Raw genomic sequence first — 144,179 nt, forward strand, 5'->3', positions numbered from 1 at the left:
TTACGACGCGTAGTTCCAATTATGAAGCGTAGCTCCAATTATGACGCGTAGTTCCAATTATGACGGGTAGTTCCAATTATGACGCATAATTCCAATTATGATGCGTAGTTCCAATTATGACGCGTAGTTCCAATTAAGAAGCGTAGTTCCAATTAAGAAGCGTAGCTCCAATTACGACACGTAGTTCCAATCACGCCGCATAGTTCCAATTATGACGCGTATAGTTCCAATTATGACGCGTATAGTTCCAATTGTGATGTGTATAGTTCCAATTGTGATGTGAAATATAGATGTCAACCCAAACAGTTGATTTCAAGGAAATTTGATGGTGAAATTTAACGTCTTTTCAATGTTTTAAACTCTGCCGGGAGACTCTACTAACACGAAGAAATCAGCTTCTCATGCTTGTCTAATTGTATACATTGCCTGACTCGAGACCATAGACGACTTTTCATACTGTTTGCTTTGGACTACTTTGTATTGCTTAATCTCCGATGTAAAAAGATTATTTATCTAACAATTGGTCAGGAATGTAGCCTGTACTGAGATCGCCTTGTTTTTTAAAAAAAGACATGATTACAAATGATTTGGGGGACACAAAACCAACGATCATCTTAAACTATATGTGAAAGAGATGTGTTTGTGGAGTACAACTATCCAACTATCCCGAAACAGCTTAGTTTAAACGTCGTGTGTGCATGGATCCGCCATTTTGAAAATCTGTGATATCATAGCGCCGCTTAGTTTTCTTGCAAAGGTTTCAATATTTGCTTTTCTATTTATAGTTTCAAGACAACAAGTTATACATGTTGACATCACTGAATGCAATGCCATCATTATTGTAGGTCCTGCAGATGCAGATCAATTTGTTAATACTTCAACAGTTTGCCAAAGCCCATCTCCAAAAATATAGATTGTCATACATAATCAGCTCTGTGTGTGAAAGAAACACTAAATCTGTGATATCTCCCTAAAGAGGAATAACAATTTTTTTGTTCGTAGCTATTTCGGAAAGTTGTTGACAACATTTGTCTCTATGACTTATATATCAATGATAATATCTGGGTTTGTGTCTTGTTTTTCGTCGGTGGTCATTTTGTTTCTTTTCTGATGAAAAATGACATGATATGACGTACCAGACAGGGATCAAGGGATGTTTTTTATTATTCTTATTATTATTGTTAATGAGATGTCTAAGGCTTGCCACTCAGTTCAATGCTATTTCTCACTCCGCCCAAGCTATTTTAATACTTCTCGAACTGTTGACCAAACAGAAAAGACCAAACACAGAACAACAGACTGAAGGGATTCAAGTAATTAAAATTCTTTCCTTTGTGTTCATGCAAATTATTTTCTAGGGTATCTCGAGATTTTAATTCAGCCAAATAAAACTAATTTAAATAGATTCCGGTTTTTATCGAGAACAATGAACGTGGGGGGTTGAATGCCTGCATAAGTTTCTTCTGCCGTGAGATAGTACTGTCTGAAACTCAATGGACTCTAGTGACAATTGTGCATAGCTTTACATCAAAACGGTTCTGTTCTATACTGTTACTGGGTGATAACAGTTTCTGAAATCTCTCTCTTTATACATATTTATTTATCTACGAGCGTTATATACAGTAAGGAACGGTAAAACCTGAATGTATACACGTGAGTTATTTATAATATTTGTTCTTTGCAACTAAATGTATCCAACTTAATCCTACACTGAGGATTAGGATTAGGATGGTCAGAGGTAACGCCATTGTGGTCACGTGACTGCGGTTAAGATTGAATCAAGTTTTTTGGCTTGCATGTCCAGAAACTTTTTTGGGGGGAGGGGTAGGGGGGTTGTTAAGTACTGAGTGGTCACCTCCAAGTAGGACTTGTTCGTCAGATGTGAGTAAATCGAGGTGCAACGGATGTCAGCGTCGTTATGGTGACGCCATGTTTGGTTTACATGCTTAGGTATGTGTTTACCCTATATGATTTATTGTTTTCCTTCTTGAAAGCTTTGTTTATTAATATATTTATTTCTCTTATCGTCTATTCCACAGAGTATCTTACCCTTGGGAACAATCGTTATAACAAAGACAACGGAAGGGTCAAATCACGAAAAACCAGTTACAGTACCATTGTTAGCGAGCTAAGGTAAGTCTATAACCAAAATTTTGAATTTTTCATATACAACCACTATCTATAATGGGCATGCGCCAACTATGAGGCGGCGCGACCCAAAAGTGCGATAGTGTAAAAGAGAAATAAATGGGTCGTGGGACATTTCCAGAGGTCAGAAATGTTATTTACAGTTTTCGGAGCTTGTCGATGGAGATCGATTTGGTCCTTTTGTTTGAACATCGAGTCCACAAACTAAACTATAGCTAAATTTCCTGAATTCTGGCTATCGATTATTAGGGTGGGGTATCTGGTGGGGTGGTGGGTTGGTGGGGTGGTTGGGTGGTGGGGTGATGGGGTGGTGGCTTAGTCTTCATGAAGGAACCTGGGTAGTGAACAGAAGACTTTGCGGACAAAATGGCCCCCCCCCCCCCAAAAAAAAATCTGTTTTGATTAATTAACTTATTTAGTGACTTAGAGCAAATATTCTATGCCATTATATAAGTCTGAAATCTGTATCATTCATATTGAATGCAACCTATACTGCTTGATGTAATTTATTCATATATTATTCTTTTTGCTTTGAGGGTGGGGGGGGGGGCATGAATTTTAAATGGAAACTTGTTTGTGACCGTCCAACAATACTCCGAGATGGGGTAGAAATTAACTTTAATATTTAACTGTTATACCTCAACAAGTAACATTTACTGTATTTTATCTGTTATGGTCCTATAGGCTGTCCCTTTAAAAGAAAACTGTTAAGACTCATCTCATGAAGAGGTTTCCAATAACGTTAGAGTTCGTGTACACTTTGTGATAAACTGCACCTGTTTAATATCTGAGCCAAAGATGTTTCATATCTGTCCGTAACGACCTCTGTAGTTTATCATACTTTTTATTATTTTTATTATTAATAGCGACATGTGCTTATATATGATTTTAAAAACAACAGACATTTATGTGAGTCGAAAGAATTTTCTCATTTCCTTGCACTATAATTTGTAATTTTCTTCCAACGGTTTCTTCATGTTAATGATAGTAATAGCAAATGTTTCTTCCCACCCCCCCTCCCCCCTTGTTTTATATTGAAAGTAGAAACCTGTCAGAAATCAATGTTGAGAACAGAAAAACGTAGGCTTATCTTTTATTGTATATAACTAAATTGCGCCAAAAAATGTCTGATAATTGCACCATATACAAAATCCACCGAGGTCAATGTGCTTAGCAACAGTTCGTGCTCGGATTTTGTTTTGTGGGGTTTTTTTTCCCGCGTCATCTGTGTATCATCAAAATCAATATGGTCTATGTATTTACTATGTATTGCTTGTTTAAGAACTGCAAATCTTTTATCTCTTTATGATTTAAGTTTTCAATGTACGAGACTTTGGTTAGAATTATATGGGGATGGTGTACTTTAAAGGAGGAACCTCATTGAATAGTTAGAGAAATGGCTCTTCAAAAAAAAAATATCTCAGGCTCAACGATTAAAGTGACTGAACTACTTATTCTACCACACACAAACGTCAGTTTATGCGTCAGTTTCTCAGATGCAACATAATAGAAAGTTGCGTCATCAGAATTTTATAACTTAAAATTAACAGGTTTACAAAGCATGCCAAAGAAAAATGGTTGTTGAATGTCACCAAATGGCGCTCTGTTAGTTCATATGAATTTTAAAAAAATTTGGGTTCAGTTCATTTTTTTTATAAACCAGAATTAATTAAAAGAACTACTTGATAACATTAACATGTAGACCCTACACGGAGGAGCCCATGTAAACATCGATTTAGACTTAAAGGAGCATATCGGAGATTCTGCATATTTTAACTTTTGGTAAATAAATAGGATAGCACAAAGGTAGTTATAAAATCATTAGGCCTTATCATACTATCACCCATGCATGTTGCTATTCTTATTTCCTTTTTGGAGTTTATTACATATCAAGAATAAACCGCTGCGTCCCATGCATAAAATTCGTCGTTTGATAGATGTGTTAAATACCGTTTGGCCTTACAGATTACGACTAGTACTGCTGTATTGAAGTTTAATACCGTGATGGAGAAGGATTTGAAAAGACCTTCGTTAGTCTTACAACATCAACCAAGAATCCAACAAAATACAACGAAAATGTAGAAGTTATGTTCTGCTTTGTCGGGGTATTTTCTTCCCTTTTTTGGGGAAAAAAATCGACTGATCTATGCTGTCGTTTGTGACGATCTGAACAAGGCCATCTGTTCGCCTCTGGGGTTGCACGTTCCGAAAGTTAATGTCACCTGATGAAATAATGGTCACAATATTTTTTACAAATATGAAAGTTATCCAAATTTATCCCCCCCCCCCAAACACACACCCACACACAAATGAAAGAATACCGGCAGAGAAATTATTTATTTGAAGACAAAATTCAAGGTACTAAGTTTTTAATTTACAAATATAGGATGAAAGTGGTAAATTGATCAACAGCAATTTATAACGTTTCTATGTTTGGCTAAGCAAAGCCCCAAGTAAAATTATTGCAGGTATAGTGGCCTATATATAATTATGTCTCCGTGCAGACATTCGAAGTGAAAAGGGAAAAGTTGCAGTGAAATATATAAGCACACAATCATGTACTTAAATGGGGCATATATTGTATTCAGTCATTCCTAAAGATTGCTCCCGATATTTTAATCAAGCAATAATTTGAACCCCACTTCATTGCTTATCATGTTGGATTTTATTACATGATTAAACAGTTTTGCACCTTGCGTGTGAATTTACTTAAATAAGGAAAACGACTTCCTTGGCTCGACAAATATGTGAAAAGTACTAGCATTGTAGTATTGTAAACATAAGATAAACTTGTTAATTGAGCATATTTATATTTTATATATATATATATATCTATATATATATGCATATATCATTAAGGAATGACTGAATACAATATATGCCCCACATATGCACACACACACATATATATATATATATATATATATATATATATATATATATATATATATATAGATATATACATATATATATGCACTAGCTAAGTGCGGTATGAACACAAAACGTGATCAGATCGCCATGGGCATTTTTCGTGACATCAACATGCGCAGCAAGTGTGTTGGGTATATACGTAAGTGTTGAGTTCTTGATATTGACAATTTCTTTTGAGCTTTGTGGAATAAAAATATATCCTGTGGTTATTTGCAAAATTCAACAATTTTCACGGAAGTTTGATACGTATTACAACAATGTTTTTTTGTCTTAGTTCTTTTTTTCTTTTTGCCTTTCTGGCATTTTGGCTTAAAGAAGTCAACGAAGTATGTTCAATAGGGAAACAAATGCAGGCACACGTAAACACTTTGCTACGAACCACGGAATGTATTTTGATGAGAATTCAACATGGCGTCGGCGCTCTCCTAGACATGCAAATCTACACAAAATCTGGCCTTTTCTCAAGAGGCCGTTACCACTGGCAGGTTGTAGTTACTGGCTAACATCACGTAACACTTGAACACCACCGATTGGGGCATATATTCAACCGTCAAATGCATCTCGGTTTACGATGACGACACCGCAGCTCTCTTGGTGTACGTGTATCACATCGACGGTATAGATGTAGTCTGGTTTATCTGCATAATATATGACCAATACAAGTATATCAATAGAGAGGTGAAACATTCTCAAGCACTTGTTTCAAATACATAATTAGTGGGTTCACTGCGGTCTTACATACCCCCCCCCCTTTGTTTGAATAAAATTACTGCATAATTACATCCGTTTATTTTCAAATATATACAACCACACACACATAAACACACTCATATATATTAATATATAAATATATCTATATTAATATATAAATATAGATATAGATATATATATATATATATATATATATATATATATATATATATTCTGTACATAACTTAAATGTAACGGCATATTTATTCGAAGACCCCCACTCCCCCACCCCCTCCCCCTCTATCTCCTCTTATCAACACCTCAACCATCCGAAGTATTTACCGTCAGTATTGATAATACTAAACATGCAATGCTCTGTATAGCTGTATGGAGTTCCTATACATTATTCATTCTCTTCTTTGCGATTTAAGTGACAATCCTTCCCATCCACCCATCCGAGTCCGCACCCACCGCCAACCCAACCCCCCCCCCCCCGAACCCTATCCCTATTCAACTCCGCTGTGGTTATTGAACACTCGTTTGTGGATGCATCTGTTCATCCATTTTATCACTCAAGGTTTTCATAACCTCAAAGCTAAACGTAAAATCCAAGATGGATACATCACACCAAATGGCAATATTTGTCACCGAGATTTCAGACTAGAATGCCAGAATTTATTAGGTTGACTGATTGCTTTCAAAGTTCTCCTCTTGAAACAAACAAACAAAACAAAAATTAAATAGAAAATGTCTGGCTAATTTGACTATCGTGAGATCAAACAAGATTACACGTCCGTTGTTTAGACCAAATGTTTTGACATAAATCAATATGGTTCATCTCGATTCGATAAATTACAAAAAGAAAATCTCTCACCGCTCTCAAAAATCCCCAAAGATTGATAATTCATTTTAATGGTCGAAACCCCAACAGATTTGACTTTTTTGTTTATTGGAAAATTTAATCCTTTACTCCACTTTGGTGGTAAATCCAGCATCCTTTCTAAAAAAGATTCCTTTTTTGTGTTTTTTCTCACTCTCTCTATCTCTAGTTTTTTTCCATCTCCTTCGAAAACCAATCGACATATAATCTTGTCCTCTTCTTCAAGAGAGCTTTAGGCGATTTGAAAGAAAATTTGTCCCTCCAGGAGTCAGCTCTGGTCACATAGATCAACTTTAAAAGTCAGTGAATCGGAAATGCGCTGAAAAGTTTTAGGTCACCTTCGCTGTAAGGATAAGTGTAGAAACGTGGCTATACATTTTGAGCATCAAACATTAAGTTATTGATTAACGGACTCGAATCTTCAAATGGTGCTTTATCCGCCTTCCACCCAACAAGCGTAAATAAGCAGTTTTGACGTAAATCTTCCAAACATAAATTATATATATATATATATATATATATATATATATTTATATTTATATTATATATATATTGTATATATATTATATATATATTATATATATTATAAATATATATTATAAATATATATTATATATATATATATATATATAAAATCTCCAGAATTATGTAATGTATCTTAGATATTACGTCACTATACATAAATGTCGTCACATGTACGAGAGAAAGAGAGAGAAATATGTACACGCATTTTGTTTATACACGCGATCTACAAATAGATAGGCCTATTTCCATCTCGGAAGTGTTTCTATGGAAACAGCTTGTTGACAGCATATATTGGTTATAGCAATTGGCACAATCATTTCTTAGAAAGGCAGAGGTTTATATCCCAATATTATTTTTTTTTACTTTAATCCATGTAAAGCCATTTCTCGTGTAATCAATCATTGCATATATCTGATTGAAAGGAAAATAATTGCTATGGCTATCCTAGAGATGAAAGAACGGATATTGGAAGCTAATGAAATGAGAGCTATTCGTTCAAAAAAGAATATTAGACTTGTCTAGATGTCAAATCAGATTAAAGTTTTATTGCTTTTATTTTTTTGGTAATCTTCTTTTTCTTTTCTTTTTATCGATCTGTTGAAAAGCGACATATATCACTTCTGTGGTCGTATTTTGGCATCTTAATTTCTGTCTCTGTAATTCGTCATTCCATATAAACTTTTAACTTCGTATTAGCAGGGAGCTGCTACTATTAGAGTAGCAGCTCCCTGGTATTAGTGACAATAACACATCCCTGGATATCGCAATGTATATAGAACAATACAAATATAACAATGTAAATATAACAATGTAACTAGAACAATGTCAATATTACCATGTAAATATAACAATGCACATATGATAATGTTAATATAACAATGCAAACATTTCAACGTAAACAACAATTCATGTGTTGCATTTTGCAGGATGTAAACCTGACAATGAAAATTTAACAATGCAAACATGACAATACAACCATAAAAGTCAAAACAATAACAATATAAATGTGTTTTGTTTTCTTCTCCAGCTATAACAATGCAAATATAACAATACTAACATAACAATGCTTATGTAACACTTACAATACGGATGGGACAACGCACACCAACATCTTTTACAACATATATAACAATGAAAATTATAACAATGCGGATATAACAATAAAGACAAGTCAAGTTCCCGCAACATTTTAAGGTTTGAAAGAGGAGAGTCACGCAAGTTATACGTTGTGGTATAACTTGAAGTTGAGTTCATCCCAAAAACCTCATGTTGACTCAACTAGATTCAAGGAAACCTTGTATAAGAGTTATTCCATGAGGAGTTGGCTCACCTAGAAACCTCATATTGACTAAACTATAGATCAAAGGAAACCTTGTATAAAATCCCTTAAATTCAGTTTTGAATATTTATATTTGTTTTACTCTTCATGTTCATACCGTTTTCCTTCTCTTCCACAGGAACGCTCTTTAAAATGAAGGCCAGTTTGGCGGTACCCATTACACTATGTATGTTTTGTTATCTACTTGTTACAGTAACATCAGTAACTATTAACAGGTAAGAAATGAACCACGCCCCACCCCACCCCCCATTTTTTTTTTTTTTTAAATCCTTTATTCCTTTATTTCTATGATACAAACTTAATTCTAAATGCCTTGAACATCTCTAAAACCTTGAAAATATACTCTCTTTACGGATGTCGAGAATTATCACTCTGTATGAGGAGGGACTGTTGTTTTGCTTCTCACAAGTCAAAGATATTCCATTAAGTTAGTTCTAAATAAAGCGAAAATTATACTTTTTTTGTGTAGTGCTATACTTTTTGAGTGAAGTAACTATTTGTGAAGAAGAGAATAATTTCATTTATCAAAATAATTGATTGATCATCCCGGATATTAAACTCAAAGAGAGAAGTCTCACCCATCCGTGTGGAATTAATTTTGCAGAACAAACCGTGCGAAAATGTAGCATACAAATGGTTCTAAACTCACTAGCATCAAACCATTAAACAAATCAGTTTTAATCAATTTACATCTTAGCAATGTTTTTTAGCTCATGATATAAGTTAAGTTAAGCATAACAATTTCATTTTTCTTGTATACGCCTTCCATCGATACTGAAAAAACAGCCCTCCGCACATATTTCTGAACAGGGACTCTGCAAACATCACATTAATAATGACCATCCCTAAAGGGATATCGTCATCATTTCAAATTGTCAAAGAAGAATGAATATTCATTTGATTATAGCTGAGAGGTTGATCAGTCTTATCACGAAGAAGGGGGGAGTGAAAATTGTAGAAACAAATCTTTCGCCATTAATAATTGTCTCGAGAAATTCTTTACCATCACGTCGGTTTGCATTTATAATACTGTCAATCTGTTACCGTTTACAATCCATCCACTTAGCTATACGTGACTAGACCCACGTTTAAGGATTTCTGCCTCTTGTGCAATTTTTTTTTTCATTTTTTTCTTCTCTGTTTTGGTATTTGTATTAATCTTGTGAGTCCAAATTTATTTTTATTTTATTTTTTAACTGCATGTCACTTTTCCTTCATATTTGGGATTTGGAAAAAATGTTTTGGTCACTGGGGATAATTAAAAGCTAGAGGATTGGGGGGGGGGGTGTACCTTCTTTTATTTCATTTGGGAGTTAGAAAGAGAAAAGGGGTACTTGTTTATTATTGTCATTAAACCGTTGGTGCATTTGAACAAACACAGAGGATTATAGTCACGTGGGTAACAACATTCAAGGGGTTGTGTGTTCATCTTTTTTTCGACGTAGCCAAGTGGGAACCAAGCAAGGTCCTTTGTGAACCCCATTCACCGCCAAGCATCCTTCCCTCCTTTTCCCAAGAAACAGAGGAAAAATCAATACCTACCACAGGTCAAGTCTTTTTCATGTGCTTGAAACACAACAATTATCCAGTGCCCGAATAACAAACGCGAATACTGGAAGGAATAATTTGATGGCTGACGTGGAATTTCTTTAGCAAAATTATTGAAAGGTTTCTGCATATTATATTATATTATATCATATTTAAAAGTGCTATGAGAGTCTGCCCCGGATCACACGCAATCAACCAGAGCAAAAAAACTTATAAAAAATATTTATATCAACTAAGGAAATCATGACGTCAATGATTTAAATCGAATCATATATTAAAAAGAAAGAAAGTTCCGTTTTATTCTTGCCACACTTTTATTTTTTTTAATTCCCTAGATAGTCAACTACCCATCTATAATTTGCAAATTTACTTCGTTTAGTTGTAATTATGAATATTTTCATTGGTAAATTGCAGACATTTAAGATGATATATTTTCACCAATCAATATTTTAGTCAAATGGCAATACTGTGATATAGTGGTTTTGTATTTCAATTTTTGGTGGATTAATTTTTCATTACCATAGTTTGCGCGACTTTATTAAACTATCAGTTGATCTTTAAACAATGTATTTTTCAAGAGGTTTTCATTAATATAGCAGGAATTTTTTCATTCATTTTTCCTGGAATTCAAACGTCATTTTCTCGACAGATTTGTGTCATAGAAACATGACATTTTTTGACGTGATGTAGTGTAGGTAAATATTTTGCGAAGTGGAAGGTTGCCTGTATCATTGTCTTAGGGGCGAGAAGGGGAGGGGAGGGGTAGGGAGAGGGGGAGGGCGAAGGGCGAGGAAATGGTTACAGTATTCACTTGATATGCCGAACACATGTGTGTAAGGTGTTTTTGATGCCGTGGTTCTAACAGTCTTTCTTTTTCATTTTTCCTTGTCCATGTTGTAGACCGAACGCCGGCTTGGAATTATCAAGACAGTATCCCGAATTATATGAAAAAATTCTTCGCCAACTTATTAACGAACCAACGCAGTACGTATACCAATCTGGTATAGGTGGCAGAAATGACAGGCTTGAAACGCTCACATTACATGCTTATACCTCAATTGTCTATAGCAGTCTATAAATACTCCATTATATTATAAGTGTTTCGACCGTGTCATAAAACTATTGCGTGTATGCCCCTACCCCTATCCATCTCCTCCCCTCCCCTCCCACCTCAAACTAACTTTGTTGTTTACATTTACACCCCGCACCCTTCCACCTCTTGTGAAATTAACTGCGGTATTTTTTTTATTTTTTATAACTAACCATAGCATTAAAGAAAATAGAATGAAATCAAAATATAAAATAGATATTAATTTGTATGATATTTAAACGTGACCATATGACGTTAGAGCATGGACAATATATAACGTATCATCAATCATCCATGCTTCTAATTTAAATATATTCAATTAATTAACGAATACTCGTGGACTCGAACTATAGGTTGTAAAGTTGTCCTCCGTAGCAAACTTAGCGACTGGACTCGAGTCATAAAAAATTACTGGCAGTGATGCGATTTGAACTTAGATATTATGTGACATCGTCACAACTCCAGAACTGTACGTGTGTGTGTGAGTCACGTGGCAAGGAATTTCAGAACTCTTACTCTGTTTAATGATAGCATATTTGTTTGTTGTTTTTAAAAAGGAAATCTCTTTTTGTATCTGTAAAATCAACTAATGGGATTATGTTTGTGTCGCTCCGGTTTTCTTTTTTTTTTTCTCCATTTTTGGAAGCTGTGACCTCACAGTACACAAAACCTAAATGGCTTCATGAAACATTAAAAATTGTCTGAACGTGGTGTTACCCTCCCCCCTATCCCTACCTCCAACCCCCTCCCCTTCCCCGCTTACTTCATGCACATTTTCTCATATATACATATAGTCATATACCAAATCACCGTATATTCACCTTTAACCCCTTTCCCTACTATATTCATGTTCATGTCTCGAGTCACAGCAGGAGATCAAAGTCGTGTCGGTTGCGGCAATTTAAACTACACGTGACTTGGGCCATGACTCGTTGCAAATGTTCCCTCTGCTATAACCATGTTATTTGCATGATTTTATTCTTTCTTGTTATTATTAATAACTCATTATTAATATTATTAGTACTATTATGATTATTGATTCTATTTCTTGTTGCCGCAGATACAAACGGAGTTGCTCAAATAAGTTTGCTGGTTGTGCACACATGAAAGTCGCTAATGCAGTATTAAAACAGAATAGCAGGGGTCAACAGCAATTTAAATTTGGATCGGCTGGTCCCGGAAAACGAAGTTTTCCTTATCTTGACCTCGAGTGAGCCACGTGACAGCCAAACCACCCCCTTACGTCATTGTCTACTTTAAAGCTGGTCATTGTTATGTTAATAAGTTGAGTTGCATATGAATATGAATATTCATATTAAATTAATATGGGAGTGCAGTTAAAAACATTAAAGGCAACAAGGTGGAAAGAGAAACAAGGGTTGAGGGTAAGGTTTTATTTCATAACAATAGTTTAAGAAATTTTCAATTTTCAGTTGCGTCCTCAAAAATCGCAGTTAGTAAGTAGGAAATGTCAGATTGCGACAAGAAGACATTGGCCCAGAATGTTGTATGCAGAGTTGGCTAGGCTAGGTTAGGTATATCCACTTATGAAGTATGGTAGGTGAACATAAAATATAAATAGGTTTTTTTCATTTTTTACTGCGGTTATGAAAAGAAGCCGATGTTCCTAACATTTAAACTGTAATCTACACTACTGCCAAACCAAGAATAAGTAACAAAAGAAGTTAATATCCAGGGATATTTAATAACGAGAAAAAATAAGCTGCAAATTCCCCTATAACCCTGAAGCATTCCCCCATATTTGTTAGTTCCAAAACCACAAATAAACCAGTGACCACTGCAGTTTGAAAGAGCGACAAGGTCAAAGTTGAAATGAGGCACACTGAGTATTGGTGGCGGCATTAATGAAATCTAAGCCCAATTATCAAAGCCGTTTTGGAAACAGATTGGACTTGATACAAGTCGTAACCATATACAGACGACTTGATTTCAGAATTGTGTAACTGTGTTGGTCTGAACCTAGAATCATATAAACAGGCAAACATTTATTTGGAATTAGTATTATTCTTATTACATACTGTTATAACCGTTTACTGATATAAATCTGAGAGAAAATATCAGCTTTAAAGTAGACTTTAAGGAGTGTGGTTTGGCTATATTTGTTTTTGTTTTTTGCAAGATATAAAAAAAGGAGAATACTGCTCCTATTTGTAGAATATCATTATATCATGTGACATATTATAAGCATGGAGCATGCGCATGACAAAGTACCTTTAACCTTACATTATAACATTGATTATATGTATGTAACCGGTTATTCATTATTCTCCTTGCAAATAAGAAAAAGCATAGGAAATATTATATTTAAACTCCTTTTGATGATCCGGTATAGCGCCATCGAGTTTTCATCAAGTCTGCTTAAAAAAAAGCGTGGCGGTATTTTCCTTTTTCTATAATCTGAATATTATTAACCTGCATGTTATCACAAATAATATACATGTTGCATGTAAAATCAACTACTAACCAAATCTTTCAATATTGCTATATTCATTGGACTAACCTTCAACCTACTAGACTTCACACCCCATCACCCCTTCCCCCTCCCATTACTCATCACCCCTTCCCCCTCCCATTTACCCCTTCCCCTCCCACCATCCCATCATTGCAATGTTCGTATAACTCCAAGTTCCACCAAGCTTGCAGGACCTTAAAAAATCACTCGAGTGATACTTGTAACAAATAGACAATATCTGTTTAAAAACAGGTACTTGGAAGCCAAGTAGGTGGGTGGAGAAAGTGGGGCCGGATAGGTGGGTTGGATATTTCAGCTGATATGGTGGGCCGGGTAGGAAGGCTGATAAGGTGGGCCGGATTCGTGGAACAAATAGACAATTTACTCTGCTTGCACAGCATAATTTTATTTTTTCCACTAATATAATCCACTCTAATTTTCAAAATAATGAAGAAAGGTTACACGATAGCAAAGTAGACAGATGTGCTCCTCATTATCGACGACAGTACGATTATCGTATGGCACATTTTGGGCTCCGTACAAAAAAAATCTGTGAATCCCTCCTAATCATCAAGCACTCTTTGATGCGTCTAATCCCTCCCCCCCCCTACCCCACCCTCCTAACTCAACCACCAGTTTTTTACCTTTTTTTTCAATTCATTCACTCTCTAGCTGTCAAGACAATAACTCTATAGATAAATGATATATTATAATTAATATATGTATATATATATATATATATATATATATATATATATATCTGCTATCATCATTTTTCGTAAAATATCATTCATATGCTTAATTTTCTTATTGTTTCCATTCCTCTACCAGAGAAAAAAGAAGGGTGGGAGGATGCGGCGATTTCAGTGGCTGTGCGTCTCTTAAAGCAGGGAGAGACTTAGTTCGTGCTATGCTCCGACCGTCCAAGTTTGGGTCTGGGGGACCCGGCAAGAAATAGGTTTTATTAATGAAGTGTAACTATAGGGTAACTATTTATTATATTTTGCTTATCTTTTTGATCGTAAAACCGTCAGCAATTTTTTTTTTTTTTTTTTAAACAGCATTTTACGTTGATTTTGATGAAATATTGATATTAAATACAGTATCACATTACGATGCAGTTTATTGACGAGACCAAAATAGATCTTTATTATAGTTCCATAATTTTAAAAATATAAGATGATATATGAGTTTTTAATTACGACTATATAGAAAAATTGAAATGAGAATGAAATTGTCAAAATGGAACGGAATATTTTATTAATCATCTTTAGTAATTTTCTTTTGTGTTTTATAAATGAAACCCAGAGGGGTTTTGCCGTAGTTTTTGGATTACATGAAACATTATTTTGAGCAACTACCGGTACGTTTCGTAAATTTGTCAAGATTTCAACATCAACGTAAAAAACTGTTATTAGTTAATTATTCATCTGTGTACATTCAATTTTAAGATTTTATGATATAAAGAGAACGATGTTCTTAACTGGGGCTTTTTTTTCTTCTCCTTATGTCGAGTTTGTAACTATGTACAATAGCAGATACAGTACTGTTTACACATAATTAGTTACCATAGAAATAGACAAACAAAACTTGGTATTAATTATATAATAAAATATTTGGTGACCTTTAAATTCTGTACTTCATGTTCTAATAGAACCTCCAATGTCATGATAATTTCTTGATTTGATTTTGATGTAAATAATGAAAAACTTAAAAAATAATATATAATATTTTCAGGTCCCTTGAATTTTTATTTCTTTATTTTTATTTTCCTTAAGCAGTTATAAACTTGTCAATCTATATAGTGCAACTTAAAACACCGTTTAACTTCAGCTGTATTTTTTTGCATTTTTCTTGTTCTGCTTTTTTAACTAATTTTTACGTTTGTTGTTTGTTTGTTTGTCTGATGGCATTCTCTTTTTCCCCTTCTTTTCATCTTTTACAGGAATCTTTGCCGTAGGACTAAACATTTGCGGCTATGGTCACCACCAACAGACAGAAGACATCGTACTATGATAGGCCTACACAATATACATCGAAATGGCGTATAGTTCTGTAAATTTGCCTCACATGAGTGGAAGTAGTTTTCAAATCATCTTACAGCGAGTGCCTCACCCTCCGTAGTGACTACGTCATTGATGACGTCATTTAGCCGCCGTTAGTTATTTCTTAGAGCTCTTTTCGGTAGTAAAACAGAAATCTTCTATATGACTGATTATGTTGACAAGCATTCTACAATTATTTTAGCCACGGACATATCTTTGAAAACATAAATATAATATGGCAATTGGATTTTGGGATCCCTTGTACCAGATTCAATCATTTTATTCACTTTGTCGACTTTTTGAATATTTTTTTTTTCTTTTAAATTACTATGTTAAACCAATGAAGTTTTAGGAATGCTATATCATTACACAAAATGTGACGACGTCATATCTTATTTTTTTCTTGTTCCGAAGGAAATGTTTAGTTTTTCGCTTCCAGTTGTGGTTTTCTTCCTTATTTTTTGCTGATAATCTGCAAAAAAAAAAATTAGTTCTATTTTAAAACTGAAACGGCGTACACTGAATAATAGTCTTGAACCGAAGCTCGTATATGAGACAGGACTAATACATTTCAGTACTATGCGTGGTAAAATTGAAGTTCCTTTATATATATAATTCAAATATGGAAGGGGTGGGGGATAGGAATAATTCAAAATCGCTAATAGGACAATCACTGCACAATTGATAACGTTCTATTGTTACAACCAGTTACTTTGAATGAAAGGTCAGTGGACCAGTTTTCAGGGATGAGCCTGGGGTAAGAAAAAAATCACGGAACTTTGCAAAAATTGCGGTATAGGCTCCAGTTTGCGTATGCTATAGTGTGTTAGGATAAAAGTTTTTGTCCCCGAGGTATATAGAAAAGAAATCACGGATATTCCGCGAAAATATAGTTAATTAGGATAAGTGGATGACGTCATCTTGCACAATATTATATTGCTCGGGATTTTGCCAAATATTTGAGCAATCTTTTTCTTTTCTTTTTTTCGAAACGCACCTAACCTAATGTGAGAGCATTTACTAAACTATCACTGTGTATGGCAAAGAATATGTTGGCTGTAAGAGTATCCGACCATGGAGTTAGTGTCTAAAGGCCCGGTCACACTATACCGATTTTTATCGGAATACTATCCGATTTTCCCGGAGGAATCGAAACTGCCAGTTTTTCGTTCGGGTCTTCTAGCCACAGTGATAAAGGACCTGATTTGCTATCTGTTGAGCCATTCCGATGTGGGATAACCCTCTCCTAACTTTTGGTATTGACTCCGTTTCCTTTTATCGGATAGCTATCCGATTTCTCTTACGATTTTTATCGTTTTTCGATGTGACGTCACTTCAGAATGTAGTCCGTTCCAGAACCCCTCAGATTTGGAGTAGGTATTGGAATGTTCCACTGCGTTCATTACATTCACTACCACAAACCTCACTCTTCGGCCTAAAATCGGAAAAATCGGACCGTATTCCGATAAAATATCGCTGTAGTGTGACCGGGCCTTTACTCCTTGGTCCGAACAACGATATTTGGTTGACGGTTTGGTTAAATCCAATAATGACGATGTGTTTTTCTTTCTTTATTCCTTTCTGTATTTCTTTCTTTCTCATGATGGCATGATTCCGAACTCGTCACTGTACCGATGATTAATAATTTCTGACGAAGAACGTTGGTTAATTAAGTGCAGTGGAGAAAATCAATGAATTAATATAATACTTTTAATATATCACTTTTGACTTCAAAGCATTTCAAACCTTATATAATGTTTTTCTTTTTTATTTAAATCACATTAGTTAAATGTTTGAAGGCTTACTGGGCATGGACGTACCCCCCAAAAAACATGGTCTTATTATTCAAATAACACAGCTACATTATTCGATTCTCAGTATGCATAAGTATTCAAATTCTGGAAAGTGTATTGTTCAATTCACGTCGCTTATATGCTTAGATATGCCATTATTCCTGTAGCCTTTCGGATTACAAGTAATGAGGCGTCATGTCAAAGGAGTTCTTACGAGATATATGGAAAATAAGAAATACTGAAGTATAAGCAACATTCAGGCCTCATGGTATACTTATAATGTCGAAAAGCTTTTACTACATAAATGTATTTCAATAATGGAAGTGAAAGTACCATTTCACATCTACCACCCCCCCCCCACCCTTAAGCAAACAAAAAATTCTTATAGTGGGGGCGACTCCCCTACCCTCGTCCCCTTCCCCTGGAACGGATTTATTTAGCCTCTCCCCCACTCCCTCTCCACAATTCGAACTTAGGCCACGGGCGTCAGACTAACAAACATAAATGGATTCATATCGTTTTTGTTTTGCATATTTGTCTCTTTAATGCAACTGATTCAAATATGCTTTTGCTGAATTTGTCCATCATGCGTTATTCTAAAAGTTGTATATATGGCAATAATACTTGGCCTAATTTACATTCTTTTCTTTTCGCCTTCCAAACAACTCAGTAAATATTTTACTATTTACGTAATTAATATTTATCAATCTAATGGAAGCGCCATCACTGAAGACATGAATTAATCAAACTGTTTTGTAAATATTAATGGAGATTAAAAAAATAATATCATTACGTAAATTTTTCTCTAATCATTTGCCGAATAAATGTCACGAAAGAAGAATACTGAAATGCCGCCACCATTATACGTGAATACAGTCATTTAACGTACAAAAAGATACCTCTTAATTAAGATAACCAAGATAATCATGAAGTACAGAAAGATTCCAAAGAATACAAAAACAATCTCATTGCATTCTTTTGTTTTTTCTATGACTTTTCAACAAATTATAATAAGTTTAATACGAAACACACAAGGTGAAGCATAAGTGACGGAGGGGCACGATTCGTGGTTACGTGTACTCAGCATATAAATATATATATACATATATATATATATATACATGTGTGTACACCCATATGTGTACACACACACACACACACATGTATGGCAAGCCATGTGGGACAAACACTGCATAATATATCCGCGTATTAATTCGAATATATACGCGTATTAATTCGAATATACATGTGTTGTAGCCTACATGTGTAAAGTTTCGCTTTTTGAAGCGATCTCTCGATCCCGCCAAAACATTTATCGTTGGTATATGTACACAGCAAGAGCGGAAATGTGTATATTCTAATTAATCCGTGCATATATTGGATATAATCCCCATATGTATTTTATTTAATACGTGTATATATTCGAAATAATACGTGTATATATTCGAATTAATACGTGTATATATTCGAATTAATACGTGTATATATTCGAATTAATACGCGGACATTTTTAAGTCATATGATTGGCTAAGAATATATACGCGTATATATTCCAATTAATACGCGTATAAATTCCAATTAATACGCGGATATATTATGCAGTGTTTGTCCCACATGGCTTGCCATACACATGTGTACTCAACATACGTTGTATATATATATATCTATATACGTATCTATATATCTATATACGTATGTTGAGTACACATATAGCAACGAATCATGCAGGATACTCAAAAGTGTGGTGTAGCGACAGTCTTTTCTGAAAGGGAAAGAGGATACCTCTTCCCCGCATAAGCCAAAGAACCCCCCCCCCCCTTACGACACAACATCCGCTGTCCACTGAAACGGGTCGCCAAGATGAGACAGCAAGCAAAAAGGTGTGAATTACAGGATTTCATAAACAGTACGAAATTTTCATAGTTCCAATACTGAATGAAACAAAAAGCATTTGACGTTTTATTTCCAGAGGCATCGGAAGAAGATTCAATCTAGAGAGCGTGGAGGGGCTTTGGGACATTTGATTTATCAACAATAGGACACTTTTAAACAGTAAAGAGGCACTTTATCGTGATAAAATGAAAAAGGAGGCGTTTTTATTTTAAAAAACAGGCACATTTTGAATCTTTTCAGAAAAAAATTGGGGAGGCTTTGAGCCCATGCATCACAACCCTCTCATCATCCCCATACCCACCATACCCCCTCTCCGGACGGATCCGCAGCCCCTGTGCCCAAGTTTTATTCTGCTATTCAAGTCAGTGACGGACGCCGTGGCAGAGCAAGAAGCACAGAGCAAAGAAGGTAGCATACGCCCATTAAAAGCCCCATTGACTTACACAATCACAAAAGTAAAATGGTCTTCTAGTCTAGATAGAAGTGTTCACTAGCTAAACGCTACCCATCACCGGATAGCTGACAAGTTGGCCTTTCATGGCACCATCAATTTTCCGTACCATGACCGCGCAGATTTTTTGCTATCCGAGCCGGAAGTTTTCGTCACTTGTAAACAAACCTCTTCACTCAGTAGTAAACAATTTTCATACGCTGCTCCTGTGAGGCCTAAAGGGATCTAAAATTGCCTCAATTTTCTCACCACGTGTGCTTCCATTCATGCTCTTCAACATGCAAGCCATAAAAAAAAAATTAGATCATGGTTGATAACAGCTGCAGGTCAAAAAAGATGTTCTCCTGCTGCTTTTTGGCACAAGGAGAACAATCGAGCGGATGGATATAGACTCTAATAGGAGTAAGCCACCAGAAGGTTTATGTTGGCATACTCCTATTAGAGTCTATATCAATCCGCCCCAAGCGTTCTCAGGAAATATGCCGAAAAGAATCAGGAGAACATCTCTGTTTGATATTATCAAGAACAATCTGAATTTTATGTGGCTTGGATTTTGAAGAACATGAATTAATGGAAGTACATATGAGACAATCTTGACCACTTTGGGTCTCCCAGAAGCAGCGTGCGAAAACTGTTTACCTATACTGAGTAAAAACTGGTTTTTGTAAACAAGTGACGAATACGTCTTCAGTCTCTCTCGAAGCCAAAAAAAAATCTGCACGGTCATGAATACGGAAAAGTAAAGGTGCCATGAATAATGGCCAACTTGTCAGCTATTCAGTGATGGGTAGCTGCTAGTTAGAACTTCTATCTAGACTTAGAGACCACCTTACGTTTATGACATAGTGTGTAAGTCAATGGGACATTCAATAGGAATTTACTACTTTATTGACACTGAGTACAGTACTAGTTTCGCAATACATTCTGCTGATCAATTTAAGTTGGTTATAAGACTCCGTACGTTAAATCGTACTTCTATTTTAACCTCTCTCTTGTTGGTAGGAAAATTGAAAATTGTTAACACAAAATCATTGCAAAAGTTTAGAAAATGTAGTTTACATAACATCTGTTGCTTTAAATAGACAAATGTGACATTAATGTAGGTGCCTTTATGACTTGAGTATACCGCATATAATACACGTTAGGTCATCGACTAAAGAGTATTCAACTTTATAACATTAGGTCCCAACTTTGTCAAGTTCAGACATATTTGGCTTATATGTCTCTTAATTAACATGAAATTGGGGGGGGGGGGGGGATGAGGTACCCATGCCAAAGGCTACCATATTTAAATAAGTAATGTTATCATTCTAAGTTACATATAAGCTTATTGGTATTGACCAAACGCTCTAAATGATACGGTGTCATTTGACACCATGCACGGTCCCCTGGGACACTCGAGGGGCTCCTGGTTGGTCGGCAGGAGAACACGCATAACTCTCTATAGAATTCATGGAATTGTCTGAAATTTGCAGGGAACGTAGCGGAACACTAATCCACACTGATCCGTCGAGCGATTTTTTAAATATCTTATTTTAGACATCAATTAATTAAAAAAGTAATTAAGAACTTAATTAATTGCCAATAACTCAATAATTATAATAAATTTTTAAAATATGGGACAATGGAAAGATGGCGAATTTGGTAAAGATGAATCATCTAAACTTTCATGATAATAGCTAAAAATAAATTTAAGTTATCCATGTTTTCCTACTTAAAAACACTGGATTTATCAAACCCCTAAAACAAAGAGAAACATTTACTCTGTTAACAGCAACATGCGCTCAACACAGGTGAATTCTCCTTGCAATACCTATATTACATGACTAAGCAAACATATACGTAAAAAGGAGTTGAATAATTAGAAAAAACATACCAATTAATTAAGAAATGAATAAACAATAAATTAAGGTCAATATATTCTCTGTAAGAAGGTAAAGCACTACCATACTAACAAAAGAAATAGGATTTGAAAAGTTACTTCCGGGATTGGCACTTTTGAAATCATAGTTTTTGTTCTTAATTATCAATAATAAGGGTTGATAAATTATATGGTTTTAGTAGTTACTGGATATTTCAGACATCAAAGAGGTTAGAAGAGTCCAAAACAAGGGATTTTCCCCCCACCATGTTTTTTTCAACCAAACTGGCCCCCTTAGAGGCGAGGTTGCCTGCTTATACTACGGAAGCCTTTAAGTGAACTTCAAACAAAATGATTAATAAATCTCAGCAAGTCATCATTCCAATTTGTAGCAAAAAAATAAATTGATCACTTAAGTAATTTCATTAAACATTTTGCAACAGAAAGAATAAAAACCGCTCGCTTCAGAGCTTCATCATTTCAACATTTTCAGCAGACTAATAAATTCCATATTTAATTAAAAATCATCGTCGTGAAATCAACCATTTGCAACTAAACAATTATCTTACGCTGGCCTCAGAATGCCATGACTTTCAGCATTTTACATTTCCATTTATTTCATACATAACAGTCACTTGATGGAGAGGCCTGTATCGTCGTAAATCAAATATTTCGTCATACACGTGGTTATTAATTTTCATATGAAAGATATGCAACTTGACAGGCCATACCAAAGGTCTGTTTACATTTTACCAGTTATATATTGAACTCGAAAGTCTACAATAGACACGAGATATAGCAGATTAAAAATATAGAGATATTTTTGACATCGCAAAGTCAGCATGATTCAGCAGATTTGGCAGATTAAACGTATATATATTTATATATAGGCTACTTATGAAGAAATAATTATATCACTGTTGAAGCTCTCACTCAGCTGTCCTCGAAAGTCCCGTCTCTTAGGCCAAGTGAAGCAAAGGTAATACATATAAATTCTTTCTTTACTAAGTCTTCTCACATGCTAACATTTTTTTTCAAAAGATGACAAATGATATGTACAAGCGTCTTTAAGTTTCATCAATAGGCTGGTTAGGTTTATACTTTGGTGATTCTGTATAGGCCTATGCTTTCGTGCATAATTGTATAGGGCCTATGTACCATTTGATTAGGCATGTCGTACATCGTACAATGGTGGCAAACTGGACGGCAGCATCATTCTCTCTATACTTTGCTCGGTCTGAACAATTAACCAATGTTTTGCTTCACCTCAACAAGGGGATACATCGAATTGACATGGAACCCTCACACTAGGTATCATGACAATGTCAAATACTATTAAATTATGTGGCTGCCATGAGAACCGAGGTCGACGGTCACGTGGTTAAATTGTCAAACGTTTATTTGATACCACCCAGTCCTTAGTTACAGTGTCCCTAGTGAAAATGAGGAGCATAAGTCTAGCCTATATATATGCTCTAGCTTAAGCCGTGTATGTTATGTTGTGCCTGGGCAAATGATTAATTCAACTATATGCTATTAAGTACAATATTGTCCCTGGCCTGGTCCAGTCATAATGTGAAAACTTGACTTAAATTGACCGGCTTTGGAATTTCAAAAATGTCTACGTGCCTCACAGGATGAGAACGGCGTTAACGCGTGACGCGATGATAGCGATTTCAAAATGGAAATGTAAAAGTTCGGCTTTTTGTGACGCGGTTCACCTACGCGTTCGGGTCTAACTTCCTATAACTTGTAAACGCGTGCGTGGGTACGCTCGATATGTATATGTATACTACATTGTGCCTAGACGCGTAGCCTAGGTAGTGCATTCCCTGCGTCTAAGCGCGCAAGAGGACAAAGTCGGCCTAGTCTATGTATAATTACCTTCACGCGACATTAGAATGTCACTCATTAACAATGAGTGGTATTCTACCTAGTATTAAAAGTTGGTATAAAATGGACAAAAAGAAAAAGAGTAAAATTTCACAATAATTGTATCACTTAGAAAAGGGGGATTTCTGGAGTCAGGACTCCCAGCCCTAGTTTTGTGCATAGCTCACGAAAGATTGTAGTCATGTTAACTTCAAAAACGGTATTGGCAAATTGCATTGCTAATAATAAATGTGTTCATTTGAAATCAGCGTTTGCGGTTGGCGATGAGATATGCAACTCCGTGGATTGCCCTTTTGTTGAATTATGTTGATACATTCTTTATTAGAATATTCTAGATAAATCTATAGATACAGTTAGTATTGCTGAAATTTATGAATATTTAGCTACTCACATTTAGAGGTTTAGTGTGTACTAGGCTGCTCATGATGTTACTCGTCGGTCTCATGCTGTTGTAACTCGTATAGACTATTACAAGTCTGTTTCAATCGTAATACTATCAGACGAAGTATCTTTGTCAGTCTCCATACAGCTTTACCTATCTTAGTATATCTAGCTCTACACCATTCCATCACTAAGTCCCATTGAACGCAAAATATCATGAGGTTTTTTGTCTTATCCCTTTTATATAGTAAACAACATGAAGGCGAAACAATGGGTACTTAAGAAACAGTTTCAAGGGAACCCGAAGAGCTCTGACGTTGGAATCAAAGAAATATCTTTACCGAATTTAAAGAATGGAGGTAGGATCTCTGGAAGATGAAGAGATGACACAAAAGATTATGTTAGGGGAGGGCGTAAGGGTGAGGGCGTAAGGGGGGGGGGGGGGGGGTGGGGGTTGAGCCAGTGATATGTTCGACTGGATAAAGGGGAAGTTGGCGTTAGAAGCAATGAAACATTGGTTTGAGCCCTGGTCGGCCACAAAAAGAATACAACGGCATTGCACATTATATATATAGGGAATCGGGCGTCGTAAGCTGCCGTCTCTGAGATATTTGTTCATACGAGTGATGAAAAATCTTAGTTGGGTAACAAGAATCAATAAAACGCACAGAGCTTGTAGCCTCTTCAGGACTACCGAGAGGGATGGAGGGGGAGGGGAGGGGGAGTTAAAAAAGCCCCGAGGTCAACTAAAAAGGGCTAGAGAAAGTATGGGAGTAAGAATAATGTATTCTTTCTTGCATAATATAGTTATTGATAGATGGGGGCGGAGGGGAGCGGGGAGGGGTTGTGAAGTAACTTCCAGGGCCGATTTTGTTATAAACATCCAATCCATCCTTCCTTCCTTTAGTATGTCTGATCGTAAAAGGCTGGACTACTTCCATTACGTTGAACCTTTTTGTTTGTCTAAATTATTATTATTATTATTTTTTTTTACAGAGGTAATGATAGAATGCTTAGCTATCAGCGTAGATCCTTATCAACGGTGAGTTATTTTTGTAATTGGATTATTAAGTGTGCAGGTCTTTGTTGTGAACAATACGATCAATAAAATGTACGGTGTATGCTATTTTTAATACAATAATACTAATTAAAAAAAAAATCGATTACCGATGACTGGCGATGAGTACACATCAATAGATACAAACTAGAACAGAATGATATGATTTTTATCATCTTCCCTTTTCTAACGTGTTCATTATAACTATATTACTTACGAAACCTTGAGCAAGGTTTTTCATTTTTTTTTTTTTTCAAATCAAGCACTGTGACACACAGAACAATCTAACCTCTGACCTCGCTATTGGTGATATACACGCTACAGTGATATTTTTACAGCCGATGTGGGTAAACCGGAAGTGCTCAGTGCCCGCGAAAATACGCCACCGGCGGGCTTTTGAAGAAGTCCTTTTTTTTGCAGATATATATGTACGACTAGCATCGACTCCATCTTTAGAAGTATCATACCCAAATGTATTTTTTTTTTATCAGAATACTTGGCGGCGTCGAAGAGAAGACTAAACTATTTTCAATATGTTATATGGTGGGGTACTTTGCTTATAGTTAATGAGAAACGTATTGATTCTCTACATGTATTGGTTACGATTGGGGAATAATTGTGACGAGTATGAATCTCCCAATATAACACCATATTTACAATATGCTAACTTTTTATTTCTATACTTTATAGACTTTTTGTCAAAAATGCAAAGCCTGGTGACGTCATGTATGGCGAGCAAGTGGCAAAGTAAGTCTGAGATTTCTCCCCCCCCCCCAATCCCGATTCCCCTTCCCACTTTATTTTTTAAATAGACTTGAACAACAACAAAACATGCATGGTTCAATGAGTTCAACAAAAGCGGAAACCGTTTAAAATGTCAAATGATATCACGAATACCGTCTCACGAGCAACAGAATGAGAATGGAACAAGAAGTGTTGTTTGGGGCAAACTTGGAGTTAGCGGGCTATAGCATTAAGGTAGGAGGGGTAATTCCTACGTCAGTGTTTTCTCAATCCGCGAAATGCATAACCGCCCTTCTATATTATAATTCTGTCCATTTTGTCACTCGTACCCCAGTTTAGTTATACCGTAAGCTGCCGGGCCCACTGCTCCACTTTAATGCACTCTCCATCAAATCTGTAAGATGTATACTTTACTCTTTTATCGCTCAGAAATATTCGTTAACCTTTGGAATTGTCTAAATTCTTATATGTTCCTGACCTGTTGGGCGATTCACACTCATCACCACCCACCCCCACATGTTTCATAATTTAGAATATATATAACTAAACAGATATGGAGAAAGAATAGTAATCTAAGGGAAACACTTGAGGAGCCGGGTGGGGTGGGTGGGAGGAACGGGCCTTTTGCCTGCAATCTTGATTATCCGAAGAATAATTAAGAAAACGTCCTTAATGACTTTTTACCCTAATTTTTTTTGCTTGACATAGAGTAATCGAAAGCAAAAATGCAGACTACCCAGTTGGTACTCACGTGACCACATTCGCAGGTTGGACCACTCACGCCGTCGTACCCGGGGATAAGCTGGTGAAAGTACCAGAGTACCCGCCAGACGTTCCTATTGGGCTTGCATTAGGTCTACTGGGAATGACGGGGTAAGAATACCAAACAGGCTATTTATGGCTTAAGTTTATCATTTCACTGTATGAAGTTGTTGTGTCTTAATTATTAACCAAAGATACAGTAAGTAAGCACGCAGGAATGACACAGCACAATCTCGTCAGCTATTCTAGAAGGGTGTGTATTAGTGTAGTCACTATAGTGTATTGTATGTATATTAGTTTAAATTATTAGTATAACTCGCCAGTTATATATTTTCTTATTGTCAGTCCATAGCAACATAATGGCATAATATTATATATATATATATATATATATATATATATATATATATATATATATATATGTATATATAAACTACATCCTGTTTAACTTTCCGCTGTGATGACATAATAAACTTTACCGATATATCTATCAATACAACGCCGGACTTTATCTTATACATAAATTCAGTATGAAGGTATACTATAATTTTACATATTTTGAAGTATGATAACATACTAATTCATACTTATCTTTTCAGTATGATAACATGCTACATCTGACATATCTCGTCAGTATGAATGTATACTACCGTACAACCTTAATTATCTAATTGTCAGTTTGACAGCATACTATGGTCTACTGAAAGTCGGTGAATTAAAGGAAGGAGAGACGGTGTACGTCAATGCAGCCGCTGGTGCTGTTGGTACTGTGGTAGGCCAGCTTGCTAAACTAAAGGTACGTATACGTGCGAAAATGGAGATGTTTTCATGATCGTCAAAATGATTGATTTACTAAAATTAAATATTAAAGTGGCGGTTAGCTGCTCCACTGAAAATAAATCACTTATTTGATTGCTCGATGCTTAGCCTATATCTCTTATCAGATGATATACGGTTAAACATATAACACAGTCACATATACTGTCTACAGCTGGCTTTGTGTAGAGCCCTGTCACCAGAAATGATGTATCTTGGGATCAGCATGTTGCTTGTGTGACTCTTCAAAATCAAACACGGATAAATAATGACACACTACAGCAGGGTTTCCCTAACTTTATCCCCCCCCCCCCCGCGAAACCCCTGTGGATGTCAGAGTTGTCCACGAAGCCCCAACTTTTCGAGACACGATCTGAGTCATTATTATACTATAATTCGCAAACCACTGCTTCGTAAATGATCAAGTTCATAGTGCAATACTGTAATGAAAAATGCACGGTACGGTAGTACTATGGCAACATATGCGTATGGAACGCAAAAGACTTTTGTACATTACTAAATTATAAGATATATCAGATTTTAGTTCAACAAAAGGGACTCTAGTTTTGACTTTCAGAAACGTCTCACAAACCCACTGGGATGGACTCACGCACCCCGTTGGGGTTCATGCACCCCAGTTAGGGAATACTAAAGGGTGTATATGTCACTAATTTGGGCATTTAAAATATATATATAAACAATACTTTTATGTCCTGCTTTCCCCCAAAGCAGTTACATATGAGCAGTATGAATATCATGTGTTCATCACATAAAGGATACGATCTGCCCATACTGTCAGTACGAGTGCTTTGAAGCATGATGTGAGAGGACAGTGTGGAGGGGTATTAGCATTAGGAAATTGTCCCAACTGGTTGTGTTTATAACAATGTGTATACACCGGACTATAGTATATCGGTTTGATCCAGGTTCAATATTCAAAGGCTGGAGTTGGGTTATGGTGGAACTGTATGTTATGTGTGACCGAACTTTTAACACCCTCCCCCTCACACACCCCCTCCCCTCACACAATCATTCACCAGTAGTTACTTGTCCAATTCACGTCTGATATACCTCGCTATATACTAATACATACAAACCTGACGATTTTCTACTTGATTCTACTAGTTATATGTGCACTTCAAATACATTCATCTGACTTTTTTTCATCAGGGTTGCAAAGTGATTGGTTCGGCAGGCTCTGACGATAAAGTCAAATATTTAAAAACCGAGCTAGGATTCGACGAAGCGTTTAATTACAAGACGATCCCTGACATGCCGACCTTTGAACAGACACTGAAGCGTTTAGCTCCTAAAGGGATCGACGTTTTCTTTGAAAATGTAAGTATTTAAAGCAGAAAATTGATCATTTATTGACAATTAAGTTGAATTAACTATAAATTTTAAATGTCAAAATTAAAGTTCAAATGTGATATATATCTGGAATATTGTCTTGATAATTTTAGCTAAATTTTAGACTACCAAAACAATAAATCGAGTGATAATTGCCTTTTTTCAAGCTCCTTTCCGCCAGCACTTATTCAAAAAATGTGATAAACAGTCTTCAATGATATATATATCTCCTCACCAACATCCGGGCAACTTCCTCAAAAAAAAGGGAAAAAAAGGAGGGTAAAGTCATCCTTGAAGTAAATAAATGTCTACTCCCCCCCATCCCACCCACCAAGGGCGTAGGAACCGGGGGTCTGGGGGCGCCAGCCCCCCCCCCCCAGTGAAAAATGTGGAGGAGCGGAAGTATCATTCCGCCCCCCCCCCCCCCGCTCCGCAAGTCAGAAAACCCGTTTTTCATTTCCAAATGAGAAAAAAAATCTCATTTGGAGCACCAAATTGCATCTAAGGCCAGGTGAAAATACAAAATTAAGTTTACAAAATGGAGTGGGTGTTGAAGTGTGCTATATTGCACCACATTGCATCTGAGGCCACCTGGAAATGCAAACACCCCCTCCCCTTAGACCCCTCCCCCAGGCCGGTCATCAGTCTTAAGCCCCCCCCCCCCGAATCAAAAGTACCTTCCTACGCCACTGCGACCCACCCCTACCACTTCCTCTAAAGTAATAGAATAGACACAGCTGAAGTGAATTTACATTTTCTTTGACAGGTCGGAGGTTTGGCTTTCCGTGCAGTGTTGGACCAAATGAATGTTGATGGTAGAGTGGCCTTGTGTGGCGCTATTTCATCTTACAACTCGACTGACAAATTCACTCCGAGTAGTAAGTGTTATTTTCTCATACGTAGATATTCTTACGACTGAGCTTTTATGGGACTAAATATAAACATTGAAAGTAAAGGTTTACAGTCTTGTTTGAGCCCCCCCCCCCCCCCCAACAAAAAAAAAAAAAAAAAAACGCCGGAATAGTAAGAAAACAAACACGATTATAACAACATCAACGACAAGAACAGCGATAACGACAACGATATTGACGACGAAGGCGATAACGTGAAACGGCAACATCGACAGAAACTTATAACAATACTATTCCTCAAAAATAACAACCATAACGACTGGGCAATAATGGTGATGTTGACAATGACGACGACGAAATAAAATAAAGAAACTGATAGGAAAAGCAACAACCCAGAAAAAAAAAATAATAATAAAAATAATAATAATATCAATAATAATAATAATAATAAGAATAATAATAATAGCAATAATAATATAAGCAATAATAATATCAATAATAATAATAGCAATAATAAAACAAAACAAAACCACAGACAAGAACAAGAACAACACAAACAAGCAGACCATTAAAGCATCTGGCAATTCATTTGATTTGATCCCTCATTTGAATATTTCATTATAATAACAGTACCAAGTATTGGCGAGCCTATGACGATGAAGGGGCTTCGTATTACTGGTTTCACCGGATGGGCATATTCGGCGAAAGATAAAAACAATGATGCACTTAAGGAGATGATTAAATGGGTTCAAGAGGTAAGTGAGTCGTGTACATTGCTTTACGATGTAACATGTTATGCATTTTAATATCCGCCGCAAAGTACAGTCCCGACTCGACACAACACTCCCAACTCAACCGTCAACCGATAGTATATAGTAAGGTGTGCGTGAGCTTAGCCCGACAACGGCCGATACATGGTAGGATAGATATAAAGTGTACAGTTTTACAGAATTTGGTGAGGTTCAGAGTTCAATAAGGGTCACCAGGGGTCGACGTGGTACCTGTGCTCTACCAACTGGGCTGTTCAACCTCGGAGCCTCTCTTGAGTGGAGGGGCGAGGGGGGGGGGGGGGCAATGCAGAGATCAAAGTACTTTGCATATCATGTAATGAGATATCCCACATACCAGCTTTTATTAGATATCACCCAGAAATCAACAGGGGAAGAGGAGACTATAAGAGCACTTCGGCTTTGTATGTAGCAGTGATTGTAGAAAAAACTACAAAAAATATTGAAGAAAAAAATGGTAAATAAATGTAATTTAGGCATACACATGCATAAGTCGTCGCAACATTCATCAAAGTTAGCAAAAGCTAACGCAATTTTCTTCATTGTATCTCTTATATATATATTGTTTTTTTTTCTTTCCATTTCAGGACAAATTGAAATATCCAGGCCACAACTTCAAGGGATTTGAAAACTGTTTCAAGGCTTTCTTGTCACTGTTTACAGGAGACAACATCGGAAAAGTTCTTGTGACTATTTAAAAAATATTGCTCTGAAACGGATTTGATCCATAAATATGTCATCTTAGCAGGCCTGGGGTAAAGTAGGGCCCCGGGAAATATGGGATAAGAAATAATGTATCCTTATCCAGCTTTGTTCTGGATGTTTCTTTTATTTATCGTTGAACGATTTTTAAAACTAGACACACTTTGCATGTTTCTTGCAGCTTCACAAATTACAGTGTAGCGAAACTTTGTAGAAACTATGAAGTCACTCGGGAGCCTCCAGGGAATTCCATGGAACGCCAAGAGGGAAAAATAATAGTAATTTTACCGTATCCTAAAAATATAGATAGTAACACAGTAAGCGAGTCGGCAAAAATTATCGACAGGGCCTTCGGGTGAATTTGTTGTCATGTTGTCGTTTGATTATGAGTATGTATGTGTGTTTGCGGAAGAGGAAACAGGCTTGTATGGTACAAACGATATTACAAAACATCTTATTTTCGTAATCTGATCAACGAAAAATAAAGACTTAAAAAGGGGGCCTTTGTCTCCGGGCTTCAATCTAGCTCATTTAGGTCCACTAAATCTTGACTTAACAACCGGATGAATTGACTGTGTTTATGGATTTAATTTTACGGAAAGGCATTGAAATATTGATCAATATCGACTCAAAACGTTGCCATTTTAGTTGATTGTATTACACATTTTGTAATGTTATTTATTACTAAAATTTTGTTTATTTTCTTGTCTAGTCAAGCTTCCTTTTCGAATTAATTCATACAAAGGTCGCACATGTTGAATTCTGTAAATTCCCCCCCCCTTTTTTTCTTTTTCCTTTTTTACCAAGGACGGCCAATGATATATAGATAGTTACACAGTATACGCGAGTCGGCAAATAGTTCCGGCAGGGGTGAAATTGAGGTTTTGATGTCGTATGATTATGCGTATGTAGGTGTCTTTGTGGAAGGGGCAAAAGGGCTCGTGTGGTATAAACGATATTTAAAAATATAATCAAGATGTCCTCAAGTATTACTTCATATTCTTGTCATGTAGTATAAACGGAGGATAACCCATCGATCAACTCTGGGAAACGAAATAAAAGAAAAACCAAAATAAATACGGACTACATATCGTTTAATTTTTTCTGCTCGTGTTTTTATTTATCGATGTTTATAGATGCCATAATTATTAATTGGCAAAACTCTGAATAAGTCTTTAAGAAGTTTGTGCTTGTTAATGACCTAACCTTTTATAGGTTTTCATAAATTACGTTTAAAAAAAGCGACTGTTTGAAAGTCTACAATAAATACAACGATAAACTACGCATTGATCTAATCTTAAAGCAGCTATATAGTTGCGGTTCACAACTGATAACAAAAATTATACATTGATTCGAACTATGCATTCGAATTATGCATTGATTCGAACATTACTGTTCATTACAATTAAGTATACGTGAACATTAACATACATATATACACTATAGTATTTCTTTTAGCCTAACAAGAGGTGCAATCATTTTGTGGCAGTAGATTAACCCTTGATGACAATATCAAAGCCAAGTACCGCCCTGGATGTTATATTCATATTGTACTGGACATATGTATTTACATTTATAATACTTTTCATGTAGTAATATTTTGTCTTGATAGCTGTATTGCAGTTTCCCTTATTAGAGAGAAATGACAGGTAATTATACAGATAGTTTGTGTAACCCAAATTTACTTCGGGGATTTGAAAATAATCATCGTCCGCCTATTATAAACATTTCATATCCTATCAGAAGGACCCCTTACATTATGTTATCTTAACCTATGACTTAAACCACTCTTTTACATTTTTAGTGAAAAACAGAGTGATTTTTGTGTAGGTTCTCAAGTAAAATGTTGAAGAAGTATACATATTCGGCTTGATATCATAATTTGGTGAAATGTTAAATAATCAGCATGACAGGATTACTTATTACGATTTCACGGCTATAGAAAATGATTGAATGTATGCACGTATGGACGCCCTTAATTCTGTATTCAAATCCATTACATACTCCCCTTTACTTGTGTATGGATGAAAACAGTCATAGACATCATCTTTGTATAACGTTTACAGAAGGATGAAAATAATAAAAGTCCATCATTTGCTAAAAAATATTTCAACCAAACAAAACGACTGTTTGGAGGTAAGCGGGAAGAATGTACATGAAGAGAATTGTATTTTAAGGAGGGGAGTGTGTAACAAGGATAGTTCTTACAGATTCTTTGTCATGTGAAAGATGTCGAAGATGTGATGATTGCAGTCGTAGAATATCGATCACAATTGGCGCAGCTGTAGAGAATTTACTTGACATGACTTTTCATAAGACAATAAGTTCAATAAAACAATGACCCTGGAAGAAAGACAAATTTCAGAGACAGGTCCGTAAAAGAGTTTCTTTGTTTGGAGCTTTCAAGACCAGCATGAAGTAACAAGAATAGAACGCAGTTGTTTAAAAAAAAAACGAAAGTATAACTATACAAGTGTTTTTGTGCGATACACATTAAAATTTCTATAGATTGTATTGTTTAATTTGTAGTTAAATAAAGGGCGATTTATACAAATTATCTATAAATCTGTTCCTTTATCGACTTTCAGCTGCGAATTATAGAGAGGGTTCAATCGCCAGGAGGAAGATTTCTGAACAACTGGGCGTGGCTTCTTCGGCTCGTCATATCTATAATAATAAAATAATAATACAAAAAAAAATCACCACCAAAATAAAAGGGAAGAAAACATGAAAATATAGAGATAAAAGAAGACAAACAAATGGACACAGAAATTAATTACCTGTAATGAACGATATTTGGGTAAATAGTTTCAACAGGACTATATTCGGAAACAAGCATGAATGGAGATCGTCTGCTAATGGTAGACGACCAAATCTGAGGCAAAGCTATACACGGGAAAGTGGAATTTATATTAAGACTGGAGGACGAGATGAATAATATCAACAAGGACGACGAAATCGCAAAAAAATATATTCAAGTATGCGTGTAAACACGTAGACTTAGATAATCCGAGTACAACAGCATGAGTACCAGCATACAAACAAAATTTATCATTAGCATGTGTACAGAATTTAAGTATACAAGCCTCTGACTGCGAATATACGAGTAATTAATCTTTCACTAGTTTCTAAATTAGATTTCCCACGATGCCTCGAGTACAATGACGAGTACACAGAGCCATGAGGGTACTGAGTATCATTCATAACATATGCGAGAATACGAGCACAAGAAGGAACTCACTTCAAGTATGGTACTAAAGATACGCCAGAAATATTTTTGCCAAAATGTGTTGAGGATACCCTCTAATGTTGACACAATCTTCCAATTGTTCTACAAATTTTGCTCCAAAAGTTCGAATGGAGGAGAAGGAGGAGGAGGTGGACAACACTTTTCTTCTTATACTTTTGGGGTCTGGCGCCACCATTTTCCATGTATACATTTTTATTATTTTTGTCAACGTTGTTGTCATATGAACTTTGTAAGCATATTTTGTACTCTACATACCTCACACGAGTGAGGTGCACATGCAGAGATTAAATAAACTTAAACTTAATCTTAAACTTTTGGTGACATGGGGGAGGGGGTGGCACCTAATCCCTTTACACGTCGCCGGAGCCTATATGAAAATTTGCAGCAGTAAGAGCTCGTTAGCACCATCTAGGTATATGATAAATATCATGATGTGTATAGTTACAGCCGAAACTTTGGAATAAAAAACACAAAAAGGGAAACAAAAATAGTTCAGTCGGTGAAATTGAAAAAAGGACAAACTAAGATTGAGAAAGAAACGTTAAATGAAAACCAAAATTATGTTTTCAGATGAGGTATAGAAATTCAAATGGTTGAATGTTTGAGTGAAAGAAACAACAAAACCTTCAAAAAATGTTGAACACAGAAGAAGAAGAAGAAGAAGAAGAAGAAGAAGAAGAAGAAGAAGAAGAAGAAGAAGAAGAAGAAGAAGAAGAAGAAGAAGAAGAAGAAGAAGAAGAAGAAGAAGAAGAAGAAGAAGAAGAAGAAGAAGAAGAAGAAGAAGAAGAAGAAGAAGAAGAAGAAGAAGAAGAAGAAGAAGAAGAAGAAGAAGAAGAAGAAGAAGAAGAAGAAGAAGAAGAAGAAGAAGAAGAAGAAGAAGAAGAAGAAGAAGAAGAAGAAGAAGAAGAAGAAGAAGAAGAAGAAGAAGAAGAAGAAGAAGAAGAAGAAGAAGAGAAACTGTCAGTGAAATTGAGAAAGGTCAAATTCAAGTTTGAAAAAGGAACGTTAATTGAAGACCAAAATTATGTTTTCAGATGAGGCATAGAAATTCAAATGTTTGAATGTTTGATTGAAAGAAACCACAAAACCTTCCAAAAATTAATGAAATTAAGTTAGTCCGCTAAGCATGGCAATGTAAGTAATGACACGATTCAAATACCCTCTAAATAAAATAATTCTTTATGGAAGTAATATTTATATATTTCATGTTTAAAAAAAAAAATATATATATATATATATTGGTCAACTAATACTAAAATTTGGAAAACAAATAAACGAAGGTTAATTGGAATCGCCACCAACTTAGCAAGGCATATTTGAGAGTCAGGAATTATGCTCAAGAGGTCACTGGCTACAATCTTGTTCCGTCCAGTTCCATCTCAATTAAAAAGCGACATGTAAGAATACAACAATGTAACAATTTAAACCAATAACTGAAAGATAAAAAATGATGCCAGAAAACTCAAAAAAGGTACGACATAGTAATTTTAGTGATCTGCCATAACAACGTGTGTAAGTATAGACAAAAAAATCCAATCACATGTGATCTATAGCTCATGAATATAAGTTGCCCATGAGGAGCATGTAAGGGACCGTACCACACCTAACTGAATAATCACTGGCGGAAGAATATTTTTCTGATGTAGCAGGAGAAGGAGGTGGTGGGTGTGCTGTCGTTGGTGATCATTCTATTAATTTTTATATTTGTTTTATTTCATTTTTTGTATGGAAGCAAAATTTTGCTTAACGGGTTGAGGAGAGAGTGGGCAATTGGGGTTGATCGAGTCAGTGGTCTCAGTCCACAAGAACCTATTTTTTATGTAAATTGGATGACATGCAACAATGAGTTTCATAATGTGAACAACCTTTTGTTCAAACCGATAGTGACGTTGAAAGTTTGGGGAACTAGGAAGGGTGCGAGAACGGGTGGGAGGTTTTACAAAGGGCCAGCCCACAAATTATTGGAAGAAACAACAATGACCCACATACTCCCTCCCAACTCCTGTACTTCCGCCGTTGCTAATACATTCATTAAGTGTGGTGAGGTCTCTCCCAGTTCAGAAAGTTATATGCAAGGGCAGGATACCGTTACAAAAGCAGCGAGGTAGAGGTCGATCGATGTCTTTACTTTGTGTCTTCGGGTTTGGAATAGGATCTACCGCAGCAGGTATTCTTGGGATCGTTACCGAACTTATGGAGGAATATCAGGATCGCCACAAACAACAACAGGAGGACCTGAGATGGTTAGAATAGAAAGGGGAAAAAAAAAGAAAAGAAACTCGTAATCATTCCCGTCACAAACTTGTATATGTATACGTATATGTATACGTATATATGTGTGTATACGTATATGTATACGTTTATGTATACTTATATATGTATACGTATATGTATATGTATACGTATAAGTATATGTATACTTATATGCATACGTATATGTATACTAATATGTATACGTATATGTATACTTATATGCATACGTATATGTATACTAATATGTATACGTATACGTTTATTTATAAGTATATGTATATTTATATGTTAATGTATATGTTTATATGTATGTATACGTATATGTATACGTATATACTTATACGTATACGTGTATGTATATGTATACTTATTTGTATACGTAAACGTTTATTTATATGTATACGTTTCTATATATATACGTATATGTGTTGGTATACGTATATGTTTATGGATACGTATATGTATACGTATATGTATATGCTATGTATACTGATACTATACGTTTACGTAGAAATACAATACAGCGTTCTCACAGAACTCTAAAGTCGCTTTAAATCGTCAACGTTCCTTATTGTTTTGTATTTTTATCTGAATTACGTATAACGTATATATATATATGTATATATATATATATATATATAATTATATATGGTATAAACAGTTTTGTTTTAAAGAATGTCATTGAATATGTTGTAACTCCTCTTATTTACCTGAAGTAGAAAGCAGATGAGGACGACTGTCCCAACAGCTCCAAGACCTCTGAATGTCGCATCGATCAAATAATCTCCGCATCCCTTGATAAGAAAAAGAAATTAATAGACATTTAACCATTTTTGCAATAATATGATTTATATACATATACATATATATATATATATATATATATATATATATATATGTATATAGACAAACACCTTCAGTGGAATTACGGCCTTCCTTACCGGTTTCGAACCTCTTGACATACAATCAGCGTCCACAGCCTAGTGGTTAGGGTGTCCGCGTATAGACAGCCTCCACCGGGATTCGAACCCGGACCTCCCGCCCGGGTTCGAATCCGGTGGAGGCTGGAAGTTTTTTCACTGTCCTTGATTTTCCAACTCTTTAGGATATCAATTATATATATACATATATATATATATATATATATATATACATATATATATATACATACATTTCTAGGATTTCTGAATTAGTTTCTGTCCGATTTTGGCAATTAACCGGTACCGGGTTTATTTCTTCCGTATCCGAAAGCAAAATCTTCCCATCCCGTCGCCCCCCCCCCCACCCGTCCTTATACCAGTCATATATACCACTGGTTGGATCGAGGTGAAAACTAGTCTCGACTGTTAAGAATGAAAATGATCCCAACTGGATGTAAAGACTTCTCAATATTGTTGACATTCCGATATTCTTTCAACAAGACTACACACTGGGACTTTGGCGTACATATACATGGTCAATGTGATGAAAATGTACGAAAATAGCAGACTTAAGCATTACTAGTCGTCTTATTTTTTTTTGTGTTTACCTCATCCCAAACGATCACGGCGCTGATGGCTCTTGAGCAACCCTCGTAGTACGTCTCACAGCAGGAATCGGGAGGACGATCAGCTGGAAATTGGTTGTGAAACTTGTACCAATCCAAGTGTGAAATTACACCACAGCATTGTTTCTATATGGAAGACAATATGAGTAAAACAATGTAAAAGAAAAACAGCAAAAGAAAAGAAAACTTGAATTATGTCGAAGATTTTATAATTCAATCTAACTGATTGGACTTCTAATGTAACCCGTTTTAAACTGGTGACAAAAAAATTAAAATTATTTTTTTTACTTATAAGAAATAGAATTAAAGACCAGTCTGTAAGAACAAAATGTGTGACGTCATAAGGCAGTCCCCCTTATCCCCCTCACACTCTTTTCCACATCAAATATAGTAGGGAAGATGGTTTCCTCCCCACCCTCCTCCTCCACCTCAAACGCCCATTATGTAGCGACCAAGCTGGTATCATGGTTATACAGTTTGGATTAGGCCTATACTTACCCTTTGTTGGAGATCATCCCACACCGATGTCAACTTTTCCTCTCCTTCCTGACCGTACCGTCCTATCGTCAGTTGCGCCCTCTGTGTGATGTAATCTTGGATTTGAGGATGGTAACCACCTGACCTCCAGTGGGTAAAGGTCATGACCAGAACAGAAGCCTCCAAGCACAAGACGATGACGATTAAAATGTAGTACTATATATGTGGAGAGAAAATCATCATTCATTTGGTATTTGTGCAACTTTAAATGGCACACTCACTAGCAGGTGTAGGTACAAATTTAACTGCAAACAGGAAGTGTGGATCGTTGACCCGGAAGTGGACCATGGGGGACGCAGTGTTAAAAAATTGTTATCAATTCGGGTAGGTTAAAGAAGGATGGAGAGCATATGTTGCACATAGACACAGATACGGGAGGAGTGAATTACTACAATTCATTGCCAGTATGTACACAATTAATTACATGGCCACTCACTCGATCACTAGCGTACCAAGTGTATAGGTAATTCAGAACGCGGAAGGAAGCAGAAAGGGGTTTATTTGGGGGGGGGGGCAGAGAGGAGTGAACGAAATTTATTTCATTTCTTTGCAACGCAACCAAGCTGCAATCCATTTACAAACTTTTAAGAAGTACCACAAAACATGAATTCGCTTTACATGCTCAATTGTATAAAAGTGGAAATACTTACCCAAATTAAAGCACAGACGTCTGCTCTAAACGCTACCACACAACCGAAGGCACGAGACGCATAGTATGATAACGGCAGCTATCAATAGGAGGATGGCCACGTAGATGTAAGGTAAGCTCGGGATGAGAATGGCTAACGAACGGCCAGGCCATTTATAAAGAGAACAATAGACGCGATCAGTAAACCGATCCCTGAGAGCTGTTCAGTAAGATGAAAAAACGGGATTGCTATAGTGTGCGGTAGTTTAAATGACCAACGTAGAGCGCGCTATGTTTGATAGACTTGGAACAAGCATGGCTAATGTTTAGTTAGATGAACATATGGAATCACTAGTACGGTAGTCTAAAATGACCTAAATAGATGGCGCAATGTTCGATAGACTTGGAACAAGCATGGCTAATGTTTAGTTAGATGAACATATATGATTACTAGTACGGTAGTCAAAAGTGACCGAAGTGGAGGGCGCTATGTACGGTAGACTTGGGGAACAACGAACCAATTTTGGGAAATTTAGAATCCACCCCTTCCAACCCCACCCCCCCCCATACCCCTTCCCGACCACACCAATTTGGACATCCTGTGAATGTCATTGAAAAAAAATATATTTATTGACTGATAGATTACAGTCGGCAAGAAAATAGAGGGCTCAATGTAAGTGAAATGTGACTTCATTTAACAAATGTTCAGGGCGCAATTTACTTACCATTAATATAACATTCAAGAAGCTAACAAAGCACTGGACACACTCAATGGCGCAGCAACACATCGTGGTTATTAAGTAACACTATCTAACCTGTGATTGTTAAAAGGAACCAAAAAAAAATACAAAGAAAAATAAATAGTCTATGCATTTTTAATATTATTTATTTCTATATATAAAGTCTATGCATTTTTAATATTATTTATTTCTATATATAAGTGAACACCAAAAACGTGACCGGCAAATAATAAGGGGGGGGGGGGGAGCAAACAGAGACCTCGCGATTTTGAGAGAAGAGTTCTTAACCGGCAACTTAGTTATTCACCCGATACTCATAGCTAGTACAGTAACTACTGGTAATATTTTACCGTTACCGTGTTACGAACACAGCGCAGTATTTACTGATGCACGATTGTGGAACATGAACAGTTACTGCACTTGCTATGAGTATCGGGTGAGTTCAGTACTCACTTTGGGCAGCTTCTTGTATAACCATTACTATGAGTGTAGGCGTGGGGGGGGGGGGGTGGGTGGGAGTGCCAGTCATTTGTTACAACCCGGAAAGCGGTTGGGAAGGGATCTCAAGAGAACCTCACCGTTTTATGTACAAATATATGTAACTAACTGAACAACGAAAAACTGTGTGGAAATTATTATTAACCAAATTTGAAAAGAAAACAGAATATAACCCATCAAATAATGGTATGGTATTGCTCTTCATACAGCCTTAGTAACCGAATATCCGTGTTACACCTATGCGTCGGTTAGAGTAACAAACAGCTCACAAGATAGCGCGTTCATTGGTTGTATTCCTGGGAGCTGTTCTAGCGAACGTTGGCAGGAAAACGCCACTTTATGGTGCACAACAGAAATTAACCATGGAAGTAAGGGAAGCACTTTCATGAATTAACAGTTAAAATAATTTCTTGAAATTATTTTCATTTGACTACTTCTGGGTTTTTTTCCAAAACTGATTTGATTGGACTGAATACAGAATCTTATACTAGAATCTCTCTATACCATTGTATCCGTAGACATTGCGAACAGAAATAAGTCGATGTGGGCTTATCATGTAAGATGCGATGAATGGATGAGAATGGAGTCAGTTCCGCGACTTTTTGGTTCCTTGCTGAAAGCAAAGGAACCTATGTATTCAGGTTGGCGTGTGTGTGTATGTGTGTGTGTGTGTGTGTGTGTGTGTGTGTGTGTGTGTGTGTGACGCTTAAGCTTGTATGCACGATAACTCAACAAGGGATTGACTGATCATGATCAAACTTGGTGGGTGGGTGGCCCATAGTGAGTAGATGAACCCTATTGTTTTTGGTGCCCACAAAGGTCACCAAAGGTCAGTTATGGTCCAAAAACCCAAAATACTAAAACTGCAATAACTCCCAGTGCCAATGTGCGACAAGGTTGATATTTTGGGACAAGTTGTGAACTGGTTAGGGCAATATTTTGAAACTTAACGGTCATGTGATCTGAGGTCACCAAAGGTCAATTAATGTTAAAAAACTAGTATTTTTGCGATAACTTGAGAACGAATTGTCCGTTAGGGTTGGGAGTTGCTTCAGTGTAATCCAATTGTCGACCCACATCTGGGTGACCCTTGACCTCAATTTGACCTCTGGTGACCTTTTCATGTTTTGGGGATTTTTACAGTTTCGATGCTATTTTCAGATGTCAAAGGTACCTTCCGATCATAAATATTGATAGGTTGACCCCCGTGTGACCTTTGTGTGCGAACTTATATGGGGTCAAAGTTTTCGGTCAGAGTTAGGATGGCTGTACAGACTTATCGTGTTGATTTTTGGAATCAGCAGATCAAACTACATTTGAAACCAAGGTCAAAAGGTCAAAGGTCACATTAGAAAAAATGTGCTTAGTTTGGGAGAAAACGGGCGAAAAAGAAAATGTTTGGTTTTGATGCTAGATTTGGATATCAAAGGTACCTTCCGATCAAAAATGTCAATGGGTTGACACCCGGGTGACCTTTGTGTGTAAAGTTATACAAGGTCAAAGTTAATTTTCAGACATTTAATGCAATAACTCCCAGGGCCAAGGTGTAACAAGGTTGATATTTTGGGACAAGTTGCAAATGGTATAGAGGAATATTTTCAAACTTAACGGTCATGTGATCCGAGGTCATCAAAGGTCAATTAATGTTAAAAAACTAGTATTTTCGGTGAGAAAATGGGCAAAGAAAAAAATGTTTGAATTCTTACAGTTTTGATGCTATATTCACGTCTCAACAATCAAAAATGTCAATAGGTTTACCCCAGGTGACCTTTGTGTGTGAAGTTTTATGAGGTCAAAGTAAATTTTCAGACATTTAGTGCAATAATTCCCAGTTCCAAGGTGTGACACGGTTGATATTTTGGGACAAGTTGCAAATGGTATAGGGGAATATTTTCAAACATAACGGTCATGTGATCCGAGGTCACCAAAGGTCAATTAATGATAAAAAACTAGTATTTTTGCGATAACTTGAGAACGAATTGTCCGTTAGGGTTGGGAGTTGCTTCAATTTAATCCAATTGTCGACCCACATCTGGGTGACCCTTGACCTCAATTTGACCTCTGGTGACCTTTTCATGTTTTGGGGATTTTTACAGTTTCGATGCTATTTTCAGATGTCAAAGGTACCTTCTGATCATAAATGTCAATGGGTTGACCCCCGTGTGACCTTCGTGTGCGGAGTTATACGAGGTCAAAGTTAATTTTCAGACATTTAATGCAATAACTCTCAGTTCCAAGGTGTGACATGGTTGATATTTTGGGACAAGTTGCAAATGGTATAGGGGAATATTTTCACACTTAACGGTCATGTGATCCGAGGTCACCAAAGGTCAATTAATGATAAAAAACTAGTATTTTTGTGATAACTTGAGAACGAACTGTCCGTTAAGGTTGGGAGTTGCTTCAATGTAATCCATTTGTCAACCCCCATCTGGGTGACCCTTGACCTCAATTTGACCTCTGGTGACCTTTTCATGTTTTGGGGATTTTTACAGTTTCGATGCTATTTTCAGATGTCAAAGTGGCCTTCTGATCATAAATGTCAATAGGTTGACCCCAATGTGACCTTCGTGTGCGAAGTTATACGAGTTCAAAGTTAAATAATATTAATGAGGTCACAGGTCAAACGTGAAAAACTCCCAAGTTGCAATAACTTAGCTACTATTTATTGGAATTTCGTCAAACTTGGTATGATGATATTGGTAGATAGTCTCCACACACTGATGTGTGTTGCAATTGATATCATGCATGTTTATAAGGGGGGGGGGGGGGCTAGCATTATTTCGTTATGAAAAGTTTGTATGCACAATAACTCAACAAGGGAATGACCAATCATTACCATACTTGGTGAGTGGGTGGCCCATAGTAAGTAGATTATCCCTGTTGATGTTGGTGCTCATTTCATGAATATTAATGAGGTCATGGGGTCAAACGTGAAATACTCCAAATGCAATTACTTGGCTACTATTACTACTCGGAATTTCGTCAAACTTGGTATGATGATAATGGTAGATAGTCTTCACACACTGATGTGTGTTGCAATTGATATCAGGGCTTAGCATTACTTTGGCAACAAAAGTTTGTGAGCATAAATTACTGTTGTTGTATTAGGGCTTTGTTAGAAATTTCCCTATGAATGGAACTAATGAACAGCAGCAAGGAACCATGAAATGTTTTCATTCTGGTTTTGTTTGAGTACGAGGGGCCATTCTTTGACTTTCTGACATATTTTTGTTATTTATTGGGGGTGGGGAGGGTAGGGTGGGGTTGGGTGGGGAGGGTAGACCGGGTTGAGGGTATAGGCAGGGTTGGGGGTAGGGTGAATGGAGGGATGAGGCTAGCAGTTCTATCACTGACTCTATCAATTGCCTGCAGGGGCGGAAACTCGCGGGCGCGACTAGGCAGCTTTGCTGTGCAACTTATTGGAAGCCATGCATGTTGTCAACCATCTCCCTCCCCCACACCCCGTCGGTGTCGGGAGTCGTGAGTGTTGCTGGTCTGATCATGTAATAGTACACATGATCATATAGGTAACATATTATGTACAGTGTCAGTTAATAGGCTAGTGTAGAGGCCTAGCTATACTAACGATATTCAATATATACGTAAAAGGTGCTTGTTATGGAAGGTGAACCAAGCCTTAGAGCCTAGGCAAGACTACAATCAGAGAACTTTAATGAATTAATCGGCTCTATAATTTAGAATCAGTGCCTGCATGGAAGTATACCGGAAGTACGTAAAGTACACCTCAATGTACATTGTTGACATATGACAGTGACAAGGTTAGGGTAACAAGGTTAGGGTCAATATACTTCTCTATACTTCCGGTCAATGATTCTAAATTAGAACCAATTAACTGATCCATTCTCAATCCCATGCCATTTAATCACACCGTGACTGTAACCGTGCATGCATGTGATTACTTCTTACTTGGAACAGTAGAATTATAGACCAGTCTGTAACAACAAAATGTGTGACGTCATAAGGCAGTCACAGCTACACATATTCCCCCTCACACTCTTTTCCACATCAAATATAGTAGGGGAGTTGGTTTCCTCCCCCTCCTACTTTATAAGGCCTGATAAAGTGTTAGTCACTGGTACGTGAAGATCTGACAAATATAGGCATATCCTCACCTTGAAAGAATAAGACAAAGTATGACTTACTGAGATATGGTTCAGATCAATAACAGTTGTATTATCTCGAAGAAAATGTCTTCACCTTAGCTGAACCTTCAAATCGTCGAAACCACCTATACTCTTTCTATAGTTTTCTGTCTTCGAACTCAAATTCCGCTTTCGTTTTCTTCTCGTGCAGTGTCTGTATAGACTTATAGGCTACTTGGGTGACAATATATCCCGCGAGAACACTGGGAATTCCAAACAACGGGGGTATACTTTACACGCAATACTCCTGTTTTTACTGCTGTGGGTTTACTTCATTTTATATGACAATTCTTACCGTCTGTAGAAAATATCTATACCCTATAACCCTCCAGTAACTAAAGCTATAGTGTAAACACGACCTCAGTTGCATACATAGGGACCTGTGGGGGTGTCAACTCGATTATTCACTGTCATCGCTCTGTTGATCAAGTTCAATGGAAGGGAATTCGAGATTTGGAGGAGTGCTTTGGCGCTCCCTTTGACACTGTAGGCTGCTGAGTTGGTTACAAAGCGAGTAAAAAGGCAAGAATATGGTTGAGTATCGTTTACCAAAATAGCTTACCAGATCTGTTCCACTGTTTAGTCATGCTGTTGAGGATGGGCCGCATCGGGAAGACACAGCGAAAAATCAAAATTATGTGCAATGCTGTCTGTGTGTTGGTGGCTTCGGGGTTCACGTACGGACCGACCGCTCTGTCCGAAGGCCAAGAACAGTAGGAAGAGGAGGGGAAGGGGAGGGGGAGGAGGTGCGGGAGGGGAGGAGGAGTGGTTGTATAGTCTCAGTAGCCACCTTATATTAAAATCTTTAGTATACTTGTGTTAATGTTTGTACCAATACCATGTAAGTCTTGACAATGTTCATTTAGGAAAGGTCTTAAGAAATGATAGAGGGGACACCCTCACTTAATTTTGCTGACAAAACAGCTGGTGGTGGGAGTGTGGAGGGAGATGGGAGGGGGAGGCGCAATGCCCTTTGTTGCCCGAAAGCATATATAGCAAGCACTCCGTCCCTTTAGTAATAACATTATGAAAGGGGCATTTTCGTCAGTGCTCCAACCCCCCCCCCCCCCACCCGACCTTAGCTGGTCAGCTATGGTATGAGGTTTGATTTTTACTGCTTAATGTTCGAACTTGATTTTACCATCACTGTTAACAATTATTTATCTTTTTTGACCCTTTTCGTAGTTTGGGAGAACATAATTCGAATGAAAAATGAGAAGCAATTGGAGAAGTTCTATATGAAACTTCTATCAGTTAATAGTATATGGTAAGATTTGGGCATATAGTGATGACGCTCTTTTAATATGCATGTGACCAGATATATTGTATAACTTCGTAAAAACATATCCTCAACATTTACCTGTATATGAAGATGTGGACGCACAGTATATATGATAGTTGATGTTTTGTGATTTAAGCTGGAATCTTCACAGTAGGTATAATGCAGGTATGGCTTAGTATAGTGCTCCTTACTATGCATGGTGGATGGATGGAGGCCTATGGGTGCATATGGGTGCCTATGGGTGCCTATGGGTGCATATGGGTGACTATGGGTTCTCATAGGTGCCTATGGGTGCCTATTGGTGCATATATGGGTGCCTATGAGTGCATATGGGTGCCTATGGGTGCCTGTGGGTGCATATGGGTCGTTAAGATCAAGATGCGCCAATGTCAAGGTACCTCACGGAACCAAACCCCCACGGTCAAGAGCCCTCTGCATGTAAACACTTCCAAACAAGATTTACGGTACTATTGACTTTCTAATCCAGGTATATGCCTGCAAGATTCAAGCTATGGTGAGGGTAGGGTGAGGTGGGGTGAGGGTGAGGTGGGGTGAGGGTGGAAGCATATGGTGCAACATCCGGTCTCCATAGTATGTTCATCTCTTATTGATCGTCTCGACGGCTAATTGCTAGCGGAAACCATGGCATGTTATGACACTTCCTCCCCCAAAAAACCCAAACACGATGCCATCTTAAAACACAATCTTACAGTAGAACGAAGAAGGGAGGGAAGAAGGGGGGGGGGGTCACCCTTATTGCATCTTAAGTGAACTTGAAGCAAACAGGGCCATCTTGCTTTAGAAATAAACAATATTTCCTCACCGAACAATTTCTAATTTCAAGACATTTATTTATCCTTGAAATGTAATACATCATCATTGGAACGTTTATTTAGCATTCAATTTGATTTGTATTTAGAATTTCCTCAAAAGGCAACTATTGTTTGGTAGAGAAATTACTTTCCTTCTGTTGATAAATTATTTTTAATATTATAAATTTCAGCTTCATTGCCATGATGACAATATCATTTACTTTGCAGTTGCCAGAAGCATTCACAAAATATGATATGAAATATAAAAGCTTCATTATCTTCGTGGTACAAGATGCTATAGAGGTCTTGCACATGACGTCATTCACTGGTTTTCACACCACGTGATCAATTTTGCTGGAGTGAAAAAATTGCTTCTTCTCACACTGACTTACTATGTAGCCCTAAATTCAAACGATGATTTCTAAATGTCTGGTGAATATTTTCAGGAAAACTTGCCATATGTTATTCTACAAAAATCAAACAAACCTCAAAAATATATATAATTTGAATCTTTTCGCAAATGAAGAAAAACGAGCAAAATAAAGAAAATTAGCCCATTGAACGTAACGATATAGAGAGGCTCTCTTTCCCTCCAGTCACTGAGCATGATTCCCGCTATGTCCCAAAATATGACGTCACTGCAACACCTCTATATGAGGGTGTGGTTTGGACCTAAAGATTCAGCCCAAAAATATCTATCAATTAACTATAGCCAGTCATAAACAGTATCTCTGTCGAAATATTTGAAATATAAGCATATTATTTGTGAACTGACGTTAACTTACAGTGTGATCTCTTAAAAACATATATGCTCTGTCGTATATAGAATGCGGAACATTTAAAAAAAAATTGAAAATATCATTTTATTCTTCTAAATTTTTGTTTAATCTGTATTGATTTCATCGTCGCGTTAGCAGAGAGGAATCCCAAGAGCTGTAAAATAAATACGAAAAATATTAAAATAAATCCTTATAAATTATAAATAAGAAATCTATAGAAACATAAACACAAAGAGAAGTTAAAATGTTTCAGATCTTAACATATATAGTAGAAGTATGACATCACAGATTTACAAAATGCCGCCAACTACCCACCCCCCCCCCTCCCTTTTCCAATAAGATACTTAAAATCGGATATCTTTCAAATGAAGCCAGATTTTTGTGTATATTAGTTTTATATAAATTACCTCGGGTAAGAACAAGGCCACTGATGCCACAGCTGTTAGTAATAAGGCTACGTAAGGGTCGTTAACGATAGCTCTTAGACAACCCTGCATGTAAAGAAGTAAAAAAAGAAACAAAACAATATTTATCAATTACGATTAATGAGAAGACGTGACTCGCTCTATAGTTAATCAAGAAGAGGGTCTTATGTGATTGTTTATCATAAATACAGATACTGAATTACAAAATACTTTATTTAGGAATCATCACACTGCTAATTCTTTATAGAAAATTTCTCTCAAACTTACTATACGTATTTGATGTATCATACGCGTTGGGCTTCTCGTTTTTCTTTTTTCCTTTTTTTTTTAGTTAATTTCTTTTTTTTCTCCAGTCATATATTTTGAGTTATGGGGTGCGGGGGTGCGGGTTGCGGGGGTATCTACACTAGGGTAGTATTCCCCTCCCCAGATGAAAGTTATGCACGAGTTTAAAATGTAGCTTATGATTGGTTACATGGACGGTGGGGTGGGGTGAGGGGTATACACATTCATACTGGCATGTCTATGGTTGGCTTCGACAAAATACACGGAAATTCTTTAGTTGACCTCTTTAAAGGATTTATAATATCATGTTTTATATTCGAAGATACAAACCGTAAATTATAACTTGTTGTGGAAAAAATGTTTATACATTGGTTATAAATCTTCGATCATTTCTTGACATTTGTTTTCCAAAAACAAAAAAAATGACTTACATTACCCGTAAAGGTAAAGTTTTTAATCTATTCACCTCACTATAAATATCAGTTTCTCCACGAAGGCCGCATTCATTTGTCATATTACGACAGCACGAGTCTGGGTATGTATTATCTACGAAATAACTGAAGTTTCCCCAATCTGCTGGCGATAGGACCCCGCAGCAACCATCCTGCAATGAAGAAACAAAACAAAATAAACCAGTTAAATATATCAAACAAGTTTTTCTTTTTTTTAATCAGCTGCCGAGAGGCAAGATGTAGTTTGCGTTACAACTCATAGTGTAACTTATTGCTTTAATTTGAAAACTTTTTACTGTAGTATTCAATAACTGGCAATATTATTTGAACAAATGGTCTCTCTTATGTTTTGTCTCTACCCCCCCCCCCCCCCTCAACCCCATTTTTTTTTGTAAGGCAGCTATTTCCTTTCCCAGTTTGGGCCTGTATGTCAGAGTTACAAGTCCCACTTTACACCAGTAGAAAGAATCACTGAAGCCAAGGGGTATATACGGACTTAGGTCTGTGACACGAAGGTCGGTGGAACGGATCGTACACCCCCATTCCCACCCCACCTCCACCCCACCCCTACGGGCCCACGATGAGGACAAAACAGTCGTGAAGAGGAATTTTCTGGTGAGTTGATTTGTAACTTGTTTTTTTGACGTTTTTCCTTGTTTTTTTTCTATTTCGGTTTCTGATTGTTTGTATCTGTATGCTTATATGTATATATATATATATATTAATATATATCAATATATATCAATATATATATATAAATATATATAAATATATATATATATATATATATATATATATATACATGTGTGTGTGTTTGTATATATATGCACAAATACGTGTATACATATATTTGCATGTATATATGTTATATATTTAAAAAAAAAAATATGTGATATCAATATTACTGACACAACTACATTTAGTCTGAGCGACTCACCTTCTGTTGTGTAAAATCCCACGTACGGACAAAGTCTGTTTCTGTCCTGTTAGCATTAGGGGAGTACAGATACATTTTTTGCAAAAGACCATCTTCGATGGTTATCCGTATGCTGCTGCTATAGATCAGCGCAAAATATATATTTGCTACCTGAATCACGGCGCTGATTACCAAAGCTATCATAAACTGTGAATAAAAAAAAATATGACAAAATAAAAACAGGAGCAAAATCAGAGGGTGGTAAAGAAAGAGATGTAAAGAAAACAGAAAGTTAAACTGTAATGAAGTGAATCAACGAAATTACATACCGCTTCAGTATTGTAGCACGCATTTCGAACATACATAACTTGCATACATAAATTTGGTACCTGGGTAGGTATTCTTCCCTAGATCCAACCAACCCCTCCCCCCCTCTTCCACAGTCCCCACCCAAATATCTCTCCATTCTGAATCAATATGCCATGAGTAAAATGATCACCATACCATTGGGTGTGACAAACCCTCGACGGTGGAATTGTTGAAGCTTGACCATTGACTTTGACAACAATAAACATCTGGGTGGGTAATCTCCCCTACCCTACCACCCCACCCCACCCCCACCCCACACTCCGTCCCCCACCAACCGTCATTTCTCTTTTCATCTCATACAGCGGCGGGTCCGAGCTTTCTCTGGAGAGAGGGGCTTCGTGACACTCGGTTCGGTAGACACCGTTATTAGCACCGAAATAGCGGTGCAAGAAGAAAAACCGGTTACAAGTAAGGAATGCCGCGAGCAGCGTGCAAAATTGATCCACAACCGAATACCGATACCGCGGTATACCGGATTCAATGTGTACCATATTTTACAACAAACTTAATGTTTACAGTTTAGTTTTTAGTGTCACTTTTAGTCCTCCCCCTGCCATATACATATCATTAAAAAGAGAAAAAATACAATAAAACAATACCAGGAATAGAGCAAGCCTTCGTTCTTTAATGCTTCCGTACAGACCGAGTACCGTCATTAGGAATGTGAAGACACCGATACAGATGGAGAGGACACCGACCAGGAAGACGGGTGAAATATTGACATCTAGGAGACTCACGAGAGGTTGTCGTTTATCAGACAAAATCACGCCCAGGATGATAAAAGCAATACCGAAAAGCTGAAATGTATTGGGGAGGTAACGATATAGGTAAGGGTATATCGCAAAGTTATATATATATAATTGACAGTATCTGAAATTGAGTTGAGATTTTTGATACACTTTGCACCGATGCTCTTTGATATTAAATTTCCATGAAAATCTTAAAAAGACACAATATTGTTTAGTTGTTGATAAGCGGTGCACGATGTTTATAGTGGAGTATTTCCCGTAGATCATTTTAAATTTGTGGTTTGAAAATTAGGTAATTGCAGCTTGGTTCTGTCGTCCAAGGATTTCGAAACAACTTAAAGATCATGCAAATGGATGTCCTATACAGAGGTGATAAATCGGGTGCCTACACATCTCACCCCCCCCCCCCTCCCCTCTTCGTATTGAAAAAAAAAGTGATATGAAAAAGAGGGATACACTCTCGATATAAAACTGAACTAAATAAGCCAAGTTAACCCTGACAGAGTGAAAAACCTCACTGTATATTGTGTACGTATAATAGGCCGGCTGTAAAGCCTAACCATGTTACATGCATGCCTGATTACTGGAAGACTTGTGGCTAGGTTTTCCCGGGCCGGACTGAAAATCTATTTCGGGCTGGGTTGGACCCACGGATCGACGATTGAGCACCCTCTGGCGTGGGACGTGAAGTTAATAATTTACTTATTAATGTGGTAAATGAAGTTAACATAATTAAATTAAGTAAGAAATCTTTTAACGGGTTTATAATTTACATCTATGACGTCATACCCAATCACTGTTGGTATACAGAACAGCAAGTAGGAATTAGATGTAAGTTTCATAGGAATCCAGAGAGCTGTTTATGTCAATCGTTTAACTTCCTCTATTTCAAATAATATTACACCAGGATTTTCCAACAAATTTTCCAACGATTGGGGGGAGGGGGGAGGGGGGGGAGGGGGTGAGTATATCCAGCGTTTCAACCGAGAGCGCTTTCTTATCGGTCCTAACAGAGCCGTAAGTACTCTATGGCTCTGGGCTTGTTATGAGCTTGAATTATATTGTTACAAATCTCCACCGTAGATTTGGTAAAGCGCTGTAACATATCTCAAACTATGTGATGCTAGTTGTGTAAATACTTCAATTTCAAGAGATCTCGTCTTTAATAACTACGAGAAGAACCACAAGTATAAAAGTCCAGTGTGTCCCATTAAGAACCAGATGAAAATACATTACAAGAAGCTTTCTGGTTATTTGACGACCAGACATGGGTCAAATGGCCAAACGAACGGATGGCAACATTGCGTTGCTAAGATGAGTGGTAAACACTAAATGTTGAGCTCAAATATGTCACACTATGTTTGAATTAGGGGAATGTGCAGGTGTAAATTTGCCCAGAAGTGTCCATCAGAGATTTCTGAATGGGATTCTCAGTGAAATTCGGAGACCGCAGTTTGTCAAGTTTCGCGGAACTAGAAAGGACGGACTTGATAGCGCCCTCTGTTGATTTTAGGGCGGGCTGGAGATCACCATTGACAAAACTCACCAACAAGATGTGACAGATCGAGTTAAGCACTCTCTTTTCCCTCGCCATTGTGACGTAACTTCCTGTTAAGATATTTGTGAAACGAAATGATACCATATTCCACAGTATGTAATCATTATTATATTCATACCACATATATTGTGGGTTATGTACAAACTATCTCTTATGATACAAAGTATACATGGAATACTATAGTTCGTAATGTAGAAATGATAAAGGCATACATGTAGAATTCCTCAAATATTTATATATCAATTATAGTAGCAAATATGATGTACACTATACATGAAATGGAATAGGCCGTATTCTATGACGTGTATAGGCCTATACTTAAATTATCATACATGAAATAGTAACAAACTATGGTATACATAGCATAACATTAATTACATTAATCACAGCTCCTCTACGTATATATAGCAAAACATTCAAATCTTGTAGGCCTAACTGAAATAACAGTGATGTAACATATTCATGTAACTATATATGATAACATATTACATACAAAATGCCAAAAAAGGCCTATATTGGGGAGATCGGCCATTATAATATCTCTTATGGGCTACATAATATGTGTGTTAATAGTGTATAAATAATCCCGCACTATAGCGTTATCTATATCACCTATCACCAACCACTTTATCACCTATATAGTGTCCAATGACGAATGAAAATTAATGTGCCCAAAATATGGCATGAAATTTTGCAATTTTTGGCTGATCCGATAAGTGACGTCCCTCCCCCTTCCCACTCCCCCCTCCCCATCCCCATGCGATAAATTGATATCGGTAAAACCAACTATACTGTTTTGCTTGCCTATCGTTATTCCACACGGTTTTTGTGATAGGCCTATACATCAAGATTTAACCTATGTCCTCATAGGGTGATCTTTCAAGTTCTATTTTGTTTGAAAGCATATATATATGCTTTCAAACAAAATATACGACCCTCAACGAAAAAGGACTTCCTACACAAAATCAAAGTTTGACTTTCTCTATAACTGTATTTAAAAGTTTATCAGGGTTAGTTCCCAAAATTTAAGAATGCCCTAAGGTTTGCTACATACTTTTCAAAGTCCATGTTCTGGAGGTTCTATAAGTTCTGACCTAATTCCAGTTATACCCCCAGACTGTAATAATTTATAATTTAATCAGTTTGAGTGCAACATATTTATTTGAATCAAGGTGGAAAATGTTAAACATATGTACCGACTTTTCCAGCATATTTGGCAATAATACAGTTGACTTTAACTTTGCAACGTATAAGCAGTTACTACTTAACATTAACTATACTCAATGTTCTAGTTGACCCATGCCTGAACGAGAGAATGGGGCTGTCAGGGGGATACATCCCTAGGACCCAGAGTCAAAATTGAGGGGGACCCGAAAAATATCGGATAAAGAATAAGTTTTCTGTTTTTTGTTTGTTTTTTTTGTATGTATTTTAGATCCTCCTGCAAGCAGGAACTCGCGAAGAAACCTCATTGGCTTATCAAAGCCGCAAGCTGACCGAAGTCAGTCTCTTAGATTCACTGGTTAACGTCCATGATTATAATATACTATAAAAAACCAGGGCCCCGATAACATAAATGTCCCCTGGGTCCATCCTGGTTCTGGAAGGCCCTGTGTATATACCTAGGAATTTAAATGCTGAATTTGTTTATTTTGTGTATATAAACCTCTGTTGCAACTATTATAATATAACGGATATAACATAACAGTATCCCTATATAGTCGCTCGTGCATGTCGCATGGTGGCTGGCCGGTGGATTACGTTATTAGATTCTATGATATAACGCTATACAAGGACAACCAACATATTCGTTGTAACGTTGTAACGAATATAGAAAAACCCGAACTGTCCATAGCAACCATAACTTTGAATATCAAATCGAGGACCAAGTGAACAGCCAAACTAATAACAAAACAAGAAAAAACATAACCGTAACCATAACCATAACGCCGCTGAAGAAATATTTCACGAATTGTGATATGAAAAAAAGGCCTTTCAAGTTACCTTATATTTCTCCTTTCTGCCTGGGAAATCTGTTCTCAAACAAGTGTAGCGTCTCTCTCCACCTCTCTCTCCCTCTCTATTTCTCTCTCTGTAAATGGTTTAGAGTTATCGAAGGTAAACGCTAGGTTGAACTTCAACTTTTCCAACGGTTGAACGACGAATCGCAAGTTTAAATCCGAGACATTTGTTTAACTTATAAGAGACCCCGTTTCAAGTGCACTCTGCATGTGTTGTCGTTGTTAAGTGTTGAGTGTTTGCTTATTTTCTGCTGACGCGTTTTTCTACTTGTTTTGTATTCTCTCCTGTTTTTTTTCCTTCATGGACCACTGCTCTTATTGACTTTTTATTACAGGGTTTAGTTCCTGCAGTACATTCCCCCTGCTTATACTTTTGGTATCTGCAGGCTGACTGAACATACTGAAATGACTCACCACAGACGAGTTCAATGTTGTTGTGATATATTGGTTCAGAAAGAAGTCAATTGACTTGTTCTTTATTTCGAACTTTGCATAAGTTAGTATATAGCCTAAACTCATTTCCTGTTCCCGTTTATATGTGACAGAAAAAACTACTTCCCTAAAGACCTGAATCGCCGAAATTAATATACCTTCCTTAAAGTCCTCAGTGATATACAGCAACAATAACAACAACAACAAAATACTGTTATTTAACATATATTTCATATACAAACCACACACGCAGACGCACATTCTACGATAAAATAAACAATGCTTCAGTCCTATCGTCCCTTGATTGGATACATTGCACTTGTTTTGAACCGAGCAAGCACCGGTCTGTGTGCCGTTGAACAGCCTTCGCTCATACGTCCCTTGAATTGCATTCATTCAAACAATCATTATACTTTCTATTGGCATAAGATATACTTCCAGCTATTTTCTTCTTTTCAAATGTTCACACTAGTCAACAACAACAAAACCGGTCTCTGTTTCCCTTTTATTTTTAAGCTAAACATTACAGACATTTTCGTTAAGAAGAAATCACATTCAGCCGCAGGAATATTTCATATCTGAGGCACGTTTATGGCAAATTTGGTATTAGCGCCCAAGTTTGCCCCAAGTTTGACCTCCTGACTGGCAAAGTGACCTTTTCGGCATTTTACATTAAGTAATCAAATGTAAACTTTCAGAGTCTGCTTATCCTAGAATATGGGGTAGTAAATGTGGATTGGGGGGGGGGGGGGGGAGGAGGAAGTGAATTTAAAAGGTTGTCACCTTTTTGACCTTTGCTTATCTCAGCTGTTCTTTATCGACCTACTGGCCAATTACGAGATCCCCAAAACTATGGTAATCGAGTATAAAGCTGGTGTTCGATGGTTTCATGTTTTGGCCATTGGTGACCTCATACGACCTATCACCACCTCCCCTTCCCCACCCCATCCAATAATGATAAACCCAGCTAGGATCTTACAAAGGGGCATTAAGTATGGCATTCATGCAAGCCAAACTTGTCGGGTTACCGTGTTTACGACCCAAGGGAGTCACATAACCATACATGTACTGATGTCACAATCTTCGTGTAGATATCTTCTGCCTTCGACAATGGATCAGTTATCATAAACCTCCCTCCCCCCCCCCCCCCTCCCCCACCTTACCACCTCCAAAAACATATGGCAATTAAAAATCAAGTATTGCTGTGGAGACCCGACACTCTAATAAGAGAAGAAGCCATTCTGCTTATTTTTTTTTCCGTACAATATTTATTACCATACTAACCAACATATAATGAAAGATATTATACCCGAGCATCGAATAGAAAGTTCCTTTTGACTAAAGTACACTATAGTGTTAATCATGCAAAGTTTTACTGTTACGGGATAAACTACATATTTTAAAGTATTAATTCGTGCAAAACTATATGTTCTTGTTTTTTCTTAAGAAAAATTAATATCTGAAAATGTTACGTCATTTATTACTCTATGCAAAATATCAACCATCATTGTACCAAAGTATAAAATATTTCTTTTCTTTCTGTTTATTAAAAGGCATTCAAGAAGTAAGATGTTTACAAGTGAAATGATCGACCTTTCATAACTGAGAAACCTACCCACTTTGTGAAATGTAGGTGTTTTCCGAATATTGTTGTCACACCGAGCCGTTTTGAAAGTTAAGTTCCTATACGGGGCTTTTTTTTAATTTTATTACAATACAATAGAATTTGACCAAGATTGACTTGAGGCACTGTTCTTAGTTTTGATTTTGATTTGTTCAAAACTTTGCATTTTTTTTCCTTTGCAAATTTACAGCTAATATTATACACGAGGTAATCACCATAGTCGAGGACTACGATACAGAAAGAGTTAGCAACCGAGACTCCATGAGATTCCAGGCAAAAGGCCTTTGTATATCATTGTGAAGAAAGACGGTGTTTTGTACGGGGGGGGGGGGGGGGAAACAGAATTGAGAAACATTACCCTGCTTTTATAAACTCTCTTCTTAAGCAATGACACTTGGTTTCAGTCGTAACACATAGTCTAAAGAAATTACAAACATTTACAGGCAAAAACGTACGGTCCGATGACACAGTTGACTAACACACAAGATGCGTACTGAAATGTAGCCTAACTTCATGATCCATCATAAGATAAATGCTTCAACAAAGGCGCTTCCACGAAATCACAAAGAAATATGGATAAAAACACATGTGACAGTAGTCTCGTATAAGAAACGTACTTTGCGTAGCGGTGCTCAGTAAAGCAGACTACCAAAAAACAAAATGACCTCAACATACTATTTCATTCGAGAAATTAAAATATTTTCCTTTAATTGTAAATTTCATGCAAATTATAGATGAATACACTTTCTACAGCCTTCAAATATCACAATCCATGAGTGCATAAAGCCATATGCAATTGGATCTGTTATCAACTTTTTGGTAAATATGTTAGGGCTGGATGTTAACAGCAGTGACGTAGACATACATGAATATTCACATAAATTCTGTCACGTCGCTTCTTTCGCGAGTCTAAGTCGAAAGACGGGAGCTGTGTAAAATTCAGATACCACAAACAGTTTCATTAACAGATCGGTCACGAACATAATTATCATGCATTTAATATACACACAGAAGCCTCAAGACAGACGGGAAAGATATGAAAAAGGAGAAATTTAATCAGCCTCTGTGCGATACTTACTATGCTGTAAAGCCTATTGCATTCCAAAATCAGGCCTCTAGATGGTTATTGTATGTATGCATATGTATGTATGTATATATGTATGTATACATATACACGTATATATGTATATATATATACATTTGCATGTATATTTATATCACACATATATACATGCACATATATGTATACACGTTATGTATAAATTTATATATATATATATATATATATATATTTATACATAAATATAAATATATATATACGTTTTCATTTAAATGAAAAATATCAAAACAAGAATACAAATCTGTTTTCCGGCGCTAAGATGGTTTTTTTGTTTTCAAATACCATGATTAATCATAATGGGAGATCGTTTATTACGGTCTTAAATTTTCCTTTAAAGGTTTACGTAACCACACCCAAAAAGTGCAGCGATTAAAATCTCCACACAGCAAGAGGATTTATATTTATGTAAAAGAAAAAGAAAAGAAAAACTACATGGAAAAGATAAGATCTTCAGAGATTCGATAGGTGTCTTTTTTTAAGCTGTTTCCCCTTTACCGACGTCCCTGATCACACAGCAAGCAAAGATAATCCCGAGTATCTGTAAAATATGGAGAGAGGGGGAAAAAACAGTGGTTATTCAAGAATATCAAGAACGACCAAACTGGTGATTCAAAAATTATACGAAGCAGGCGGTCAACAAAATTACGTCAATAAATGATATACGAATAGTAACTCGCAGATGTCGCTACAAAATTAGAATTTCACTTGACCACTTTTGTTCCCGATTTCAGACAGTTAATTAGCTTGCCAGTTTTCCATTTCACTATAACTGAAATTTGGGTAATTACTACAGTTTCCTTACACTCTCTCTTTACGTGTCTGACATATGGTAGCTTTCAATGTTGAAGAAGAATGTTACAGTAATAATGTCGTTAGGAAGACACTAATCATTATAGTAATTGTTTGAAATGTGTTGGATGAAATATGGATTTCGTGTTACGGAGAGTGAGGAAGTAGTGAAGAGACATATGTATGGCATGTTGCAGGTGTTATGTAAATACATGTGACTATCGTTCATTCCCAAACTTGGAATGGCACAACAAATATTCAACTTGAGTAGATAGACAATGCATTTTATACAGAGGACACATTAGTTACTAAAAGGGGGAGGGGTGCAGGAGAAGGGTGGGGGGTGGGAGAAGGTGAGGGATGGAGAAGAGAAAGAGAGAAGGAAGTAAAAGTTTTGAGAAACACTTTCTTGTTTAATTAAACAAAGGTAAAGGTGGGAAAATAGTGGCAGACTTGCTATACTCTGGGAGTGAAGTTGCTGAACTCGAAAATCAGGTTATTGTAAATGTGCTGGGGGAGAGGATAAAGTTTCCACGGTCCTCATTGATTTTGAGTGGAGTGTGCACGGGGAAGAAATCAGTAGTCGGAGGAGGGAGCTTATTTACTTACCTCGGCAAGGAGAATGACAATGCAAACAGTACCAGAAAGGATGAGATTTCCAGCAATTTTCCCAACGATGGCCATCTTACAGCCCTGCAAAAGGAAAGAAAACGCACAAAGTTATAATCATCTGTAAAACTCGAAAATCAAGAGGTCGTGTAATTCCCGGTTTCATTTTTTCTTTCTTTCTCAAAACAAGTACAGTAGCCTAGGCTCTAACATTCGCCAAGAATTTGATGCGCGCATTAAGACACAAACAAAAAAAAGAGTCAATTTTGAGTTTGTTGTAGACATTAAAACAAAAAATCCCACTGAGATCTGGCGTTGTTTCGTAACAGCGCCACCACTCTTTTCATTTTGGAGGAATGACTCTGTAAACATCGGAAATTCGTCAAAAGAGGGCTGAACTGCTTAGTCTAACACATGGATCTTCAGATCACTTCAACTCAAATAGAGTACATTTTGACTTTGTACTGTATGTCATGAGATAATATGTTATACGATGCTTGCTAAAGTATCAAGGACAAAAATGGTTCTTGAAGGTCATCTAAGGATAGTTGTTTGATATGGAGTTTATTTAAGGAACCGGTTACAGTAGAGTTATTATAATTTATGATAGGAAGAAAAGTGGATAAGTATTAACATTACAACCTGTACGTAAACAACGTTCCCATCAATTAAGCCCTTATTAGGTGTACAACCGAAAAAAAAATGGGGGCGGGAGGGGGGTTGGGGGGGTAAAACAGACATTGGCATATATTAAAACTAGAACGAATCGAAAAGTTTCAATTCTTAACTCTTTCACATCGCGAATGATCGCGAGATATCGTAAAATTCACGGGTATAAATTCAACGAAAGAATAGGGAGAGGAGGGGGGGGGGGGGAGGGACGAGTGAAGGTAATGAGCTAAGACGTTTTCATCAACAAATTTCAAAAAATAAAGAAGGCATATTCCGAGTTCTTATGAAAAAACAAAATTCTGGATTTTTTTTTTCCAATTCATGTTAACAGGTCAAACCCACTTCGCCAGCATTTGTATGCTGAGGATACGAATATTCTAACTTTGGTGATATTTAGCAACAACACAGTGAAAGATATTTTCACTGTAATTCAGCTGGAAAATATCTCTCCTTTTTCTTTGACAATATTTTCATTTACAATATTATCTCCGTAGTATGGAAAGATTCTACAAGAAATAAAAGTTGTATTTTTGATAAAAAAAAAATAAAATAAAAAATAAATAAATAAAAAATCAGAGCAACTTAACAGCTAAGTCGACCTTGCAAATTTCAAGGAGAATTGAAGAAAGATATAATTTCATAATAACAAGTGCAGCATCCGAAGAACATCTACCATGACTGACATAACATACCACCCACTGAACCAAAGGGGCTGTTAGATACCAGGGGCGTATCCAGGGGGGCACAACAGGCGCGCCCCCCCTATTGGCCGTCACCAAAAAAAAAAGTTTAGCAAAAAAAAAAACAATTGATGACGACCTTTATAAAGTAAAATTCATAAATTTCTTAAAGGCTTTGATGGTGAAACTTGGCAATCACCAGATTTCCCTGTCGGTCACAAGTTTTACAAACACTAAGTGACATGCCAGCCATACTAAATTGTGCATTTTGTGTCTATTTTTACTAGAAATGTTGCTTATTATTAAGGTCGAAAAATGGATCACATATGGCACCATTTTGCATTTCAGCCCTTCTTCGAAAGCAAAAGTTGTCCACCCCTCCCCTTAGACCCATCCCCCAGGACGGCGATCATTCATGCCTGACGCCCCCCCCCCTAGTGGAAAATCCTGGATACGCCCCTGGATACAGTAGTTGGGATGGAAAGAGACGGTTTTAGCCAATGAAAACAGGTTTGCATACAATCAACTGTATACCTCGTTCTGAAGCATAAGATATATTGGGTATGGAATATTTCTCTCTTATAAAGAAGAAAAGTATCACACCGCCGGCATATCCCATGGAAATATAGCCTCTTGAAAACTTTACCTCAGAGTAGATATCCGCAGGGGCAGCATTTTCACCACAGCCTGGCGTCACAGTCATGCAGCACGAATCTGGATAGGAGCCTACCGGAAATGAAGCATTCGTGGACCAATCGCTCGACATGGACACGCCACAGCATTTGAACTGTAAAAAGAGGACGTATATTAAGTGGATCCATTATTGATTGTTAGCTCCTGTCAAGTCACCGATTTCTTAAGCAAATTGTGGCGTTTATTTGTTCGTTCTCTTACTCATAGTTAACGTTTTCATCAATCAAAGCTTTATCTCAAGGGGATGGGGGACCCTTCCACTTTGCTGCAGCGAGAGCCGTGCCACACGGTGGGGGAGGGGGGAAGTGACATGTATACCTCTAAGAAATCACAACCATATCCGACGATGCGGCTATTATTGATAATAAACGTGCAGTCAGTAAAACAAAATGGACCCCACATACAACTTTTACGGCCCATCATATTGATATGTTTGTTTGTTTAATTTTCTGACATCTTAATTGCTGTTTCACTAAACAGTTCTTATATTTCTTCCCCGACACCCCAATGGGAGGAATTCAAGCTAAATCCTTCTTCTTTTTTTTTTTGAGGGGTTGGGGGGGGGCAGAGGGAGAGGGTGAGTTAAAAAAATATCTCACCTCCTCTTGGGCCTTGTCCCAAGCCTGACTATAAGATTTCTCTTCGGTATTCGGATCAGCCGAACTGTTGTACTGGTGCAACCCTTCCAGTAACACTTCTGTAACTGTGCTCTCGACAGAACCTCTGAACACGTAGGCAAGAATAGCTCCGGCTAATTCCAGGACAAGAATGATGCATAGCAGTACAATAAACTACAAAGAGAGAGAGGGGGGGGGGGTGTGGGTAAGGTGTGGAGAGAGAGAGAAAGAGAGGTGGAGAGAGAGAGACTTGTAAATCAAAGGAACAAACTTCGCTAGATCACATGTATGTCACTTATATATACTAAAGTACAAATGTTACACAAATAGCACTAAATATACTAAAAATCGTGTCGTGAGGAACTTCAGAGTGGTAAACACGGAAGAACAAAAGGTTACAACCTTGCGCAGTGCAAGAAAGGTTTTATCAAGTGTCGTAAGCTAGGTAGAAAAGGCGTCCATATGTACGGGAGACCGGTAAGAGAGTATAGTGATGTAAATTGCATTATAAAAAAAAAGGAACACTATTATGATAAACTTAATATTATTTTAATTTTTACGTGCTATAACAAAGCTTCCCCCTTCCTTTAAAAAAAACAAGACATAAAACCCTTCTATATTTAAGGCTACCATACATGTATAAATATATATAGCATATTTTTTACAGTTTGGCGAATGGTAACAAACCATTTGAATGTATTTCACCGCATATCACCACAAGTAACGGGACGCAAATAGTGTGCCCCTCCTTAAATTCTTTGGGGGGGGGAGGGGGTAAGCATATTTTAGAAGACGTACTATTTCACTTTCCAATAAGTGATACTTACAATAGTTAGGAGGAGCTTGCTTTCCTTAATAGCGCCACAACAACCGGCGAAAGCAACAACGAACACGATGACCCCGAGAATAATCGTTAAGGTACCGACACTCCCAAACGTTGAATCTTCCAGGAGAACATCAAAACTCTGGTCTGAAGTGTGAACCAGAATGCCACTGATGATCAAGACGATGCCAAGGATCTAAATGGAAGAACGAAATTACATGACAAATACATTTTGTTTGGTGATAAATATGCAAATTTATGCAAATATAATATAGATACATACATATGAATAAAAGAGGTTTTCCTTTTCTTTTCCTTTTTTTGTGTTTCACATTGGGGCATTTTTGGGGAGGGGGTGTGTAGGGGGTATGTAGGGGTTAGAAGGAGTGTTAAATACTGAGATATTGGATGCAGCCAGGTTAAGTTGAAAATCCTAACCTATAGGCCTATGTATAAATGACTACGATTATCGTCTTTCTTCTCCCATTTTCACGAGATTTAGGTCACATGTCCAGGCATGCGCAGGTGTATTTTATCACTTTTGTGTGACGATTTTTCGCCGCAGCGGATTGTGGTTTTTGTTGTCTGTCTCGCTTTCTGTGACAGTACTATAGTCTATGCATGACGTTATAAATATCATCTGCCAATAGTTGAGTGCAGAGTTCCAATTCGGTATGAACTAGAGGGAGTCCTAGGAAAACCTAATTGCACACACATTAAGGTGGCCATAAGGGTTGCAATGGCTATACATCATTGAGGTTCGGGAAAAGCATTTTTGATACACTTACTTACTGACTTACTTATCATTATACCGGTAATCAATAATACCCGGATATCCGTCGCAAACGAGTATTCGGTTAATTGTTGGATTATATTCAACGTTTGTTTCGACAGAGTGAATTTCCGATCGAATAAACGTTTAGGATATGATTCATATCAGGAGTAACTACCGGTACAAGAAGAAAATATAAAACAGGACGCCGTTTCCACGAGTCTGTAAATTAAAATGCTGCCCCCTTCAACAGATAGATGGCTGACACGATGGGTAATTCAAGACACCCTTAAGATATTTTAACTTGTACAGTAGTGGGCGCCGACGCTTTTCGTCACTTTTTAATGAAGCCTCTAAGTTATCAATCACCCGTAAAACAAACTCCGACGTTTCTAACTGAAAGGTAGTCTTCAATCTTACGCGACCGAATCAGTCACTTATAGAAGTAAGTGTCCTAACTGTAACACTTTTCAAAATATGGGAAAACCATTATGGTAACACTGGGTGGTGAGAAAAATGTATATTTTCAAAGTTATAGAAGTTGTCATATATATATATATATATATATATATGTAATATTTATAGTACACACATTAAAGAGCGTTAGAATGACGCACAAAATTTATGTTAGACATATATTAAAACCGTGATCTCACACTGAAATGGCAATTCCTCCTGGTCAGACATCACCTTCATGTTAGAAATCACCTACATATTAGACATCCTCTACATGTTAGAGTTAGACATCAATCACCTACATGTTAGACATCAATCACATATATGTTAGGCATCAATCACATATATGTTAGACTATCAATCACCTATACAGTACGTTAGACATCAAGCACCCGTATGTTAGACACTAATCATATATATGTGAGGCATCACTTATACACGTTAGACATCAATCACCTACGTGTTAGACTATCAATCACCTAAACAGTACGTTAGACATCAAGCACCCGTATGTTAGACACTAATCATATATATGTGAGGCATCACTTATACACGTTAGACATCAATCACCTACGTGTTTAGACACCACATATATGTCAGAGACATCAATCATCTATATGTTAGGCATCACCTACATGTTAGACATCACCTACATTTTAGACATCACCTACATGTTAGACATCCCCTACATGTTGGGTTATACATCAATCACCTTCAGGCATCCATCACCTATATATGTTAGACATCAATCTATATGTTAGACATCACCTTTATTTGTTGTACATCACCGATGTTTGACATCACATGCATCATTAACATATGTTACACATCACCCATATACGATATAGAAACTTTAAAGATCGTTGATAATCGGAACGCCTATTGTTTTTGCATACGCTCAACTTGCTCAATAGGCATACACTATAGTTCTCATGTGTATATATTTCAAGCACTGTTTATTGTCATGGGAAATTAAATCGCTGACAATTCTCATTAATGATCACTTTAAAATCAAAACACTGACTTTAGATATCGGCTGAATAATAACAAAATAATAACAAAATTTTACGAACTTGAAAAAAAAAAATAATAACACTTACCACAAATACGAGATTGAATACGAAGAGAAGGATCTTTGCCAAACCCATTTTGATTGATTTCTTCTTCTAAAAGCGGAGAGTACTGAAGACCAGAGCAAAAACAGAAATGATTGCAAAGAATCCGAAAATAAATAGGAATATAATGATATCAATATGGCGTGTCGTCTTTACTTAACAACTCCGACAAAAGCAATGAGGCTGTTGAGTCTACAATATTGACTTATACACTGTTGACTCTGTCGCTTATATAAGCTACCTGTTTGCAGTTTCTATAATCAATATTTCCTACGCATCCTGTGTTTTCAAATGCTTCCTGAAACATGTAATACACGTATACGGTATATCACTTTTCTTACACGAAGCGCGTTCCATAGGATATGCCTGCTATTGTAACACATACGAACGAAGTGTTGTTGTCTTTCCAAGCTGTAGGCGCTGTACCTCTACAGGATGTGACGAACTCTTTCTGTTTTCGATATTGACGTCATACGAAAGGATGACTCACACGCGCAAGTTTGTCGGGCTAGTCGACTTTTTACCAAAGAAAAAGGCAGACAAAATATAGAAAATTAAGTTGATTTATGTGCTCCTTAACAAGGGTGACGTATTGTTTTCATAAGTACTGCACTATATTAATCCAGTGATTGAGGTTCTTTGATCCCTATTATTTTTCTAAAATATTCTTATTAGTCTATCATTGCGTAATCTCAGAAAGTATCGTATGACGAAATCGCTACAAATAACATTTAAAGAATGACACGTGACCAAATTGGTCATACGTTTTTTAAGGACGTGACGGAATCTTTTCAGCATTCGCTAGCCAATGAAGTGTTTGTGTATTGAGCTCAACCTTAGTAGGAAGAGCACATTGTTCCTGTAACAACTGAATGACGTACTGTACCGTAACATAGGCTAGGCGTCGGCCTAAATGAAGTTACTGAACATGCTCTATAATTAAGTGCAATGTTGGAACCAACTTTCATTGTCAAATGTGACTCCGTTTTGTACTATATTTTGTTTTCTTCATGCAAGACTCTTTTACTTGGTTTCTTCGGTCGATAACTCAAACTTTCTTATCCAATGGAAAAGAACTATTTAAATATTATGTCGCTTTCTAATGCCATCATGATTTTTAATGCATGCATGGACCAGTTGTGCGAAACTGTTGTGTTTGGCTGTGATGTCGCCTAGGGCAGGTTATTAGCTGCTGGGCAATGCTTTAAATATTCAACTGACGTAAAAGATATTCCAACAAAATTCTTTATCGTCAGTTTTCTTTACCTTTTTTCATAAACTATTTGCGACTTTATAATCGATATTTTTAAAAGCAACATGTGAGTCTCGGAAAGTGGTGCTCGTAAGAGGGAACCCAGAAAACATGGCTCGGTAGACATAACTATGTACCTTCTCTTGAGCAAAATTATATTATTTCCCAACATTTCAAATCCCTCTACTATGTAAATCAAACCCATTACATTTGCTCTAACCCTCCCACCCCCCCTCCCCTCAACCGAAAGGAAAACTACGTTAGAACTCAATTAAATCCGAAAAGAGAAAACACATATACTTTTAGAGTTTAATGTATTTCCTGCAACTCTAGCCTATTTCTACGAAACTGTAATAATATATGTAAAAGAAAACCACATCGAACACAGCTTATTATTATCGTCAAGCTTTCTATTATTCTCTCAAAATTATAGATAGTTGTCATAGCAACGCTGTTAGTAATAAAATATGATATTGTAGTACAATATGCAAGCATCATCATACTCATATAACGACTATAGTTGTTGTGCGTGTTGTGTGCTGCTGATATATAAGTGTATAGTTTATGAATAGTACAATCCTCTTACACTTAATCCAGTCGAGCGAATATTTTGTGACTCAACTATACAACTACAAATGGAACCTTGGTTATTGTGTAGGTATAATTCGTAGCCTAATTTGCTTGGCATATGATTAAAGTACAAAGAGTACAAGGTACTTCAATAACATGTTTAGGACTATTATTTGAAATAGATATTACCCCCCCCCCCCCCTCCACCCTTAAAAGAACCCACTGTTTTCTTCCCATTACAATATACAGTTATAGTACTGAGGTGGTTTGTGACTATAGTTCTGTTCTCGGAACATTGTTGTGGTAGGTTTGACAAACTGCTAGGATATACAGTGAGGTAGCATGGCTACCCCTGTATAAGGATGCAATTATCGGATGATCAAAGAGATAAATCGAAACATTCTATCATATATACTCTATATACATATTATTTATTTTGTTCTCCTATTTGTATTTATATTTCATTTTATTTATTTAAACTCTATAAATAAGAGTGTTGTTTAAAATAAGTTTTCTATGACCCCCCCAATTGCCTTGGAATACAAGGATGAAATTAATATATGTATATTCGACGAACGAACCAAAAGCAAAAGTAATGCCATATTTTAAGGCAATCTTTGTAGGCCTATCCCTTTAATTGCCGAAAGGGACTCTTTAATCCCCTTTTTCCTCTTGATCTTACTATTTTACTTTCATTGGTACAAATTCCTCAATTACTCCCGACCAGGGGTCACAACTGATGAAAAGCGTTTTTTCATACTATTTAATAGAGAGGAAGGAACCTTTAATCCATGTAGGTCATATTGTGGAATGTATAGGGTTTTGCTGTAGGCCTATACATCCCTTTTTGCAAAGGAAATGACTCGTAACGAAATGAATACTAAAATTCCACCAACAAAACGGTCAATTTCAACAGATGACCTCATCAGGAACACTGGGATATGGAAGCGTTGGCGTGCCATAATGATTTACGAAGAGCAACATCACCGTACCACACTGTATATATATACCCTGCATATAAATACGCATTACCTCAACATATAGGCCAACCAGTCTCGTATTGACAAATATGAACAGTTCCTAATTTTTATCTATGAGAAACAGGATTATTCCAAAATGCTCCCAGTGAATATTTTGAAGCGTATAATAACATGTCCCAGCTTGGGCAGCCTACATATCGGCTCCGCACGCTTTATATACTACCAGTAATAGTAAACAACTACAATATACCATTATTATTATTCAAACTGTAGTTGCATCCTATACACGTATATACGCTCAGCGAGTGTCAGCTTGGTGGTATCTCTTGGTACTTTTGCGAAGGATATTTACAACGTTAATGCCGTGTGGCACTGACGATCATATTAACATACAATGCAACATTGGTGACTAGTACAATCCCCCAAACTCCGCCCCACCCCTCCACCCCACCCTCTCACCACCACCACCACCAGTTTGACTTTGTATTACTAGAAACAGAAATGGTTTCGGGATACTGTCAAACTTCTCTATAAGGCAAAATTTGATCCTGACGAGAGGCAATATTGAGAATTATGTTACTTACTGTATTCATTTGCCCAACAAAACATCAAAGGGTTCACAAGAGTTAAAAAAAAAAAAATCAGTTTTAAAAATCGATTAATACTATACACATCAATACGAAACGAAAATGCAGCCCCTGGAGTTACTTGACCCATGTCTCTGCTCTAGACTCCTGCACCCACAAGTCTTCGATTCACACAACGTATATACATGCAGCGGTAAGTGACTTAGCATTACTTAGAAATGGACATGCGAGTATTCCTTTTGTATCTGAGCGATGACCTATAGCCGTACTTTTTTGGAGGCCAAATCAATATCTATTAAGTGATGCGAAACCGGTTTTACAGTGTCTGTAGTATATGTTTGCGATTCAAAGAAACGATGGGATAGGAAGGCGTTCCTTCATCCTTCATAATCATTGGCCCCTTCCATCTACTACCCCCCTCCCCTCCCCCACCCAAATTGCTAGAAAATCAGAATATAAAGTTTGCTGATTAGCTCAGTATTTTCAACCAATTCATTTTGCTGTCACCTTCTGGGAGTAAACTATAGGGAGAGCACGAACTTGCAGGAAACTATACTTTGATAATTAAACACTTCACGTATGCAAATGCGGTGACAAAATTGATGACCAATTCTAAAAGACTTTAATACGAATTTTCTCTAACTTATGACATTCATATAATTCAACAACATCAATTACAGTATTTTCCAATCATCACTCATCAACCAAGGCAAACAAAAACTTTGATGGAATCCAACAGTATATACATTCCCAACTCCCCCCCCCCCTCTTTTTTTTAAACTCACCGTAGACCTAAACGGTGTAGCGCTATTTGTAGGATATGTACTGGGTTCTTAGCTATGAAAGTCCTCCCAATATGACGTAGAATATCACCCTCCCTTTGGACCGCCACACCCCCCCCCTGCCACACTCCTTTCACGTCGATCCCCGTGATTGTATATGTTGCAACAATAAACATCCCTCCCTACCCATCACTCCATATCCAACCCCCTTTCTATCCAACCCTACCTCCCCCCCCCCCCCTCCTTCTCTATCCAACCCTACCTCCCTATCCGATCTAACGATTACACATTTAAAAAAAAAAAAACATATAATAATGTTTCCTAAATATCAGTAGATAAGTATATAGAGAATTGCCAGAAGCAAAAAGGAAGAAAGTTTTACGAAAAACAAAACAAAAAACATATGTTTTGGTATACCATCATGCATTTATAAATCATTTTCATCAAGGCAGTGTGGCCTCACTACAACGTAGTGTTTTACACAGGATATAATTTGTTTACTATATATAAGCATAATGATAGAAGTGGTTTTGTTATAATAAACTATAAAGGAGCGAAATTTTATAACGTACAATAAACTTTGAATGCCAACTTAAGTGACCTTTAATCCCAATGGATATCGACCAAAAGAATATTCCGCGGACATATTTACACCGACTGAATGCTATAGCGTCCATATATATAAATATATAAATATATTATTATTATTATAGAAATGGGCGCTGATTAACATACCGTTTGAGTTATGTATGCTGTGGGTGCGACTATATAGTAATTTGTGTACATTTATTTTTTACGTACAGATAGGCCTAAGATGCGATAGCAGTCGAAAAATAAAGAAATCTACTTCATAATACACACGCCGTAATCCTTAGAAAAGATCTATAACTGAAGAATATTGCGTCAAACAAAATATAAATGACAATGGAGTAAGAAGAAGAAAATCAATTGCAAAATGAAGAAATAAGAATCAACAAACACTTACTTTTAAATGACGTCGGTTACCGTTAGTGTACGTGCGTGGTGTGTGTGTGTGTGTGTTTGGCTTTCACTATTCCGCGGTACGTTGTGCAACTATAAGCTACAACAGTGTATCATATAGTACCCGTATACGTACTTACAGTATATCTTCGGTGAGCAACGCCCCAAAATTCCGTTGTGACTTCTTCACACAATCTGCTTCAGTTACCCTGGAAGTTTGTACGGACGCTTCTACTGAACGATTAAGCTATTTATTGCGGTGTGATGGCTATTGCTGTGTGTGTTCTTTACGTAGGTTGACACAATAGGGTAGTAGCTTTTGGTGACAATAAAATTCTACAAGGTCTGTTTAACCACAGCTTGAATGAATGGATTGAAAAAGTTCGACTCGTAGTAATATTATAGAACTGCTCCGGTCATGAAGAATTAAAGGCAACGGGTTTGTTATGACAATGGTTAGCTGCAAATAATGGGGCAGTGGGTGGACCGCTTGGTGAGATACGAATCTAGTTATGTGGAGGTATTGTGTGATGGCAATTCAAAGTCAATTATACTATGAACGTATAAAAAGACTAACCTAGCAACGGTTTTATTTTTCTTGGGAGGTTAATGTTTCTAAGGGAATTTCAAAATAATCCGGCCATTCATAAAAAGATTACGAATTATTTATCAGTTATAATCTCGACTAAATTGTGGAACCGAAGAAATTTTTTTAGAGCCTGTCGTTCATGCCGATGAGAACGCGATTAAGAGGAATAGTAATTGAAGGAACATTATCTTCATACTTATCAAAGGTATAATGATATTAATAATAATAATAACAATAGGTGTCACGTAATCACTGTAGTATCTTATAGATTCTTCAAGCAATATGCAGGGGGGGGGGGGTGGACATTGGGTTAAACACTTAAGAAATGTTGTATAATCTTAATGCCTCAACAAATGAATTTTTGAATTTTTGAAATTCACAAAATTCTTTCCATTATAGGGCAAGTTAACAAAGAACGAAATGTATTTGACCCTTTGATCGAAAATAATCATCGTATATGCACAGTTGTCATAAACACTGATTATCACTGAGTAATCACAGATGGAATGCTGGTCCACCCTCCTCCCCCACCCAGGCAACAACAAAACAAAAGCAAGCACAAGAAAATAACTTAAAACAAACGATTGGATGGCTAGAATCCAGATCTTAAAAAGATACAATTTTGCATCGGATCGACATTTTACCAAAACTAATGGATTATTATATTTAAACATATGCCTGCGACTTAACATATAACACAGTCATCCATCCAGAATTTTTTTTTTTTTAAGCTTCTTCAAGAAATCAAAATTGATGAGAATGAGATGTTATTTCATTAGGTTCTTAACCCAGAAGTTTTTCATATTGCTTCTTAATCACATATAGAAAATAAAATTGTGAAAATTTCCTCTCTTTTTTTCCCCTTCATTTTTAATTCATTTTTTATTGAGATTATGAGTGAAAGTAAACTGAAAGGTAATAAATAAAATCAGTATTTGACATTTATTATCCAACAAACTTGAAAATTGATAAATAAATAAACAAATCTACATAATAAGCTACTTAAAACAATAGAAAACGGGGTTGCCTATTATTTTATTTTTGAAAAATAATAAAAAATGCAGATATAATCATTTCAATCAGATTTGTTTTATTTTTATATTTAAATCATTTTTTTTCTTTATTTTAGAGCTTCAGTTATGTGTTTTTTTTTTACACAATTGCATAAGTATAATGTGAATATCACATGCTCTTTGCAGTTTATGTAGGATCCAAATTGTAAGTTATTTCGGTTCAAAACTTCCACCATCATAATCGGCCCTCCACCAGATTCGCTCATAAACTATTCGAACATTCCAAGTGAAATATGGTATGTAGCGTTTCTCTCTAGATTTAGATCTATACTATGGGTATATCTGTTAGAAAAAAAGTCTCAATGTTGGCTTATGCTAAAATTTGAAGAGAAAATAAATAAACAAATTAAAGTGATTTGAAATCAAGCCGTGATTGGAATCAGGAATCGGTGTGATTTTAAATCGACCAACCCTGGCAGAAAACAAAATGAAACGTTTCCCACTGAGCTACATCAAGAAAAGACAATCACACACACACATATATATATATATATATATATATATATATATATATATATATAAATAAAAGAACAAAGAAAAATATGGGAAAAAGAACATAATTTGGATAACAATCAAATTTTGGAACAATTTTCATACACTGAGAAGAAAAATGTCATATTTCAGTTAAAACATTTCCTCGTGTCAAATTATCATCCAAAATGGATTTATAGATTTTACTAGATGACTGTTCCTTAGGTTTCGGGACTTCCTTCGTTAACTATCACCAGGGGTCATGGGAGCAGTCCAGGTACCGCCCCTGGATGGGGTTTAAGGATTCATCTCAGTTACGCTAAACCTTTTCTCCGCTTCTAACCTGCCTCAAAACTAGACATGCACAGAACATACCAAGAATCTGCCAAAAAAAAATAAGTAAATATATTAATAAATGGACACAAAAACAACACCACAAAAAATTATAATAATGAGCTTAAACCAGAAGGAGAAAATTAGGAATTGAATATTCACGTCATCTTGGTGTTTCATGCTCGGTCATGGTTGACCATCCCGAAACATGCATGCGTTCTTTTTTTGCGTTTCTTTACAGTTGCACCGTTGAAACAAGAGGGACCACCTGCCCAGATTTGGGAACTGAGATGGGGGAGGTTCAGTCCCCAGCATGACGTAGATGCTTAAAAGCTTGGTACATGCATGAGAAACCTGGAAATAGCGGCTCCATACTGACAATATAATAAACCATATCTGAGGTTGTACAGTAAGGGTCTTAGGATATGGTAACATAATGGCAGGTATTACGCCTCCCCACCCTCCACTAGCCGACCACCACCCCCCCCCCTCTCGAGCCGAAATATTAATGCGGGACAATTGCAGGGACTCCCATCATTCAATGTATATATATATATATATATATATATATATATATAAATGAAACATGCCATATATAAATAGAAACATGCCATGCACACACATGAGGTTGCACAGATGGACAGGTTCCTTAATTCAGTCAGTAGACGAGGTAACTGAAAGTGTATCGTTCGTGTTTGGACATGAAGGTTCCTTAATTCAGTCAGTAGACAAGGTATAAACTGAAAGTTTATCATCTGTGTTTGGACAAGTTCCTTAATTCAGTCAGTAGACAAGGTAACTAAAAGTGTATCGTTTGTGTTTGGACAGGTACCTTAATTCAGTCAGTATAGACATGGTAACCGAAAGTGTATCGTTTTTGTTTGGACAGGTTCCTTAATTCAGTCAGTCGACAGGGTAACTGAAAGTGTATCGTTTGTGTTTGGACAGGTACCTTAATTCAGTCAGTAGACAGGGTTACTGAAAGTGTATCGTTTGTGTTTGGACAGGTTCCTTAATTCAGTCAGTATAGACAGGGTAACTGAAAGTGTATCATCTGTGTTCGGACAGGTTCCTTAATTCAGTCAGTCGACAGGGAAACTGAAAGTGTATCGTTTGTGTTTGGACAGGTTCCTTAATTCAGTCAGTATAGACAGGGTAACTGAAAGTGTATCATCTGTGTTCGGACAGGTTCCTTAATTCAGTCAGTAGACAGGGTAACTGAAAGTGTATCGTTTTTGTTGGGACATGCAGGTTCCTTAATTCAGTCAGTAGACAAGGTAACTGAAAGTGTATCGTTTGTGCTTGGACAGGTTTTTCATACCAATGATAGTGGTTTCATGGAAATGTATCGATAATAGAAGAATATTAAATGCATTTTTGTCTTTCAAGCGTTCTTTAAAACAAGCAAGCTCTTTTTCATGCATCTTTAAGATTTTAAAAGCTGAAGCAGACCTCAATCAGTGCTGGAAATAAAACAGCAAAGAACAATTCCAAACGTGAATCCTACAATCTGTAATATAACAGAGAAATTTATAAATTGAAACAACACTAACACAATAAAGAAACTACAAAATTAGTCCAAACAACAACTGACGAACCATATAAGGGAATTAGCTGGAAAGCATTATATATCCCTATTTATGTTTGACCTTTCTATATAAGCTTTACGGATAAACAATTTCTTAATGATACCCTGCACTTTCTCTTTAAAATCTATGCTTGATTTACTTCAGTAGTGTCCACGCATGACTTCAGATGTATTAGCAGGCCTTATAAACTGGGTCAAATATTTCACAAGGACTGTTTTTTATTTTTGGGAGTCAAAGAAATGAAATTTTGATATATACATGGAGGACTCAATTTGTGTTTAAGTTTTTAGACTTGAATATGTGATATGAAAACTTTCAAACTATTTTCTCCTTTGCGTATGTTTCATGGGACAATATCTGAAAGAAATAATTAGTCAGCCATGCCACTCCTCCTTAACCTCGCCATGAACCCTCCCCCATGAACCCTCCACTGCATGGACTTCTGAGGCTACTGGTAATGGTTGAACTGCCTTATACAAAGTTATGAGAATCCTCCTGTCGGCAACCACTCCTGCGCGTTAGTAAGTCTCCACCCCCCCCCCCCGTCCCTCTTCATGACAGTCCCCGTGAACCACCCCCCTCCCAAACTTCTGAGACTACTGGTGATAGATGCCCTACCTCAATCAAAGCTATTATAATCCCTCCAGCAGCGACTCCTGAGAGGCTAATCTCCACTCCCCCTCTCCATGATCCCCCCCCACAATATCCCCTCTCCGGACTTCCCCCTCTCCAACAAGACCACTTAAACTACTGGTGATGGACGACCTGCCGTAGGAGTTAACCTATTAGTGATGGATCCCTACATCAAACAAAGCAGCCACTTCTGAAAAATAAACCTCCAGTCGCTCTCTACATGACCCTCCCCATGAACCCCTCTCCCTCCCCTCCCCCTCTCCCTCCCCTCCCCCTCTCCCTCCCCTCCCTCACCCACAAGACTACTTAGCCTACTGGTTATATGGATGACCTACCTCAAACAAAGCATTGATAATTCCTCAAACAGCCACTCCTGAAAAGTAAACTTCCCTCGCCCACTACATGATCCTCACCATGAACCCCTCTCCCTCCCCTCCCCCTCTCCCTCCCCTCCCCCTTACCCCTCCCCCACCCACAAGAATACTTAGCCTACTGGTGATGGATGACATACCTCAAACAAAGCATTGATAATTCCTCAAGCAGCCACTCCTGAAAAGTAAACCTCCACTCGCCCTCTACATGACGCTCGCATGAAGCCCCTCTCCCTCCCCTACCCCTCGCACCCACAATACTACTTAGCTTACTGTTGATGGATGACCTACCTCAAACAAAGCTATGATAATTCCTCCAGCAGCCACTCCTGAGAGGTTAGCCTCAAGAGTCGTCGTCATTGCCTCTTTACAACCCTAGGAACAAAGAACAAAGGCTTCAAATAAAACCAATTAATGCAAAAGTGAAAGTATTAATGAAAGTTTTAATTATGAGCAACAATAGGCCCTACAAAAAAAATTAATGTTTTTTTTATGCTCCTTTAAAGTTTAATTGATAATGACGATGATGATGATGTCTCCCCATCAGTGCAGTACTAAATGTTATTCCATTCTTTAAAAATTCCAATAAATTGCTCTTTTAATTTCAAATGAAAAAAAAAAACGGATATTAAAGTCAGAGAAAAATGTCGTAAAAGTGTCGGCCCGGAATCATTTCCATACCTAAAATACTGCTCTGTATTATTGCTTATTACCAGCAAATATAGCTGGGCTGCTTTGATGGGTTTTTCGCCAATCTACTAGGGGATTTTTTTTAAATTTTATTTGGGAGTAGAGGCATTTTGTTAGCCAGTATAGCTCATTGTGAAACTCTTGTCCTGCAGTAGGTCTGACAATGTCGAGAAGGACTTAGTAATCAGCCACCCGGAAAGAGATTATAAACACTTTTATGTATAGGTCTTCCATAACTATTCATTATAATAATGTTTTGTGTAATCTTGTATTGTGGTATGTATATGTATATATATATATATATATAAATATATATATACATATATATATATATATATATATATATATATATATATATATATATATATAGATATATATATATATATATATATATATCTATATATATACAATACAAAGCAAAACAACTAATAATCTTGCTCAGTTTGCACATGTGAACCAAGCTGATCAGGAAATTATCATGTTGTATAGGAAACTTGCAAACATAAAAATAAACATCTAAAATTGCAATGACTTGCTTTATACTAGCAGATTGCTACAGCATGTATGGACTGTATTAGTAATTTAGTACACACAGGTTTCTGTTGAGTTTGTATTGCACGAGCTCCATATATATATATATATATATATATATATATATATATATATATATATATATATATATATATATACGTATGTATGTATGTATATATATATATATATATATTATATATATATATATATATATATTGATCTTAATTACTGTTGTTGTAGTTACCAATTCGAGACTTACAATACAAAGAATACAATCTCTCTCAAACGATACCAATCTGTGTACAATCCCACACTGAAATACAACTCAAATGGGCAAACTCCCACTAGTAGTAGAGTTTCACACACTGAACAATTAAATTGTGATCATAATGAAGTAGTTCAATGAGGTGTGGGTGACCTCCAGCTGGATGAAAGGGCAGAACAAAAAAAAAACACTGAAAAAATATCTTATGGAAGGTCAGGTAAAATAGTACGTACATACAGTGTTGTATGCATACTGCAATAACACACAAAAAATCAGTATTGCAAGGATGTGTGCATGTCCAGTCCACTGGTCAATATTGGATAGGTCAATTTTTATCATGCGAATTAACCAGACTTGGAACTAGTACGAATACAACGGCTCGAGTGCTATAGTAAAAGACTAAAGTACTAAACATTCCCCTTGGTTTGAGTACTAGTATAATTATATAGTTCTGAGTGTCGAAATATGCCTACACTGAATCTTGCACAGTTAGTGTCCATACCAGATTTATAAAAAAAAAAATTGCCCAGAGTACCAGAAGGAGTACCAGAAGGAGTACCAGAACGAGTTCCGGTGCGATGAGTACTATACCATAGGAGTACATGTAAGGGACTTAGTGTATACACTGTTTGCTAACCAAACACTGCATTCTAAATCAGTGGTTTCATTGAGGTTTTCATGATCCCATCGGACAGACACAGTGTGGACATATGAAATAGCATGGGAACATTATGTAACCGTGGCACACTGTCACATATACACACCGTGGCACACTGTGGCACACTCTCACATATACACCGTGGCATCACTGTCACACTGTCACACATTTAGGGAGTGTTAGCACAGTGGTTAACGCCGGTGCCTTTCAATCATAAGGTCCCGATTTCGAGTCACTCCAAGATTAATGTATGTCGTCCAGTTACAGGCAATTCATAATGACAATTCATAATCATGGACGTTAAAATATAAATCTAAGAGACTGACTTGGGTCAGCTTGCGACTTTGATAAGCCAATGATGGCTTCTTCGCGAGTTCCTGCTTGCAGGAGGATCTAAAATACATAAAAAACATATATGGGGGTTTTCCATATCTGAGGAGTACCAAACTGTTTAACACATTACATACTTTTAGCAATATTCCTCTAACATTGTGCACTGTGCTGGAAACCCTGCAGGAAGTAAGGACGACTTAGTGATTGCTATTACCACGTTTCATATGAGGGTATTTCATGTAACACTTAGGAGACAAAAACGTTTAACCATTTGGTGATCAGTAGCAAGTACCCTTGCACTCATATGGACGGTATGCAAACTTCAAACTTTCAGAAACAAGTTCCTTATTTACATTGAAGAGTAATCCTGCATATTTAAACATTTTCGTGACTACGTTGACCAATGACCTTTGACTTCGATCGAACCACATATCAAAATGGGCAGATTTCTGGTATTCACTTATGTACAAAATTCACAAAATGTTTTCATCATATGGAGTGGCTATAATTGCATGGTTTTCACACGTTGACCCCTGATGACCGCAAATGACCATTGAACTCAAACAATAGGATTCTTCTACTTACTGAAGTGCATCTACCCTACCTACCAAAGTTCAAGTAAATCCATTTTTTCGAGTTATCGCAATTACAAGATTTTCAAACCTTGACCTCAAACTCCGTCCAAACTTTACTTTGTGTAATTAACAAGGGTTTCAATTTGGTCCTTGACCTGTACGATAATCAAAATATTCCATTTCTCCTTCGGCAAGAAACAAAAAGAAGTTAGTATAAAGAAGAGCAAAGCTCATAATCTTTGTCTGTCGTCGAGCAATAAATTTATTCGTCTTCTACCCCAAGACAACACAACATAATCACCCCCTTAGCAATAGGTAGGTATTGCATGAAAACTTTATGAAGGTAAAAAAAAATAATTAGCTAATTGATATTTTGCTTCCATCGATGTATTAAGTCACCAAAGATATGGCCTTACTGAAATCAATATTCATGAAAAAGTGAGAAAAAATAACAATCTGTAAGCTTAGTTTAATAATGTGCAGTGTTATGTATAGTGCACTAATTCAGTAAAAAAGTAAAGCCTATAATAAAGTTCGCAACTCAATCGTCTACCATTGTTTCTCAAATTAAAATATGATATGCATATAATTATAACTTTGATGAAGCATAAATAACAAAAAAAATCCAATCAAAGCCGATGTGAGCAGCGTTTAATACAAAATATTATTTATTTTAACAGATATTAGACTTGGCAAACATATCTCACTGTTATATCATACAGATAATGTAAACCATAAAAAAAATTAATAAAAATCAGAAGATATGAACATGAATAAAGGGAAAATAGTATTAATGAAGTCACTGATCCTTGCGTGTCAGAGAAAGGGAGCAAGGAAGCGGAAGCGATTCGTTTCACCCAGGGACAATGAGAATATAAGCCGATCGCTATGGCAAGCCACATGGGACAAACACCGCTTAATATATCCTCGAATTAATACGAATATATACGCGTATATTTATTCGAATATATACGCGTATTAAAGCGGACAATATCTGGCATGTATTATAACTTTCACAAACCAGGGAGTTACTCCCTGCACAAACATTTTAGCCTCGCCAGTGCAGTAAATGAAAAATTGCAAAGTTAGTCTCTATTGACGTACACCCTGAGGCCAAACGTACTTGATCTATAGACAACATCATAACTTAATACGTGTATATAATCGAATTAATACGTGTTTATATTCTAATTAATCCTCATAGGTATTCGAATAAATCCTCATATGTTTTCGAATTAATACGTGTTTTTTTCCCATTAATACGCGGAAATGTTTAAGCCTTATGATTGGATAATCATATATACGTGTATATATTCGAATTAATACGCGGATATATTCAAAATTAATACGTGGATATATTCTGCGGTGTTTTGTCCCAGATGGCTTGCCATAGATCATAAAGTCAATTTGCGCTTGGACTTATACTACCAGCTTAAACCTGACAAGGAGGAAAGATACCTTATATTGAAAACGACAGAGACGTTTATAGTTAAACGCATATATACATGATAAACGTATGGGTCATGCATGCAACTCTGATATCGACTAGAAAATATTAATAAAAGTGTACAAACATTTTTTATAGAGAAATTACCTCCATGACACAACATACTATGCAAGAAGAGACAGAGCGAGCTATGATATTATCTTTAAAGTTAGCTTACATTACAGAGGGTTTTCTCATGAGGTGAAAAACATCCCCAGAAAAATGTATCAAAGAAGTATATTGATCTGTTTGGCAGATATGCTGCAAAAAAAGTCATTTCTGGCGGTCATGTGGGGACAAAACAACAGACACGAGAAAAGCCCACCCCTATACCTTCAATGTTTGATTTTGATCGAACTTGGTTGGAGTGACCACTGACCAGCAGTTTAATGGATCGTAAAACTTGACCTTTATATTTCAGAGTCAACGCCACTTGAGCTACAAGACGTTGCAACAGCAAATATTATGTGAAAGACTGCTACTGGCAAGGTTATGCTTGATTTTAATAGACAATTTTCATGCATTAGGCTTGACCACCCTACCGGGCACATTGCTTCGATCTATGTGTAAGGGATGTTACTCCCTTTGGGTTGACTAGAGGTTTAATAACTAGTGTCTCACCAGTATGAAGACAGATGAACACTTCAAAAATGACAAAGAAACAGTGTGTAGCTGGCTAAGTATATATACTATAGAGAGAATTGTATTGAAACAATAGATATAACAGTGAGACTCATATATGTAACTGAAGAGTCCAATATATGAGATATGAATATGAATATTGAAAAAAGTTATTCTTACTTGGGTAGGAGAGTATTGAAATGCGGGGTCCAGTCTAATAGAAAATAAAGGAATGATTTAACTTACAGTTTGGTTGCTCACCGGTGGCCACTTTGCATACACACACACACAACACAACAAAACAAATCCTTAGACAATATAAAGGCACAGAATGTAAAATTAATTAAAGTCCAAAGGGTCGACCGAAGGGAAATAGATTGTTCTGCAGGCTGTCAAGGTAGAGTTGAATCCAGGCGAGATAGAATAGAATCCAGGAAAATGGAATAGAATCCAGGCACGGTATATTAAACAAAGTTCCAAAGGGACATCAATGGCGGGCAGTAAATAAAGGTGAAGTAAAGTTAGTGTTCTCCAAAAAGAATGGTTAAAGATCCTTCCATGAGATGGCAATGGAAAGTGAATAGTACAGTTCCTGTAATAGCCGAGAGCTAGGCTTCTGGGGGATTTCAATGGTGATCAGTATCAGGAACGATGAGGTTAACAATTAATTTATATTTTACAGTTACAGTAGGCTTCTTGAATGTATAAAATTGAAATTCATTCCGCAGAACAGATTCAGGTATATGATATAAAAACTTTAACTTTGTATCTAATTCTCCTACAATACTAAATCCTATGTCCTCATGGCTTGGGGGGTTAAGGTGCTCTGGAGCCACATGGCATACCCAGCATTTTCTTTGTCTAAGTAAAGGGAGGGGCCAAATTGGAGTAAGGATACAGTACCCAATCAGTAAAGTAACTTTCTCTAAACCATCCTTAAAAGATCTCCTGATTGGAGTTGCTACCAGAAAAACTCTGACCACAGCAATGCTGGTGCCAACTTTTATAAGAACAAGGGAGTCCTGTAGTAAAGAGGCAACCCACATGCTAATGGACACTAAATTTATGTACAAAAACTGCAGAAGAGACAATGAACTTCTGTTCTGATGGAATATTTTAAGTAAAAGGATAAAATGTGAAGCCAGCAGCTTACTGACTATAAACAGGAAATGGAGCCTGTTTACATCCCACCCTGCTTTGAGTTGGCTTACACTGCCAACTAAAAACTTGTGACACTACAGAGATACACTATACAACAACAAAGAAAAGAAACATATAACAACCTTAAATTTACAACAGCAATACAACACTTAAGGCAGTTAAACCTAAAGAATCTCAACTCAAAACCTTGTCCAAGTGAAAAATACAAATACGAATAGAAATATGCTGATACTTTGCTCCTGTCTGAAGCTTCCTAATTGCCAATACATAGACTGTGCGTCTGTACTTAGAATATAGCTAAGTTACTTTGTTATTGACAACCGAGGCAATAAAATAAAAACAATAACAGACTGGTACAAAGGACATCAAGTCCATCTAGCACTTCACTTATCACAGTGGATAAACTGAAAATGAAACTAATAAACATTCCTCAAACTTATGAATTCTTGAGTAAATGCCTAAAATAATCTGTAGACCTGGCAGTCTCAAGGCCTGCCTCCAACCATGACATAGTTATAACAACTGGCTGTAACTCAGGGCACTGAATAATTTGAATGCCCTGGGGTTCTTCAGGGGGAATCCCTCTAATTCTTATAGAACGTCTTAAAATAGGTGGGGAATGTAATCTCTCTGTTTGAGGAGCAATACGGGGGACAGGGGAACACAAGGGAGAGGTAACTGGTGGTTCTGACGTGGTGTTCTCTCGGGCAATAGCACTGTTCTCGAGTTCTCTCTCAGGTCTGTTTGGCAAAACTGGCATACTTTGTTCTACTGCAGGTGGGTAAGTTTGTAATGACGAGGGTTGGGACTGGATTACAGGAAGCTGGATCACTGGGGTCACATCAGCCGGGTAGACACCAAGGGCTGCCTGTCTCGTTCCGTGATCGTCCAACTGTTCATTGGGTTCTTCCCAGGTTTCGTAATCAACAGTAACCATGCAGGGTTTCAGGGCATTACGATGCAGCATCTTCTCTTTACCGTCACCATGTTCTGGTTTCACTTTGTAAACTGGTATATCTGGGTTTGGTTGGTCAACTACTATATGGGGTACTGCTTGCCAGAAGTCATCAGTCTTACGAAGACCTCTTCTGTTCCTCTTCTTAATGAGAACTCTTTCTCCTCTGGATAGGGGCATTGTTCTCGCCTTACGGTCATAATATTTCTTCTGCTTGTCAGCAGCTCGTTGACACTCTGCCTCTGCCTGCCTATGTGCCTGGTGCAGTCTTTGCCAGTGGTTCTGTACCCATTCTGTAGAAATTTCTGTCTCCTGATGGTCATCTGTTTTTACTATTAAATCAATTGGCAGTCTACCATGGCGGCCAAACATCAGATAAAAGGGAGCGTAGCCAGTGGAGGAATGGGGTGTGTTGTTGTACAGGTATGTTAGTTCAGGCAGGAAGGCTGGCCAATATTTCTTTTGCTCGTCACTTAATGACCTTATCATGTTGAGGAGTGTACGGTTAAACCGCTCACACTGACCATTCCCTTGTGGATGGTAGGGCGTGGTTCTGCTCTTTTGTACATTATACAACTGACAAAGCTCAGAGATGAGACCGGATTCAAAGTTGGCTCCCTGATCTGATAGTATTCGGGCAGGACATCCGTACCTTATGAAAAAGTGTTGCCATAGGGCCCTTGCAGTGGTGACCGCAGTTTGGTCTCTGGTTGGTATAGCTTGGGAAAATCTCGAGAAGTGGTCCGTTATCACCAGGACATTTTCATAACCATCAGATGATCGATCTAGCTTTAGAAAATCTACTGCAACAAGCTCGAGAGGGGCGGAGGTTCGGATACTCTTTAGTGGGGCTCTGACATTGTTGGTGGGTGGTTTCGCCAAACTGCAACGGGTACAATTCTCACAGTGTTGCTTCACATCACGCTCTAGGTTGGGCCAGTAAAATCTCCGTTTTATCATTGCAAGGGTCCGAGCTATCCCAAAGTGACCGGCTTGGTCATGCAAGTTTTGAAGAACTTCACTCCTCATGCTCTTGGGTACAACAAATTGTCTCAAGGATTCCAGCTGGGGCCCACTTGATATCACCCTATACAGACAGCCATCCACAATCTTAAGTGCATTCCATTGCATTAGTAGTAATCTCAAGGTTTCGGACTTTCCTTCCAGGGGTGGTCTTTCAGGTAATTTTAAGTAATCAATGATTTCATGGATGTCTTGATCGGAATGCTGTTGTTCCCTCAGCTCCTGTATGGAGTGGCCTGGTAGAGTATCCATGCCCCACTTCCCTTGCTCAGTGGAGGAAGGCAATGTGGTGGCATTCTGCTGCAGATGGAAGGATGGATAAACATCACCGTCACTGTCATAATTTCCGTCTGCAGGTGTTGTTGCTTGACCAGGCATTCTGGATAATGCATCAGCATTCGTGTTCAGCTTTCCAGGCTTGTAAACTACCGTGAATTTATAGTTTGCTAATCTAGCCGCCCAGCGTTGCTCTACAGCACCCAGGTTTGCAGTAGATAGGTATACCAGAGGGTTGTGATCTGTGTAGATTGTGAATTCTGAGCCCAAAAGGTAGTCTTTAAACTTCTGTGTAACAGCCCAGGTTACGGCCAAGAATTCAAGCTTAAAGGCACTGTAATTCTGGTCGTTCTTCTCCGAGTCCCGTAGACTACGACTAGCATAAGCAATAACTCTTTCTTGTCCCTCTTGTAGTTGGGTTAAGACTGCCCCTAATCCCATATTGCTAGCGTCTGTATATAATCGGAAGGGCAGGTTATGGTCGGCATAAGCCAGAATTGGTGGCGATAAGAGATGGGCCTTGATAGTTTGAAACGCTGCTTCGCAGGATGGTGTCCACTCAAATGTCTGTTTGGGAGCTTTCGAGGCACCCTTCTTTGGTACCCTAGTCAATTGATACAAGGGTGTTGCTATCTTTGAAAAGTCTTTGATAAACCGACGGTAGAAACCAGCTAGGCCCAGAAAGCACCTAACATCCTTGACTGCAGTTGGGGTGGGCCATTCCTTTACTGCCTTACATTTGTCAGGGTCTGTCCCAATCCCCTCTGCTGAGACAATATGCCCTAAGTAATTTACCGAAGACTGGAAAAGATGGCACTTGGAAGGTTTGGCCTTCAAACCATGTTGATGTAACCTTCTTAATACAACCCCCAGTCGATCAAGGTGTGAATCGAAATCTGGTGAAAATACTATAATATCATCTAAATACAGCAAGACGGATTCGTAATTGAGATCCCCAAGACAACCCTCCATTAACCTCTGGAATGTTGCTGGTGCATTGCACAACCCGAAGGGCATGCGGTTAAATTCGTACAACCCCATTGGCGTGGTAAAGGCCGTCTTGGATCTGTCGTCGGGATTCATTGCAACTTGCCAGTAGCCACTAGCCAGGTCAAGTGTCGAAAATAATTTGGCCTTACCCAGAGCGTTCAGGGATTCCTCAATTCTTGGGAGGGGATAGGCATCTTTTCGAGTTTTGTCGTTGAGGCGGCGATAGTCTACACAGAAACGAAGAGATCCATCTTTCTTTTTCACAAGGACTATTGGTGCTGCCCATGGGCTGTAGCTCTCACGAACTACACCGTTCTCCAGCATGGCTTGTAGCTGTGATTTTACCTCTTGGTATAATTTTGGGGGGATCATTCTGTGTCTTTCTCGGGAGGGGGCTTCATCTCCTGTGGGAATAGTATGGGTGACAGTAGTGGTACAACCGTAGTCGTTGTCATGTTTAGAAAACACATCCTGGTGTTTGTACAGAAACTGCTGTAGTTTGTTCTGCTGGTCTGAAGTAAGGTTTTCTGCTTCAACATGTACTTTAGACAAAAAGTCACTTTCAGGGGGGATATCTTCTGACAGGGTAGCCTGCTGTTCCATAACTCCCACCTGGAGAGTGTTTGGTCCCGTCTGTTGTAGGTCTAGAGTGGGCCCGGACGGCAGCATATTCACCTTGTACAGAAATCCCAACGGGGTGCCCTTCCGCAAGTAGATATCTTCAGTCCCCGTATTCATAATCCTGACCTGGGTCGTATGGTTATCTATACGACTCAGAGATTTAGCTACCCACAGGCCTTTCGGTAAGTGGTTATGCTGATCTGGAGGTGACTCTAACAGTATTCGGTCGCAGGTAATTTCTTCATCTAATATACAAAATCCCTCCACTAGAGTCTCACTGCGGGCCTTTACTACTACCCTCCTACCCCTAGGTACAACAACCTTCCCTACTCTGCCCTCTGGATCTCGATCGACATCCTCCCTCACTTGTTTTATTACTTGAAGCAGCACTGCATGTTGGGGGTTCTCAACAAACTGTTGTCGGAAAGCAGGATCTTGGCTTTGAAACAGCTCTCTATTACATTGCTGAATGGTATTCATTCCCAGGAGACATGGAACACCTGGGAGAGGTTCCCTGGGGACCAAGAGTGCTACGGTGTGGATGGTAATGCCAGAAATATTCAGATTCACCTCCACACAACCAGAGAAGGGTACATCTAATCCATTAGCTGCAGTTAGCTTTAGCCAGGTTATGGGGCCCACAGTTACTCCTTGGTCCATCAGATGTTGTTTGAAAAATTTCTCTGAGAGAGTGGTGACTTGCGAGCCAGTGTCGATTAATGAAGTGGCAGGGATACCTTCAATGGCTATATCAAGGAGCATGTAGTCACCTACTATTCTGGACTGTTCTGTTTGTAGTCTTTGGTTTGAGCCTGGGTCTATACGGTCCTTATCCACTGTTTGACTCCCAACAGTGGACCAGACTAGTTTGGGGACCCAGTACCTTGATGTTGCCCACTGGCAGGGGCTCGAGGAACTCTCCCTGTTTCTGTCCTTCCTTGCCTGCAGTTGCGACCAATATGCCCTGGAAAGTGGCAGATTCTGCATATGGGCTTCCCATCATTAGTGAAGCGGTCGGTGGGGCGTGGGCCATATGTCGTACCCCTGTTTTGCCATGAGCGAGGCTGGGTGAGGGTAGCTTGCAGCTCGCTCATCTGTTTTTGCATGGTTAGGAAGGCAGCCTCCATTGTCTGCTGCCATTTTTGCAGCTCGGACGGCTGTCCTTGGACCTGTTGATTGGTAGCCCTTATTACGTCTACATTTGTGGCATTCATCTCTGCCCCCATTTCCCCTTCTAATTCGAGGGCCTCATCCCGGATTTCGGAGAACGTCAACCCCGCTTTCTTCCTTAATTCCTTCCTCAGGTCTGTCTTCAGGGCGTGGCTCACCAAGCCCTCCACAAATCTGTCTCTTAAGACCTTATCCTTGCCAAGCAGCGTTCCAGGGTAATTTGTTTCTACCCTTTGTAGTAATTCCTGGAGGTGTAGGGCATACTGTCTAATTTTTTCTCCATGCCGCTGCTGCCTGGCATAGAACTGTCCCATGAGGGTGACTCGTGGTGTTTTGTCCCCATATATATTTTTTAAGTAGGTAATGATCTGTTCTACTGAAGACCTTTGGCCTGGTTCCAACACCAGAACCTCTCTCTTGGCTACCCCACCCAAATATCTTAAAGTTAGCTCTACTTGTTGATCTAATGGGGTCTTCCAAGCCTTTAGAGCCGCTCGTAAACTTGATGCCCAGTCACTAATTGTAGGGTCGTTAGCGCTGGTGGGAGTTCCTACAAATATCGGTATTCTATGATCTATGGGGATGTATGCATAAGCAATAGGGGGAAATGGAGAGCCACCTGATTGGGCAGAGTCTGGTTGAGGAGACACATTATTACTTGGGAGAGACATGGTTGGAGTATAACCTGGAACTGTCAGATCTATCAGGCTTAATACAATAATGCAGTAATGAAGAGAAGTACTGTAATTCTAATGACACTGCTAACAATGAATACACACTTTAAAATGTCTGCCTGTCAATGATACACCTGAAATACCACAAGATATACTGAGACTGAAATTCCACGAAATTACTGAGAGAATAGCAATAAAAATACTGCCAGTAAAACCAACATGAATAACTTAGTTGACCCTGGATTCTATAAGGTCAAATACACCACTTAGTAAGCCACACACTGCAGAACTGAGAAGGATTCTGAACTTAGATTCACCCTCCAAACCTCAAAAACCCCACTCGTACTACCAAAAATATGTAAGGGATGTTACTCCCTTTGGGTTGACTAGAGGTTTAATAACTAGTGTCTCACCAGTATGAAGACAGATGAACACTTCAAAAATGACAAAGAAACAGTGTGTAGCTGGCTAAGTATATATACTATAGAGAGAATTGTATTGAAACAATAGATATAACAGTGAGACTCATATATGTAACTGAAGAGTCCAATATATGAGATATGAATATGAATATTGAAAAAAGTTATTCTTACTTGGGTAGGAGAGTATTGAAATGCGGGGTCCAGTCTAATAGAAAATAAAGGAATGATTTAACTTACAGTTTGGTTGCTCACCGGTGGCCACTTTGCATACACACACACACAACACAACAAAACAAATCCTTAGACAATATAAAGGCACAGAATGTAAAATTAATTAAAGTCCAAAGGGTCGACCGAAGGGAAATAGATTGTTCTGCAGGCTGTCAAGGTAGAGTTGAATCCAGGCGAGATAGAATAGAATCCAGGAAAATGGAATAGAATCCAGGCACGGTATATTAAACAAAGTTCCAAAGGGACATCAATGGCGGGCAGTAAATAAAGGTGAAGTAAAGTTAGTGTTCTCCAAAAAGAATGGTTAAAGATCCTTCCATGAGATGGCAATGGAAAGTGAATAGTACAGTTCCTGTAATAGCCGAGAGCTAGGCTTCTGGGGGATTTCAATGGTGATCAGTATCAGGAACGATGAGGTTAACAATTAATTTATATTTTACAGTTACAGTAGGCTTCTTGAATGTATAAAATTGAAATTCATTCCGCAGAACAGATTCAGGTATATGATATAAAAACTTTAACTTTGTATCTAATTCTCCTACAATACTAAATCCTATGTCCTCATGGCTTGGGGGGTTAAGGTGCTCTGGAGCCACATGGCATACCCAGCATTTTCTTTGTCTAAGTAAAGGGAGGGGCCAAATTGGAGTAAGGATACAGTACCCAATCAGTAAAGTAACTTTCTCTAAACCATCCTTAAAAGATCTCCTGATTGGAGTTGCTACCAGAAAAACTCTGACCACAGCAATGCTGGTGCCAACTTTTCTAAGAACAAGGGAGTCCTGTAGTAAAGAGGCAACCCACATGCTAATGGACACTAAATTTATGTACAAAAACTGCAGAAGAGACAATGAACTTCTGTTCTGATGGAATATTTTAAGTAAAAGGATAAAATGTGAAGCCAGCAGCTTACTGACTATAAACAGGAAATGGAGCCTGTTTACATATGTACAGACTGGAAAGTTTGATTTTGTCTGGCCTTTTCATCCAAACTATCTTTCTGCCTGACCATTCTATATAACTAATTGAGAACATAGGCGTAGGAGGCGGGGGGGGCTGGGGGGTGCAGCCCCCGACCCAACATTTTTGTGAAAATTCGAGCAATATGCTGAGAATTTTTCTGGCACCTACTGAAAGAAAAATAATTTGCAATGTGTTTTTTAATGGTTAAACTGATATTATTTTATCATTATTATTGTAGCGATTTCCCCAATAATTCTAACCAATATGGAAGGGTAATAACACGGCAAATGATTGTATGTTATTGGCATGCGATGTAATAACCGATGCATGCCTAAATGATATGCACAGTATGATGTTGAACGCGCGCGGAGCGTGCGACCAATTTTGGTTATACTTTTCTGGCAAATCGTTACAGCCCCCCCCCCCCCCCGTAAAATCAAATTGGGCTCCTACGCCTATGATTGAGAACGCCCTGCTCAGTCGGTGAATGGTTGATTTTACTTACCGTCGTAAAAGTACCCGAACCGTCCCTACCGCATCCTACCTTCATCTCCAAGCAGCAAGAATCTGGTACTGAGTTTTCTGTAAAAGTAGAATTCAGGTACCAGTCATCGGGCTTCTCCACGCCGCAGCACATCAGCTATGGGTGAGGGGAGGGGGGAGGGGGAGGGAGGAGGGAGGGACAAAACAGACAAAGGAAAAGGGAAACATTCGTCATCAATATCTCCTATCAAGTGCGAGAGCAAAGTTTCATAACAAATGGTTTGTAGATGACGTCAAATCGAGTTTGAGGAACTTTTAAGATCATTTCGATACACAATGATAAACTTTTCAAAACTATAGGTAGCTAAAAATTATGTTCGATTCAGTGGATCATTAAATGAAGTATTGCTAATTTGCTCAGTTTTTGTGTTGTTATTTTTTGTTGTGATGTTTCGTTTATATATTCATACTTAACCTGCATAGCCTGACACTTGTGTTACTGGAGACTACTTTATACTCCCTATAAGGAGCCCATATATAGACCGGAACGAAAGTATGTCAGGGGAGGTAGCTTTTTCTACGTCTTTGGCTTCAGCCTCAGAAATCTTGAGATTTATAGGTTTTCTCATGTAACTATAAAGCAATACACACCAAAGCTAAGGGAGAGTTGTGCCTTCTATTGCGATAATTCAAAATTGCTCTTTGGGAAGCAAATCAATATGTTACCATGGAAACCAGAAAAAAAAGCATAAAATTGTAAGAAAAAAAGTGAAGCTTTATAGCTATAGAAGGGTGTTTAGTTCTGTTGCTCACGTTTCACGAATGTAGAAATAAAAAATCACGATTTTTTTTTTCGATTTTTTTTTTTCTTCTCGATATTTTCACGATTGTAAAACATGCCGGGCTTTATTAGGCAATCCCGAAGACTCATACCTTGCTTTGAATTTCATCCCATGCTGCTTTGTACGATTCGTTCTCTTCATACTGGTCCAGTCCATGTTTGAGATCATTCGTTACAAAACTTTTCACCTTATTCCTGTTTGCATATCCGAGGGCACCGACCAGCATCTCCAGGATGAAGATAACCACCAGTGAGATGATGAACTGTATGGATTAATAGAATCATTCAGGGTAGAAGAACAGAGTGGTTAAATACATATATAATACACACACACACACACATATATATATATATATATATATATACATATATCTATATCTATATATATGTATATATATATATATATTTATATATATATATATATATATATATATATATATATATATATATATATATATATATATATATATATATATATATATATATACATATATACCGAGAATGCATACTCATACTACAAGGCTCTCATAACATTGATTATATCAAAACTGGCAATATTTGTAAGCTCCTTTAAAGCAACTTTCAGGGTTTCAAAATTCCAGAAGGCCCACACTCATAGGTATAGCTGATGCAGCAAAAATTTTGAAAGAATAGTCCAGGTAAAATTTTCTTTTTTATTGGTTACAGAGGAACATAATCTAAGTATTCTAAGGAAATTTGCATTCAATTCCTATGTATACTGTGTTTGAGATATTGACACTTGAAGTTATCTGATATTATTCTACCAAAAGTGAACATGAAGCAAACAGGTGTGATGTCATATTGTTGCACACTGACAAATTAATGTTTTGTTTTTTCTTTATTTTGCAGTCAATTGATTTGACCTTAGATTGAATAAGGTTGTTAGTTTGTCTAAATGGGATATTAAGTTTATAAAATACCAATACCTATGGTATACATTCACATTATGGATACATCCAATGTGGAGTATAAAATTAGACGTCAATTTCAAAGGAAAACAAAACATTATTTATCAGTGTGCAAAAATGACGTCACACCTGTTTGCTTCAAGTTCACTTTCTTTTTCACTTTCACTCTTTCACTTTCGATAGGTGGCAACTTCAACTGTCAATAACTCAAAAACGGTACATAGGAATTGAATGCAAGTTTCACCACAATGCTTAGATTATGTTCCTCTTGAACATATCACAGAGAAATTTGGACGTGGACATATTCTTTTTAAGTTTGACATAATTGTCTCACCACTGATAGAAGACATCTACTCTCTCTCATGGCGCCAAAGCATCCCGCAAATGACACTATGAAGACCAAGACGCCGACCACGATTAAGAGATTGCCGACGTTGAGAAACGGGAAGGACGGCAATAGCTCGGCGTATGCATGTTCGTTGGTGTGAAGGGCGATGCCCAGTGAAAGGAGAATAATTCCTGTAATCTATGTAAGTAAGATTGAAGCATTATGGACAGAATGAGACCGTTATTTCTACCCTCATACAATAACTGAGGGTCTTTAATGTAAAATCAATACGTTAATCAAATGCAGCATCACGTGTGTACTAGTAGACACTTTGGTGACATCGAATCAATGACAATGCAACTTTTACAGTTATATTTAAGGATCTGTAAACTTTCCTTCCCACCTTCATGAGCACCGAATTCAATGTCTGTAAATTGTAAAAAATTCCACAATAAGCAACTTATCGAAATTTAGTAGAAATGTATCTACTTCTGCATGAGATGGTGACGCAAACTTATGGTAACAAAAAGATCATTAAACTTTACATTGAGTGTTACATTGCTTGTAAAATTGTACATCAACGAGAGACAAGTACCAAGTCCCCTCCTCAACCCCCACCCCCCCCCCCGCCAAATGATCTGAACATTAATTTTGCTTTTCTCAATTATTCATCGATCATATCCATAAGATTAAAACATCCACTGTTTCTAGAAATCCTCAAGCAAATGTTATGCAGCCTGTGAAAAAGGCTTTCATCACAACCCAATCTAATGCAGCTCGGAAAAAAATCCAGATTATATCGGTTATTTGTCTCTATGCAAGCATTAATAACGATCACTTTTACACTGAGGGACGGGAAGGAAGAAAAGAAAGTGCGACATAGGGACGTTTGTAAAGAGCCTGCTCGTGATAGCCTGAGGAATATTTTTAACAACATTTTCTCATCATTTCTTACGGTATTTTTTTTATTTTTCACAGGGAGGTGGGCGGCTCTGGTAGGCGTTATATACTTTAGTGTTAAGGGTTGACGATTAGATAGAAAACTTGCACTGTGCTTATATCCTGCAAGATCAATTCCATGCCCCACCCCTGTGCCCATACAACATATCATATACTGCACCCATAAATATTTCAAATATTGGTTTTAATAAAATGGGTCAAACTATATTTGTAGAGAATGATACAAATCTTTGTTTTAAAAAAAAAGTGTCTGTCTTACCACGAATAAGAAGGTAAAGAGGAATAGCAGATACTTTATGACACGAGCGTAACCGCTAACTCTAGCCATTTTCTATACTCTTGATGTCCGTCCTGGTAACAAAGCAAATAGAATTAAAGAAACAGATGACCTTTGACATATGAGGGTCATTAAGGTCAGGTTTGTTCATAAAGGATTTGCGATAAAAAATATATATTAAAAAAACTAATAATAATTTTTTTTTATAGAAAATGTCATTCCAGATAGGGGCAGGAACAATCATTGAACAACTTGATCCGACTTCAAACACCAGTCAGTCCCCTTACATTGTATCTTTGTGATCCTGACGGTGTTCCGTCATCTGAACAGCCTGGGGTGGTGGTGGGGTGGGGGCGGGGGAGGGACCACACACTAATATGCGTGCTGTTGCTATCAACTTTAATAGCCATTTATCCCAACCCACACCATGGCATTCTTGCTAAGACTATATCATCATATGTATATAATATTGTGAGAAAAGTAATTGCAAATACCAACATTTTTTCAACACACCCACATAGAAACAGGTGGGCTGAATATAACAATGGTCTCCAATGCATTTAGCTATAAGCAAACAATGCTGACTGTCACTGCACTCGTTGCGACTAAATAAAGGGAGTGGAGATTTAATACACAAAACAGCCTTCTCAGTATATATGACACTGTGTCAATAGCAGTGCTCAGGTGGTTACGACCAAATCGGCATTACTTTTGAAACGCAGGAATTGTCGGGTTCAAAAATTAACTATAATGAAAGGATTGACTCTTTTTTTTTAAAGAAAAATAAAAAGACAGAATAGAAAGATAAAATCAGAAATCTTGACAACAAAAGAAAACTGAACCGTTGAACTGAACTGAACTGATATTGGATTTAGTATGAATGAAACCCACGCAAAGACTGTGTTTGAATATTCAGCTGTATGCATACTATATAAACTGTACTGTTGAAAAAAAAATCTGGGTATACATTGTCAGAGATGTAATCTTAACAGTTCAAAGTGTAAAAGTGGTGGGTGGGATATGAGGGGGGGGGGGGGGGGGTTGGTGAGGGGGTAGAGTTTTATGACGAAGGGAGGAGCCTGAATGTTTATACTCATAACATTTTACGTCAATTCCATACCTTCTTCCAAAACGAAAATATTGTCAAATTGTAAGTAATACAAGGAAAAAGGAAGAGATATCTATATGCCTTTAATGAAGTCTAGCATAATATAAGCAAACTAATTTTCTTTACAGCGATGAATTGAATGGCAAAATCATAAATCAAATGGATCACATTGGCCGCTTGTTGTGTATATCATCCTTATACTAATTCCTTGCAACTTTTCACTGCTCTATTCCCAATGACAAAACTCGCTATAGAGCTGTTGCCATTCAAGAAATTAGTGGACCGCCGGGGCTATACAGAGAAAAGTTCGTTCACTTACCCAGCGAAAGATATGAACCCTTCTCAAGTTTTTTTTCAGAGGATGTTCCTCTTTATATCGTCAGCGACTTAATATATTCCAGTTCCTCTTGTTCAAACCGAGTAATTAGCAATCATGTTATAACGATCTCATTTCGATACAACAGGCTTCTGTCTTTTAATTGATTTTCCTCCAATCAGGCTATCGTGGCTCGACCAATCAAGGCAGCCAATGTGATTCACCGTTCCTCCATCGTGGCACATGTGACCTTGCAATAACCACCATGGACGGGACACAGGTGTCTTTCCCTGGTAAAGGGTGTCAAAAAATTGACATGATATTTGCACAAAAATTCATAGTCATTTGTTGAAAAGAATTGCTTTACTAAACTGTTTAGGCGGGGACCTTTTACATATCAATGGGGAATAAAACATGCACTTTGTCATTATTCAATTGTCAAACACTGCAGCATGCAGTTTACATTTAAGTTAGTAACAGATGTGTTACGCGTGACATGGCACAGTGATATGGTCGTGTTAACCGTACCAGACTACCACACAGTACTACAACAACTAAAGTACGTATACACTTATGTTGAAATTCAGTTGTATACAGTTTAATACAAATATTGTGTTATTGTATTCTAAATACACCTGGGAAAACCCTCAGAGTTTCTTGTCACACAACCTTCCTTCCTACCTAACCGCTATTGCATGTAATCCCCCTTTCCCTTCCCTTCCACTCCCCTACCTTCCCCTCTCCTACCCACTGACCCCACATCCCGCTACATCTTTGAAATAAGCAAATAAGAGAAATTTAAAACAAAATGGTCAAAATTTGGAATTCTATTTGATTTTTTTTTTTATACTAAATTCCCAAGTGGAGAACGGAATATTAAAGGTCACCAGTGACTTGGCCACAAATTATTCAGTACACAGCAAGACCCCACCCCCCTCTCCCTCCCCCCCCCCCAAAAAAAAACAGAGTCAGCATGTATGATGAATTGGGCAAAATGGCTCAACACCCTAAACAATCACTCACTACACTGGAAGATAAAGTTGTTTCACATGTGTTTTCAAATATCTCTTTGAAAGGCAAACCTACATAATGGTAAAGTGACAATTGTGTTCACATGCATATGTACAGTTTGTAATACAATTGGATATAAGGCCTCACTTTGGACTTCCGTGCTATTTAATATAATATCCCAAGTTACTTATGTGATGATATCTTGCATTGACACACTTACAACATGCAGGCCATCATTAACCAGCTAATTGTTCCCGTGTCTCGAGGATCTAGCTTTCCACCATGCTGTCCGCCCCCTCCCCTTCCATTTGTGGAAGTCCCCTACCCCTCCCATTTGTGGAAGTCCTCTACCCCTCCCATTTGTGGAAGTCCCCCCCCCCCCTTCCCCATTTGTGGAAGTCACTTCCAGTAGATATTAGGTCTCTGGACTCAATTGATCAGTTTAAACATCGTCGACTTAAAACTCATATTTTTTCTTTCCGCATTGAGCGACTTTTGTTGGATACTGTGCTATATATATTTAAACTGAGACGACCTCCCTGAATCTTGGTTAACACATACAAGACTGCTTGATAGGACTATACTATATTTACAAAAGCTACTGAATAACAACAACCCTTAACCCAACATAACGTATTGTCAATTCAAATCCTATAACAGTTAGTGGAGTCTCTGTATATATGCACGGTAAACATGCATACATACATTAGAAAACGGTGTGACAATAATTGTGTTCACAGCTTTACAAAAAACCGTGCAAGAACAAAATTCAATCTCCTTGAATTTTGGGTATATTATACAAGATTTCTTGAAAGGATTATACTCGCAAAACCTACTGAATATAGCCACTGAACAAACTGAAATTTACCATACAAAGCACATGTAATTGATATTCATTATCAAAAACTAATTAAGTAATTAACCTAATTGCTGTACCAAATGCATATTGGGATAATTTATAGTCTTTGAAGTTTACTTCCCTCGGTTGGATTCCTCCATTTACTTACTATAGGCGTTTTGTACAGCAATATAGTTGCTATGTCATTTTCTATATTAATATTTTAAGAACCCCTTACCTTCCCCAGACCCCACCACCCATCCGTCAAAATATATATATTCCCACACAATGAAGACTTTTAAATTTGACAATTAAATCATGCCTCTGTAAAAGAAGAAAAGCCTTGAGACTTGCAGTAAAAAGTATGAATATGACTGGCCATTATTTAACTTTCTAGCATATTTGGTTGCAATGAAAACAATCTAAAAATTGCTAGAATACATCTCTTAGTATGTTCCTGGACGCCCTGACACAGCTTCAACGTTATTCATGTTATACTAAGAGGGCTTACAGGAAGTCGACGATTGAATGACTTAATGGTTGTCTTTATTTCCAGTGACAGTTATGTCGTTAAAATATGACTCTCAAATTACAGACGCTCGATTTATGATGAGACTAACTTATATATATATTTACATATATATATATATATATATATATATATACATACCAGCAAAACATGAAATTGATACATACTTCCATATAGTGTAGGTTGCCATTGTGTGGCATCGTTGAATACATATACAGTACGTGGGTATAAAACAAATTTATAGTAGTAATCTTGATTATACAGAGGACATCCCTGGTATATATATATATATATATATATATATATATATATATATATATAAATATATATATATATATATTTATATATATATATATAAATATATATATATATATATAAATATATATATATATATAAATATATATATATATATTATGTACATATATATTATGTACCCCGACTTTTAGTGAGTCCACATTGGTACTCTACGTATATATAAAGTCGTATATAGGTATACTCATACACACCTTCATAAATTTCTCCTCGCAATCGGGGTATTTTGGAGATCTACTTTAGAACCTAGTGTTTATAAGATTAAGTACTTGTACTCGAGCTTATGAGTCTTGTCCTCGATGACTCGTACTCATACCAAAGTGAATATGGCTCGTACTCGAGTGTGCTTAGTACTGTTGTACATGCATACTATAAGCCATCTGATATATACTATAGCCTTTTACTGTAGTATCAAGATGACTTGTAATGATGACTCTGTAAACGCACTCATATTCCAGCATTGTTACTCGTATTCCAGCATAGTTACTAACATTCCAGCATAGTTATTTTTATTCCAGCATAGTTAATATTTTTCAGCATAGTTACTCATAGTCATCATAGTTACTCGTATTACAGCATAGTTACTCGTATTCCAGCATGGTTATATATTTTCCAGAATATTTACTCATATTCAAGCATAGTTACTCATATTCCAGCATAGTTACTAGCATTCCAGCATAGTTACTCATATTCCAGCGTAGTTACTCATATTCCAGCATATATTTACTCATATTCCAGCATAGTTACTAGCATCCCAGCATAGTTATTCATATTCCAGCATACTATATCCCAGCATAGTTACTAGCATTCCAGCATAGTTATTCATATTCCAGTATAGTTACTCGTATTCCAGCATAGTTATTTATATTCCAGCATAGTTAATATTTTCAGCATAGTTACTTATATACCAGCATAGTTACTCATATTCCAGCACAGTAACCACGTATTCCAGCATACGTATAGTTTCAACAACTATATTTCGGTCACGTATTTTCAGTACATATAAATTTACAGTGTGTATACAATGAGAGACCGGGGAGAACCCACAAGAAGCTTAGCAAAGCTTTATAAGCGTGCATGAATACCCCCAAGAACGGAAAGTGTATACCGTATAACTTAACTTAGTAGATTGCATATAAGAGTTACTCGTATAGTTACTCATATTCCAGCATAGTTACTCATATTCCAGCATAGTTACTCGAACTCTAGCTCGTGGACTTTTTACTCGGATTATTCGTACTCAAAGTGGGCATTTTGAAGAGTAGTAACCATAGATACTGATGCAAGATGATATAGTACTCATAGGCGTAGGAGGCGGGGGGCTGCAGCCCCCCCCCCCCCCAAACATAATTTGTTGTGAAAATTCGGGCAATGAGCTGAGAATTGTTCGGGCACCTACTGAAAGAAAAATAATTTGCAATGTGTTTTTCAATGGTTAAACTGATATATCGTTATTATTGTAACGACTTCCCCAATAATTATAACGAATATGGAATGGTAATAAGACGGCAAATGATTGTATGTTATTGACATGCGATGTAATAACCGATGCATGCCTATATGATATGTACATTCATTAACATGTCGAACGCGCGCGGAGCGCGCAATTAATTTTGGTTGTATTTTTCGGGCAAGTCGTTACAGCCCCCCCCCCCCCACAACCAAATTGGGCTCCTGCGCCTATATACTGGTACTCGTGTGTGAGTCATTTACTCGTACTGTATACTCAAATAATACACTGTACTTCCACAGTTGTACTCACACTAGTTACAAGTATGGTACTCCAAGTAAACTTGCACAGTAGCGATATTAGTCAGTATCAATTTCAAAGAAGCCTTTGTACAATAATTGTCCACACGTACATGTATCAACCTGATTACCTATGGACTAAATTAAGAGAAATCATTAGGGAAATAATGATAAACAGACACTGTTATATTTGTTATAATTTTCTTCTTTATACCCATCCTACCGATTTAGGGCTTATATCATACAGTTAGAGGATCTTCTTCGTCAGGGAATATACTCTCAAACCGATTCCCTAAAGCAATTAAAAAAATCGTCTTTTCTTACAAACACACAGAAATACATCCACGCAACCCTATACTAACTACTACTATACCAGGGAGTTGTTATCAACTCCCTGCTACTACCACTGTGTACATCTCTCACCATCAATTAGATTGGCAGAGTGCAAACGGATGGTGGCTTATAAGGGACTTCCTGAACCCATGTGGGAAGAAAGGAAATACCATATGATGCGTAAATAAGTATTACCAGACCTTGGCGTCTCTATATGCATGTCCTGTTTCATAATAGGTAACATCCTGACGTTTACAGCGGGATGGGTAAGGGACAGAAATTATGAAGAGTGACAGTAAACAATCCTTTGAATTGGAAAACCATACACAATACACGTAGCGTATAAACTACAATATAGAATGGTAGTATCCTGGTGCGTAGGTGGTAAACAGAGATACATGTGTGTATGTATATATTCTACAAACTATATAGCTGCCATGGTAACGGTTGGCACAGTTACCAATATTTTACTTAAAGAGGGGTATATGTAGATTATATAGGTTAGCCTTAGGAATAAAAATAAATAAATAAATAAAATAAAATTGATAATTTAATAAAAAAAAATTAAATTAGATAATAACAACACATCCATGTATAGTATATTTTGGTCAAGATATACTGGCAAGATTTTTTACTACTTTATTTTTAAAGAATGCATCTGGCAATAATCAATTGACTTTAGCAATGATGTGACATACCAACAAAATGTTAACTTAGTGGGATAGTATACAGTAGCTGTTGAATTGATCATGAACTAATTCCTTAAAAGGGATCATGTCCAATGGCATAACATATCAGAAAAGTTTATCATAGATAATAGCTTTGACCAAAATGGACCTGTGTAGTGTATATAACAGCTATAACGCATTACACCAGATCACTGAACGTTATATAAACCATTGCTTAAAGGCATTGAAGACTCGCCCCAAACCGCGTGCAGCCATCTGAAAAAGTTAACTTTCCGTTTGCTTCGTGTCGCTACAAAATGCAGACAGTAATGAAACGTGATACCTTGTTATCTTTAGCTGGACCTGCGATGTCCATCGCTGTATCGTTTGTATACTGTGCTGTGGGTATTGACCGCAGCTGTATTTACTGACTGTACACTAGTGTTTAAATACCGACGGTAGCAAGCTGTGTGTGTATTTTCTGGGATAGATGGTGGTGTCTAACACTTCTGTTACACCTCATTCGAAACTAGGCCAGATTACCGGCATTAGACGTTTCTTTTTGCGGGAGTCTTCACACCCTTTAAACAATCTAGCTGAACCCCTCAAACCAGGCTGGGGGTATGAGTCACTATAATTGGTTGTGGCATACAATGATCAAGCGGGCACAGCAAACACATCCTCTTTAAAACGCAAAAAGGGTGGGAGGGCTGCGGTAAATGGTTAAATCAATTCGAAACGAACAGCGACCCACACATATTATACAACTTCCTTTGATTGGGTTACTATCTTCACTCAGAAACTGAAAGAATGACTAATTTGATTTGCTCAATATTAATTCTTTCTGAATCACACCATGCGTGTCAATGCCCACTCCCATTTTTTTGCAATTCTCTGATGTCAATATCTATTGCAAACAATTCGATATTGATATTCTTTGTAATTATTCCCTCAAAGAAGTAATAGTTTCAAATAAATGTGTGACCCGCGAGAAGACTTTACAGGTTGCGTAATCGGGATTCAGATCTCGCAATCGTCATGATCACTCCCTCGGAGAGGACCCTCACTTTTTCCGAGAGGACCCTCACTCTTTCGGATTGGCCCCTTACACTTTCGGTGAGGCCCCTTACTCTTTCCGAAACGACCCCGAGTATTTCGGAGAGGCCCCTTTCTCTTTGCTTGTGCGTGGGATTTGGAGATCCCATTACAAGAAAATACACACACACACACACACACACACACATATATATATATATATATATATATGTATGTATATATATATATATATACATATATATTTATATATATATATATATATATATATCCATCGAGTCCCACTGCAAACCTGTTAAGAGTTGTCAGGTACTATGCATTATGCTGGGCTATAATGAGTATTATAACGAGTTGCCATCCAGTATACACACATACGTAGACAGTCCCGGATGACCAAAGGCCCATCCCTCCAAAAATCCCAGAAAAATCTTCTAAATCTTACTTGAATATGGGACATAGCTTGACATACAGTGTATAGGCTTCATATTAAGTATCAGCATACAACTATATTCCCAATAGACAAATAGATTTTTAATCTTTTGCCTGGTAGGGACGGTGAAATTTTTGCCTGCAGTAACCTGGGAACAATGTACTTTTAATTATTGCTATAGGTATAATTTACACAGTAATTGTCCATCCTTCGAGGACATAATCTTTACCACAGCTAGGGCTAGCATTTTTAACAGATGCTATTGTCATTAACTGGATGCACGCAATATGCCTTAAAGACAGGAAAATACAGAGACTGAAAGAATTTATTGTTTTTATAATGTACAGATGCTACTATAGTCACTTCTAAAAATAGCAACAGAAGTGAATGAAAGGTCCTTGAATGACTCATCCTTCCTGACAGAACAAAATAAAATAATAATAAAACAAATATGCTGAGTGGCGGATGATTATGCTCGATTTAATATCAGTTATGTTATGTCTATAACAACAAACCCAATTGAAAGTACAGTACTAACCACATCTGAAGATACAGTAGGCCTATATATATATATATATATATATATATATATATATATATATATATATATATATATATATATATATATATATATATATATATATATATATATATATGCGTTAATTCTGCGCAGTATATTCTTGTAAATATGTATACACGAAGACGACGAGTTAATTTCCAGAAATACTAAACAGTAAACTTTATTGTGTTCCGTCGTGGAGATCGTTCAGCAATTAAGCCAGTCCTCTCGGCGCTATCCACCTAGATACTAACATATCAAAACAGGGGGAGGGGGGGGGGTAGTCATACGTGTAAACGGAAAATCTCTAGTTTGTGGACAAATAAAGGTCTGTTACCAGCATTGCCCATTTCAGTAAATATGCTAAAAAGTGTCCTGACTGGATCCTTATAGTTGCATAATTTCTGTTGTAAAAACAATAGTAACATAAAACTTGACACTCGCCAGGGACACCCAATAGTTCGCCAAGCTCCTAACAGTATCATATATAGTTATCATATCATGATGGTATGTATGAAACCGAGAAGAGCATATGCGATATTATATATATACACATGTGCTGCACACCTAAACAGCTGTTAAAATATCGGCCTGCAAAGCTGCTTCAAATATATATATATATATATATATATATATATATATATATATAGCACGGTATGCTGCACGCACGCATACCGTGCGTGCAGCTATGCCTCCAACTAATCATTATACCATAATAGATCTATGGTGTGCACATGTTATACTGTATATACCTTACCATACCAGCAGAAATATGTTTCGAGTTCAAGGGTAATCAATTTTTTAATAAAATAGAACCCCTCGCATTGTGAGATAACATGCTTCATGTACAAAACAGAGGTTTCCTTCGTTATCCTAAAGGGAATTACAACTTTCGACAAGAAGAAAAATGAAGCAAAGACGCCATCTGTCAGTACCTATATTACAAATTAATATAACATACATAATTTAAATAACAGTCAGGATTGCCATTAGATACATGCATATACAAGCAGTAGCAGTGTTCATGCATGGAAGAATTGTAGAGGCCAAAAGAGAAGAAAAAAACACACGAGTCAGATGTCACGTGACATTTGATAGACTAGCTGTATTGTAATGTTGCTGCTATAAGATAGGAAATGAACCACTAGACATAAAGGGATTTAGTATACTAATTAAAAGAGACCATGTATATGTTTAATTAGCCAATTTTCAGACGAGGTTATAGTGAAGGGAAAATACCATAAACACAGACCACCTGAGTGGCAGGGAGTATTATGTATTGTTGTTATTACTTTATATAAATAAGTAAAGATTCATGATCCAGGGACCACCACTAAGTGCAGCAGTGCTCAGCTAATGTTGTTATATACTGTGTTATATTTCAAGGTACCTACATAAAGACCGATTATATAGATAACATGCCCCCCTCCCAATGCCCCCTCCCCATTGCCCTTCAATAAAGTCAACAGTTGGTTCATTGAGGTACTACGTTCAAATAATTGTGTAGGCCTGACAGAAAATGAAAGTTTGTCAACATTATTCATTTCTGTGGTCAGCTAAAATATCAGGAGTAGTTATCACTTCAACAAAATGAGCTTTTAAGCATAAGAGGGGGGGGGGGGGTTGCCTTTTAAAAAACGTCATGCACCCTGTTGTCAGTACCACTGACTATGGACAAACATGGTCATCTGAATATTTTCTTTTGTTTTAATGCAATATATCCTTCTGGCCACATTTTCATGGTCAATTTGAAAACTTAATTTGACTGAGTATGAAGTACGGTACTCTGTGAGTGCGCATGAAAAACAAATTCCAGACCCTTTGATTGGTAGGATGTGAGGGGTCATTGGGTCAGTATAGTGACCGGTCAGTAAGGGTGTACATGGGTGTTAAACCATTGAGCTATTAACGAAGATAGCTCCCGGTGGTTAAACAGAATTTAGCAGTTAACTCTAAAGCTTGGTAGGCATATTTTAGAGTGGGCGGGCGTGTTAATGTGGGGAGACAGGTAGCGAAGAAGCGCGAAGAAATGACTGCAAATTGTCGATCATATTGAAGAAGAAAAAACCTTGCTTTAACTTAAGAGCTAAAACATGCTTTAATTAACAGCTAATGACAATGTTAACAACCCTGCGTTACTAACGTGTTACCCAATAGAAACCACACTTAACAGTATACAGTTCAATATGTGTGTGTATGTGTGTATTTTAGATCCTCCTGCAAGCAGGAACTCACGATATACATCTGTTATATATATATATATATATATATATATATATATATATATATATATATATATATATATATATATATATATATACATATGTTGCAACAGCTATACACTATACAGTTGTACCATGCCAGGTTGTAAAACCATGGAGGTAAAAACAGATGGTTGTACACACAGGCTATACTGTACAGTGTGTAATGTATACGCTTCGTGTTGGTGTTACAGTACAGTGTGTAATGTATAATTAGCTGCCTGTTGGTGTTGTGTTTTTAACGGTACCGCAGCATACTAGTACTGTTTGGAAGTGTCGAATATGATGTTGCACGTGTCATTTATAGCACGCTAGTTTCATTGTGCTCGCTGCTGTACATATAGATAACATTTGCAAAACTGAACCAGGCTGTAGCAGACATATATCATGCAAAACTATAGTCCATGTACATTAGGGACCGACAGTATATTGTTCGATACAGGTGTCAAACGCCTACAGTGAAATTACGACCTTCCTTAACGGTTTCGAACCTCTGGACATACAATCAGCGTCCATGGCCTAGTTGGTTAGGGTGTCCGCGTACAAAGCGAGAGGCCCGGGTTCGAATCCCGGTGGAGGCTGGAAGTTTTTTCACTGTTCTGGATTTCCTTCTCATTACGTTTTCATTTATATATTTATATATATATATATAGCCTATATATATATATTGACCTCCAACCCATGAGCCCATCTGTGCCCAATGTTATAACCCTATGTCAGTGAATGATCCATACACTATAGTATCTAATTGCACTTAAAGAAAGCTATATTTTTTACTTAATTTTTTACTTATTTTTTACTTATTTTTTACTAAATTCTGTTTAGTACTTGTCAAAAAGTGCACAAAGTGCACTTGTTTTTTTTGTACATTTTGATTTTGGTTGAATAAAGTGAACCTTTTAAATAAAAAGAAAAAAAGAAAGCTATATTTCATACAGGTATAAAGACAAAGTTCAAAGGAGTCTGCAAACCCATCAAAACAACAAAGTCAGGGACTTCTTTAATATTTTAATTTATTGTCCTTTTGTTATATACAATTTGTATTCAAGTAGACCTACGTGTACACAGTTTAATACTTATGTACAAGGTCAAAGAGAGTGGGTACAGAAATCTGCCCTTAACCGTTGTTGTTTTTTCTATATTAGTGTTAGTTGTTTGTGCAATGAATATAGACAGACAATGACTAGCCAAGAATACGAAAGAAGTTTACTGGGTATTTTTTTTGCTTGTAGAGAATTAAGTATAAATTCTCTTGTTGGCATAACATATTTGAGAAATATTTCTACCCTTTTGACTACCAAAGGTTGGGTAAAGTGTTACCTTTTTTTTTCATCGATTAAAAACATCATAAGCCTAAAGCAATTCAAGTGAATAAAATGCTTACATAAAAAGACCACAAAGTGCGCCTGCAGAGTCAAAAGGATAACAAGATTGCTTTTATACCTGCCGGCAAAGTACAGCAGGATAGAAGGGTTAAGGTTGCGGTTTTCTCCTTTTGCTTCTTCTTCTAAATTTGGTTTACAAATTTTATTATTTTATTATTTGATATAAAAATTTATCAATTATTGCTCGAAATTTCTTTGCGATTGATCACACCGAGATCCCAATCTAGATTATTATTTTTTCAACAGGGACTTAAATAATTTATTTTCTGATTGAAACTTTCAGATTTTAGAAATTTAACTGCCCAAACAACTATTACTACTATCTATAGAACCAATCACATGCCGAATGTTATGGTAGGTCAGCATGCTCATAAGTATCGCTTAATTGCGTTGACAGCAAGGCTGCACACAACAATCAATTAGAAATAAGTTCACTGATTAAATTCTCATTCCGACTGGGATCCAGATTTTTGGGGGGACTCGGTGCGCATCATCCCTATTCATGGATATTGCTCCTTTATTATATCGAGGTCAAAACAAACATGTTGTTAATGCATTTATGTCGGTTTTGGCGTTCCATAGTTACTATCCTTCTTGCCTATTTCCTTCTCTCTTCTCTATCCCCTATCTATTTTCCTTCTTGAGTTCATCTGTCTTGTCCTTGTATTGAATTGTGTATTTTGGCTTCGGTTTTAACATGGTTCTTATGGCTAAGATGGCAGTCTTTCCTGTTTTTCAAGTGCTTATAATGTTTCTATAGTTCCAACGGTATTGCTATACTTGTACAAACATATATGAAAATGAAATTTGAAAATCGAAAAAAAAAAAATGAAATTATTTATGTCAAATGCCATTCTTCAAACTTACAAGGCATGCGAACATGTTCAGAAATAGAGGGCGCAAGTATGTTTTTGTTAAAGAAATTCAAAGTTTCCTGCTCGCTAATTAATTAGTTCAAGCATCCTGCTGTGTTTGTAACCTTTTTGTCGTCACATGTCATGCATATACATACTGTACGTGCATACTTGCACGCAAAACTGCCAAATATGATGTTATTAAATAGTTTTGTGTAATGTATACCTGCAACTATATTTTATTTGAAACCTCGAGAAAAAGGAATCGATACTATGCTATCCAGGCTTTAATTTTAATTTTTAAGTAAGGGTTGGGTTTAATACTTACTTTCAATATCGTTTTGGTGGTATGGCAGGATGACTTTATACAGAATTTCAATCCCGGGTATGTCAAAAGTCTAACAGAAAGTCAATAAAATGTCTCCTATAGCTGGTTACAATTTCAAGATATTGACCTTGAAAATATGTTAATTCTCTGGAATGCCCCTTTAAGGCTGATATTCATGATGACGTCAGCTCATCGTAAGCAGGAGTAAATATTTAAATGTTAATACATTGTTTTATAATTTATAATATCTCAACCAATACTTGTTCTATTAGCTTCCTATAAATAGTACAATTGATTTAATTGATGTATCTTAATTGTTGTAAAAGAGTCATTTACTCAACAAAAAAAAATAAAAAGGGTTATAATAAATACGATCTAGACTGATAGCTCAGTTTATTGAAAAGATCTATACTCTAGAACATAACGGTCTGCAACCCAGAAAAAAAAACTTTGGCACTCGGCCGCAACCCTTCAATCACCCCCTCCCCTCCCCTCCTCCCCCTCCCCCACCCCCTCCCCGCCAAACTCCGGGCAAGTTTACCATTACAATACCATACTGCAATATTGTTGCTAATGGGATAGTTGATTCTGTTTACCTGCCACACGTTCGTCGATCTTGGCTTGAAGGTGCGAGAATACAACTCTGAGATTGGTACAATGGGAAAGCAGGTCACTTCGCCCAACTGCCATTTCGCCCAACCTTACCATTTCGCCCAACCAGCCTGGTCATTTCGCCCAACCAGCCTGGTCATTTCGCCCAACCTTGATTAAATATGATACTTCAGCGTGTACAATGTAACACCGATGGAGTCGAGACGAAAGCGCGATAACGAACGCAACCCTGTAAGGACAGTTTACTTTGAAAGTTTTCAGTCGGCGATCGGTAAAGCCTAAATTAGAGTTAATATTTTCCCGCGATTTCTGAAACGACCTCGGGACCCATCGGACATCTTTGGGTCTCTACCCATAGGTTGTGGAACGTCGCTACAACATATAAAAGTTAATGTTGTCATGGTTTAAAACCAAGGTCTCCATAAGCGAGTACTTGCTATTATTCCGATCATGAACACATCATGTACTCAGTGGCTTAATTAATACTTACAATATCAATCAAAGTAGTCAAAGTGTAATGACCGGGATAAATTGTTTATGTACTTTCAGTAACAAAATGAAACCCATCTTCCCTATGGGAGTGTGACATATACAAACACGTGAGTGTAACTCTTATTTTTACAAATCTTATAAGAAAGCACTATTCGTCATCCATCCATTAAAGTTGTTTGATTGATAATTGAAAGCAAAACTGAAGTATCATATAAAGACAATATCCTACAATATATTAAAGTTCAGACTGCAGGGAGTCATTTATATTATTACGATCATGAAAACATCATGCATACTCAGCGGTTTTAATACTTACAATGCAAATCTATAAAAGTCAAAGTGAAGTGGTCGGGATAAAGTTGTTTATGTATACTCGCAGCCTGAGTAACAAAATGAAACCATCTTCCCTTTGGGTGTGACACAAACACATGATTCTCAACAAAGCACAACCCGCCATCCATCATTTCAAGCTGTTTGATTGATAATTGAAAGCAAAACTGAAGACAATATTCAGGTTCTTTCCTTGTACATGTATCAATTTATTTTGTAGTGTCACAGAGCAATTTAGATTTTAATAGGAGACATAAATGCATTGATCATCTTTAACTTAGGCTAGATATATTAGTAATCTTTATGATGCACCCCCACCCCAACGGCCTATCCCCCACCCAAACACCTAACCCAAATAAGTAACAACAATCTGGCATTTCCCAAAGCAATAAGGTTTTTCCTTCCAAGCTGTTTCGTGAATTTACACATCACAATCATTTATGGTCACCATAAACAGCACAAATAATATTTAAGTTTGCTTCAGGTTAAATAGTTCAATACATTATGTACACTTCATACATCAATTTATTTAATTTATACTTCAGTCCATCCATCTCCAGTCCAATTCACTGATATTGTCAAATTAATAGGATCATGTCCCCATTCGTCTGTGGTTGTTTGATTTTGGGACTATACCATTCGATAGAAGGATGGCGTCGAGTTTAACCATAGTAAAAGGTTGGCATAGGTTATGGATTAATAATACTAATATAAATATTATTAATGCACTAATGTAAAATAGGTTACAGATGTGACGTATCTTTGGGGAAGAAATGTGCACGAAGGAGGATGGATAAACAGCCAGTACAAACTAATTTACATATTGCCAAACATCAACGTTTCAGAATGCTTCTCAATACCCCCACCTAGCAATATTTCATTTCTTCCAGTCCACATAATTCCTACCCAAGGGCGGCGGAACCGGGGGGCACAGGGGGCACGTGCCCCCCACTTTTCCTCAGGTTAAAAATGTGCCCTTTTTCTACATAAAAATTGAGGTGACTCATGTTAGCAAGAGGCCAGGGAACCAGAATAAACACTCGGGAAGGGCCGTTTCCGGCCATCTGAGGGGTTTGTAAAACCAAAAATTTTCTTGCACGCTCCGCGCCAACTGATGGTGGCGCTCCGCTCAGATAGTCGTGCAAACAACTTTGCAAATCATGGCTACGCCGCTGACTTTTTAATGAATTTCTGTGGGTCAAACTCAAAGCTATTTCGAATGGAAAAAAGTTTGTTTAGATATTAACAAGAAATAAACTCTAATTCGGAAGATTCTTACATTAGCAACTAGCATGATTTCACCTCAATTTGTCTCAAAAGAAAACTTGTTCCTAGTTTCCCAATTTGCACATTGGATATTGCAGTGCTAGTATGCATATTTTCCTTGGGGGGGGGGGGCGTTGATGGAGTGATGTGTATACGAAAATAAGATAATACAATAAGAGTTATAAAGGGTACTAGATATAAGGCTGCATCAGTCCAATCAAATTTCTGCAAAGTGCCCTTTGATGTTGGTGCCCCCCCAGATTAAAAGTGCTTCCGCCGCCCTTGTTCCTACCCCCCCTAAACCTCTCCCGGCCTACACCCCTACACCTACCTACACCCCTACACCTCTTCCCCATATATTAAAACTTTCTGTTTCATATCTAAATGTCCTTCATTACTTTTTTTTCAAGGATATAGCCTAACAAACGCACACGGAAAAGAAAACAGCCATCTTGTTATCAACATTTTGTTCTGAAATTTCTGAGATGTTTATTGATAGCATTATAATTACTATAATCTGAAGGAAAAACAACATTTCAGGGTGTTATACAATTTTAACATGTTCTCCTCATAACATTTCCATTGCAATCCACATTTTTTTCTTAACTTATCTTGGTCCCCCATAAAAGTGACTTCATTTAAAAAAAAAAAATTAACTTTTTTAACTTAGCGAAATCGGGGTTGTATCGTTCAGATGATTTGATAAGAAATTACATAAATTGATGAGAAAGAAATTTGCGATTAGAGATATTAAAACAGTTGTATAATAATAGTTTCTTCTTTCCTTCATATTTCAAATATAAGTGCACTGTATATTTCAAACATAAACAAAACACACTCCAGGACATTTTTATTTTCAGGACAATCAACCTCAAGCCTTTGATTCATAATTCTCTGGTTTATTTATGTTTTTAATACATAAGTTCTATGATAAGTTTGAAGGTCCAACACCAGAATAACTGAACACGCAATTTGCATTTGTAAGATTTTTATTTTATTTTTATGCGTCGGTATCCTAAAGACTAACCAAATGACAATAACATTTCACAACAGTACTGGTTTATGAGTGTACTGGCTAATAACTGTATTGATTAATTATTAGATTGACCACATAACTATGCAAAGCAGTGATGTAACCATTTGGCACGTTTGTACACATAACAAAAATCAGGACACTTTGTAAACCCTCCAAGCTTATTGTTGTATTATTAATGACATCTAAATATGTTATTGCATTGTCGTCATCCATTGAACTTGAGGCTGAGTAATTCCCCTCCTCCTCCCCTCCCCCTCCTCTTTCATGTTACATCCATTTCACGTATGATAGAGAACACACAGAGCAGATCCAACTCAAATCTAAATAGTTGTCATTGGTTCTTATCAAACTTGATATTATATCGGGCCAATGCCTAAAAATGGTTTGACCTGGATTTTGACTGTTAGCTGGATAAAGCTTGTACAAGGAATGTGCTATCTTAGTCATATTGCTGTATATACTGCATTAGCTCAGATTATGCAATTGCATATCAGGCCCCAAACATAAATTTGGGGGGTAAGGCTCCCACCCTCACCCATCCACCCACTCAAGCTTACCTCACCCACCCACCCAACCCAACAAAACGATTCGTAATTCTTCTCAACATGTAATTTCAGACAGAAAGGGTAGGAGTGTCTGAATTATATGAAACAAAACTATACAACAGTGTGACCAAAAATATCGATATTCGACTGGAATTATTTTAAGACGTAAATAAAAGAAACAAATTAAATGAAACTTTTTGAATGAATTTTTTCTTCACCAGTTGGCAAATGTATTGGGATAGGGAATGGTGAGATGGTGGTGGGGTGGGGGGGGGGCAGGAGCGTAACCAACAGCATCTATGCAGTATATATATCACCCTATTACCACAAACAGTGCATGTGTTTGTTTTGGTGAAGAACAAACCCAGCAACAAAATTTACCTTTTTTCTGCCTTCCTTCTCCACTTGGTAGGTGTTGTTGTGTGCGAGCGTGTGTGTGTGTGGGGGGGGGGGGGGGGTAGATTTAGTTTGGTTAACAAGAGAGAAGGCTTATGTCCCCTATGCCCATGTTTACCTTTAACTTTCATTTAACCTTCAAGTTAACCATTGTAGACTCAGATTCACCACAAAGTAGAATTCCCTTGGCTTCCTCTGCTAAAGTTACTTAGCTATTCCAAAACTTGGAATGACAAGATATGTTGGACAAGTAAAGTACTGTATACAGTTATCAAAGTACTTAGGTGAGAAAAGTCTGAGATTAATAAATTAATTTCAAACATTATGGAATGGTATGGTTCATGTTAATTTGTAGCAAAACAATTTCCAATATTGCATTACAAAAGAGTTTGCAATTATAGTCAAAAAGAATACATTTTTAATTTAACATTTAAAATTTAACTTGTGTCATTGAGTTGCATTATTTCACTTTGTGGTAGTTACAGAGGTCAAAAAGAACTCACAGTGGTCACAAAAACCATCATAAACCATGGACATTATTTATCCCCGAATATCTCATTGTCAAATAGGATACGAAAGGAACTGATAATAAAAATGATCAATAAACATTAAAACTGAATATTTTATACCTTTTTGTCCAGTCAAAACAAAAAACAGAAAAAAACAAAAACAAAAACCGGTTGTGCAATAATTTAAAATATGGTGCAATGTAATTTCCATGTTCTATGCACAGGTGTGCATGTTTCTGTACAGCCTCAGCATACCGTACACACAGGTTTTTCATGTCATCAGATCTCCTTTGCCCCCATTGCACAACACAGAAGCCTACTTGCGAAAGTAAAATGTCAGCTGTAATTGCTTGTATTAATTATTGGATAAAGTGTGATTCACCACATTCTACACGATGGTCAAGAAGACGCTTCTAAACAGTTCTTTACTAAGAGGAGTACAGATTATGAAAGTGCTGGGGAAGTTTCTCTTAAAGTATGTAACTGCAGTGCCTATACTCTACCAAACAATTAAGAGAACAAAAAAAAAGGTAAGGCAGGAAAAAAAAAAAAATGAAAAATAATAAAATAATAAAATCTTCTTCTGTGACATCCATAACAACTCCCTGCTGGCAAGTGCATTGGTATACTGACCCTTAACAAACTCAATCTCATATTTATATATATATATGAGATTTATATATATATATTTATATATACTAGTCTAAAAGGCAAGAAATGAGGGCAGCATTTAGCAAAAGAAATAGAAAATGATGTACTGATAGTAATGAATGTTCATAGACTATTTTCAGTATCTCTGAATACTGCATAGCTTAAGGTATCGATAAATTGAATTTCACTGTCGACAAAAGGCTAACGGCTATCACCTTGGAACTGTTTTTTTACAGGGCTGTTTAAATATAGATAGGTTTGATGAAATTATTGACCCAAAAATCGACTTTCTTTAAATGAGGTTCTTTCCATACTCGACAAAGAGAACTCATTTGGTACAGCATAGCAAAATGTAATTTGAACATTCACTAATTGCAAATATTTATGATTTCTCTATTTCCGGTTATCTTATGTTATAAATACAGTTCACAAATTTTAAAATTGTGGTTAAGACGAGACTCTTCTCACTATTCATGCTATTATATACTTAAACAAGTATTTTCTTGGTTGATAGTTTCTGCTCTGTCACTGCTTTTTTGTTGTTGTCAATTCCCTTGTCTTCATCCCTCTACCATTACACTTAATAAGCAGCATTTTTCAAAGAATTGAATTGATAGATATTATTTTATCAGACGAATACAAGATGAGATAGCAATATTGCACTCAGTTCTATTTTGGTACTACTAACTCGTACTTATGAAAATCTATAGCTGCGTCGAAAAGATTTTATATCAATCGCAGCTTGAAACATTAAATGCAAACACAAGAGTGTAGACTCTATATCCAAAGCATGGAACCCACAAAAGGTACCTAAGACCCACTTAAAATCCTTCATTGTTTTTTTTTCTTTACTTTTGCACTAATATCTCTATATCAAAAAATAACCAAAAAACACCACTTTGTCCGGAGGTGGATGCGAAAAATACAGTTAAATTATCATCATAAAAAACTCCTATAAAACTGGGAAGCAGTTGTACAAAATGTGAGTAAGAAAAATGCCAAAGTCATGTCAAGAACTATTTCAATTCTTTACTTTCGGTTTTCTTTTATTTTCTTTTTTTCTACCTAGCACCTATAGCTGTAGAAAAAAAAATCAAATAAAAAATTTTTGACAAGGGAGCTAGCTGCCAACCTATTAATTTGTGAAAAGTCTCTCAATAACAGCAAGAAAGTGCAACTGTGCTTTATTTTGTAATAACCCGCCCAAAATAATTGATTGAGTTGCAAAACAATACCCTAATTAAAATAATGAGTTGCGTTGCCTTTGTAAAATGCTACAAAGGGAAGAATATTTAAAGTGTTTGCATGTGTTTCAGTGCTAACATTACTAAACCATATTTTACTTTGCAGCAGACTCACTCAAGCTTTTAATGTTCTACATATAACCTATAAATTATTTCTTTTCCTTCCTCACACCTCCCCCTCCCTCCCTCTCACCCCCTTGCTTTCTCCTCTGTTCCATTCCTTTCCCCCACTATGTTAATAAAGTGATACATGTCTTTAAACTTTAATCACAACAATGGTTTAGTGTTTAATCAAGTTTTGTTTACACAGTTGGACACATTACCTTGCAAACACAAGCAACTGCTATGAACCCAAAGACTAAGAACTTATAGAAACTATTACACATAAGAAAATAACTAAACTTTAAGAAACATAAAAAAACATGAAAAAAGGTCATAAAATAGTTAACTCCTTTGGCTCCTGAACTTCCTCTTTGTCAGCACGCTTTCTGTTCATTAGGACCTGGAAAAAAATTGGTTTGGCTGACCGTGGTCCATTACGACAAAGTTTTTCTTCTTCTTGGAGGTCAGATGAGGTCATTTTTGGAGTTTGTAGATACCAAACAGAAGACAAAAGCCAGATAGGGCAACCAGCGAACCCCAGATCCAGGTTGGAGATCCTACAATCTCTCTGATTGAGGTCTGAGGAGAAAACAGAAAGAGGGGTGAAAGACAATAAAGGAGGATGAACCTGAATTCAAACAAAAATTGTATTTCATAAATATAAATACCTCATAACCATTGTTTTATATACCATCCTATTTATAACAATAATAAATTATAGGCAAAACAAAGAAAAATCTATTTAGCTCCCCCCCCCCTCCCAAGTTCTTCCTCACAACTTTGATTCCAAGACCTGAAACAGACTTAAGTTTATGTTGAAGGTTTACTGTCTTGTTCAAGGCCAAGGCCCCCTCACACAGCTTTACATCACTAACCCCTGGTCATTGGTAACTTGTCACACCCAAACACCAAAGTGCGCACAATTCAAACAATCCCTCCTGGGGTACTACAGTGTAACACATCTACATGTCCCTTGTGAGACTTCCCATAGGGTACAGCCACAAACCGGCGTACGTATCTATATTTACAAATTACCTCGCAAGTCCACATTTATACACCTGGGTGAAGAGAGGCAATGGAGACAAAGTACTTTGCCCAAGGACACACCGTAATGATCTGGTCAGGACTCGAACCTGTAATCCTTAGATCACAAGTCCACTGCCTTAACCGCTTGACCACAACGCCCTCATTGGCGAGTGTTCTTAAACTTCTTACAGCCTAAACCAATACACATACATTGACAGAGAAGCAACTATGAGGGGAAACTGTGGCAGGCAGGCCGGTAGGTCCTTCTCATTTTGAGTTGTTTTATGTTTGACAATGCAAGACATTTCTTTAAAGGAATGAAATTATGGCCTAATAGTAGAGAGAAAAGAACAATGTATGGAACTCTGCTCGTAACTCAATCAAATGACATTCCTCAACAGGCAAGCTTATCTTGGGGCATACATCAACAACTTTGGCAGATTTTCCTGCACCAATATTCAAATAAATGACCAAGTCAGTATCCAATGAGATTAAAGTAAAACACTCCAAAAATTACGGGGTTTTTTTCTGCTTCTGTTAGAAAACCTCCAGAAATATTGATGGCCACCTTTTCAAAATGATTTGACACTCCCAATATTACGAGTTGTGGATATACAGGGAACGTCCAGGATGTAACTTGCCACGAGCATTCAAACAAATATTTTGGCCAATGGGATGAAGTTAGCATATTTCTCGACCACAAAGAAATCTGCGCATTTGGCGTCACCTCTCGTCCAGCGGCACACAAGCTCCGGTTAACCGGTTGTCGAATCGGCCCATGACCCTCCCCCCCCCCCCATGGTAGGAAGGTTAATAAGCTTAACTCATGAACCTATTAATACCATCAACTGGATGGGTACCGGAAATTCAGTCCTAATAGATGATAACCATCATTCAGATGTGGGTGATACCATTTCATACATGGGGATGATACCATTGTCACTATTTTGTACTCACCCAGCCGCCTCTGTTGATGATCCACTGGGCAAACTTCCGAACGAGTAGTTGCACCACCTCTTTTATAAGTGTGTTGACCCAAGCTGGAAAGTTTTCATCTATGAAGCGACCTATTGCCTGCAAAAGAAAAAACAAACCATCGTAAAACTGCTGTCATCGAGGAAAGAGAACAAGCACACACATTTCTTAATGGATTGTTCATTTTTCGTTCTTTTCAAAAACTTTAAAAGTTTGTAACAAATTGGGTTCGGTACATACATGAGCTTGTCTATAGTGAAATGATCTACAACTTCTAAAATGCCGAAAATTTTTCCTGATGCTGTGCTTTTTGGCTGTGATCTAAAAACAATTAACTTAAAACAAAAAGGTTTATCTGGGTCATGAGATATTTCATATGAAAGTTAAATAGATATATAAATAAATAGATAGATGTTTAATTAGTCAGTAATTTACTAACTAATTAAACATTCCCAGTTTACATTGTTATGGTAATCAGTTGTCTCCAATACTAACTCAGATCCAGCATATCAAGAAACACTGCCATCTTTCATACTGCTTTCAGAGGCCACTTTTGGACTCAAATAAGAATATAATTACAACTCTTTAATTTTTGGTGGCTTAACACAAATTAGCAATAGAATAAACAATCTCTTTTTTAAATTTTTTTATACTACGTTTAGGGTTCTATTTATTATCGTTTAGTATTGGGTGTTTATTACTATCTGCTTTAGGCTTTTACAATATTTGTCTTATTGTACTATAGTTTCTCATACTTATTTATATTTAATAATTAACTACGTTTTAATATTTTGTGTATTCTTTGTTAAAACTATTTACTTTTTACATATTTCTGAATTTGTCATGGACTATATGCGTTTAAGGGCTTTAATTAGTATCGTTTATATTACCTTATATTGTTGCTTTAGGACTTTACATTTTGTGCCTTATTTGTTCTATATATTTAATATTAGGTTTTTGTTACTATTTGTTTTTAGGTTTTCCATTTGTTAAAGCGCTTTGAGCAGCTTTGCTGATTATGCGCTACATAAATATTACTTATTATTATTATTATAATGTCTCCTCTAAACATTCCTCTTACGGGTTTCTCAGTCATTCTTCTAAATATCTATCAGAAAAACATATTCTCGCTTGATATTGTCATCGTTGGATCTTATGATAATAATAAATAATAAATTACATTTATATAGCGCTTAATACAGCGTTTCAAAGCGCTTTACAAAGTAGGAAAGAGACAAAGGAAACCAAGGGGAAAAAAGAAACAAGGTATCAAACAGAAATGTGTAAAGTTGTCTCTTGAAAATACAGAGGGAGGGAGAGTCACGAATGTGAAATGGGAGTTCGTTCTAAAGAGAAGGCGCAGCGACAGAAAAGGCACGATCGCCATAAACGAGTGCGGGTATGTGGACCAGGAATAAATTGCAAATGCGCATGAAAGGAAGAGCGAAGCGTAACTGTAGTTGACCGATCAAAGGAGTAAGAAGGTCAGTGATATATTGAGGGGCAAGCCCGTTGATCGCTTTGAAGGTGTGAAGTTGGATCTTAAACTGGATACGCTTGTCATTAGTCTTTAATTCTTGAAGCTTTGCCAAGACTCTGATTGCTGTTTTAGCAAAGAGATAATTTAACGAATAGGGCTGTGGTTCCATGCCGCAGAAAGCAACTTGCTAAAAATCTTATTATTTGCTTTAGATCCATTCTTGCATCTTCTCTCAAGCACATATCTAAGGAAGATTGGGCTGTTTTTCTAGCTGATATGCAAATTACTTACACGAGCACACATTTGATATGCAAAGTAGAAGAGGCCGATGACACGACCCCAGTTGATCTCCCCATCGCTGAATATGACGTGAGCCACGGCTATGATGTTATCGATGGTGGACTCTTCTGGTACGGAATTGATCATTCTGCGAGAGCAAACGAATCGATTTACTAAACATAATACGTCTTTGTGATAAGGATGACTGTCATAATAAATTAAATCATTAAATACGTCCTCACAGCAGCTAAGATCATTCTGTAAACGAATCGGTTTACTAACATAATTAGTCTATGTAATAAAGATCGCTGTCATGAAAAAAAAATATATATATAAAAACTTCCTCAAAGCAGCTAAGAAAAATGTTGATTCCATCTGGGAGATATTATCAATTTCATGTTTCTTCACACACAAGGCAGAAGACTTGATCAAGTCTAAAATATGACATGATCCTATGACATGTGCTTCAATTTACTTCATTTCTTTCTTTCCTTAGTTATGTAATACTATGTATATTTTCTGCAATAAAGGGAGTGAAGACTTGCGCAAAAAGAAACGTCTGATGCCGGTACTCTGACCTAGTTTCGAATGAGGTGTAACAGAAGTGTTAGACACCACCATGGATCCCAGAAAATACACACACTGCTTGCTACCATCGGTTATTAGACACTAGTGTACAGTCAATACATGCAGCTATGGTCAATACCCACAACACAGTGTACATAGCAGCAATGGACATCTCAGGTCCAGATAAAAGATAACAAGGTATCACATTTCATTACTGTCTGCATTTTGTAGCGACAAGAAAAAAACGTTGTTTGCAAGCAACGGAAATTTAACTTTTTCAGAGGGCGGCACACGGTTTGGGGCGAGTCTTCAATGCCTTTAAATGGAGATTGGTTTTGCAAAGACTGAATCCAAAACTCTTGAAACAAGAACTTGACATGACACTTAATGATGGCATATTGGTTTCAGTGTCAACGATGTTAACATTCTGATCTTATAAATGTTTAAAAGAAAAAACAAACAGAAAGTGAAAGGTTTTAGATCCTACAGTGGCACTATGACATCACAGAGTTACAAAATGACAACTCCCAGATGCAACATTTAACCTAGGATATCTCCAAAATGGAGCAAGAATTTTCTTAGCAGTTGGATGGGGAAGAGTGAGGGTGGGGGGAATTGTTCACTACAAATAACTCTGTGATGAAAGCTGAAGATCATGGTTAGGTTTGTGTCCCCTTATAAAGCATTCAGTGTTTATTATAATAACAATAATAATCAGCAGTTATTTTTACTACGCTTAAGCGACCGCAATTTTAGTCCTGAGAAACCAGCAAGGGCATATGGATTCAACTTACACATCGGGTGGCTTCCAATTCAACATTTTTAACTCAAATTTGGAATCTTTTCAAATTTAGAAAGTCATTTCTGATCGGAAAACCGTAGATTGCTCTTGGACGAAAAATCCACCTGGCCGTGTATCGAACATGGAACCTCCCGATTGCTAAACCTCTTTGCTTCCAATGTTACCAGCTTTATCCACTCGGCCAGAGCACCGTTATCATACTAACATTATTATAGCATCATGTGGCATCTTTAATATAGCTGCAATGCCATTATCAGATGCATGACTCCAATACTTGTCAAAAACCTAATAAATTATGAAGATTTGACTGATTGTTGCCCAAAGTAGATTTTCTGTATTTGAAGATGGCGGCCAAGTGTCCTTCCGTCTTTTGTATATTATAAGTGTATCTAACAGATACAGTAGAGTTGGAGAGGAAAGCTAAAGTAATCATATTAGAGTATAAAGAAATCCATTTTTTTTTAAATACTTAACAGATAAGGTACTGTAATACTTAACTTCAAATAAGGTTGTAATATGTTAAGTTAAGTTGTACAGTACCTTTATCTGTTATGAATAAAACAAAATATCCGCAATACAAGAAAAATCGTACAGCTCTGCTTTGTCAATCCCTTGGAACTTTTAATATGGAACTCCTGATATTGATCCAAAATTAGTCTGGCATAAAAATACAGGTTTTGTCTGAACTCTTTCCAGGTTGGTAATACTATATTCTCTTTGGCAATAAATCATGTAAAATAAAAATAATAATTACATATAGTACAAACTTAACCAGGTTTCAAAGGGAAAAATTTAAAGAAAGAATTGATTTTAAAAGTTTGAGCCATACTTTTATCTACCGACAAATTGTTCAATTGTATTCCACGGAGGGAGCAACTACAGTGCCGCTGTGAAGACAACTTTTAACCATGAACTGATTGGAAACAAACCTTTGAAGTTCTTGATCTCTGTCAAGAGCGTCGCCAATCTCCCTGATTAAAGAGCCGACCTCCACCCACACCCTGTCGTGCTCTGACTCTTGGTCGGTGCCCCGTATATCCGCCAGAGTTGGGGCGTTCTCGATGCCGTCTCGTTGGAAGCGCTCTACGATGAATCTCTGAAGGAGTACGGCTCCTTGCTCTGCGATATCCTCCTCGCTGATCTGACGGATGTAAAGATCTGCCTCATCTGCGGAGTAAACATATGTAAGGAAGGCAAAAATACAAGTGAGAATTGAGTGAGAATCATTTGAAAAATTATGTGAGAATTATGTGAATTTTACAGCTGCACATCGCTGTGATGTTTATCCGTAAAGAAGAGATGTCGACTTCAAGTAGAATTTTAGTCTTGATATGTCACAGAACATGAGTAAATATAAATTGAGTGCTAGTAAAGTTTTGATTTATTTGACGGGTTTACAGCTTAAAAATATGCTATTTATTTCTAAAATGCTCCTTCAATGCTAAATTGATGATAACATTGTTCAAGTTCATGTTAATTTTTTTATAAATTCTAATAACTGAGCCGTACTTTGTTTAGGACTGTAAGCGTACATGCACGATAGAGCAACCTTAAATGACATGCTACAAAAATTTGTTCCTGAGAAGTTAGTAGCAAATTGTAAACATAAAATTCTAATGTTTTCCTGTTAAGTTTGTGTGTTGCAACTAATGAACTGAATTAATGGTCTATGTATTATCCACTTTATTTGATGAGTCTCAGATGTCGAAAAAGGGTAATTTCTCAAAAGTTAAAAGTGAGTTTAGAAAGACATCCTGCAATGATAGCAGTGTTTTAATTATCCTCAAGATATGAAAATTAGTGTGTTGGCTAAAATCATGCTTTTAATGGTGTGACAAGGTACCTGAAACTTACACCCTGTCACTTTAGTCCACCAAAGTTTGCACAAAGGAATTAGATAACTTCAAATTTTTGCAATATGCAAAAATGAAACATTAAATATCAAATTTGCGGATGTTAAAACACTTAAACTTGCTCCTAAATGCAGTAAAGGTGTTGTAACCACCACAAGATAACGTGCAAAAATGGTTTCAAGAAGTGTACTAGTTAGGAAACATGAGACGGACCAAGCTGCCCTAAATATACTTTTCCCTGACACTAACCTTGACCACCCCCTCCTCCTCCACCACCTCCAGTTGCCATCGTTGTGAACTCTTCTTGACCTCTGACTTGCAGCTAACACCACTGTTGAAAATTAAGTTGTCAGAACTCCTGGTTCGGTCTGCCAGATGAAAAACTTTAATAGAAAAGGGTTCAGGTCAAGGTTTCCAGTATCTGCAACATAAAAATAAAATGTCCATGATGAAATAACAGAAGTGTACTATATATGTATATGAACTGAGGTACATTGCTTCCTTATGTTTGTGCAGTATTGGAGGTCCCATCAACTCATCATATATACCCATCAAATTTGAATATAAACAATAGACAGGACCATCAGCTCTGGTCAAAGAAGAATCAGTTAACACATACTGTATGGAAACTAAACAACCACATAACATACAGGAGCCTGCGCAGCTCGATCAGGCTTGCCCGCCCCCCCCCCCCCTGGTGACCAATCAGTTTCATTGCATACTATGCACAATGATGCAAGATGAACTAGTGAGTGTTCACATTTTGGAGCAAGGGTTGACAAATCTTGCACTGAAAATAGCTGTAGTACAAATTCTATGTTTCTAAATTTTCTTTAGTTGTCTCCAAAAATGGAGGATGAAAATCTTGCCGATTATGCCTAGGCCTATCTTGGTGATTTTCAGATTAACAATTTATTTAATACCTTGTATACTGTACTAGCAAAATGCACTGACAGATAAGCCTAGGCCTACATGTAAATTGATTTGAGCTGTTGTTTACAACCACCTTTAGGAATTAGCCTAACTTGTTATCAGGACGCTCATATCAACGAGTATTCCTGACAACGAGCACTCTATACAGTAAATCTTTACCAGTTTTCTTTGAAATGGAAATAGCCGACACCCAATTTATGTTCCACGGACTACAGTTACAGGCCCAGTTCCACGATACCTTGTACAGTTGTATTTTCAATTCCATAACAAGTATGCAAGCCTAACCAACAGTTACACTAACCTATACTAAGTTTGCATATTATAAGACTAACCTGGTGTGCACTGCAGTCTGCTCCTCAAAAGCGTAGAAAGGTAAAGTACAACATTTATAAAGATGAAAAACACAAACGGTCTAGGCAATTACAAGTCTGTAAGCTCTGAGACCTATTGGAGGCTTCTGGACTTCATGCTTTCCGGTGTGTAAAGTGAAAGTTTTGCATTGCACGCATGATAGACGATGATTCACAGACTTACTGCCTATGGGAAGCCAAATGTCCAAGTATCATCATTGACGAACTTGAACTTCTCGAATTTCTGAATGCTTTAGATGTGAGATACAAGGCGTGCACCCAAGGGGAGGGGGGGGGGTTAAATTACAATATTGTGTTTGTAGTTATACAAGTATAAAATGTGTATAGAATGTGCTGCTCACTTCCTTCCTGTGGCTGAAGTTGATTGCTTAACACATTTTATGTGAATTTAAATAATATATATAACAAAACATGCCATTCTCTTTTGCCTATTATATACATTCATTATACACATAAGTGGGTGTTTGCCCTATTTTCGGGCAGTATTTATACGTTTATGGTACATAAAGTGGATCGGGTGGGTTGTATGTAAGTTAAGTTGCGAATATTAATCAATTTTGACAGAAGATTTCTGTTAGTAAGATTAAATTCTGTACAAAGGAAAGAAAAATTATACATGCGTGGGTCATTGTTTGAAGGTGCTGTCTTGTCGCTTTCATCTAAGATATTTTAAAAATTACCAATTATATTGTTAGTATGGTATATATATTCTCTCACATCTGGAGATTAAGTAATTTCTAGTGCAACAAGTCCAAGTATTAATATTTTCGGTTAAAGGATGACTTTAGCTACATTAGTAATTTTATGTAGACCATAAAAACACACTGCTTTCACTCGAGGTTGTAGCTCTTTAAACTTTTTTATATTTAATTTCTGAGGAATGACTCTTTAAACAGCTAAGGCCTCATCGATTACTAACCTGACTGGACTATTCTAAATGCACAGTCCACTAGGGACTTCGGTACCCCAATGTGGCGGTGCACTCAACATCTCGAATACGGTGGCACACCGCTTCCGAGCCAGTCTGCCGGTAGACCAATCCACCTCTGCAGCTATTTCATATTCACTGTTAGGCAGGGACCAATTACCACATTAATAAAATGACGACATTCAAATGACCTCTATTCACTTTCATATTGAGGGCGCTTCTCGGTTTCCGCACGATTTGTTTTTCTTTGGAGCAGCACCTAGAAGAGATCATAATTTAGGGCTCTTGTGTCGTTGCTCTGATTGGTTTATTGGTTATTATTACAAAATATTGATTTTATCGAATGATGATTTATTTTACCCTGTGCTAATATATAATTCTGATGAAATATAAAGAAGCGTTAATCTAGCTTGCTGGAGGGTGTCGGACGGGACAAGAGGGGGAGGGGAAAGGGGAGGGAGGGGAGGTGATGAGGGTAGAGTTCAATCGGTCGCTAATGATAATATTTCTCAATACTGTCATTTGATTGTAAAATTCGAAAAAGTATAACCACATCCAGGTCCTTGTCTTCGAGGCGCGGATTTCCTTAAAAAAAGGATTTAACGATTAAAGTCGAATCATGACAGCTATGGATTAATTCCATCTCTAATGACTTTATAAACCGAATCGATTTAAAGACAAGTTAGCTTTAAATCGTTAATGGGTAAGTAAGATGTAGGTGAGGGGAGGGATGGTTCCACAATGGTGACCACCTTTAGAAAATGGTAATGAGCCTGCGGGCTTCCGGGAAAATGTTATATGAGTCTCCGATAACCAGCAGAATGTTGAGCCCACCAATATAATATAAAAATATAAACTTTCTGGAAATAGTAAAAGAAATTAATAACTGAAATATACTTGTAATCAGCAACTCGGAAACAATAGATCAAGACAGTGAAAGAAGTTTGTATTGTTTTTGCTTTAAATCATTTTTTTTTTCATACTATTTCAGAGCTTCTTCATATTCAGCCTCTATTTATGACGTCATTAAGCTTTACCTCACACAGCCTCTGAAAGAAAAATTTATCGAGGAAAACATTTAACCATCTTTTAATACGTCAAATACATCACGACGTAATGCATGACCTTCAACCTTTCCTCTCTTCCACGGAGTAAATGAGTCAATTTTATCCATCAGAATGAAATTATCTTATACTATCTTATGATATCTTCACTCAGATATGAAATTTAAAATAAATCAGATACAAAGAGAGAGAAACAGAGAGAGAGAGGTGGAGATAGAGAGAGCTAAATATAGTGACAGAACGTATATGACATTACGCACGCCATGGTATAGTAATTTTTTACCTTACCGATATAGTAACATACGTTGCACAATATGTCTTGCAGCTTGTACAACTTATTATACTAGTTCAAACAAGAACACACAGAACGCAATGTCCATTTACACGTCATAAAACATACATTACTGGACGCAGTAACGATCAGTATACAAAGCTCCGACGTCACAGTGACGTAATATGATATCACGCGATGAGTTGGTGACGCAACACCTTTTAAGATCTCGACAAAAGGATTGTTTTTTTTTTTCTCTTCATGACAGAAAACAATCAAGTTTCCCAAATTTTTGCTGAATTACGTCATTTTCGATCTGTGCCTTTTCCTTTTCGTTATTTTGTCAGGCTCCGAAAATTATATTTCTACTCTGATTTTTTTAAAATTTTAGCCTAAAATTGAATCACCTTTCTGTATATGTTTATCTCAGTTTGTCATCACTTTCTCTCTCTCTCGCTCTTCCCATTATTCCAATTATATCTGACCTGTTTTCTTGTCTACCCGGAGACGGACTTGAAACATCCAAACTGCGCATGTGTGACATCTCAAATTACGTAATCAATTCCTATTTTTATAAGCTGCAAAAAGTGACACAAAGTTTTAGGCCTTGAAATATCACACTTGAATACGTTACTTGAATATTATAGAACTTAAGACTAAACACAAGTTATCAGACGAACCATTATTTCATTTGGGTACCCTAACCTATCATATAGTCTACTTTAACGTGTCGTTTACACATCTTTCAGTATACGCCTATAAAGCATTAACGTCAGCTTTTATTAGCCTAGCCTTCTAAAGAAAACCACAACAAGAACTAAATTAGCCCACTTGGGTTAATTTAACGCTTGCCGAAGTTGTTTCGGACAATTCTTCAATCGCCCTCCAAACCTGAAACATGTTAACCACCACCCCCCAACTCCCCACCCGCCCCACCCCCATCCCACCCGTTCTAACTTCTTTCAAAATCTACAAAGTTAACTAAAATGAGTTAACGTATTTTTGAAAAGTACTTTGACACTCTCTTGGGCTAATTAAATCGTACATATGAGTTTGTTTTGTATACAGAATATTGATAAGAGATCTTATATTGCACATATTACTATTTAAGCCACAAAACAAAAATAGTTACTTTATTAACAAAACACCCCTGAGACAAAAAAATATACAGTCAATCGAGAGAAGAGAAAAAAAATAGTTTTAAATATAGATAGAATTCCTCCAATTATATCGAAGACATAATTATTTACACACAGGAGTAGTTCATTGGTTTCTACATAATTTTCTTTCTACACACGTTATTCCACTTTCATAAATATTCATAGCTCGAAAAAAAAACTATTCTTGTTTTGTTTTCCTTCAAGGTTAATTCATACGTAAACGAGATTGGTGTTTCATTAATATGCAAATTTAATCCATTTTCAAAAAATATAACAATGAAGACAGCAACATCCATCATGTTATTTCTATTTTAAGGTTTTGTTTTGTCATTTGTGATGTAATTTCAAGCATGAAAGTTTAAGACAGCGACCCACATAAAATGCTACCACTCATAACTTCTCTATACAGTTCGTATATTGAGAGAAATTGATTTCTTTCTTTCTTTCAATGTTTTTAGCTTTTCGTTGTGACTTCTTCTGAATTCAAAACACGAAATGTCGTGACATATTTGAAAGTGGAGGCAGAAGTACGTTTCATCCTTCTCCCTCCCTTGCCTAAGTTCTAACTATATATGCCGCCTCTCTCCCCCCTCCCTTCCCCTCCCCTCCCCCACATTAATTTGATAACGCTTTCTTATACTCCAATGGTGAAATATTAACATATTGCAATTTAGTTCGTCAAACTTATCATCATCATTATCACAGCCATCGGGTCTCCCTAATGACAGACGTACATTCTGGATTTGTAGGATAAAAGTTGCACATTCTGTTTTTCTTCTCGTCGTCGTTTTGAAGGGTTTACAAGTCCACAGAAACACAGCTTGTTTGTTCGCAGTCGTACTAGGTCACGAACGATGATGATCCGCTTGTTGTTGATGTTGATGTTGTTGTTGATGTTGTTGTTTTATTAATTGTACAATCTCGTCCATAGTTTAACCGATGGATTCCATTTGATTTAAAAGTTCTGTGTTCGCTGACGGTACTTTAATAATTCTTCCGTTCGGTGCGATCAGACCCTTATTTATTAGAATCTGATATTGCATCCGGTAAATTTCGCTTTGCTTGGCTAGTCGCCTGAGATCGGTTACCGTCCGTTGGAACGCGGAAAATGCAGTGGACTCTGTAAATAAGAACGAAAAAGAAACGGAAATGATGAGAGGGTTATACAGGCAGTCAATGCTGCAATATCTCATATGTGTAACAAACGCATTTCGTGAACAATTTAATTATGAGCAATATATTGAATATGTTTAAATTTGACATTTTCACTCGTGAATTTGACACTTTCATTCGTGAATTCCGCACTGAGCGAGACAACATTTGTCCGTTTACACCTTGAGCTTCGTCATCAGTCGCCATTTATAAATCATGTGTATTTTTATTCATAGCAACAATTCATCACCCTCCCCGCCCCCTCCCCTTGTCCCCCTTCCCAGAAATGGACTTGCCATCACCCAAGTAGCTCCTTTAAGTTTATGATATCCTTTATATGAATCATGTATTGCTATCTGAAATTGTTAGCTGGATAGGGTAATTTAAAAAACCAAACTAGTTTTTGCTGGAACAAGGCTTCTCAAAAAGCCGTCCGTGGTCCTATTCCGGCATTAGAAAGTCTTCAGTCCGGCTCCGCCGAAACAATCGTCCGACAACGTTGTATTATAATCTAGTATAAAAAACTGGGCACCTTATACTGACTTACCATGCGTTATCGAAGTAATAATTTGGGTTAGGTTTTTTTTTAGGGGGGGGAGGGGCTATTTGATTTCTGTGGCCCTAGTAAACAAATTATGTGAGAACCAGTGTTGCCTGTTGTAAAGCAAGAAAAAAATGCTAATCTTTTGAAGAAGAAAAAAAAACACTTTTTTTTAAAAGTAATCTTACCTCTTTTTTGAACTCTTTGGGATCTCCAAGATCTGAGAGGAGGAACCTCCGTTTCTGGCTCTTGCGTTCTCAACTCAGCCAATCTGCATAGAACTCTGGTTGCCACGGAGATTTCACTATTTGCGCACATCTCTTGAATATCTCTGTCGTACATGACCGCCAGTTCCTCGCCCACCTCGTCGGCGGTTTGGTACGGAGAAGCATAGGTGCCAGATGTTTGGTAAGGAGCAGCATAAGCGCCAGATGAGACAAAGGCTATGTAGACGAACGTCGTTAATAGACAAAGAGACGCTATTCTAGATATCGATCCTGAGATTGGAAGTTCCATCGCTGAGATTCTATTTCTGCACTTTTTATACCTGCAACGAGAACAAAAGAGAAAAGCCATATGACTATAGGTACAAACAATATACAATTGTGCCACATTTTCCGCTCACAAATCGAAAGTGCGCCATCTCAAGAAGTCGACCGGACGGCTCTTTTTACACCATTTGGGAAATATTTAGGACATTAATTTAAACGCAGAGATTAAAATAACAGCGTGAGAAGAAGTTATACAGTGTATTATAAATAATAAGTAAAGCAAAAACAACATAAAACGTTTGGTACTCTGTATACTTCGTGTACTATATAGACAACCGTTTACGTTAAAAAAAAATTTTAAAAAAATGACAAAATGAGAAGAAAAAGAAATGTTTAAAAGGATTCTCACAAACGGAACCTGAATGCGACGAAGGTTTTGCACCACAAGCTTGTCTATTTCCCTTACTGCGACCAGTTTCTTTTTTTATTTTATAATTTTTTTGGAAAATTCAATAAACTTTCAACGCGTTGCCCTTTAATTGAGGAGGCTACTTTCTGCCCTCGCATTATAAAAAAAAACTCTCTCGTCATTCGCTCCCCCTGACCGTCGAAAATTGAGAAAATTGACGGTATTTGTCAGTAAGGGCCGCTAGGCTTGTAGGGGTGACGTCCATATGGTCAATACAAGACACGAGAGGTGACATATAAAGATCTAGGAGCTGACATGAGCTGAAGAAATTGACACTGCCTTGCACGGAAGTTTTCTGTTGGATCTGACAATGCCAAGCACACACACAAGAAGAAACAAGAAGAAAAAAACCAGGCGGATAAACTGTATACCACTTTGAATTAGGTCGGGAACAGGAAATAAAGAAATAAAGAAATAAGGAAATAAAGAAATAAGGGAATAAATAATAAATTAATAAATAGACAGAAAAGTAAAATATGAACAATTTAACAATTTACACGACAAAGTTCTGTTCTTTTTTTTTTTAATTAATTAATTAAAAAAATGCAAATTTTGACGTCATTCTCTATATAATGCATTAAGTGTTGAAATGTCTCAATTTGAAACAGTCCAGATCCGCCATTTTATACGCAAAACTGGCTTCTTCTTTTTTTCCCCTTTTTTCTAAATTCTTTCTAATTCAGTGTGAGGAATAAATTAATGTGGATATGGTTTTCTTTTCTTTTAGTTGAGAAACTAAAAAAAATAATTATTTTTGCACGATATATACGACCATATCCGCTGTCCTTGTCCATTCGCCCTGCCCATGTCCCTCCCCTCCCTCTCCTCCCTCCCCCCCCCCCCCCCAGAAAGGAGACAGTGAAAGCCAAACGGAAGGATCTCAACGTTATGTGTTATTTCTATGCAAAATAAATCTGATTTATTTATAGTCGATTTTATTTCTGAATCTTTCTCTCCGTTCCCTTTCCCTTTTTCCCTTTCCCTTTTCATCTTCTTTTTCTTCTTCTCCTTATTTTCTTTGCTAAAAATATTTTGTCTGAAATTTAAGATGAGTTTATTTTTACTTTAGGTAGACTGATCGTCGAGGCTAATGTCATATTAGTAAACCATATAGCTATATCATTCTTACATGCAGAGTTGAGTTCTTTTCGGGGTGAAAAAAAATTATTTCTCATTTTTCAAGTTCATGTTTCTTCTGACATCTTAAAGAAACAAAACAACATGTGATTATGTATCGAGTTACGGTTCCAAAATATCGCCGTGACGAATCTAAAGCACAGCTGATCATTTCTATCCCGTCAAAAATATAAATGCACCCAAAAGGACGAATTTCTCACGTGATAGCTAATATAATGAATATGAGTTAGTTTATGATACAAGCACACCCCCAAAAAAACTTTACAAAATTATAATATCAAATAAATGTTTACTTTTGCATTGCACGAGAAATTGTATGAAATATTATAGTTGTTTATAAAAAAATTGATTGGCCACCTTATAAGAGGATTAATGCAAAAAAACCCATTTTCATTAGGACCTTAAAACAGTTATTATTTATGAATATGTTACAGCAGCAGTCAAAAGGCCGACCCCCCCCCCCCGCACACAAATCACCCCCTTCCCCTCCCCCTACAAAATAAATATAACATGTATATCAGTGTTTATGCAGACATAAACTGTTCTTAAGTGTTGTAAGTGGTGTGGATTCAAATAATTAGCATATAGCTTAATGAACATCAAAAATATTAGCTAAAATGTTCACTTCATGAATAAATCAAAAGAAATATTACAAGTTAAAAAGAATTAAAACGGAAGCAAAATTGATATAGATAATAATTAAATCGAAGTATAACACTTGTGTTAACAGCACGATCTAAGTTTACAACTTTATAATAAAGAAAAAAAAGGTATAATTTCAGTTAGTTAAAGCATTTGATGGTAATTGTAGTCAACACTTGATGCAAACAAACTTTCAAGAAAAAACTTTTAATGACGCCTGCAATCGTTAGTGTGTCCATAAAAGGAAAACAGATGAAAGCTAAACCCCTTCCAATGTTTGAAAGTTTGATTCAACTTGTCTGTACATATTTGAATATAAGAATCGGGGCTGACGTAGTTATTGTAATTAAAAAAAAAACTTTATATCATTTTGTGGCATATCGTCTAACGAGAGCGGAGATATATATAATCAGCAAAAAAAAAGTTAAAATATATTACATACCAACAAGAAGTTATGAGCTGTTATTCCTCGCGTTTTTAGCTGTGATAATCTTGATATGCAAATTCAAACCACAGCACAGATGTATAAAAAGAAAGAACGTTCCTTGTTTTCGGGTTTCGGTTTCCCCCCTTCTTTCCAGGAGCGAATCCTTCAAAAGAGACCTCGATATTGTTTTCATGAAATGATATTTATGCCGATGATTCCACTTTCACAGGTCGAGAAGAATTTATGATCCACTTTATGTCGATTGTACGTTGTAATATATTCCAACTATACTGATCTTCTAAAAAATTGTATATATATATTATATATATAACGAAGATAGAATATAAAAATCTTCAATTGATAGACGGTGATTTTCAATGGTATACAGCTCCTATCTAACTTTTCACGAGCTGAACGCTGTCACGGTTGGTCAAATAACTGAATTTCGTCGTTTCAGCTTCCGTGTTATATCTATCTCAGCGCCGCAGGTGCGAAAGCATGTGAAGGCAACAACACGAGGAAAAGCATAAGCTACAAATATACAAATATACACTGCGCGTGCGCAGTAACTGAACTTTATAATTATATTGTTATACTTTAGTTTCACCTGACTGAGGTTTTTAAGATATATCTATATCTATATATATATATATATATATATATAGATATAAAACTGCGATATATATATTTTATATATATATTGAAATTCAAAGGAGTCACTGGAATGTAAATGTTGATAGTTTTGGATAAATACCCAGTTGGAATGCTAACAAGTCAAACTTAAAAAAAAAAAAAAAAAAAAAGCTTACGAACCATTTGGATACGTTCAGGGTTGAATTTGGAAAGGGAAGGAAGGTATAAGGAGGATTAAGGAAATGTCTTAATGGTAATGACCGGATTAACAAGTCGGAAATTTTCATTGGATATGCATTGAATTACTATTGAAAAGGTATTTCACAGATGTCACCCACGACAGGGGTAAACTAATTGTCATAGGCATTACGTGAAGGTATACTGATCGGCCTATGTTTAGGTCGTATGGTGCACGTTCATTAGAAATATATCCCGATTTACAAGATATGCCACCAGGGTTGTTCGAACGGTTCAGAATTTAGTGTACATAAGCGGTGGGGCGGGGGAGGTGGGGGAGGGGGTGTGGATGGGGTTGGGAAAAAGTTCAATGTGGCAATTAAGTAAAACGTGAAGTCAAGTGATAATTTAATTTTTGAATTGCTTGGCAATGTTTTATAGTATTGTCTGTTGTTTTGCGCTAGGTGGGGATGGGTGGGATGGGGGTAGAGGAGTAGAGCGTGAGGGCCATGGAGATTAGGTGAAGAGGTGAAGAGGGGAAGAGACGGGAGGGAAGGGGGTAGTTTAAGTCTATACTAGATTCCTCTTTGGATCCATGCAATTCTATTAATTTCCATAGTGTGATGTCAGTGTCCATGCTACAAAATATACCACCTCCACCCCACCCCACCCCCATGAGGACCTGTCTAGGTAATTCAACGTAAGATAAAGATGATGCCTTACAAACAACGGCTGTAGTGTCAAGGTTAACTGGACGGGGATCTCATAATGGTGACGGCGAATTCCAATCCTCTCGAGAGTGGTGTATAATGAAAGCCTTCCCCTAATAAACAAAATATTTTGAGAATGTGTTTGAACGTTATCGCGCCAGTAAAATTCTCTATGGGTGATAAGCCTATACCACAGAGAGCTAAAGAGACTGCCATCAGCTGCATATTACGCATGCGTATAATCTCTGTCTAAAGAGCCGCTCTTTCTATGAGTTGACTTGAACAGAATTCAACAGTTGGGGACTAAATTCTAGATTCACCCCAGATTCACCCCAGGCTGATTCAAGCTGAGGGACATGAACCTTAGAATGGAAAGGGCGTCCTGGGCCCGTGGAAGAGTGGTTTAAATGTAAAGAAACTGTCCCTTGTGAACGTTTTACCGCGGACTGGACGCCGGTGAAGTTGAGAAATGGCCCCCTATGGCCCAGATGGTTAGAGAGAGGTCCTTAAATTGGACCAAAGAAACAAATAATGATAAAGGAAAGAAGAAGTGACCAAATTGGAACGAATCAGTGATATAGAATATGTTTTCCTGTGTTCTATTTATTTTTTATTGGGGGGGGGAGTTACCTTTTTTATTGCGTGACTAAAGGATTTATTTGTGTAGGTTCTTTCAGAAGGTATCAAAAGTGGCACGTTTCACGAATAGTTCAATATGATTCTAAAATATATCAATCGAAGAAAACAGTAGAAAGTATGTATATATATATATATATATATATATATATATATATATATATATATATATATATATATATATATATATATATATATATATATATATATTTATATATATATATGGAATTGCATTAGGTCAACATTTTGACAATATACCAGAATGAACAGAAGATTTGTTCAACAAAATCGCCAATTGCATCTGAGTGGTGCCTCAGGTGTTTACTTTACTTCCGTTAAGATATCTCAGTCGGTATACCGCGGTTTGAGAAAAGGATGTAAGCTTCGTTTATGAACATCTTTAACCACACCCCAAAGTTTTCCATTTTCGATTAACGTAAATGATTTTTTTTTTATTGGGTACACTTGAAAACACATTATCTAACCGTTTCGTGGAATAGAGAAAAAACCTTTTGACTCAAGATTGTGTACTGATGTCGCAACCGTACATCCGTAAAGTTTCTTCATATTTATAGACAGTTTCCCCTTATTACAGACAGTTAGAGCGAGTTGTTGATAAAATCTACAACGTCACGTTATCACTTAAATAACCAGCCAAATATTCTCTAGACGTATTTACATCAACTTTATCCCAGTCCACTTTGCCAACAAAAAACACATAAATAAATCAGATGAAATCAAGTTTAGAAAACAGCATTGATAATCAACTGCCAACAGAATGTTCCTTTCAGACCGGAAGCTTGTTTCTGTACAAGTTTTGATGATGCAAAAGCCGTCGGTTATCTCTTAAAGGGGATTTACCTATATCAACTTGACTTCCCTTGAAGAGTTGTTCGTTGCTGCATGCTTGCGTCAACTCGGTAGAGGTTGAACTCTTGAACAGTGACAACTAGAAAATTTGACCTATAGGTTCTGGGTGAATGGTTATGTTCAAAATTTAACATGCATATCATTCCGTTTTGTATATGACATTCTTTTAGCAAGTGACCAGTTCAAATCTCTTTATTTTCATTTGATTTTGAAGGAAAAAAAGAAAGAAAAAAGGCGGGAAGTAGCGAAGTACAGATCCGTAGTGTACTGCATATCCTGCGTATTACAAACAGTTTGTACATCGCAATCGACTTGCGATATTATCATGACCTTTGACCTTGCGGTAGTAGATATCCGGAGGAAGCTCGTGACGTCATAGAATGTTATAAATGACCGTACTTCTCACCGCACAGTTTAATTAGGATGTGTTGTCCAATAGCTTCCTTCAAAAGTATGATAGGCTTTGGTTTCCGAAACGCGGTATTATCATAGCATACCATAACTTATTTGTCTTTTAGGTGTAAACTTAACCCCCGCTTCAACCAGCAATAATTACTCTAAGCCAAACAAGAGAGTGATAGTGTAAAATCATTAAAGAAATCTCATCCGCTTTTAACAAATTTCGCGGTTATAAATGATTTGTGATGATATTGTGTAGAGCAAATCTTAATCAGTTATCATTTATATGTTGTTTGTCCCACACACTGCAGTTTCTTTCAACATAAGCAATAAGTTAATATTATAAAAACTAATATATATATATATATATATATATATATACACATATATATATATATATATATATAAATATATATATATATATATGTATATATATATATATATATATATATATACATATATACATATATATATTTATATATATATATATATATATATATTTATATATATATATATATATATATATATATATATATATATATATATATATATATTATATATATATATATATATATATATATATATATATATATATATATATATATATATATATATATATATATATATTTATATATATATATATATGCAGCATAGCTGTTAACAGTTTTTCCGTTACTCCTATATTTCTTTATTTCTTTCTTTTATTTAATTCTCTTTCCTAGAATCACAAGTTCGCTACTTCCCCCTTGAGGGCTATTGACATTCTTTCCTCGACGCTTATCCGGTAGAGCAATTTGACGGGAATTTTCAAGTTCTTTGTTGGGTTCTAAATGTAGAAACTTACGTGTCTAAACGTCATAGTTGATACCAGAATATATCATTACGTAAATTTCCAGGCAACGCAAAACCCTGGTATGGTCTCAATCTTAAAAGCGAACCTCATGATTTATTATATAACTTCCTAAATATACAATTTCATGTGTTCTTCTAATTTTTTTTTTTTTTTTTACAAATAAAGTGATATATTTTAAACGCGTCTCACTTGAACTATTATGATTGAAGAATGGACCATCCATGTTACGTAATCACTTCCAACGTGTCATGCTATGGAATAACGTAAGGTTCACCAGCAATGGTGGTTACAATATAAATCGTAACCGCCCTGTCCATAAAGGTCGGTTTGTTAGCGTGGAATTTGTATTTCTGTATGTTATATGAACTGTTATCAAATTAGTTTAATATTGCAAAGAGATGGTATTCTGTCCATGACCTTATGACTGTACTGAACAAGGGGGCCGCTGCCCCATATGTTTTGATTTGACATGTTGCCCTTCCCGCCCCCCCCCCCCCAATTTATTATATGCACAGCAATATGGGAACAACTGGTACAAGAGAAGCTGTTGTTTCTTCGTGAATCCTTGTCGCAACGTCAGCCTCCTCCCATGAAATTGTCAGCGATGGTCAATTTTGCTTAGACTTGAAAGTTACGTGCTCACTTACACAACACTCTCTACCTATAGGAATCGTGTTTTTTATCCGATATTGGAAAAGACGGAGAAGGATTCAAGGTAACATTATCAGATATTTAATAACACGAGGATAAGTCAGTTTTACTTATCTTTTTTTTTAAATATATAACTATGAAATACCATGCGAGTATTTCAATTAGAAGTATATCATTGCATTATTTCTATTGCGATTATGGAATCTATCGGTTTCCAACCACTTTATATGCGATAATTTGGGAAGTTTTAAACGCATTCGCACATATATATCTCATTTCCGTATGGCCTCATTAAAAAACTCGCATATTCATATAGTATAACAAAATTTAAAAAATGTCAATTCCTTTCAAAAAAGATTTGCATAAACTGTACAAACAAGGCCTAGTTGTCGTATCCAGTCACACATAAACCAATGATCTAATCAATCGACAATGCCAACTTTGCTGTGACATTCGAAAAAAGACTTTTTATCCAAAAATTATCATCACGTGATCACACCAGTTCGGTGTTCAAAATACTCGCAGAACTGGGCATGGGTACTGGACGTGAGATGATGTAACTCATGCAATGTCCACTTATAATCAAACATCGCACGGGAGTATTTAAAAGCACAGCTTTAGGTGAAAGGTCAGCGGATATAAAAGTGGAAAAAAAAAACGAATGTCATTCTACCGGAATTCGATCGTTCAAAAAATTTAGTTGTGACGTCATACCACTGGTTGGTGAAATGTATATGAGGACTATTATCACTCGGCCTACCAATTACTTTTAATGGTGGCGGGGGAGAGTAAATATTTATGGGGGCTAAAAAATCGTGGTCAATTATTGCAAAAGAATTTTAATATAGATGTATATTGCTCCCACATTTTCTAGTATAGCCGCATGGCTGTGCCTGCAATGCGAGTGAGAATTATAGGGTCATCGGTAAGGTTAAAAAATAATCATAAAATTTCGTTATTATTTTACCAAAATGAATAAAGGATGCGGCTATCATTACTAGTGAAATTCTTACAGAGCAGGAGGTGGCTTGCAAGTTTTTTTTTATTATTATTCTCTCTATTTATATAGTCACAAAATAGAAGAAATTGGTCAATATGTTGCTTTTAGTATTGTCAACCAGTTGCTCTTATACCCGGAAGTATGACTCAACATGGTGAAATGTTACACTTATTTTTTTTAAGAAAAGTCACCAAGATAAAACTTTGGCCTGAAAACCAAACTATACTTATCCGATCCACTCTCAACCCCCAGTCCCCCTACATCGAGCATTGAGTCTGTGACTGTGTGATCATAGTTAAATCTGGAGATAAAGGGAACCTGGGCACGAAAAACGGCTAATCCACGCTCAACCCCCAGTCCCCCCTACAACGAGCATCGAGTCTGTGACTGTGTGATCATAGTTAAATCTGGAGATAAAGGGAACCTGGGCACGAAAAACGAGTGATCTACTCTCAACCCCCAGTCCCCCCTACATCGAGCATTGAGTCTGTGACTGTGTGATCATAGTTAAATCTAGAGATAAAGGGGACCTGGGCACGAAAAACGACTGGTCCACTCTCAACACCCAGTCCCCCTACAACAAGCATCGAGTCTGTGACTGTGTGATCATAGTTAAATCTGGAGATAAGGGAACCTGGGCACTAAAAACGACTAATCCATGCTCAACCCCCAGTCCCCCTACATCGGGCATCGAGTCCGTGACTGTGTGATCATAGTTAAATTAACAGATAAAGGGAACTTTTTCTTTAAGAAAAATCACCCAAGAAAGTATGGAACGCCGAAAGGACCACAGTGACATGTACTACTACTAATTTGACATGTACTACTACTAATTCGAAGTGTAATACATGTAAAATGTCGCGTACTACTACTAATTCGAAGTGTACTACATCTAAAATGTCGCGTACTACTACTAATTCGAAGTGTACTACATATAAAATGTCGCGTACTACTACTAATTCGAAGTGTACTACATCTAAAAAGTCACGTACTACTACTAAATTGGAGAGATGGCGCTATTCACAATCTTTCCGATACCATGTCATCGAGTTGCGCATCTGCATTAAAATAATGATGAAGAAAACATTTTCTTTAATAATCTGTTATAATAATAATAATAATAGTATATCAATTTCAAGAGTTAAAACTGGTGTATTTGATATATATATATATATATATATATATATATATATATATATATATATATATATATATATATATATATATATATATGTGTGTAAAAGAGGTGCTACTGTTAATGAGCTAAAGTTAGGCTTCCTAGCCTTTTTCTATATGCTAGGCCAGGCTGCGGCTAGGATATAGTGTCTAATTTAAATGATATTCCAAAACTGCTACTTGTTTAAATTATATACATGTCTAACCGTATGCATTTTAGGTGTTCTACAAAGGACCTGAATATAGGCCTACTATAGTACTAGGTCATGGATTAATTCCGAGCATAACTTAAGAGCCCAAATATACGTTACCGTTTAAATTTAGATTTTGGCACAGTAATGTGTGTATATGCAGAGCTTAGTATGCGTAGGATTAGGAGTATATGTGTACGTGTCAGTTATACTATTATTATTATTCTATTATTATCACGATTATTCACAAGCAGCAATTTTCCCGTCATTGAAATGTCAAGAATGCTTTTGATTCCCCAGCTGTGCCTAACTATATGCTATTTTCTATATTTGCCACAGACCTTAAAGGTATAAACTGTAAAATAGACATTTGAATCAACAGAGTATTAAAGAAAATGTTTTCTTCATCATTATTTTAATGCAGATGCGCAACTCGATGACATGGTATCGGAAAGATTGTGAATAGCGCCATCTCTCCAATTTAGTAGTAGTACGTGACTTTTTAGATGTAGTACACTTCGAATTAGTAGTAGTACGCGACATTTTAGATGTAGTACACTTCGAATTAGTAGTAGTACGCGACATTTTACATGTATTACACTTCGAATTAGTAGTAGTACATGTCAAATTAGTAGTAGTACATGTCACTGTGGTCCTTTTGGCGTTCCATAAGAAAGAACCTGGGCACGAAAAACGACTGATCCACCACTCTCAAGGCCCAGTCTTCTTACATCGTGACTGTGTGGTGATCATCGTCAAAATGTGTATTTCGAGTCAGGAAACTAGAAACTATACATATGCATGATCTTAGCCTTAATGATGGGTTATCACTTTAAACGCCACTTATACAACTGTCTTAAAATAAGGCTACAGGAATGCCTCGCGTCACGGCGTTAAGAGGTTTCATCGTAAAAAAAAAATTGGTTAAGTACATTATCGATCGCGATTAAATATTGGACAGCTTTGCGGAGACACAAAGTTATAGCTCAATAAAACACGTTCCCTTGTCTACGCGTCTCTACGTAAATATCTCTTCACCGCCCACCCTCCTACTTCTGGTTTTTTTTTATGTTTTGTTTTTAATTTCTAAATTGGTTATTGACAATAAACGTTATCTGTAACTACTAATGGGCAACTATTGATTCTTGACATCTTGTGAAATCAAAATAAAGAAAAAGGAGAGTAATAAAATAGTAATGATAATAAAAAATAAAAAAAGGGAAGTAAAGAAAAGAAACATAAATAGGTCTAAGATGATATATTTATTGGGTAAATATTCCTCCCACAGTCATTAAACGTTTACTATTTTTATACACAACTGAACATTGTTTTAAAGATATTATTAATAAATCACAAGAGCTAGCAGCGCGTTATATCACAGGGTCAATCAAAGGATTAAGTGACGTCATCATATCTAAGATGCGAATGGTCAAGCTATGCACCGTATAGCTAGCTATATATACGACTCCCAAACTGGGGATTGATTACACATGGGGGTAATTAGCCGATTTTTGTATTACGTGGGGGGTCGGGAGGGATTAATGACACTGCGGCTGACAGAAACCAAATACTGTAACATGCTGTGATTTGTTATAGTATATACGAGTATACCTTACAACAGTTAATACAATAGGCCTATTACATTAGGAGACAGATTGAAACGTTTTCCAGCCGTGTTTGATGACCGGTTTACATAGCTAGGGGTGGGGTAGGGTCACTGGCGGATCCAGGACCTTTGTTTGGGAGGGGCCAAAGTGGCATTAGAGTGATATGGGGGAGGGGTCTAAGGGGAGGGGGTGCCCCCTCCCCTTTGGAAAATTTTCTATTGCTGATGCCCTCAGGTGCAATTTGGTGCGACAAAAGTGTACAATGGTGATGTTAATTTACTTCTAAAAAAAATGTTTCCCAGGTGTAATTTTCTAAAATATTTATAAAACAAAGTTGGGATCATCTTTCTCAAGAAATTTTATTTCTCATAGGTTATAGATTTCTTACAACCAGCCTGTAACTGCAAAATGATGTTAAACTGTAAATCCTCATGCTCATACATTTACATAGCTCCCAACTCTTGAGAAGGCAAATGCTGGTCCATGCCACGAATCGCCGTCCTGGGGGAGGGGTATAAGGGGAGGGGGTGTCCCCCTCCCCCTTTTGATTTTTTTTGGAATCCTGGTGATGCCTACATGTAAAATGGTGGCACTTAGAAAGGCTTTTGTCACCCAAAATGTTCTGAGAAATATGCATTTTTTTGTGTGTAACATCAAGAAATTGAATAGTAGGTGATAATTCATTCATTCCCGCGGCATGAAAATGTTCGCTGCTCGCCCCAATGAAAAGAAATATAGGCTAATTTGAGGTCCAAATGATGCTGTAAAGGAGGTTTTATACTCTTTTATGCTAAATGCTAAAGAAATGATGGTTGCTAAGTCAAAATTTGATGCAAATTTTTTTATGTATACTTGACAATTACAATGCGGTTTTTTTCGGACGCTTATGCGGGTCAGCGGGTTTGGGTGTTAGAATGCGGGTCTAATTCCCGCGAAATGCGGGTCAGTTGGGAGCTCTGCATTTAATTTTAAATCAGAAAACGAAAAGGTTTAGACTAGTCCAGGCACGGCGGAACGGAAAAATTATTGGGGGCTAATGTGTGGAGACTATCTAAGCGGAGCGCCACCATCGGTTGGCGCGGAGCGTACAATAAAATTTTAGGTTTTTTCAAACCCCCAGATGGCCGGAAACGGCACTTCCTGAGTGTTTTATGCTGCGAATACCTAGCCCTAAAATATGGGTCTCAAGCCTGCAATTTCTCAGATTGCACGAGAAAGTCTGTAAAAACATTGTAATTTGTATATTCGATGGTGTTTTAAGAGAGTAGCTATTACTCGTAGTGTACTCGCAAGGACGTTTTTGAGTGTAGTAAGGGCAGTGGCGGAGCTAGGGGTATTGGTCGGGAGGGGGGGGGGCGCTTTCGACACTATCTAAGCGGAGCGCCACCACAGGTTGGCGCGGAGCGTACAGAAAATTTTTGAGTAAAGATACTCTATAGATTGTAGGAAATGACCCATTCCGGGCCTTGCTAATTTACAGATAAACGGAGAATAAATAGGTGTCATTGCCATTTTGTCGGAAAATTACACCAACAGAATATGACAAATGTCAATAGGTAGATGAGAGCGCAATAAAATAGTCAATAATCGCGAATAAGTAAAAAGTAGTGAAAAGCTGAAAAGGGCGCCAGCAGTCCCTTTGAGTCCGTCGGGGGGGGGGGGTTGCATCCGCCCCCTGATCGTATGGACGCTCCGCCACTGAGTAAGTGGATGTTGGAGAACTGGCTGAAATGAGGCAAGTCATTGTCCTAAGACAAAGTTGTGTTGCGCATACCGGTATACTCACACTCACTGCTTCCACTTTTCACGGGGCGTGAAGACGCGGTTGGGGTGAAAATGTGGTCTATAGCCAGGGGACGGGCCGAGGGTCCCCAGCATTTACTAAAATTATTACACCTATATAGTATACGTGTGCATCGGACAGATCGACAAGTATGCATTGAAAAATGGGCAGATGCACGTTTCGGAGCCTTGGTAAATATTGGGGGGGGGGGCTTATCATGCATTTTCCCCCTCAACTTTTGCATTGGGGGGTGGGGCTAGAGCCCCCCAAGCCCCCCCCCGGTTCCGCCGCCACTGGACTAGTCTACCACTGCTATTCCTCTCGATTTTTTTAATTTCCAATCATATGATTTAGCGGATGTTCGGAAACACTTTTTGGCTCACCTTTGGGGGGGGCCATGGCCCCCCTTGGCCCCCCTTGGATCCGCCAGTGGGTAGGGTGAGGTGGGAGAGGGTACCGTACTGAGTAACAACCATACAACAGAATGGAAACATGTGATATCATAACAGAATGCAAAACAAAACTACTTTTATACAAAATCATGTACATAATGTTCTTAGTAATCATATACCAAAAAAATTATATATATATTTCTTTCTTGGAGAAACAAATGGTTGGTCAGTTTTCCTTCATTTTCTTATTTATTTATTTCTTATTTCCTCTTGGGGAATGAGAGCGAGCGGGGGAGGGGGAGAAAGAGATGTGTGTGTGTGTGTTGCATATCGAGGTTATATCCTGGGTGATTTGACTCACTTTATTATAACTAATGTTTTATTCGACAAGATGGTGAATTGCCAAAAATCCATGCATATAATAATACGCTTAGTTTCACAGTCTGTGCGTAGTAAGAATACATTTAAAAAGAAACTTGGGCTTGGCAAATGCCAATGCATGATCGTTGGTTAATTGAAAACAAAAAGTCGTAATAATAAATAAATTATTACTTATTATTACTGATATTTAAGTGTAACATATCAATATCAACCATTACATGCTGATGTTAAATTACAACACCCTGATACTTTGTCGTAACATGTTGATATAAAATTCTGAAAATTTTGAAACGGATGGCACCGCCTATATGAACACCGATAGGGTCAAACCGAACTTCAAACGAAGTCTCAGGTTGTTCAAAAACATATATATTAATAATATTCTTAGCATGCTTATATTTAGCTGTAACATGTTGATATTATTTTATGATATATTGATTTTGAAGCATAACATGTTGATTTTAATATCGTCGGGCATGCAGATATTAACGTGTAACTGGCTTACATTTTTTTCCTGACATATATAGGCAACTGATATTTTCTCCGTAGATTATGAAACAGATGGCGTTCCATAGTCGACGAACGAAAACATAATCAGATCTGGAGAGCGTTCATCATAATCTGCATTTTATTTATTTTTTTATTTATTATTATTATTAATTTTTTTTTTACTGTTCATTCGATAACGCGCTTGTACAAGCAAATCTGGTGCCAGTGCGTTATCCCATGTGAACATAGTCTTGGCCAAGTCTTTTGTAACATTCTTCTTCTCGCGTGCAAAATGTACATGCCTCAGAGACCGTTTTTACCTACCACGATTGTGCTGCAGTGGCGGAGCTAGGGGTATTTGTCACTAGGGGCGAGAAAGGTCTTATGGGGCGCTTTCGACACTATCTAAGCGGAGCGCCACCAAAGGTTGGCGCGGAGCTTTAGAAATTTTTCTGAGTAAAGATACTCCCTAGATCGCCGGAAATTACCCTTTCTGGGCCTTGCTAATTTGCAGATAAACGAAGAATAAATAGTCGTTAGAGCATTTTGTCAGAAAATTTCACCAACAAAATGTCAATAGGTAGATGAGAGCGCAATAAAAAAGTGAATAATCGCGAATAAGTAAAAAGTGGTAAAAGCTGAAAAGGGCGCCAGCAGTCCATTTGAGTCCGTCATGGGGGGCATCCGCCCTGACTGTATGGACGCCCCGCCACTGATGTGCTTGCCCACTGTATTTTACATGCCCGAGGATCTGTCCGATATTATCAATCGAAAGCGTAGCCGCGGGCGTTCTCTGGGCAGTATATGCAAATACGGTGAACTAGCTATGTGAAAAAGAAAGGTACACTAGGCTGTACATACTTGGGTCTTAACAAGACTAATGTGAACACAGTTTAATACTTTGATTCACCAAGGGTACGTGATGTCTGCACAATAGGTTTAAAAAGAAATGGAATGCGAAGAATCTAGCGCCCTTTCTTTCATGATTAGAACAATAGGTTAACGCTGAACAAATAAAATTCCTATCGCATTCACATATAATAAGTATCTAAGAGGAATTTTAATTCTCATTCTATTTTCTTCTTTATCAGTTCTTTGTCCTTATCTGACCCCCTTTTTGTAATAAAACCTGTTTTGGTTTAGATAAAGATGGGTGCCTTCCCGTGTATAAAAAACAACAGGTGACGGCAAAATGGACACGATTAACCAAGGAAAATGAAATTCCTGTGCCTTTGTTTTGATAGACGAAGAGATTATCTCACGATTGTGTTTAAATACCTGTTCCTAAAAAACCGCTGTGAGACTTCGACTTTATAAAACTAGTTATACGTTCAACTATTCAAAAACAACAATAACACAGCGACAACTGAGGCTTTTTTTTTATTATACTTGAATAGTTCCTGACCATGTTACACATGAGACCTATAGCCCTATACTACCTCGGATAATGAATGTTTAGAAGTGGAAGTGCGGTTTCTTGTCCAGTAGGAGCCCGCAGGTGGTGACATATTAGCTTCTCGGCCTTTTGGCTAAGATCATGTGTAGTATCTGTTCCCTTTCAAGGGGAATGGTGATACACACCCGACGATGATCACACTGAGTCACAGTCCCGGTGCAAGGGGACTGGGGTTGAGAGCGGATCAGTCGTTCGGTAGTTTGGTTTTCGTGCCCCGGTTCTTTCCTGGGCGACTTTTTCTTAAAAAGTATATAGCTAATTCACAATTCGGATGAACACAACATTTTGGAAGAATTTTAACCAGCGTATTATTGAATATTAAACGAAATATCGATTATTATAACCGATCAAATTACTAAGTATTACTAAGGCGTGTGTATGTGTGTATGTTAGGGGAGGGGGGGGGGGAAGTGTGTGAGAATAATTAAACCTCGTCCCCAACTTATTTACGTGCAGGTTGAACTATAGGGCTATACAGAAGTGAGTGAAGGGCCAGTGATTTAAAAATAATGGGGTGCGGCCCATGGGTCATTGGAGATGATTCCCACGCGGGGCGGGCGGAGGGGGGGGGGAGTTCTCCCTCAGAAAAAATCAAGGACTGGAAGAGAATATGGATTTTGGCGTCAATTATATGGTCATCAACACGTGATGTCGAATAACCAATCATATTACATATGTAAATTAGGGTTTATATATTGACCTGGATCCGGATGTCGCCGTCATTATCCGTGAGCAACACAAAAGTAAAAAGAAGAATAAAAACGAAGAGAAAGAGGGTGAAGAACACATCGACGAATTTATAGGCGGGTGCGTGCAGTACCGCTGTAAACTTTGTATAGCCTATACGCAGAAAGAGAGGTAGAGAGTATAGGACACTTTAAACGACACGATAACAATATAACAATTAAGACCTAGGCCTATTCGTCTAGTAATCACA

At 37.1% G+C, this 144,179-nt stretch overlaps 8 protein-coding genes and 1 pseudogene across 16 annotated transcripts in view; 3 read left to right on the forward strand and 6 right to left on the reverse strand.

Annotated features, from left to right (window-relative positions):
- The window catches only part of LOC139969684 (uncharacterized), an 81,991-nt gene extending 64,500 nt beyond the window's left edge, over positions 1-17,491 (forward strand). Inside the window, exons 1-7 of one of the 4 annotated variants that reach the window (XM_071974829.1) lie at positions 1,486-1,653; positions 2,040-2,133; positions 8,631-8,728; positions 10,962-11,045; positions 12,212-12,361; positions 14,456-14,609; positions 15,570-17,491. In XM_071974829.1, coding sequence (XP_071830930.1) covers positions 8,646-8,728; positions 10,962-11,045; positions 12,212-12,361; positions 14,456-14,582 — 444 coding nt within the window. In that variant the 5' untranslated portion in view covers positions 1,486-1,653; positions 2,040-2,133; positions 8,631-8,645 and the 3' untranslated portion in view covers positions 14,583-14,609; positions 15,570-17,491. Of the gene's footprint in view, positions 1-1,485; positions 1,654-1,926; positions 1,951-2,039; positions 2,134-8,630; positions 8,729-10,961; positions 11,046-12,211; positions 12,362-14,455; positions 14,610-15,569 lie in introns of those variants that run through there. The other 3 variants (XM_071974826.1, XM_071974827.1, XM_071974828.1) reach the window with 3 other exon arrangements.
- A 5,000-nt stretch (positions 17,492-22,491) lies between these two features.
- Positions 22,492-31,957, forward strand: LOC139969682 (prostaglandin reductase 1-like). The gene is made up of 10 exons (XM_071974822.1): positions 22,492-22,646; positions 24,190-24,300; positions 24,938-24,983; positions 25,689-25,745; positions 26,451-26,615; positions 27,183-27,300; positions 28,491-28,658; positions 29,437-29,548; positions 30,152-30,276; positions 30,897-31,957. Exons 2-10 carry the CDS (start codon positions 24,198-24,200, stop codon positions 31,005-31,007), a joined length of 1,005 nt encoding a protein of 334 aa, XP_071830923.1. The 5' UTR covers positions 22,492-22,646; positions 24,190-24,197; the 3' UTR covers positions 31,008-31,957.
- Positions 31,958-33,449: 1,492 nt separating this feature from the next.
- On the reverse strand, positions 33,450-44,995 carry LOC139969683 (tetraspanin-4-like). 2 transcript variants are annotated; one of them, XM_071974823.1, is made up of 8 exons: positions 44,630-44,995; positions 39,951-40,040; positions 39,248-39,445; positions 38,559-38,753; positions 38,043-38,186; positions 37,225-37,308; positions 36,390-36,496; positions 33,450-33,678 (listed from the first exon to the last, which is right to left on the reverse strand). In XM_071974823.1, exons 4-8 carry the CDS (start codon positions 38,700-38,702, stop codon positions 33,570-33,572), a joined length of 588 nt encoding a protein of 195 aa, XP_071830924.1. In that variant the 5' UTR covers positions 38,703-38,753; positions 39,248-39,445; positions 39,951-40,040; positions 44,630-44,995; the 3' UTR covers positions 33,450-33,569. The 2 variants fall into 2 exon arrangements, with proteins under 2 accessions (XP_071830924.1, XP_071830926.1); XM_071974825.1 differs by having other exon boundaries at positions 36,348-36,496; positions 44,630-44,992.
- Positions 44,996-46,757: 1,762 nt separating this feature from the next.
- On the reverse strand, positions 46,758-54,707 carry LOC139969687 (CD63 antigen-like). The gene is made up of 7 exons (XM_071974831.1): positions 54,261-54,707; positions 52,245-52,306; positions 50,549-50,746; positions 49,602-49,787; positions 48,679-48,816; positions 47,910-47,993; positions 46,758-47,656 (listed from the first exon to the last, which is right to left on the reverse strand). Exons 2-7 carry the CDS (start codon positions 52,290-52,292, stop codon positions 47,582-47,584), a joined length of 729 nt encoding a protein of 242 aa, XP_071830932.1. The 5' UTR covers positions 52,293-52,306; positions 54,261-54,707; the 3' UTR covers positions 46,758-47,581.
- A 1,250-nt stretch (positions 54,708-55,957) lies between these two features.
- Positions 55,958-70,115, reverse strand: LOC139969688 (CD63 antigen-like). Of its 3 annotated transcripts, none has more exons than XM_071974834.1 (7): positions 69,972-70,115; positions 64,665-64,746; positions 62,341-62,532; positions 61,496-61,687; positions 60,850-60,990; positions 58,852-58,935; positions 55,958-57,991 (listed from the first exon to the last, which is right to left on the reverse strand). In XM_071974834.1, exons 2-7 carry the CDS (start codon positions 64,710-64,712, stop codon positions 57,929-57,931), a joined length of 720 nt encoding a protein of 239 aa, XP_071830935.1. In that variant the 5' UTR covers positions 64,713-64,746; positions 69,972-70,115; the 3' UTR covers positions 55,958-57,928. The 3 variants fall into 3 exon arrangements, with proteins under 3 accessions (XP_071830935.1, XP_071830933.1, XP_071830936.1); XM_071974832.1 differs by having other exon boundaries at positions 69,836-69,981; XM_071974835.1 differs by lacking the exon at positions 69,972-70,115 and adding an exon at positions 64,921-64,939.
- Positions 70,116-70,655: 540 nt separating this feature from the next.
- LOC139969689 (tetraspanin-4-like) lies at positions 70,656-93,979 on the reverse strand. Of its 2 annotated transcripts, XM_071974837.1 has the most exons (8): positions 93,781-93,979; positions 92,336-92,427; positions 91,123-91,314; positions 89,952-90,122; positions 89,041-89,175; positions 75,182-75,265; positions 73,750-73,807; positions 70,656-72,346 (listed from the first exon to the last, which is right to left on the reverse strand). In XM_071974837.1, exons 2-7 carry the CDS (start codon positions 92,402-92,404, stop codon positions 73,751-73,753), a joined length of 708 nt encoding a protein of 235 aa, XP_071830938.1. In that variant the 5' UTR covers positions 92,405-92,427; positions 93,781-93,979; the 3' UTR covers positions 70,656-72,346; position 73,750. The 2 variants fall into 2 exon arrangements, with proteins under 2 accessions (XP_071830938.1, XP_071830937.1); XM_071974836.1 differs by lacking the exon at positions 73,750-73,807 and having other exon boundaries at positions 70,668-72,346; positions 93,781-93,962.
- A 17,401-nt stretch (positions 93,980-111,380) lies between these two features.
- Positions 111,381-121,692, reverse strand: LOC139969690 (apoptosis regulator BAX-like). Its single transcript, XM_071974838.1, has 6 exons — positions 121,518-121,692; positions 120,502-120,673; positions 119,329-119,566; positions 117,043-117,178; positions 115,254-115,370; positions 111,381-113,849 (listed from the first exon to the last, which is right to left on the reverse strand). The coding sequence occupies exons 2-6, from the start codon at positions 120,539-120,541 to the stop codon at positions 113,745-113,747; spliced, it is 636 nt and encodes a 211-aa protein (XP_071830939.1). The 5' UTR covers positions 120,542-120,673; positions 121,518-121,692; the 3' UTR covers positions 111,381-113,744.
- A 3,054-nt stretch (positions 121,693-124,746) lies between these two features.
- LOC139969703 (uncharacterized) overlaps positions 124,747-144,179 on the reverse strand; it is a 56,642-nt gene continuing 37,209 nt past the window's right edge. The window contains exons 1-3 of one of the 2 annotated variants that reach the window (XM_071974855.1): positions 129,854-130,284; positions 126,861-127,219; positions 124,747-126,099 (exon numbers count right to left, since the gene is read on the reverse strand). In XM_071974855.1, the coding sequence (XP_071830956.1) occupies positions 125,912-126,099; positions 126,861-127,188 (516 nt within the window). In that variant the 5' untranslated portion in view covers positions 127,189-127,219; positions 129,854-130,284 and the 3' untranslated portion in view covers positions 124,747-125,911. Of the gene's footprint in view, positions 126,100-126,860; positions 127,220-129,853; positions 130,285-144,179 lie in introns of those variants that run through there. The other variant, XM_071974856.1, reaches the window with a different exon arrangement.
- On the forward strand, positions 143,296-143,396 carry LOC139970337 (U2 spliceosomal RNA; annotated as a pseudogene).

The sequence above is a fragment of the Apostichopus japonicus genome, chromosome 7, assembly GCF_037975245.1.
Source record: "Apostichopus japonicus isolate 1M-3 chromosome 7, ASM3797524v1, whole genome shotgun sequence".
Taxonomy (NCBI): Eukaryota; Metazoa; Echinodermata; class Holothuroidea; order Aspidochirotida; family Stichopodidae; genus Apostichopus; species Apostichopus japonicus.

Bases quoted from the DNA above. Each gene is read 5' to 3' on its own strand.
- LOC139969682 (XM_071974822.1), top strand. From the start codon at position 24,198: ATGAAGGCGAAACAATGGGTACTTAAGAAACAGTTTCAAGGGAACCCG. The intron at 24,301-24,937 runs GTAGGATCTCTG...TTTTTTTTACAG, and splicing joins ACCGAATTTAAAGAATGGAG to AGGTAATGATAGAATGCTTA. The intron at 30,277-30,896 runs GTAAGTGAGTCG...TTTCCATTTCAG, and splicing joins TGATTAAATGGGTTCAAGAG to GACAAATTGAAATATCCAGG.
- LOC139969683 (XM_071974823.1), bottom strand. From the start codon at position 38,702: ATGACCTTTACCCACTGGAGGTCAGGTGGTTACCATCCTCAAATCCAA. The intron at 37,309-38,042 runs GTAAACACAAAA...TTTCTTATCAAG, and splicing joins CCGTGATCGTTTGGGATGAG to GGATGCGGAGATTATTTGAT. The intron at 33,679-36,389 runs GTAAAGACATCG...TTATTATTATAG, and splicing joins TCCAAACCCGAAGACACAAA to ATATGACGAGCCGAAGAAGC.
- LOC139969687 (XM_071974831.1), bottom strand. From the start codon at position 52,292: ATGGCGAGGGAAAAGAGAGTGCTTAACTCGATCTGTCACATCTTGTTG. The intron at 50,747-52,244 runs GTGAGTTTTGTC...AATACATTTCAG, and splicing joins CGATCTGTCACATCTTGTTG to CTTTTCGGTATTGCTTTTAT. The intron at 49,788-50,548 runs GTATTGTTTTAT...TTTTATTCACAG, and splicing joins GAAGGCTTGCTCTATTCCTG to TTTATGATAGCTTTGGTAAT.
- LOC139969688 (XM_071974834.1), bottom strand. From the start codon at position 64,712: ATGGGTTTGGCAAAGATCCTTCTCTTCGTATTCAATCTCGTATTTGTG. The intron at 60,991-61,495 runs GTGAGATATTTT...CTCTTTTTACAG, and splicing joins GGGACAAGGCCCAAGAGGAG to TTCAAATGCTGTGGCGTGTC. The intron at 57,992-58,851 runs GTAAGTAAATAA...CATATTTTACAG, and splicing joins TTGTCATTCTCCTTGCCGAG to ATACTCGGGATTATCTTTGC.
- LOC139969689 (XM_071974836.1), bottom strand. From the start codon at position 92,404: ATGGCTAGAGTTAGCGGTTACGCTCGTGTCATAAAGTATCTGCTATTC. The intron at 91,315-92,335 runs GTAAGACAGACA...TTACTTACATAG, and splicing joins TCTTTACCTTCTTATTCGTG to ATTACAGGAATTATTCTCCT. The intron at 72,347-75,181 runs GTAGGTCATCCA...TTTTTTTGGCAG, and splicing joins TTATCATAGCTTTGTTTGAG to ATTCTTGGTATGTTCTGTGC.
- LOC139969690 (XM_071974838.1), bottom strand. From the start codon at position 120,541: ATGGCAACTGGAGGTGGTGGAGGAGGAGGGGGTGGTCAAG. The intron at 117,179-119,328 runs GTTTGTTTCCAA...TTGCTCTCGCAG, and splicing joins AGAGATCAAGAACTTCAAAG to AATGATCAATTCCGTACCAG. The intron at 113,850-115,253 runs GTGAGTACAAAA...TTTTCTCCTCAG, and splicing joins TCATCAACAGAGGCGGCTGG to ACCTCAATCAGAGAGATTGT.